The 131,209-nt window shown below is 43.2% G+C and overlaps 2 protein-coding genes and 2 long non-coding RNA genes across 11 annotated transcripts; all 4 read left to right on the top strand.

The window, feature by feature from the left end:
• Window positions 1-19,296: 19,296 nt before the first annotated feature.
• On the top strand, window positions 19,297-101,552 carry palmdb (palmdelphin b). Of its 7 annotated transcripts, none has more exons than XM_076888768.1 (8): window positions 19,297-19,451; window positions 36,790-36,837; window positions 44,280-44,360; window positions 48,221-48,351; window positions 52,373-52,487; window positions 89,285-91,718; window positions 91,802-91,893; window positions 96,102-101,552. In XM_076888768.1, the coding sequence occupies exons 2-8, from the start codon at window positions 36,793-36,795 to the stop codon at window positions 96,261-96,263; spliced, it is 3,060 nt and encodes a 1,019-aa protein (XP_076744883.1). In that variant the 5' UTR covers window positions 19,297-19,451; window positions 36,790-36,792; the 3' UTR covers window positions 96,264-101,552. The 7 variants fall into 7 exon arrangements, with proteins under 7 accessions (XP_076744883.1, XP_004572124.1, XP_076744882.1 ...); XM_004572067.6 differs by having other exon boundaries at window positions 89,282-91,718; window positions 99,425-101,552; XM_076888767.1 differs by having other exon boundaries at window positions 89,282-91,718.
• On the top strand, window positions 58,039-65,007 carry LOC143420562 (palmdelphin-like). The gene is made up of 2 exons (XM_076888773.1): window positions 58,039-58,529; window positions 63,306-65,007. Exons 1-2 carry the CDS (start codon window positions 58,328-58,330, stop codon window positions 64,391-64,393), a joined length of 1,290 nt encoding a protein of 429 aa, XP_076744888.1. The 5' UTR covers window positions 58,039-58,327; the 3' UTR covers window positions 64,394-65,007.
• A 5,688-nt stretch (window positions 101,553-107,240) lies between the features above and the next one.
• On the top strand, window positions 107,241-109,637 carry LOC112431230 (uncharacterized). The gene is made up of 5 exons (XR_013100375.1): window positions 107,241-107,382; window positions 108,222-108,251; window positions 108,728-108,796; window positions 109,003-109,077; window positions 109,473-109,637. It is a non-coding gene; the product is annotated as an uncharacterized LOC112431230 (long non-coding RNA).
• Window positions 109,638-117,126: 7,489 nt separating this feature from the next.
• On the top strand, window positions 117,127-118,917 carry LOC143420446 (uncharacterized). 2 transcript variants are annotated; one of them, XR_013100276.1, is made up of 3 exons: window positions 117,127-117,188; window positions 117,426-117,521; window positions 117,873-118,917. It is a non-coding gene; the product is annotated as an uncharacterized LOC143420446 (long non-coding RNA). The 2 variants fall into 2 exon arrangements; XR_013100275.1 differs by having other exon boundaries at window positions 117,136-117,521.
• The last annotated feature ends 12,292 nt before the right edge of the window (window positions 118,918-131,209 follow it).

Here is a 131,209-nt window from a genome sequence, read left to right as displayed (position 1 = left end):
TGTAACAGTGGAAAATATTCAATTCACTAATCAATTCAATTTTATTTATATAGCGCCAAATCAAAACAAGTCTCCTAAAGGCGAAACGTGGCAACATTTTATGAGCACCGGCTCTCAGTTTGAGTCATAATCAGTCTTTAGATAAAAATCATGCGTGTACGTGTAGCTATTGTTACAGTCTCTCGTTATTCTGAGCTGTAGTTATCCGTTGTTTATCCTAAACAGTGAAAAGATGAATCGGCTGTTACATCATTTTAAACGCTGATGACTCCAGTGACCATCTGTCATTTATCCCAGCGGATGTATGGGAGTCTTAAGGCTGTAAGAGACCTACTGACATCAATCCAAATGGAATTATACAGAACATCTGTTTGTGCACCACTTCATCAGTTTTACTGATTATTTTCATGAATGCTTTTGATGGTCCGAGTTCATCCTATGCTAAAGGAAGTAATCATGGGAATGCTCATTATAGTTAGCACTATAATGAGCACAATCAGTTCTTTCCCCAGTTTCAAAATATATCAGCGATTTAGCAAATATAATATGATCTATAAACAGACCTGTCCAGGTGTCCAGTGGTTAATTGCAAGTACCTGGAGGCAGGACCTCACAGCAGAGGCATGCGCCATAATGTGTTGTATGTTATATGTATTTTGCATTTATTTTATTTACCAACATCAAGAAGTGACAGGCAAAGAAATACCACACCATGGTGCATGTTTACATAAGAACGGTTTGTTGATTAAATCTATCCATGAGACTAATGATGGCCCGCTTGAAGCTAGCGCTCCAGTGTGTACCCAAAAAACAACACACTGCAGAAGCACTGTGTCGTTTGGCCAGAGTCACGTCATCAGTGACGTCCGAAGCTTCATTTAGAACACAATTCAGTGGTTTATAGGAAAGTGAATCATTCGCGGGATTTTGAGTTGATTTTGGTCAATTTATTTTATCTGCTGAAGTGAAAAACTTGAAATGTCCAAAATCATGTTTTCATAATGTAAATATCATTACAGCATATGACTTTAGAAACACTTCCATGTGAATTAAAGCTGATAAAGACTAAAAAAAAAAAAAATGTATTTGACACTATACGTAAATTACATTGCTACACATTTTAGAAAAATCATTTTGTTTATTGTTTTCAGGTGATAGTCTGCAGGACCCAGGAAGACCGCATACCTGCATATCTACCAACTTGCAGTGCAGTTCCTGCACTCCACAGCCTCTTCTGTTCCATGCGAGAGGATTTTCTCCAGGGCAGGAGAAATTATTTCTAAGAAAAGAAACAGACTCAGCCGGTGCACAGTAAAACAATCCTCTTTTTAAATGAGGAAAACAAAAAAAAAAACAAAAAGGGCTACCTTACATAGATCATGTTTTTACTTTGCAAGTTCTTGATTAGGAGTGGGTTTTGATTATCGCCTTTCTGATTACAATCCATGCTAAATTGAATAAAGTGATATTGATTCATTACAATCCCGTGTTGATTTGTAAATTAACGTTATCATGCCTGAAACGCCAGCATCTCAGGTTAAACCTCACAACATGTCGTCAAACACCATGCAGCTAAAACAGTAACTGGGAGCAGGTTTACGGATTCTGCATACAAACGTGAACACAGAGCGCGGACCCGACGCGTCAGAGTCAGATTTTGGTGCGTCGTCGGGTCCGCGCTCTGTGTTTGCCTCTTTTTTTTCGCTGGCTTCTGCAGCTGCAGGTTTCATAACTCTGTTTACATCTCTAATTGAGTCTCACATGCGTCAGCTTTCTTTTAGATACGAAATTATGGATATATACTGATAAATGATCAGAATTGTAATATTTCTGACTGTCTGAGGCAAAACTTTCCAGATTCCAATCAAATTGAATCGGATCCTGTATCGAATCAAAATGATTCTACAAATCAGTAACGATGCAGCCGTACTCAGCCCCCTAAGCATTTTCCCTTTCCAGTTCACAATCAATCCCACCCCTAGGTCAAAAATATGTATAGGACAATCGGCCTCATCTAATATTTTGTATGAACCTGTCCAGTGATTAAATCCACAAGTAGATGGAGGCAGGACTTCACAGCAGGGGCATACTCCATAATGTGCTGTGCATTCTCATATGTATATTATATATATTGCTCACTTATTGTATTTACCAATATCAAGGAGTTATGAGCAAAGAAAGGCCACACCATAGTGCATGTTTAAATAGGGAAAGTTTATTGATCAAAATGTATTAAGCAAATAAGCATTACAAGCCCCCCCCCAATCTCGAAAAAAAACAAAACAAAAAAAACAATTGCATGTTCAAAGCAACGCAACGGTGGCCCAATATCAGAGACAACTCCACTCTCTGGAGTGAGCAGTGATAATTGAGCAGTCTGTTTTTTTATTTTGCAGATTCAAGCTGCTCTTCATAATTTTCACCACCAGATGTCACCGGAGAGGACTGTGTTGAAAAGCTTCGAGTAATGAACCGTTTTTCAATACAAGCTTCAGTAAGCTTCATTTGGCCATCACTACTGCTTCCCTTTCTTACTATTTACTCTTATTGCCACAGACTGCGGAAGTAGACTGTAGGAAGTTGACGTAGAGGACCCAAAATGCAGACAAAATAGAACGTGGAACAAAACTTGAATTAACAGAAAGCGAGCCGTTTAATGAGGCTGGTAGAAAAAGGTACAAACAAAGGGCAAGGCAAACTGAAATAAAACTAACATGAACCTAAACTGGGAGAACTAAACAAACAACATGAAAGCCCTAGACATGAAACATGGCGTGAACAACAGACAACCTCACAAAGAATGAACAAACACACTGGCTGTACCCCTATTCAGGGTCTGCAGCCTCAACGATCCTCAAGGGCCGCGTACTCAAAGACCGCTAAGGCCAGAAGTGCGAGGCTTGTGAAATGGGACGGTCCAGCCTCCGTCCCGCTGCCCAGGTTGCCTAGCAACCATGATACTAACAGCTGGAAACGTGTCATACAGCTGTGTTTGACAGAGATGAAGGAGAAAATCTTTTGTTCATTTGTTTGTTTCTACATGAGCTTTGATCATTCTCTGTGAGATGAAGCTCAGCTATTGAACGGCGTATATTTTAAAGTAAAGGCTTTAAAACCAAGTTAGTACAAACGTCACTGATGTCACATGACTTTGCCGACATGTGGCCAACAGTAATGTTTTCATGTTCTTCGTTATTAAACATTTGCACATAAATAAGTGACATAATATTCAGTACTTACTTTTCACAGTTTACTCTTCGGCCGCTCCGCTTCTGCCGTCTGCGGCAGAATTCTCCACACAGACTGCCGCGCTATGAATTGTGGGATATGTGGGACCACGAAGTCTACACTGCCACAGCCTTAAAATTCAGGGAAAGGAAGGACGCATTTCAGGGCCGCATTTCGAGCAGCCTTTGAATTGGGACAGCCTTCGGCGCACCGCTGTGACGTAATCGGCCTTGAAATGCGGCCTTTAAGGCTGCAGACCCTGAATTGGGATACAGCCACAGACTAAATACACACAAGGGTGATTAGGGGAAGTGGAAGCACATGGGGCAACAGCTGACACTAGTCTGACATAACAAGACAAAGGAAGCAAAGCTGACTACACTGACATAGGACACAGACCTTCAAAATAAAACAGGAAACATGAGACGCAGATGCGACAATATAAACTTGACAACATAAGACACGCAGCATGAAACAGGGAGAGGGAAACTCAAATACAGGGGTAGAAAACACAAAGAACCTAATAAACAAATGAACTTAAATATAACATCCAAACAAACGAAAACTCAAAACGCTGGGCCAACAGACCCAGGACCATGACACTTATGTCGTAATCGCCTTACTTAAGCATGGCGAATGGTATTGATGTGGGGGTGGCTGCTGTGCGATTCATTAGCTGGAATGTGAAGGGTTTGAATGGGCCTGTCAAAAGAGCTAGGATTTTTAATCATCTTAAGTATCTAAAATGTGACATTGTATTTCTCCAGGAAACCCACCTGTTGGTAAAAGATCACATCAGACTTAAGAAAGGATGGGTAGGAAAAATGTCTCAGACCCGCAGGGGCGTTTTGTGGTGGTCTCAGGACTCCTGTACCATAAGCCTGTGGTCCTGATAAATATTTATGCCCCGAACTGGGATGATGAGAAGTTTATTGGCAAAATAATATCATTAATTCCAGATATGAACTCAAAACAGCTGATTTTTGGTGGAGACTTGAACTGTGTGATGAACGTAGCACTTGACCGTTCCAGCTCTAAACCTACAAATCTCTCCAAAAAAGCCAAGATATTATCTGTTTTTATGGCCCAAATAGGATGTGTCGACCTCTGGCGGTTTTTATTTCCACAAAGTAAGTCATTTTCTTTTTTCCTCTAATGTACATCATTCATATAGTCGAATAGACTATTTCTTCATTGATCAGAATCTTCTCCCCTTCGTCAGGAAAACTGAATATTTAACCACTGTAGAGTCAGATCATGCCAAAAGAAATAGATGACTTTCTCATTTTTAACCAGAAAGACAATGTTTCACACTAAAGGCTGTAATCAGGGGAGAAATCATCTCATATTTGTTTAGAAAAAACAAAATGAATCGAATTAGGCGAGAGGAACTAATTACACCATTTCTATGGTAGATGCTCAGTACTGTCTCTCCCTCTCCTGAGCTTTATAAAAGGAAGCTAGACCTCCAAATACAATATAATTTGTTATCAACCAAAAAAACTGAACGTCTTCTGTTAAAGTCACGAGGTTATGTATATGAGCATGGCGAGCCGCACAGCAAATTCCACAAATACGAAAAGATGATGGTGAGTTAACAATTGACCCCGAAGAAATTAAAGAAACCTTGACTGCGTTTTATTCAAATCTTTATACATCTGAGATTACAAGTGACTGCTCTGATATGGAGCATTTCTTTGACAATCTTCAGGCTCCTCTTGTAACAGCGGCCCATAGGACTGAAGCTGAACTTCCACTCAATCATGCAGAAGTGACTACTGCACTAAAGGCGATGCAAAATGGCAAAGCACCGGGCCCTGATGGGTACTTCCACAGACAATGACTGAAGCATCTATTTTCCTCCTGCTGAAATCAGGTAAAGACAGCACAGAGCCTGGTTCATACCGTCCTATCTCACTCCTAAACTGTGATGTAAAAATCTTGGCTAAGGCTCTTGCCCTACGCCTAGAAACTACAATCCATGACGTAATATCTGCTGACCAAACTGGCTTTATCCCAGGCCGTCACTCATTTACGAATGTCCGTCGGCTCCTAAATGTTATCCACTCTCCTGTGTCCGGCGAGGTGCCTGAGGTGGTTATCGCGCTAGATGCAGAGAAAGCATTTGATAGGGTGGAATGGGGTTATTTATTCGCTTGTTTAAAAAAATTTGGCTATGGTCCTAATTTTATCTCATGGATTAGACTTTTATATGCATCACCCAAAGCCTCTATAATCATTAATGGTAAACGTTCACGATATTTTAAGTTGACAAGGGGTACCGGTCAGGGCTGTCCAATCAGCCCATAGTTATTTGCCCTGGCCATAGAGCCCCTCTCTATTACACTCAAAACCTTGCCATCAATTGCAAGTATTTGTAGGATGGATAAAGAGCATAGAGTGTCCCTCTATGCAGACGAGCTGTTAATGTATGTATCTGATCCCGTTTCAAGTGTCCCCCATATCATCCACACCCTAAGCAGCTTTGGCTCCTTCTCTGGGTTTGTCAAGGGGAAATTGTATTTAGTAGTCAGTATAATCTTTTAGTGATATAAGTTTGCATATGGTAGAATACTGCATGTAGTTATTTGTTTTAGGAAATATTTAACCATGTATACTTAGAGGCGTATAATCAATTGTGTAGTGACAGGATGTGTGATCTCTAGCAGGCCGCAGGCTTGGTGTGCACCCCAGGAATGCACCCCCACGTCCTGGGAGCATGAGAGCTCGTACCTTGTTTTATTGTTTTATGGCAGGATTAACGTAGCTACGTCTGCTCTAGTCTAAGTGCTGTAACTGCTGGACTTCCTCACCCTTTTCCTGACCAAGGATGTACCTTTTGTGCTTTTATGTTATATGACCCTTTGATCAGCAACACACACACACACACACACACACACACACACACACACACACACACACACACACACACACACACACACGCGCGCGCGCTCACGGAAGTACACTCAACAAAAATATAAACGCAACACCTTTGTTACTGCTCCCATTCCCCATGGGATGGACGTAGAGACCTAAAATTCATTCCAGATACACAATATAACCATCCCTCCCAAACAGTGGTCACAAATCAGTCCAAATGTGTGGTAGTGGGCACATCTGCTATATTGAGATAATCCATCCCACCTCACAGGTGTGCCACATCAGGATGCTGATCTGACATCATGAGTAGTGCACAGGTGTACCTCAGACTGCCCACAACAAAAGGCCACCCTGGAATGTGCAGTTTTGTCTCACAGCAAAATGCCACAGATGCCACAAGCAATGAGGGAGCGTGCAATTGGCATGCTGACAGCAGGAATGTTAACCAGATCTGTCGCCCGTGCATTGAATGTTCATTTCTCAACCATAAGCCGTCTCCACAGGCGTTTCAGAGAATATGGCAGCACATCCAACCGGCCTCACAACCGCAGACCTCGTGTAACCACACCAGCCCAGGACCTCCACATCCAGCAGGTTCACCTCCAAGATCGTCTGAGACCAGCCACCCAGACAGCTGCTGGAACAATTGGTTTGCACAGCCAAACAATTTCTGCACAAACTGTCAGAAACCGTCTCAGGGACGCTCAACTGCATGCCCGTCGTCCTCATCGGGGTCTTGACCTGACTCCAGCTCGTCGCCGTAACAGACTTGTGTGGGCAAATGCTCACATTCGATGGCGTCTGGCACGTTGGAGAGGTGTGCGCTTCACGGATGAATCATGGTTCACATTGTTCAGGGCAGATGGCAGCTGAGAATGTCCCAGTTCTTGCATGGCCAGCGAGTCTCAGTTTGGAGGCTGCCCTTGCTAGCAAGAGGTTCTGTGTGTTTCTCTTCTCTGAGTCTTTACTGAAGAAGTGTTTTAGAATATTTTCCCTAACAGGGTTGAAAATGTTTGATTTCTTTTTGATTTCTAAAATAAGCGTATATAATGGTTTTTCATACACACATTGCAATTGTGCTCATAGGAGTGCTACTCAGTCATGTGGAGGTCAAAAGCTTCGTTCAGCGTGACCGACTGAACTGATATATTGAAGGGATGACTTGAAGTATGGAGGGATAAAATGCAAACACACTTACACACATAATTAAGCTAATCCTTTTGATTAGAGAGTCCCAAACGTGGTAGTCTGAACTAACTTTGAATAACTGAACGAACAATTGATAAGCACAGTAGAGTATTAAGGCATAGCAGGGAGAGGTGTTTTGTTTATCCTTTACAGGAGATTTCAGGACCACAGCGAAAATCATGAAGGGGTTGGCAAGAAGGAAGCACCAGACCGAACGGAACCACCAGAAAGGGGCACCCAAAAGAAGCACAGAGAATCGCAGTTTCAGAAAATTTGTTGTTTAGGAAATTAAAAGCTTGTTAAGGTTAAATGTGAGCATAAAAGTAATGAAGAGTAATGAGAGGGACTTTAGTAATAGTTTGCAGGATTTCTATGTTAGGTAAGTTGCCCAAAATAGTGTTAAGGTCAGATATGTGCTACCCCTAAAGGGGGTGGAAAACCAGGAGTAAATTTTTAAAGAGGAAACGGGTTAACTCTATAGCGGATATTTCCAAAGAGTGATAAAAGTAATGTAGGACCTTTTACCAGAAAAAGCTAATTATATCTGTTCTTAGTTCACAGTAGTTATTGAGGGAGTCAGTTAATTAGGTTAACTAAGAGAAATATGGTGAACTTTCTAGGGAAAGGTAAAAAGGGGGAAACTGGTAAGGAATAAACATATTCTTAGTGCTTATTTTCTGAGTATATTGTTTTATGTATTTTAATATTAAAGGCTTGTAAAGCAAGGCCACTTTTGACTCACAAACTAAGTGCTCAGCCAGACTGAAAAACAGGAAGTTGGTGTAGAGCTGTACAAGCATATAAATAAAACAGGAACTAGTAACATATAAGGAGTGTTTGTATCGAGGCTGTGTGTGACGTGTAAAGTACCAAAATAACACCTATATGAGACACATTTTAGCTTCTAATGTCAGAGATTCTGCAACTGGCTTTGGGCTGTGCAGGGCTCTCTCTTCCAGAAGATGATTGAATAAAGAATTATAAATGTTTTGACCACTCTGAGTCGGGTTTTCTCTGTTCTACCATGGGGATCAAAGAATCGGGGTTAATAGGGTACAAACTGAACTTCAGTGAAAGCAAATGCTATCCTGTTAATGACCTGGCTCTTCAAATACAGAACAGTCTATACCTTTCAAAACAGCCCAAAACGGCTTTAAGTATCTAGGCATGAATATAACATGAGATTTGCACAATCTCTATGAAGAAATTTTCTGCCCACTACTTGAAAAGGTCAAATCAGACTTAAAGAAATGGAAGCCACTTCATTTATCGTTGGCAGGGAAGGCAAATTGTATAAAAATGAACATACTCCCCAAGTTTCTTTATCTATTTCAGTGTATCCCACTTTACCTTCCAAAATCATTTTTTAAATCTATTGATAAAGCTCTGATCTCATTTATATGGGATGGGAAAAATCCTAGAATACGGCTGGATTTGTTACAGAGGCCTAAAAACCTAGGTGGCTTATCCCTTCCAAATTTCGACCATTAATACTGGGCCTCAAATGTTCAAAAAATAATTTAATGGTTCCACACCCCAGATGAAGATTGGTGCCAAATTGCAGCGGCATCTTACATTTCCACCTCCCTTAGAGCCTTGGTCACCTCCAGCCTTCCAGTTTCCTCACGGCAGCACACCACCAGTCTTATAGTTATTAACACCCTCAAAATATGGGTTCAATTTCGAAAGAACTTTGGGTTTAAAACTCTTCTCCATTTGAAACCTATTCATAATAATCACCTTTTCCCTCCCACCACATTAGACTGAATTTGCTCTTTGTCATTTGTCATTAGTGACAGGACCATGCCCGGGTCTCCCGGCTTGGTCTCCTGCCCTTGATGGATTTCTATCGGGGCCACCCCACCACCCCCTACCCTGCCAATCTTTTCCTCCCCATCCCCAGTTGGCTCAAATTCCCACTCCATCACACCACCACACATGCAGCTCCTTGAGGTACAGGTGCGTCACTGAGGTGGCCCCTCCTGGCCACCTGTGCCTCAATTTTATTCCACGACTTAGACACATTACTCACACTCTCATAACATATACATATAGGGCCTTGGGGGTGGGCACGCCCAGAGGAGGATCTGTTTATTCAGCCTCAGCTCTGGCACCGGTGCCCACCTCTCAATTTGAAATACATGTAGACACTGAAGGTTCTCGGTAGGGGTGGTGTTGACACCAGCTGCTGTCTGGCAGAGAGTTGTTGGTACGATGCCCCTGTTTTTAAATCCACTTTAGAATGTCACACGGCAACACCACAATGAGAGAGCATAATGAAGGGGGTCTTCACACCCCCGTTCTCTGTTCACCATCAGCAAGGAGGAGGAGGCCGTCTGGCCGGGGTTTGGGCTGTTGGGCTTCCCTGCTGCTGCTTCTTTCCCTCTCCTTCTGTCTCTTCCCAACTTCTCTTTTCTTCATCTTTTCCTTTCCCAACTCCCAGTCCTCTCCGTTCTGATTGTAATAACTTAAAAGTAGATAAATAATAAAGGACAGGGAAAAAGAAGGAAAAGGAAAGAAATGCAGAATCAGAGGAATACTAGGGAACACACATCTCACAAAGATATGATGTTGGAGTTTTCTTTGTTTTCTTTGTATTATTGTAGGGTCTACCTTACAATATAAAGCATCTTGAGGCAACTGTTGTGATTTAGTGCTACAACAAATTGAAAGCTTTGAGTTCCTTGTAAATATGGTCACCACATAGAGCCAGGTAGTCCAGTTTTACTGTCATTTTTAGCAGGCCCATTCTCATCACGTTATTATCCCAGCTCATCAACACACAGTTACTACTGTAATGCTGGCAATGGTGGTTGGCACTCCTGTTCCTATAGCAACATCTGAAGTGGAGTGTTGTAGCTGCTCTAAAGATAGAGCCTTTGAAAAACAGCAGTTGGATGGTGGCATTCAGCAAAAACCTAAACTGACTGGTTACTGCAGAGAATGAATGAGGCCGTATAAAGTAGAAAAAGAAATAATTTTCACTCTGCGATATATGGTAGATGACACACATTTAAGGTAGATTCCCCCACTGAACAGTGACAATCATGGATTACATGATGTATTGTATGATTACGTACCTGTAGTTTCTACCTGGTTATCGGTTTACTTCTCTAAAATATGAAACAGGCCTTTCAGCCATATGTAACAGAGTCACTGTGTTTAGGCTATAAAATCTAAACTCATATTCACTAGAATTTTCCACATTCATATGATAGTGTAACCTGGACCAAAGTAAAACTGTGAAATCCTCTGATGCCCTGTGTATTGATTTCATATGACTGTCGTTTACTAGCCTATCCATAACAGCCTGTTGTCAATCAAAAACTATTAATAACACATAAAAGTCGTCTGAACAGATCAATAGAGTCTTTGCTTTGATCTTTATACTCAGTGTGACAGTGATGACTGCTAAAGAAGAAAAGGTCCACTTTGCCTTGTACACAGTAGCCGAGGGTTTGCCTGCAAGCCCTAAGACAAATTTTTGCTGTATGTCATTCACCTTCACTCACTCCTGAATGTTTAATCGCCGTCTCCAATATCAATCAATTTTTTTTTAAATTGAGGATTCTCTACAAAATGCATGGCAAATTGTACAACAGTGTGCTGGAGTTCAGACAACGTAACACTGACATGAGCTGAAAACAAAAAGAAGTAGGTTTCCATTGCACTGTGTGTGTGGGTGGGTGTGTGGGTCGGTGGGTGTGTGTGTGTGTATGGGTGTGTGTGTGTGTGGGTCGGTGGGTGTGTGTGTGTGGGTGTGTGTGTGTGTGTGTGTGGGTCGGTGGGTGTGTGTCGGTCGGTGGGTGTGTGTGTGTGTGTGGGTGGGTGTGTGTGTGTGGGTCGGTGGGTGTGTGTGTATGGGTGTGTGTGTGTGTGGGTCGGTGGGTGTGTGTGTGTGGGTGTGTGTGTGTGTGTGTGGGTCGGTGGATGTGTGTGTGTGTGTGGGTGTGTGTGTGTGTGGGTCGGTGGGTGTGTGTCGGTCGGTGGGTGTGTGTGTGTGTGTGGGTGGGTGTGTGTGTGTGGGTGGGTGTGTGTGGGTCGGTGGGTGTGTGTGTGTGTGTGTGGGTCGGTGGGTGTGTGTGTGTGTGTGTGGGTGGGTGTGTGTGTGTGTATGGGTGTGTGTGTGTGTGTGGGTCGGTGGGTGTGTGTGTGTGGGTGTGTGTGTGTGTGTGTGGGTCGGTGGGTGTGTGTCGGTCGGTGGGTGTGTGTGTGTGTGTGGGTGGGTGTGTGTGTGTGGGTCGGTGTGTGTGTGTGTATGGGTGTGTGTGTGTGTGGGTCGGTGGGTGTGTGTGTGTGGGTGTGTGTGTGTGTGTGTGGGTCGGTGGGTGTGTGTGTGTGTGGGTGTGTGTGTGTGTGGGTCGGTGGGTGTGTGTCGGTCGGTGGGTGTGTGTGTGTGTGTGGGTGGGTGTGTGTGTGTGGGTGGGTGTGTGTGGGTCGGTGGGTGTGTGTGTGTGTGTGTGGGTCGGTGGGTGTGTGTGTGTGTGTGGGTGTGTGTGTGTGGGTCGGTGGGTGTGTGTGTGGGTCGGTGGGTGTGTGTGTGTGTGTCGGTGGGTGTGTGTGTGTGGGTCGGTGGGTGTGTGTGTGTGTGTCGGTCGGTGGGTGTGTGTGTGTGTGTGTGTGTGTGGGTCGGTGGGTGTGGGTGTGTGTGTGTGTGTGGGTCGGTGGGTGTGTGTGTGTGTGTGTGTCAGTGGGTGTATGTGTGTGTGTCGGTCGGTGGGTGTGTGTGTGTGTGTGTGTGTGGGTCGGTGGGTGTGGGTGTGTGTGTGTGTGTGTGTGTCGGTGGGTGTGTGTGTGTGGGTCGGTGGATGTGTGTGTGTGGGTCGGTGGATGTGTGTGTGTGGGTCGGTGGGTGTGTGTGTGTGTGTGGGTCGGTGGGTGTGTGTGTGTGTGGGTCAGTGGGTGTGTGTGTGGGTGGGTGTGTGGGTCGGTGGGTGTGTGTGGGTCGGTGGGTGTGTGTGTGTGGGTCGGTCGGTGGGTGTGTGTGTGTGTGTCGGTCGGTGGGTGTGTGTGTGTGTGTCAGTGGGTGTGTGTGTGTGGGTCGGTGGGTGTGTGTGTGTGGGTCGGTGGGTGTGTGTGTGTGTGTGTGTCAGTGGGTGTTTGTGTGTGGGTCGGTGGGTGTGGGTGTGTGTGTGTGTGTGTGTGTGGGTCGGTGGGTGTGTGTGTGTGTGTCAGTGGGTGTGTGTGTGTGTGTCGGTCGGTGGGTGTGTGTGTGTGTGTGTGTGTGGGTCGGTGGGTGTGTGTGTGTGTGTGTGTGTGGGTCGGTGGGTGTGGGTGTGTGTGTGTGTGTGGGTCGGTGGGTGTGTGTGTGTGTGTGGGTCGGTGGGTGTGGGTGTGTGTGTGTGTGTGTGTGTGGGTCGGTGGGTGTGTGTGTGTGTGTGTGTCAGTGGGTGTGTGTGTGTGTGTGGGTCGGTGGGTGTGTGTGGGTCGGTGGATGTGTGTGTGTGTGTGGGTGTGTGTGTGTCGGTCGGTGGGTGTGTGTGTGTGTGTGGGTCGGTGGGTGTGGGTGTGTGTGTGTGTGTGTGTGTGGGTCGGTGGGTGTGGGTGTGTGTGTCGGTCGGTGGGTGTGTGTGTGTGTGTGTGTGTGGGTCGGTGGGTGTGGGTGTGTGTGTGTGTGTCGGTCGGTGGGTGTGTGTGTGTGTGTGTGTGTGGGTCGGTGGGTGTGGGTGTGTGTGTGTGTGTGTGTGTGGGTCGGTGGGTGTGGGTGTGTGTGTGTGTGTGGGTCGGTGGGTGTGTGTGTGTGTGTGGGTGTGTGTGTGTGTGTGGGTCGGTGGGTGTGTGTGTGTGTGTGTGTGTGGGTCGGTGGGTGTGGGTGTGTGTGGGTGTGTGGGTCGGTGGGTGTGTGTGTGTGTGTCGGTCGGTGGGTGTGTGTGTGTGTGTGGGTCGGTGGGTGTGTGTGTGTGTCGGTGGGTGTGTGTGTGTGGGTCGGTGGGTGTGTGTGTGTGTGTGGGTCGGTGGGTGTGGGTGTGTGTGTGTGTGTGTGTGTGGGTCGGTGGGTGTGGGTGTGTGTGTGTGTGTCGGTCGGTGGGTGTGTGTGTGTGTGTGTGTGTGGGTCGGTGGGTGTGTGTGTGTGTGTGTGTGTGGGTCGGTGGGTGTGTGTGTGTGTGTGGGTCGGTGGGTGTGGGTGTGTGTGTGTGTGTGGGTCGGTGGGTGTGTGTGTGGGTGGGTGTGTGGGTCGGTGGGTGTGTGTGGGTCGGTGGGTGTGTGTGTGTGTGTCGGTCGGTGGGTGTGTGTGTGTGTGTGTGTGTGGGTCGGTGGGTGTGTGTGTGTGGGTCGGTGGGTGTGTGTGTGTGTGTGTGTGTGTGTGTGTGGGTCGGTGGATGTGTGTGTGTGTGTGGGTGGGTGTGTGTCGGTCGGTGGGTGTGTGTGGGTCGGTGGATGTGTGTGTGTGTGTGGGTGGGTGTGTGTCGGTCGGTGGGTGTGTGTGGGTCGGTGGGTGTGTGTGTGTGTCGGTGGGTGTGTGTGTGTGGGTCGGTGGGTGTGTGTGTGTGTGTGTCGGTCGGTGGGTGTGTGTGTGTGTGTGTGTGTGGGTGTGTGTGTGTGTGGGTCGGTGGGTGTGTGTGTGGGTGGGTGTGTGGGTCGGTGGGTGTGTGTGGGTCGGTGGGTGTGTGTGTGTGTGTCGGTCGGTGGGTCGGTGGGTGTGTGTGTGTGTGGGTCGGTGGATGTGTGTGTGTGTGTGGGTGGGTGTGTGTCGGTCGGATGGTGTGTGTGGGTCGGTGGGTGTGTGTGTGTGTGTCGGTGGGTGTGTGTGTGTGGGTCGGTGGGTGTGTGTGTGTGTGTGTCGGTCGGTGGGTGTGTGTGTGTGTGTGTGTGTGTGTGGGTCGGTGGGTGTGTGTGTGTGTGTGTGTGTGGGTCGGTGGGTGTGTGTGTGTGTGTGGGTCGGTGGGTGTGGGTGTGTGTGTGTGTGTGGGTCGGTGGGTGTGTGTGTGGGTGGGTGTGTGGGTCGGTGGGTGTGTGTAGGTCGGTGGGTGTGTGTGTGTGTGTCGGTCGGTGGGTGTGTGTGGGTCGGTGGATGTGTGTGTGTGTGTGGGTGGGTGTGTGTCGGTCGGTGGGTGTGTGTGTGTGTGTGGGTCGGTGGGTGTGTGTGGGTCGGTGGATGTGTGTGTGTGTGTGGGTGGGTGTGTGTCGGTCGGTGGGTGTGTGTGGGTCGGTGGATGTGTGTGTGTGTGTGGGTGGGTGTGTGTCGGTCGGTGGGTGTGTGTGGGTCGGTGGGTGTGTGTGTGTGTGTGGGTCGGTGGGTGTGGGTGTGTGTGTGTGTGTGGGTCGGTGGGTGTGTGTGTGGGTGGGTGTGTGGGTCGGTGGGTGTGTGTGTGTGGGTCGGTGGGTGTGTGTGTGTGTGTGGGTCGGTGGGTGTGTGTGGGTCGGTGGATGTGTGTGTGTGTGTGGGTGGGTGTGTGTCGGTCGGTGGGTGTGTGTGGGTCGGTGGATGTGTGTGTGTGTGTGGGTGGGTGTGTGTCGGTCGGTGGGTGTGTGTGGGTCGGTGGGTGTGTGTGTGTGTGTGGGTGGGTGTGTGTCGGTCGGTGGGTGTGTGTGGGTCGGTGGGTGTGTGTGTGTGTGTGGGTGTGTGTGTGTGTGGGTCGGTGGGTGTGTGTGTGGGTGGGTGTGTGGGTCGGTGGGTGTGTGTGGGTCGGTGGGTGTGTGTGTGGGTGGGTGTGTGGGTCGGTGGGTGTGTGTGGGTCGGTGGGTGTGTGTGTGTGTGTCGGTCGGTGGGTGTGTGTGTGTGTGTGTGTGTGGGTCGGTGGATGTGTGTGTGTGTGGGTCGGTGGGTGTGTGTGTGTGTGTGGGTCGGTGGGTGTGTGTGGGTCGGTGGATGTGTGTGTGTGTGTGGGTGGGTGTGTGTCGGTCGGTGGGTGTGTGTGGGTCGGTGGATGTGTGTGTGTGTGTGGGTGGGTGTGTGTCGGTCGGTGGGTGTGTGTGGGTCGGTGGGTGTGTGTGTGTGTGTCGGTGGGTGTGTGTGTGTGGGTCGGTGGGTGTGTGTGTGTGTGTGTCGGTCGGTGGGTGTGTGTGTGTGTGTGTGTGTGGGTCGGTGGGTGTGTGTGTGTGTGTGTGTGTGGGTCGGTGGGTGTGTGTGTGTGTGTGGGTCGGTGGGTGTGGGTGTGTGTGTGTGTGTGGGTCGGTGTGTGGGTCGGTGGGTGTGTGTGGGTCGGTGGGTGTGTGTGTGTGTGTCGGTCGGTGGGTGTGTGTGTGTGTGTGTGTGTGGGTCGGTGGGTGTGTGTGTGTGGGTCGGTGGGTGTGTGTGTGTGTGTGGGTCGGTGGGTGTGTGTGGGTCGGTGGATGTGTGTGTGTGTGTGGGTGGGTGTGTGTCGGTCGGTGGGTGTGTGTGGGTCGGTGGATGTGTGTGTGTGTGTGGGTGGGTGTGTGTCGGTCGGTGGGTGTGTGTGGGTCGGTGGGTGTGTGTGTGTGTGTCGGTGGGTGTGTGTGTGTGGGTCGGTGGGTGTGTGTGTGTGTGTGTCGGTCGGTGGGTGTGTGTGTGTGTGTGTGTGTGTGTGGGTCGGTGGGTGTGTGTGTGTGTGTGTGTGTGGGTCGGTGGGTGTGTGTGTGTGTGTGGGTCGGTGGGTGTGGGTGTGTGTGTGTGTGTGGGTCGGTGGGTGTGTGTGGGTCGGTGGATGTGTGTGTGTGTGTGGGTGGGTGTGTGTCGGTCGGTGGGTGTGTGTGGGTCGGTGGGTGTGTGTGTGTGTGTCGGTGGGTGTGTGTGTGTGGGTCGGTGGGTGTGTGTGTGTGTGTGTCGGTCGGTGGGTGTGTGTGTGTGTGTGTGTGTGGGTCGGTGGGTGTGTGTGTGTGTGTGTGTGTGGGTCGGTGGGTGTGTGTGTGTGTGTGGGTCGGTGGGTGTGGGTGTGTGTGTGTGTGTGGGTCGGTGGGTGTGTGTGTGGGTGGGTGTGTGGGTCGGTGGGTGTGTGTGGGTCGGTGGGTGTGTGTGTGTGTGTCGGTCGGTGGGTGTGTGTGTGTGGGTCGGTGGGTGTGTGTGTGTGTGTGGGTCGGTGGGTGTGTGTGGGTCGGTGGATGTGTGTGTGTGTGTGGGTGGGTGTGTGTCGGTCGGTGGGTGTGTGTGGGTCGGTGGGTGTGTGTGTGTGTGTGGGTGTGTGTGTGTGGGTCGGTGGGTGTGTGTGTGTGTGTGTCGGTCGGTGGGTGTGTGTGTGTGTGTGTGTGTGTGTGGGTCGGTGGGTGTGTGTGTGTGTGTGTGTGTGGGTCGGTGGGTGTGTGTGTGTGTGTGGGTCGGTGGGTGTGTGTGGGTCGGTGGATGTGTGTGTGTGTGTGGGTGGGTGTGTGTCGGTCGGTGGGTGTGTGTGGGTCGGTGGGTGTGTGTGTGTGTGTCGGTGGGTGTGTGTGTGTGGGTCGGTGGGTGTGTGTGTGTGTGTGTCGGTCGGTGGGTGTGTGTGTGTGTGTGTGTGTGGGTCGGTGGGTGTGTGTGTGTGTGTGTGTGTGGGTCGGTGGGTGTGTGTGTGTGTGTGGGTCGGTGGGTGTGGGTGTGTGTGTGTGTGTGGGTCGGTGTGTGGGTCGGTGGGTGTGTGTGGGTCGGTGGGTGTGTGTGTGTGTGTCGGTCGGTGGGTGTGTGTGTGTGTGTGTGTGTGGGTCGGTGGGTGTGTGTGTGTGGGTCGGTGGGTGTGTGTGTGTGTGTGGGTCGGTGGGTGTGTGTGGGTCGGTGGATGTGTGTGTGTGTGTGGGTGGGTGTGTGTCGGTCGGTGGGTGTGTGTGGGTCGGTGGATGTGTGTGTGTGTGTGGGTGGGTGTGTGTCGGTCGGTGGGTGTGTGTGGGTCGGTGGGTGTGTGTGTGTGTGTCGGTGGGTGTGTGTGTGTGGGTCGGTGGGTGTGTGTGTGTGTGTGTCGGTCGGTGGGTGTGTGTGTGTGTGTGTGTGTGTGTGGGTCGGTGGGTGTGTGTGTGTGTGTGTGTGTGGGTCGGTGGGTGTGTGTGTGTGTGTGGGTCGGTGGGTGTGGGTGTGTGTGTGTGTGTGGGTCGGTGGGTGTGTGTGGGTCGGTGGATGTGTGTGTGTGTGTGGGTGGGTGTGTGTCGGTCGGTGGGTGTGTGTGGGTCGGTGGGTGTGTGTGTGTGTGTCGGTGGGTGTGTGTGTGTGGGTCGGTGGGTGTGTGTGTGTGTGTGTCGGTCGGTGGGTGTGTGTGTGTGTGTGTGTGTGGGTCGGTGGGTGTGTGTGTGTGTGTGTGTGTGGGTCGGTGGGTGTGTGTGTGTGTGTGGGTCGGTGGGTGTGGGTGTGTGTGTGTGTGTGGGTCGGTGGGTGTGTGTGTGGGTGGGTGTGTGGGTCGGTGGGTGTGTGTGGGTCGGTGGGTGTGTGTGTGTGTGTCGGTCGGTGGGTGTGTGTGTGTGGGTCGGTGGGTGTGTGTGTGTGTGTGGGTCGGTGGGTGTGTGTGGGTCGGTGGATGTGTGTGTGTGTGTGGGTGGGTGTGTGTCGGTCGGTGGGTGTGTGTGGGTCGGTGGGTGTGTGTGTGTGTGTGGGTGTGTGTGTGTGGGTCGGTGGGTGTGTGTGTGTGTGTGTCGGTCGGTGGGTGTGTGTGTGTGTGTGTGTGTGTGTGGGTCGGTGGGTGTGTGTGTGTGTGTGTGTGTGGGTCGGTGGGTGTGTGTGTGTGTGTGGGTCGGTGGGTGTGGGTGTGTGTGTGTGTGTGGGTCGGTGGGTGTGTGTGTGGGTGGGTGTGTGGGTCGGTGGGTGTGTGTAGGTCGGTGGGTGTGTGTGTGTGTGTCGGTCGGTGGGTGTGTGTGTGTGTGTGTGTGTGGGTCGGTGGGTGTGTGTGTGTGGGTCGGTGGGTGTGTGTGTGTGTGTGGGTCGGTGGGTGTGTGTGGGTCGGTGGATGTGTGTGTGTGTGTGGGTGGGTGTGTGTCGGTCGGTGGGTGTGTGTGGGTCGGTGGGTGTGTGTGTGTGGGTCGGTGGGTGTGTGTCGGTCGGTGGGTGTGTGTGGGTCGGTGGGTGTGTGTGTGTGTGTGGGTGTGTGTGTGTGTGGGTCGGTGGGTGGGTGTGTGTGGGTCGGTGGGTGTGTGTGTGGGTGGGTGTGTGGGTCGGTGGGTGTGTGTGTGTGTGTGGGTGTGTGTGTGTGGGTCGGTGGGTGTGTGTCGGTCGGTGGGTGTGTGTGTGTGTGTGGGTCGGTGGGTGTGTGTGTGTGGGTCGGTGGGTGTGTGTGGGTCGGTGGGTGTGTGTGTGTGGGTCGGTGGGTGTGTGTGTGTGTGTGGGTCGGTGGGTGTGTGTCGGTCGGTGGGTGTGTGTGTGTGTGTGGGTGGGTGTGTGTCGGTCGGTGGGTGTGTGTGGGTCGGTGGGTGTGTGTGGGTCGGTGGGTGTGTGTGTGGGTCGGTGGGTGTGTGTCGGTCGGTGGGTGTGTGTGGGTGGGTGTGTGTGTGTGTGTGGGTGGGTGGGTGGGTGTGTGTGGGTCGGTGGGTGTGTGTGTGTGGGTGGGTGTGTGGGTGTGTGTGGGTCGGTGGGTGTGTGTGTGTGTGTGGGTCGGTGGGTGTGTGTGGGTCGGTGGGTGTGTGTGTGTGTGTGGGTCGGTGGATGTGTGTGTGTGTGTGTGGGTCGGTGGGTGTGTGTGGGTCGGTGGGTGTGTGTGTGTGTGGGTCGGTGGGTGTGTGTCGGTCGGTGGGTGTGTGTGGGTGGGTGTGTGTGTGTGTGTGGGTGGGTGGGTGGGTGTGTGTGGGTCGGTGGGTGTGTGTGTGTGGGTGGGTGTGTGGGTGTGTGTGGGTCGGTGGGTGTGTATGTGTGTGTGGGTCGGTGGGTGTGTGTGGGTCGGTGGGTGTGTGTGTGTGGGTGGGTGTGTATGTGTGTGTGGGTCGGTGGGTGTGTGTGTGTGTGTGGGTGGGTGGGTGTGTGTGGGTCGGTGGATGTGTGGGTGTGTGTGGGTGGGTGTGTGGGTGTGTTGGGGTGGGATCAAGGGGCCGGGGGTGAGGGGGGGGGTTCACATGTGTGGAGCAATTATTTGGCGAGTGGTATTTGTGGCGCATGGCTGGGCCTTGTGACAGACTCATAGAGAGCAGAGAGGGAAAGAGAGAGAGAGAGCGGGAGGGAGGGGGGAGGAAGGGGAGGGAATCTTCTCAGTAAATCTGAATCTCTCTCAGCTTACACAATCTCCCGACAAAACCTCAGGCTCAGTAATGCTCGGTACGCTGCAATAGTACCATCCGTACCCTTTCTGCTGCTCGAGGACACACAAAGCACAAATCTGGTGAGTGGATCTTTGTATCCTTGTACTGTTTGTGTTTGTCTCTACGTTAATATATGTGATGTATTTCAAGCTTTGCGTGGAATGTGGCTTTCACAGGTAGATACTCTTCTGTCAGACAGAGTGCTGCATGTAGAGCCCCCAGTGTTACAAACTACTTTGTACCATCAGTTACTTTGATGTAATGTATGTGTGGAACTGAAATGTCTCAAAAGGGTCTCTTGATTCTGTAAGCTTTTAATTCCTTTAAGCTGTCAGCTGTGTGCAACATCTCAGCGGGGGTCGGGTTTTAAATAACCAGTGTGTGTACTGATGCACTGGCACATACAGAGAGCAGCTAAAGAATCACTACGTTACATCTCTGAACATTATTCCACTGTCAGAAACAGAAAGAAAGACATTTGAAAGAGTGTGTGTGGGTGTGATGAATGTATATGCAAAGACACACATATATGCACTCCCACATACATACTGTTGTTTTGGGCTGCCTGCAGTACAGCAGTCATCCAGTGTCTTTTCCTTCCCACTCATTTCAGGTTGAGCTATAATTCAGCCGGTTTAAGGCTGCAGAGAGGAAATAATAATGAACTAGAGCTCGTTTTTACTAATTTCTCACAATTTGAAATGAGGGTTCAGTTTGTTCTGGTGAATGGTGCGGCTGCTCGGTTGTTTTGGCAGATAGTTTTCTGCGCAGTTTTTGCAGTGAAGGGGCCGGCTGCTCTTGGGAGTGTTGTTGCTATGGCAGGATACGCTTGCTCTGTGACAGTATTTAGATGGGTGGTATGTGCCTAAGTAAGATGCACATGATTGCCAGGACTCACCAGTACAATCTGCTTGACTTGTCCCTGGCTTTCAAAGTGGAGCTCGGGAGCATGGCTCAGGATCATCCACTGATCAGAAGGTCAGTGGTTTGATCCCCTGCTCCTCTCGTCTACATGTTAATATGTCTTTGGCCAAGTGACTGATGCTAAATTGTCCTGAGGCAACTGACAGTTACACTAAAGTGCATGAAAGTGAGTCTCAGTGGATGCTGTGAGAGCATAAATGAGCACCAGTCCATTTACCAAATAATTAGAGAGGGTAAGAGTACAGACATGTTCCATCCTCTACACTGACAGTACACTGTTTATGCTGTCTGTCAGTGAATGAATCTAAGCATCATCAGGGTGATTCTCTTCATCTGGACGTATGCATCCAGACATCATCATCTTAACTTCAAATAAATCTTTGCTATACTTGATGTAACTCTGACCATGAGCACCAGAACCACTGTGCACCAGTCACACACTGTTTTATTTCAAATCCATCACATTATTGCAAGCTAACCGATTTATGCTGCAGTAAGCTGCAGAGTATTTTCATGCAACCTTTAAATAGCACAGTTAGTCTTCCCCAGCTTGTTTTACAGCACAAAATGTCCAGTTTATCAAACACCACTGAGCAGTCCTTACCCTTAAATTTAAGCTCTCTCTCCTGTCCTGTCTTTCTTATCTTTCTCCATCTCTGAGTGAAGTTAGCTCTTTTGTTCTCTACCTGTGAAATACAGCGGCTGTACCTTTAGTTAGCAGACACTTTGTGTGACAAACTGTGAATGGACTGGTTCTTATGTAGGTCTTTTCTGCCCTATTTGACCAACTGAAGTGCTTGATGCAATCTTTGCATGCTCAGATGGACACAGACAGTTTGTGTTGGTTGATGTTTGCTGAACTGATAACGCTGTATTTGTAATTACTTGCCACTTAAAAAACATAACTCCCTTTATCTTCCTCTCGCGCTTCTTTTGTAGCACTAGCTGGATGCTAAAGTACAGCAATTGCAACTTATAGACGCTCGTTCTGGTGTTGCAAAAAAAGAAAAATACTCCAAAACAAATAAACAAACAAACAAAACCACCCGTCGACTTTAACCCCTGACTATAGCACACGGTTTTACCTATTTCGTATCTTCTTATGTGACATACCCTGGTGATTACTACACAAACTGCGCTTCATCTGTTTGGGCTTAAATGCGTTTGATGTCTGAAGACATGCAGTGAAAAAATAGCTCTGCATTAAACAAAAAGAAACAAGCCTGTTTAGAAAAAATAAGGAGTAGAGAGTACAGATTTTTGTTTAAAATAAACATTTTCATTTTACACGTTGGTTTTGAGAAATACCGTTTTAACATGTTTAAACTGTTCAGTTGTGCTATTTCCTTTTTCTTAATTCTGTCTCTGGCAGCTTTTGCAAACAGAATTATGATCTGAATGCACTGCCTTTCCGAGATCAGTTCTATTTATTCTCTATAGGCTCCTCTTGTTCAGGGTTTTTCTGCTTATTTCTTCATTTCTATTCATGTTATTTCAGTTATTACATTATATATGGAATACGGTATGTACGCCCATTTCCTACACCCTGCGACAGGGGCTGTAGGAAACCAATAGGATGGTTTTCTAGACCAGTGTTGATATTTCCATTTACAGTAACTCTGCTCTGGGACCTGCATACATGGAAAGCAGGAGGGCAGCGACAGCAAGATCTTTAGCACAGACCATAGCATCAATAGCAGCAACACAGCCATCAACAATGTCCCAGAGCACCGTTGAGTGAAGGGTAGCACCCATTGCCCCCACCACAGAGTAGCATGGACTGTGCAGAACCAGTTGTCCACTCAATTACAACAGAGACACAAAGCAAAGGGACAAGACACACTGGTCTGGGTCTGGGAAAAGCTGCACCCAACTGTTGCTCCCTCACCCAGACATCCCACCACATCCAACGGGCCTGCGGGCGTCCATGAGCCCCCAAGGCCCAGACCAAACATCCCAACATGGGCCAACCCACCCTACAGGGCGAGGCAGCCAACCCCGTGCTAGGAGGGACCCAGCCAGAGACCAGGCAACCCTGAGCACCAGGTCCCCAGGCCCCGCACCCAGACTCACCCAGAAGAGGCCAGCCACTCAGCTGGGGGCCAGGAGCCCCCACCACAAGCACCCCAGGTCCCACATCCCAAGAACACTAGGTAGTACCCTAGACACTCCAAAGCAACAAACCCAGCTATCCAGTCCACTGGGATCTGCCAGACCCCTGGAGTCCCAGAGACCGCTTTCATCCATGTGCAAGTCAAACAGGGAAACGAGAGTACAGCCGACCACTGCGACTAGTTGGAATTGGTCAGTGGACCCAGAGAGACCGCTGCAACCCATCCAGATACTAATGGAAGAGGGAGAGAGGGAAATATTAATTGATGTTAACAATGTATTTCACCTTGATAAAGTGCTGTTTATCAAGGTGATGATAGTAAAGGCACATGGTGTTGGCCTGTGCACTGCTAATCCATCACAGATAAGATTAAGGAGGGAGGAGCAGGGATTAAAAAGCAAGAGGATGTTGACTGAGTGGCCAGACAGAGAAGGAGGTTTTGGAATCATGTCACTGGGCCTGGAGTCTGACACCGATCAAAGCACTGGAATAGAAACCTAAGACAATGTAACTGGTTAAAAAGAATTGTTTGATTTTAATTTTAATTTACAAAAAATGTAAAATAAACATATTTGACAAAGATTTGATAAGGATTAAAAATGTAAAAAATTCATAAAAGAAAGGGGATCACTTATTGGATTGTGTTTATGTTTGCAAGCATAAAATAAATATATAAATATATGTACTATAAATAAATCCCTGTGGTTGTGTGAGTTCTCCGTCTTCCTACAGTGCAGAGACATGCAGTTAGTGGGGTTATATGCTGATTTTAACTTGCCCATAGGTGTAAATGGTCATCTGTCTCTCTGTGCTAGCCCAGCATCAGGCTGGCAGCCTGTCCAGGGGTACGCTGCCCTTTGCCCTATGGTAGCTGACATAGGGTCCACCTCTCTGCGACCCTGATAAGGATAAGTGGAAGGGAATGGACGGACAAATTGAATGCTACATCAGATGTATGTGCAGAAAGCAGTGAGTATGTAAAAGTGTATTAAAAGCGTGTCAGGTGTTTAGGAGTCTAATGGCAGCGGGGAAGAAAGACTTATTTAGCCTACAGGTCCTAGATTTCACACTTCTGTATCTCTACCTGAGGGTAGACGTATGAACACCTTGTTTTAGAGGCTGATGGGGTCTTTGAGGAGGGAAGTAGCTATCCTGTGGATTCTGTGATGGTAGACGCTCAGCAGAGAGGGCAGTGGAGTCCTGATAATCTTTACAGCAGTCTTCAACACTTTCTGGAGTCCATAGCATAAGTGTTGCCATACAACACTGTTATGAAGCTGATCAACATGCTCTCAACCACACAGCTGAAAGAGTTGCTGAGGATCATAGGCAAGATACCAAACTTCCTCAGCCTCCTCAGAAAGTATAGCTGCTGTTGAGTCCTCCCAACTAGCTGTATGCTGTTAAATATCACTGATGCTCTTCAGTCTCCTGAATGAACAGTGCCTGGTGCCTGTCTCCTCACCTCCATTCTGTAGGCTGCTTTATCACCAGCAGTGGTGAACGTTGGGATGATGTTATCCTTGTGACAGGAAACACAGTAGCCTGTGAACAGGCTTTTGGTGAGGAAAAGGTTGACTACACTGAGACTACACTGTAAAATCTGTCAGTGGATTCTAGATTTTTGATTATAAGGGGTGTAGGAGCCATTTTTCGGTTGATACCTTATGTATGCCACTAGAGGTCATTTTTTGAGTTTTTGGTATGGTGAAGGTTTTTAAGGTAGACGCACGTAATCAGCATCAGGTGTGTTGTTAATCGGAAGAAGGCAAACAGTTTGTGACCGCTGCGCTGTTGTGTAAAATTGTGTTGGGATAAACATCTAAAGTACAACTGGAGTTATTGGACTGTTTAATAAATTCATGCATACCAGTGACATCATGTCACCCCCGTCACACCGAACGCCTCAGTGGCTTCAAGTGTAGGCTTAGCCTCTACGTGGTACAATATTTTATTTTTGATCTTTAATTAAGTCCTACCATTAATTAATTCTTCCATCTTAAATATGATCAACCTATCTCTAATAATCAGCTATGCACCACAGGCCTTCAAGCTGGCTGTAGTTAAACCTTTACTCAAAAAGCATCTCTAGACCCAGCAGTCTTAGCTAATTATAGGCCAATCTCCAACCTTCCTTTCATATCAAACATCCTTGAAAGAGTAGTTGTCAAACAGCTAACAGATCATCTGCAGAGGTTTATTTGAAGAGTTTCAGTCAGGTTTCAGAGCTCATCACAGCACAGAAACAGCTTTAGTGAAGGTTACAAATGATCTTCTTATGGCCTCTGACAGTGGACTCATCTCTGTGCTTGTCCTGCTAGACCTCAGTGCAGCGTTCGATACTGTCGACCATAATATCCTATTAGAGCGATTAGAACATGCTGTAGGTATTACAGGTACTGCGCTGCAGTGGTTTGTATCATATCTATCTAATAGACTCCAGTTTGTGCATGTAAATCAGGGGTGTCAAACTCAATTGCACAGGGGGCCAAAACTCAAGGCAGACTTTAGGTCGCGGGCCAAACAAGATAAACATTTATTGAACACTAAAACAATGTTTTTTAAACATAAATATGAATAAAAGCAGACAGGAATATTATTCCAGATTAAATAAACTTAGAGAAAATAAACTTTAACTTTAAATATTTTGCTCTCCATAAAAATATATCCTGTCAAAATTATGCAAGTTAGAAATATGAACATCCTGCTATAACCCCAGAAAAAATAAATGAAAATTTTACTTTTAAGTAAATGCTAAAATACAAACAAATCAAAACAATGAGATTTTGTTGCTATTATGCCATTTTATAAAAAATAAAATAAACTTAACATATTTTGCTCTTCATAAAAATATCTCCTGTGAAAATTATACAAAATTCAAAATATGAACAAGATGCAAAACCACCCCCAAAAATATAAATAAAATTTCTGCTTTTCAGCAAAAGTTAAAATAACAACAAATCATAACATTCAGTTTTCTTTGCTCTTATGCCATTTTGTCAGAGCTGGATGCTTGGCATTTTTGTTTGTCAACAAGTTCGTTTAGGTTTGGTGTGCAGTGCGCTCAGTTTACCTGCAAAGTGCGCATTTGGGAACACTGTTGCGCCGACTTGGTTCAACATTACTTGGCAACAGGGAAAGTGAGGCAAGTTGCACTGGTGCATTTGTGACTCCCATAAGAGCAGCTTCACTTGAAACGCCTTCACCGCATCATACATGTCCATGAACTGACAGGTTTCCTTGCTGAGCTCAAAAAGTCTGTTGAGAACTTTTCCCCAACTCAGCCAGCGGACCTCTGTATGATGAGGAATGTCGGCAAACTCTGAATCTATTTTCCACAAAAAAGACTGAAATTGGTGGTGATTTAAACCTTTAGTTTACAGTTTGCGTTACGGTGATCATTACATGCTCCATTTTATGACTTTACCACACAGCATTTCCTGGTGTGTGATGCAGTGATATGCTGTTAACTCGCCAGTACAGTCCTCCTCCTGCATCTTTAATCACATCCTGCTGACTAGTGCACTTATTTCACTGGTAGTTACACTTTGACATACGTTTTCAAAAATGTTATCCCTCCCAGGAATTTTGGAACATTTTCCTAAACTTCTGCCCAATGTTTACAGCATTGATGAAACTTGATATAATCAAACATTCACCAGTGCTATTAGTAGCTTTTGGAAAATTTGTAATATAAAATACATTTTTAGGCTTGCTTTATATCAAATATAATAAAAAATAGGGTGGTCAAAAATATTAGCCCTATTTGCTTTCAAAACACTGAGAGTAATTAACCAATCAGCTTTGAAATCACATCTGTGCAGTCAATTGACTTCCTAACAAGATTCAATTGCATAAAAAGGGTGCAAAGAACAGGACACCTGAACACATGAGAGGAACTAGTGTTACTGACCATTGCCAAAAACAAAATAAATAATTCTGGAGTTCAGAAAAAAGATAGTAGAGGCTCATGATAAGGGACAAGGCTACATTGCCATTTCCAAGTAATTCACAGTGTGTAGAAATGCTGTATGTTGCATCATTGCCAAGTACAAGGAGACGAATTCTGTAAGAAGCACACCTGGCCGTGGCCGTAAGCACAAGATTTCAAGAACTCTGGAGAGGAAAATAGTCACAGATGTCTGCAAGGAACCGCGGGCATCTGGAGTTGATGTTTCAAGGACCACAGTTGTGACTGCTCTTCATCGTGGTGGACTTCAGGGGTATCGTCCCAGAAGAACCCCTCTACTCAAAGAGCAGCACATCACAGCCCAAATGAGGTTTGCCCATGAACATTGGAAAGGTAAACATGAATTTTGGAAGTCTGTGCTTTGATCCGATGAGAATAAACTGGAACAGTTTCAGCACATAGTTGTTGTTTATGTTTGGTGAAGAAAGGCACAGGCCTTCAAGCCCAGGAACACAGTTGGGAACATCATGCTGCGAGGCTGTTTTGGAGCCTCAGGCACAGGGAGCCTTGTTTCATTGCATGACATCATGAAAAAAGAAATTATGTTGACATTTTGAAGGAGAATATGCAGAAATAATCTAGGCTTAGGTCGTCGCTGGGTCTTCCAATAAGACAATGACCCAAAGCATACATCAAAATTAGTCCAACAGTTCCTCAAGGATACCAAAAGCATGATCCCAGAGTGGACTGCACAGAGCCCAGACCTCAATCCTATTGAGAATCTGTGGCGAGTGCTCAAAGTGAATGTCCATGCTTGGAAAACATTCAATTTGGACTAGCTAGAACAATTTGCAATGGAGGAATGGGCCAGAATCCCTCAGGAGACCTGTGCCAACCTAGTAAAGAGCTACTCTAAGAGATTGTTGTCAGTTGTGGCTCAGAAAGTGTACAGTATTGACTATTAATGGCCATGGGGCTAATAATTTTGGATGTCTCATTTTTGCCCTTTCTTGTTTCAGCTTGGTGTATCAATAAAATATCCTAATTAAACTTAGTGGACATTGTTATTTTGGGAACAGATACACTACACAAAACACAGACTTGTTGTTAATGGTCATTTTCACACTTAAATCAGGTGTATTCTCTGATTTCATAACGGGGGCTAATAATTTTGGCCTCAACTGTACTTTCATCCACAACAAGAGAGTATGCAATAAAGTCTTTGCTTCTTTCACACAACTGTGTTCTTAAATCAGTGGCATCCTCACAAACCCGATGAGCAGTCGTATTTCTGCTCAGGCTCACATTTACCAAAATCTGCGTTTTGTCTGGAGACATGACATCGCGTAGACGTAAACATATATTCATCCTCCCACCGGGCGCTGAAAGGCTCTGCTTTAGGAATCAACTTTTCTCTTCGCCATTGTGAGGGGTTAGCTTGGCAAACACAGAAGTTTGACTTGATTGAGGCAGGAATGTTCCCAGGTAGCCTAGCGTTTGGCAAGGAGGCTGCAGCACTTCATTATTGGATCTGTAGTTTGTGTGTTATTAGCACCTCATATCGCCAGGCCATGCATAACAATAACAATAAATCTCTATAAAATGATCTTGCGGGCCTGATAGAAATGTACGCTGGGCCGGATGTGGCCCGCGGGCCTTGGGTTTGACACATGAGATGTAAATGGAGAGTCTTCTTCACACGCTGAGGTTCATTATGGAATTCCACAGGGTTCAGTGCTAGGACCAATTCTGTGTACATTATACATGCTTCCCTTAGGCAGCATCATCAAAAGGCATAGCATACATTTTCACTGCTGTGCAGATGACACCCAACTATGAAGCCAGATAACACCCCTCTAATTACCGAATTTACTGCTTCTAAAATCAGATAAAACTAAGGTTATTGTGCTTGGCCCTAACCAGATAAGTGGTAAATGGACTGATTTTTATACAGGGAGTGCAGAATTATTAGGCAAATGAGTATTTTGTCCACATCATCCTCTTCATGCATGTTGTCTTACTCCAAGCTGTATAGGCTCGAAAGCCTACTACCAATTAAGCATATTAGGTGATGTGCATCTCTGTAATGAGAAGGGGTGTGGTCTAATGACATCAACACCCTATATCAGGTGTGCATAATTATTAGGCAACGTCCTTTCCTTTGGCAAAATGGGTCAAAAGAAGGACTTGACAGGCTCAGAAAAGTCAAAAATAGTGAGATATCTTGCAGAGGGATGCAGCAGTCTCAAAATTGCAAAGCTTCTGAAGCGTGATCATCGAACAATCAAGCGTTTCATTCAAAATAGTCAACAGGGTCGCAAGAAGCGTGTGGAAAAACCAAGGTGCAAAATAACTGCCCATGAACTGAGAAAAGTCAAGCGTGCAGCTGCCAAGATGCCACTTGCCACCAGTTTGGCCATATTTCAGAGCTGCAATATCACTGGAGTGCCCAAAAGCACAAGGTGTGCAATACTCAGAGACATGGCCAAGGTAAGAAAGGCTGAAAGACGACCACCACTGAACAAGACACACAAGCTGAAACGTCAAGACTGGGCCAAGAAACATCTCAAGACTGGTTTTTCTAAGGTTTTATGGACTGATGAAATGAGAGTGAGTCTTGATGGGCCAGATGGATGGGCCCGTGGCTGGATTGGTAAAGGGCAGAGAGCTCCAGTCCCACTCAGACGCCAGCAAGGTGGAGGTGGAGTACTGGTTTGGGCTGGTATCATCAAAGATGAGCTTGTGGGGCCTTTTCGGGTTGAGGATGGAGTCAAGCTCAACTCCCAGTCCTACTGCCAGTTTCTGGAAGACACCTTCTTCAAGCAGTGGTACAGGAAGAAGTCTGCATCCTTCAAGAAAAACATGATTTTCATGCAGGACAATGCTCCATCACACGCGTCCAAGTACTCCACAGCGTGGCTGGCAAGAAAGGGTATAAAAGAAGAAAAACTAATGACATGGCCTCCTTGTTCACCTGATCTGAACCCCATTGAGAACCTGTGGTCCATCATCAAATGTGAGATTTACAAGGAGGGAAAACAGTACACCTCTCTGAACAGTGTCTGGGAGGCTGTGGTTGCTGCTGCACGCAATGTTGATGGTGTTTGCAGGTGTTCTGTCTCTTTTTTCCATCTCTTTCAAGTATGGAGAAAAGTATCCTGAGAGATCAAGAAACTTCTGAAGGGGTGAAACAATCTCTGTGCCCATGCCAAAACACTTCTTCCTTTTCCAGCCTCCTCACAGCTAAGCCTCCATAGCTTAGGTGTGAACAAGGTCTTGTCATTAATATAGCTCACCCTGGTGCGTCATTATACGCAGCTGTCCTCACAGAAGCTGATGTATGATGTCACAACATCCGTATACTCTTCCAAACTGTTGGTAGCAGTCCTGAAAACCTCCATGTCAGTGCAAGCCGGACATGCCTGCATCATTAGTGCGCTACCTACATGTCTTCAATACACGTTTAGAGAGTTGTAGTTTCTACCAGTATGAAGGGATCAAGTAAACCATGAGATTCCTAATGCAGCATGAAGGACTGCATGGTAGGCATTGCTTACTGTGGTGTAACAGTAGAGTTGTCTGGTTGGGCATTGAATAACGTGTATGCATTTAGGGAGCTTCTGACTGAGGTTTCTTTGGTTAAAATCACCAAGGACAATGACTAAGGTGTCTGGCTTTGTCTCCCAGGCCTCCTGTATGTTGGCCTGTGGTGGAATATACACACCTACCACACTGAATGAAGTAAACTCATGTAGGGAGTAAAAAGGTTTGCAGTAAATGACTAAAGATTCCAGATGAGGAGCACAGTTTGAATAGTTATTTAAATAACACCATCATTACACCACTGTTTATGTAAAAACAGAAACCTCCTCAAGTCCTCAGGACTTGAAGCCCTGATGTTCAGGAGCTCATCTCTGGTGTAAGAAGTTTTGGTTGTTGTCTCTTCCACTAGTACCTACTTGGCTTAGCTCATCTTGTGTTTTAGGGTTTTTCATTAGGTGGTAGTACCTGGAACCAGGTTCTTTTTTTATGACCTACTTGGCTGGGATTCCAGGTAAAAAAACGTTTTATGAGGATGGCCTGAGGACCTGACATGCTCAGCTGCTTGTAGGGGTGGCTGTAGCTCGGGGGTAGAGCAGGTCACCTACTGATTGGAAGGTTGGTGGTTCAATCTCTGGCTCCTCCAGCATGTCAAGTATCCTTGGGCAAGATACTAACCCCAAGTTGCTCTCTGATGTGTTTGTGTGTGAATGTAGTTAGACAGCACTAAGTATAGAGAAAGTGCTTGTGAATGCTTTATAGAGCGCTTTGAGTACTCTGGGAGAGTAGAAAAGCGCTCTATAAGAATCAGTCCATTTACATTTGTGATAGAATACGTGATAAGCGCAGGAGAACCTGGAGAACACTTGATAGACATGAAAGGGTCTGGTGGCAGAACGATGATGGTCTGGGGAGGCATATCAAGACCCGATGATGGTTCAGTGGGTCCTGAATTCCTCCCCACGCATGACAATGCCCAGCCTCACGTGCCTGTATGCAGGCAGCTCCTGGAGGATGAAACAATTGATACCATTAACTGTCATGCCTGGCTGACCTAAATTCAGTAGAACACCTCTGGGAAGTGTATAGGAATTTCTTTTATTTATGTATTATTCACATTATTTTATTGTATGATGCCTTGGTGCCACTGGATTTTCACATGTCTCACACTCATACAGTTAGACAGACGTGGGGGTCTGGTAAGGAAGTTGGGAGAAGCAGACGACTCCACAGGAAGAATCTTTTGTCTCTTTGAGGACTCTGGGAGGTAGCAAGGGAGTGTGAACCTTAAGGTCTGAAACAGCTGTGTGCTGCCTTTTGTTCCTGGAGAAGGTATTTAACTGAGAGCCATGCTGGGCTCAGACTCTGCTGACTGTCTGCCCCACGATCATGCAGGCTCTCCACCAAGCTTGGTTTTTCTGTTCTTTCAATTCAATTTCAATTCAATTTTATTTATATAGCGCCAAATCACAACAAAAGTCGCCTCAAGGCGCTTCATAGATGCAGAGAAAAACCCAACAATCACATGACCCCCTATGAGCAAGCACTTTGGCGACAGTGGGAAGGAAAAACTCCCTTTTAACAGGAAGAAACCTCCGGCAGAACCAGGCTCAGGGAGGGGCGGCCATCTGCTGCAACCGGTTGGGATGAGAGAAGGGTTCTTTGTGTCTTGATTAAAGAATGTTAGCTACTGCTCACCGCTTGTCTGCAGGCTTTATTTAATGGAAAACGTCCACAACAGACGTTACACCAGGCTGAACCTCACACTGTCCAGAAGCTCAGGCATGACCAAGTCCAGATTTGGAGGAAACCCCCAAGGATCATAATAAAAGATCAATTAAAAATATAATTCTTTTTAGTATGTTAACAGAGAAATGTAGTCTGAGTATTGGAAATGTCTATTCTAAAGTCCAGATTTTGTGTGTGGACATGATCCACCATCAGCCTTTTATAGCCATGTCTGGGTTTGAGAAAATAAGATCTGTGTCGGTGATCTGTCATCGTCTTTCCATGATTGTGAACAATAATGAGTAAACACAGATTATTATTATTTGATTTTGCTGATAGTTAATTATATTAAATGCCGGTCAGAACATGATCAGTTAAATATAAATATGTTTAAGTTTAGTGTAAGACAATAATGATTTGAAAGACCTCACTGAAAACTGGTGTAGAAATGACCTTGAGAGATATGAGTGTGTGTGTGTGAGAGCGCACACACAGGACATAGATCTGTGAATGTCTGACTTTTAAAGTGTTTGATTTAGTAAGAAAGCAGATTGTATTGAGTAAACTGTGACTGACAAACACAGAGTTTAAGGTGAAAAGTATTTGGATTAAGACAGATTGTGCTAAAGTGAACGTGAAATCTAAACTGAATGAAGCTTATTATTACGTAACCGAATGTTTAAATATAACAGAATTTTCCATTTTAAAAGAAAGAAATAGAGAATGAAACGTTGTGGCTGAAGAGCGCTGGATCTGTATGTAAACACTAGATCCCAGAGAGAGGGAGGTGGGACAAGTGAGCAAAGTATAAACTGGAATGTCTGGAGATGTTCTGGGCCTGTTCCTGTGAGATCAGTACAGATCTCAGAAGTCCACCTTTGGAAATTCCAGCAGAGATGCTGAGAAGGAGCAGACCACGATCGAAACTGTAGACTTGTAAAGTGGACGTGGCTCTATCTTCGCTCATCACTGCCATGTTGGAGTGTTTCCAGTAGCTCAAAGCAATGAGACGGACCACATCTTCATTGCTAGATGTACCTGTGTCCCTTCCAACGTCTCCCTACTCCACAGTAGGTTAAATAGATAAGGATGACTGATGGGATATGGCTATTATTTTGTGATACATATTATTTTTATTTCTGCTTTTGCTTTGCTCCTGCAAATTTACTTTAATAAAATCTCCCACAATTAAAGTCTAAATCGAGGACAAAGGTTTCACAAAGGGGTAAAAAGTGTGAGTTTTTAATTATTTTAGTGTAAATGGCCCTCACAGGTTTCTCCAGCCTTTTAAAGTAACAGTAGATTGGGTCCAGGCTTCTAAAACCAACCCAGATTAACAAGTGCCATGACTGAGAGGGGAGCTGACATAACAGCTGGGACTGACACAATCTGACCTGTAAGGCTGCTCAGGTTTCTCTATATCAGCTCAATCAGGGAAGACACCAGGACATCAAGTCCAGCTCAGTCCCCTCACCCACATCAGCTCCAGCTGAATTCTGCATTACCCACTGGGTGAGACTGATAGGATCAGAGATTAGGACCTTTTTATCAGACTTCCTGTGTAGGGGTCGTTGGCCCTGCAGATGGACAATGTTTAGCACTTTATCATCACAGGACATATCAAATTAACTGTTGTATGACTGTCCTCATATCTACCCCACAGACATAAATAAATTCTTCCAAGTTTAAGTCTGATGTTAATCATTAGAAAATCATTTATATAGAATTTTACACACATCAGTACATATAATGGTAAAGGTATGAGACAGTTTGTTTGTTATCTGGGTTTCAAATACTTATTTTGTTTTGAAATTCATCATTAATTCATGAGGCTCCCCGTTTGTAAGTATTTTGTGTGAGCTCATCTAAACTAAGGCCTATCTATATGTTACAGTGTGTTCAAGAATGCAGTGGAAAGGTAGCAAACAAAAGCCCAACAAAGAAAAACAAAAACATCTTAGCTGCTCTCATCAGGAAACAAGCATGAAGTGATACAGAACATGGACTGCAGGTGAAGACGAAGATCATCACTTTCATCAAAAAGTGTGTAGCCCCAGATCTAATTTCATAGTGTAAAGCGACACAGTGAAGCCACATGGTACTTTCATATACTATAGCTTCATCAGTTAAAATAAAAGATGAGAGGTTATCACCAAACACACCCAGTGCATGCCCACCACTGACCAGGAACCAAAGTCTGATCTTCAACAGGTAACAAGTGCAGTCAGGCTTGGAGCAACCTTTCTACCTGCTCATATTTCTAAAGTAGAACCACTGTGGAAATCAATTTAAAGCCTTTTTGGTTTGGTTTACATCTGTGTTGTTGTGGAAAGATGATATTTCTGTCCTCATTATCATAGAGACTGTAGATTGTAGGTTTATGTAGGTTTGCCGTATTGGTCTATCTGATTCACTTTTGCTTTTATTGTTTAATTTATTTTATTTTCACTTGCTACACACAGGACAGACATGACTGGGGGAAAGAAAAGGGAGAAAGAAAGAGGGAAAGAAAAACAGCGGGGAAGAGGAATGGCGCTAAAGGGCAAAAAACAAAAACAAACAAAACAAACAGACAAAAAATACAAATATCAATCACCTGGATCACCTGTTGAGAAAGAAAAAAGAGAAAACAAGCAGAAAAAAGAACAATAGAATAAACAACATCATCGTGATGATCTATGTGAATATAACAGTAAATACTAAATATTAAACATTATTGGACTCGTTCCCGGTGGGTGATGGGCTCCGCCAGGGCTGCCCTTTGTCACCGGTTATGTTCATAACTTTTATGGACAGAATTTCTAGGCGCAGCCAAGTGGCGGAGGGCTTTCGCTTTGGTGGCCTCAGAATCTCATCTCTGATTTTTGCGGATGATGTGGTTCTGTTGGCTTCATCGGGTGAGGGCCTCCAGCTCGCACTGGAACGGTTCGCAGCCGAGTGTGAAGCAGCGGGAATGAGGATCAGCACCTCCAAATCTGAGGCCATGGTTCTCAGCCGGAAAAGGGTGGAGTGCCCACTCCGGGTCGGGGATGAGTTCCTGCCCCAAGTGGAGGAGTTCAAGTATCTCGGGGTCCTGTTCGCGAGTGATGGGAGAAGGGAGCCGGAGATCGACAGACGGATTGGGGCTGCAGCTGCAGTAATGCGGACGCTGCACCGGTCCGTCGTGGTGAAGAGGGAGCTGAGTGTAAAAGCGAAGCTCTCAATTTACCGGTCGATCTACGTCCCTACCCTCACCTATGGCCACGAGCTGTGGGTAGTGACCGAAAGAACGAGATCGCGGATACAAGCGGCAGAAATGAGCTTCCTCCGAAGGGTGGCTGGCCTCTCCCTTAGAGATAGGGTGAGAAGTTCGGCCATCCGGGAGGGGCTCAGAGTAGAGCCGCTGCTCCTCCACATCGAAAGGAGCCAGCTGAGGTGGTTCGGGCATCTGACAAGGATGCCCCCTGGGCGCCTCCTGGGTGAGGTGTTCCAGGCATGTCCCACCGGGAGGAGGCGACCCGGCCTCGGATAAAGCGGATGAAGATGGATGGATGGATGGATGGATGGATGGATGTATTCCGTTACAGTTACTGTTTAAAAAGGTGGTATTCAAAATACAGTTACTTTGTTGAAATAAATGGATTACATGGCGGTCTTTTCCTATTTCACATGTTAGGCTGTCCCCTCTCTGTTTTTGGTAATTTGGTAATTCCACACCGGTGGAAACCCAAACAAAACACGCATTAACCTCCTGAGACCCGAACTCTTTCATGGAATGCATTTTTAATTTCTCTTTGGACTGACTGGGACCTGATGAATGCAAAAACAAAGAATGATCTTTTTACCTGATTTTGCTCTACAAGGGCCTGGATATACACATATGAGGACATTTGTTTTGTGGCAGTATAATGTCCTTGTAAGAGATATCAGGCACTTATTGAGCAAAATTTAGTATTGTGGTTTGGACAACCCAAAATATGATGTCCACATATGTGGACGCCAGGTCTTAGGATGTTAAGAGGCTCTAATGCCTGTGTCTCAATCTCGCGGCCCATGTCACCTCTACTTGTGGCCTGCATAATGACATGATGAAATATCTTTAAAAAATTATTAAAAAAATTATTTAATATGAAGGCAACAGGCAGAGTGTTACAGGCATAGCTTTAAAGAATGTAGCCTGATGGGTAGTGTAATCCGTGTTGCAGGGAAAATGGACACGAACCCGACATATTAGCCAGAGGTCCCTTTACTGCGGTTTGGGGCCGCGGACCTGTTTTATATACGCGCGGAATAGTTTTCTACACGAGATCGCTGCAAAAAGTGCAGCCTTACCTAATGTCCACCTACTGTTACTCATTTATATTATGATTTAAACATCTAGTTGGTGTTGGTGTGGAGAGTAACCTTCAGTAATAGTAATAAATCACACAGCAGTAGTACATTCATGTAGTTGTAAAAAGCATGATAATATATTAAGTAATCCAAAGTATTCAGAATACGTTACTCTGATTGAGTAACGTAACGGAATACAGTACAAATTATATTTTGGGGCATGTAATCTGTAATCTGTAGTGGAATACATTTTAAAAGTAACCTTCCCAACACTGGTGAAATGATGTATGATGTGCTATTATTCACTTCATGTTTTAAAGCTAAACCCACGATAGCAAAATATATTCTTGATGTTTATGATGATGATTGATGATCAAATAAAAGCTAAAAAGAAATCATTATCAATATAAAGAGGTAGAATACTCTGTTTGACAATGCTGTGTGATGGATGAATGATTTAGATCTACTAATACAAGTCAGTAAAATGTATTTTTAAAGCACAGGTTTTGCTGACCAAAGTGCCATACGGATTATGTATTCTTGTAATTATTTACACAAATGAGCATCAAAGAGTAAAATCTGGGAACATAGAACACAGAATTATGAGCCCTTCAACAATAAGCAGTTACATATCAGAAGAACATCCCAAAGGGAACTTCCTGTCTCTGACATAGCTCATCTGCTGTTTGTATAAGAATTAAAAAGTCTATGGGTGTGATTGATTTTCTGTGTCTCTGTTGTATGACGGAGAGAGAGAATGTTCCATAAAGATGTTGTAGAGTGGGTAATCACAGTGATTCGTGATGGCTTCTAACTTCTTTAATTTGCTGTGTTCCTGTGTGGCTCCACAGTTGCAGCTGATTAACTGTCACATGCTTTGTCTCTCACGTAGGACATGGAGGAGGCCGACCTGCTGAAGGAGAGGCTCCAGGCCATCATGGTAAACAGCAGTCCTACAGTCTCTGTAGTTTAAGTAAAAAGCCAGTTTCCAAATAATCTGTGTTACATACTGACTTGAAGTAAACTTCATTTTTAAAAATTTGGTGGTGATGGGTTCTAATCCATTTGTGTAGATGGCAAAGATAGCACTAAAGTTGACCATCATATCTAGAGGGGCAGAGCTGGAAGTCTGTCATCGGAATGATCTGATTTGTGTCCACATGAGTTAGTTAGTGACGTCAGGTGAGTGCGTCTTTATGATTTAGTAAAACAAACAAGGAAGTAATTCCACTGGTAGCTTTAGGCTAGAAACAGTGTGAACAGTAGGTCCATCTTCATAACATAAGTTCACATTTTAATACAACAGACGCTTATGGAACTGTAATAAAATGGGCAGCTTATAATCACACTTAGCTTTAGAGTCTGAGTAACTGTTTTGTCTTCTTTTTGTCCTGCTGAAAGTTCATATTAGCTTCTGAAATGTGAAAATTATATTTTACAATGAATGACTGTAGTGGAATTTGTCTTTAGTTTTTACCAAACACAAATGAACAACTTGAGAAATAGGCGATGTAGGATTTTGAAATTCATGCCGTAGGTGCATCTACTAAAAGATTCAGATGAGTTTGAATCCTGGTTACCTTCATGTCTATGTCCAAGGTCAAGGTTCCAGGGTTTCTGAACATCTTGTGAATGCGATGATTAAAGAAGGAAGTCGCCTGGCACTCCACATTCATTCCATAGGTGCATGTTTTAAAAATGTCAGTTGAATCCTGGTGACCCCGACGTCAAGTAGAGGCTCCAGGCCATCATGGTAAAGAGCTCATAGTCACACTCTTTGATGCCATCATATATATATGTCAGCAAAATACCTGTGTATCAGTAGATGTTTCTCATTGTGTAAATCTCTGCATTCTTGTAATTCAGAGCTGTGATACTTTACTTTAGCAGGATGTCAGGATGCAGAACTAAGAGTTGTTACCAAAGCACAGCCTGAAAATAAAACATGTGGGTGTGTATTTACAAGATGGCGTAGAGAGAAAATCCAGCCAGAAAAGAGTTGTAGCTGTGCAAGTCAACTCGCCTGTCAATGTGCAGAGAGGCTGCATCGCTTTCATCTGAGGCAGAAAGATATTAACATAAAGCACTAACTGATGGTGACATAAGGTTCAGTGAATACTTACCAGCACTCACTAAAACTAGAGCACAGACTTAATGTACGAAACAGCAGCCCATATTGTTTCTTGGTTAATTCTATTAAATATGGCATCAGTAGCACAAGCACAGGTGAGAGGCTGCCTCTGTTGGCACACCTGTCAGTCAAAGCGATGGTGTCCCTGGTAACTTGTAGCTCTTCCAACATTCAGGTGAGTTATAAAAACAGTTGTAATGAAGGAGAAGATGGAGTCCAGGCCAAAACTTTTGTAGTGCTAGGCTGTGAACATGTTAATTTATTGGCTGAAGTGAAACAATCGAGGGGACTTTTGGAGCCAGCTTTAATTGGCAGCTAGTATAACTGGAGTAGTTCTGGCACTTCTGTGTTGGCTTTATTGTTCATCCACAGGGGCTTCCACTTTTTACAATATCTAACTTGGAGTTTTACTATATTTGTTATTATGTTATCAGTTTCAGCTTAACATGTTTCATGGAACTTTAATGAACTTTAACCTCCTAGGACCTGGCGTCCACATATGTGAACATTACATTTTGGGTTATTTAAACCAAAATACTAAATTTTTCTCTACAAGGGCCTGATATCCACTTACAAGGACATTATGCTGCTACTATTCTATCAAAATGTTAAACGAATATCCTGATGTGTGGCTCTTATTTTTCTTAAAAACAAAAATAAGGTAAAAAAAAAAAATCTGGTAATTCTTTGTTTTTACATTCATTGGGCCCCAATATGCCCAAATATCAAAGAGAAATTAAAAATGCATGCAGTGGAAGAGTTCGGGTCTTAGGAGGTTAATGTGACTATAGCTAGTCATGTTGGGGCCACAGTTTCAAATAGCATGGTCCTTCTTCTGTAACAGACAAAAACCCACAGGTTCACTGTGTAGATCGCATAGTCCCTCTGATGGATACCAAATCAGTCAATCAAACATCTGAAGTACTCTCTTTTTAATCAATGAATCTTTGGGAGCCTTTTACAGCTCAATATTTAAAGTTGGGCCATAAGTTGGAAACAAGAAGGGAATGCTGTGGAAACCATTTCAGGATTATTTAAAGCCAAGTAATTATCTTATATTAACACTGTTAATTAACAATTACCAATTAATTAAATTAGCAATAAACAATTAACTGAGTAATGTTACACTGAAATTTAAGCCCAGAAACCGAGCACAATAATGTAACCTATGCCCATGAGGTGAAGTCAATTAGTAATAGTGTCGTTGATTTCACTGATAGTGGGTTACAAATTGTTAACAATGTTTATATTATCTGTGCATTAGGATTTTTATATTCTGACTTAGGTACCAAAGTCATAATAATAAGGTAATATTGATTAATAATAAACAGATTATTTTTTCCATTATTTTAATTCCAACAGGATTAATGCTGGAATTATAATAACAAGAAAGAGTACAGATAGAAATGAAAAATGTATCGCCAACTGCTGCACCTTTAAAGCATCAACATACAAAAATGAGAAAATACACAGATACATAAATCAACAGTCTTCTAGTAGTGTGAGTATGAATGTGACAGAAAGAGAGAGACAGAGAGTGAGTGTCTCGGTGTGTGTGTCTTTAAAACAAATGCACTTGATAATGAGGGTGGAAAGGTGCAATAATGTCCTCCCAGGTCCTGGAGGCAGATGGAGTCTGAATTAGGACAACAATCACAGCCATCCTCAGCTCCCAAGAGTACTGATGACCTGAGGCCACACGTCTTGGTGACATCCGCGTGTCCATCCAAGCAGGAGGAGGGAGGCCACAAATGCAGTGCCCACGGTCAAAGGGTGAGTGTCTCAGAAGACCAGAGACAACAGGCAGTCAACCCTTCCAGAAACTGCCACCCTGGTACAAATCAAGAACAGGTGCCAAAGAACCACCTGGCATCTGGCTGCCCCTTCCTCAACATTGAGAAGATCAAAGCCACCCCTAGCCACCAAGGGAATGGGCCAACAAGCACACCTGAACATCAAGCCACGCACCCCGGAACCAACAATCACCCACATCCCAGGGAGGGGCAGAAGCATCCAGGGGGGAAGCGGTGATAATGTATGAACGGGAGGTAAAGGACTATCCTTGCAAGGAGAGAGCCAGTAAACGACTGACTCAGTAGGCACCCCATTCCCAACATCCCACCACAGAGCAGGAACAAGTTGGCCTATGGCCTGCAAGGACAATGCCCCAGAGCACCACCGAGTCCAGGGCAGCAGCCACCACCCCCACCAGAAAAAGTAGACTGGAGTGTTTAGAGGAGTCCCAAGACTTGGGGTTTAGACCACCCCTGCACAAGGAGGGAGCCAGAGACCAGGTGACCCGGGGCACCTGGGCCCCAGGTCCCACATCTACCCTTGCCCAGAAGACTGGGGGGCAGCACCTGCCACCACAAGCACTCGTATACCAAGACCCACCCAACAGCAACCACTGCTGTCCAGCTCCCACGAGGCTGGCAGACACGGGGAGTCCCAGAGAGCATCCTTATCCACCTGAAGGGCATACAGGGAAACGAGACTAGAGCCGACCACCCCCACTAAGTAATGGAGTTCATCAGTGAGGACCAGAGAGAGACAAATTCATCCAATGTTGTTTTTTAAAGAGACAGACATTCGGGGAGTCCCGGCATCCTCAAGGCTTGTGCCTCCCAGCTTTGTGGAGTCTTTCATAAACTGTTCATGCTGAGTCTGAGTCTGCAGAGGGTCCCAGTGCTGTGAAGACGCCATGCCTCGTCCCTGTACGAAGACACCACATCCCAGTTCCCCCCAGGATTACAGGCCTGTGCCACTGACTTTCCACGTCATGAAGACCCTGGAATGGTCTTCATGACCATCTGCCAACTATAATCAGGTGACATTAGGCTCCCCTTCAGTTTCTTTACCAGCCCTGCCTTTGAGCAGAGCAGGCCATCATCTACCTGCTCAATCGAGTCTTCACCCATCTGGACCAGCCGGCAAGCACTGTGAGGGTCATGTTTTTTTACTTTTCCAGTGCATTCAATACCATCAGGCCGACCCTCCTGGGTGATAAGTTGACAGCAATGCAGGTGGATGCTTCTTTGGTGTCCTGGATTGTTGATTAGCTAACAGGAAAACCACAATATGTGTGTCTTCAACATTGTGTGTCTGACAGGGTGATCAGCAACACAGGGGCACCACAAGGGACTGTCCTCTTCACTTTCCTCTTCACCCTCTGATGTTATAAAGAGAAAACATTGACTGTAGGACAATGCTCAGGATTTTCTAGGAGTCTGTTGTGGTCAGTGCCATCCTCTATGCTGTTTCAGGCTGGGGCAGCAGGTTGAGGGTCACAGATGCCAACAGACTCAATAAACTGACCGACAAGGCCAGTAATGTTGTGGGGATGGAGCTGGACTCCCTTAAGGTGGTGTCTGAGAGGTGGATGTTGTCCAAGATAAGGACAATGCTGAACCATACCTCCCTCCCACCCACTCCATGACGTGCTGACCAGTCACAGGAGCACGCTCAGTGAGAGGCTGAGATTACCCAAAAGCATCATTAAGCGACTCAGGAAATCATTCCCTCTGTATCTGTATTATCTCTCTATTATCTCTTTGTACAACTCCTCCATCTAATGCACAGAACACACTGCAACAGTTACAGCCTTTGCCCATCTTCCATAGTGAAAATAGCAAATAAAGTTTTACACTTTAGAGTAAAATGTCAATCAAATATATTTAATCTCTGTAATATTCTGAATATTTAAAATTGGGTTCATTGTATATATTATTGTATTATTGATTTAGTTCAGTCTGTTCTTACTATAACCACATAATTTCCTTATGGATTAATAAAATATTCTGATATGGATTCTGATTTTTTTTGAGTGTGTAAGGTCCATTTGGAAAAACTTTGTCCTGTGTAGTACGTTCTGTAGAGAACTTTGTATTGTTTAAGTTGTAAGTCGGGCTTTTAGTCATTTTGAGGGTGCTCAAGCATATTTGTGTCCAGATGTTTTTATCTGGACTGGTGGAAAGATCTTGCTGCCACTTAGCCTTTGGGAGGGAAATTGATTAGTCAATTTTAAACAATAGATTATAAATTATTGATGACAATTTGGGGGTATAGTTCTTTTAAAAAACATGCTTCTGTTAGGATGCCTGGGTCGTTGACCCAGGGTTTTGAGTTTATTATATTATTTATCATTTCTAGTCTTTGGTTTCTTTGAGTTCTGTCTTATGGTTTATGTCTCTGTGTTCTCTAGTTGCTCTGTCTCCTCTGTCAGCTGTATCCCCTCGTCAAGTTCGCGTCTCTGTGTTATGTTTCCTGTTTTACTTTGAAAGTCTGTGTCTCATGTAAGTGCATCTGGTTTTGCTTCCTTTGTCTCGTTAGGCCTGATTTGCCCCAGCTGTGTTTCCCTCCTGTTGCCCCGATTGCTCCCTCTGTGTATTTAAGCCCTGTGTTTCTCTGTGTCCGTGTTGTGATCTACCCTTATTTTGCTGTGTGTTCTGGCTGCATAAGTTTACCTTGGAGTCTCAGTTTTCGTACTTTTTGGAGTTCAGCATTAACGCTGTATTTAAGTTCACCTTTTGTCTCCGACTGTCTGCACTTTGGGTGCTTTTCCTGCCTGCGCACAGCCTTCACATGACAGCTTCCCAAGTGGGATTCAGTTGACAGGGATTCAGATTTTCCTGTATGATGGTTTCAGTTGCAGATATATTAAAGAAATTCACCTTTGCTGATTTTATATTTTGATCAAATTTCTTCAAATGAAATAAAGTTTGGGTCTTGTATGATTTTTTTTTAAATTTCTTTTTTTGTCTTATTCTCATGCCACGATGAGAATGTTAGTATTTTTCTAGTAGTTAGTATTCAGTGATTTTTCTTTATAGTTTTATTTTAAAAACTTTTTAGTTTACATGGGATAAGTGCAGACTTTTTAAGAATTGTAAAGAATTCCCACCAGGCTCTTAGAAAAGTGTTTATGTTGAGGCTTTTAAAGCTATGATGATATGTTGTGATGCTTAATAAAACCATGTAAGAAGAGTCACTCTGTTCCGTACAGCTCTGGACATCCTGAGGGAGTGGTCTTCACTTTGGTACCCTCAGAATTTCATCTTGGCTTTTTGCAGTTGATGTGGTTCTGTTAGTTTCATCAGGTGGTGACCTTGTGCCCCAGCGTGAAGTGGCAGGAATGAGAATCAGCACCTCCAAGTCTTTTAATATGGTTCTCAGTTGGAAAAAGGGTAGAGTGTCCAAAGCATGCTTGTGAGTTCTGACCAGCAGTTTCAGTATCTCAGAGTCTAGTTCATTAGTGAGAAGAGAGTGGCCCGTGAGATTTACAGATGGGTTGGGCGGTGTCCGTGGAGACGATGAACCCTCACCAGCAACAGTCTCAAGGCACTTCACACTGTAGCATCGTTAACTTAAAATACAAGTTACTTTGAGGCAACTGTTGTTGTGATTTGGCACTGTAAAAATAAAAATGAATAATTTAAAGTGAGTTGAAAATATATTTTAATCATAAGCTCTGAGTAGTTACAATGAAGTCATGATACAAGTAGCAGGAATGGGTTTCACTGGTCCTTCCAGAGGGACTTGGAGAGTCCTCGCTCTTCCACGTCGAGAGGAGGCAGCTGAAGTTATTCAGGCACCTGAGCTCCTAGACGCCTCCTGGGTGATGTGTTTCAGGAATGATCTAGTGGGAGGAGGCACTGGGGCAGACCCAGTACTTGGTGGAGAGATTATGTCTCTCAGCTGACTTGATAATGACTCTGTGTCCTCCCGGATGAGTTAGAAACGGTATGAAGAGAATTCTGGGCTTCTCTGCTTAGAATGCTGTCTGGACTGAGACAGAGTCATAAATACTAGCAGACATCAACAGGGAGATCCCCTTTTACTCCGGCTTAATTCCACACTGATCCTGGATCTAGGAGCTAATATTAGTGAGCAGTGAGGCTTAGTTAAAAATAAAGGAACTAAGCAGCGTGTTTGCCTGATATCCAGGATAACAACTGCACAATTTATTCTGTCCAATGTATCTGATCAAATTTCTAGATGTCTTTGCTACATAGTGTACTAATTAGCAAAGAGTGTTGTTGAAATTATAGCAAACAGACAGACACGTACACACACACTCAAGCAACAGGTAGGTCACGTCATGAAGCCTGTGCTGCTTTTTGTCTATTTATAGCTGTTGCTGTCCGTCTGTCAGCTCAAGGTTGAAGTGTCAGCACGAGGAGACAACAGGTGGAATAGTTTCCATGCTGTAATTGTGCATATGACACAAATGTATGTTTGACCTGCCCTCACAGGACAAAAGAAGAATCCAGGAAGAAATTGCCAAGAAGAGGAGACAGATAGAAGAAGAGAAGTTAAAACTCCAGTACATAAAGGTATGTCTCTAATTTACAGCCAAAAAGCAAAAATTTCCAGGAGAAAATGTATCAGTGTGTAACAGTGTACAGGGAATGTGAGGAACTCTCGCTTGAAGGTTTAATGATTTCATTTACTGTTATATTTCTCCACATTTTCCTTGATGCAGTCTCAGAGCTTTATTTCACAGATATATACTCACTGCAGTAGCATTGTTCATATTATAGCTACAGCTATTCCTCTTCAACACAACTGAGGGTATTTCATACATTATTGTAAAAGTCAAATCTTCTTTTTTCATTCCATCGTTCCAAGTTATATTTTTTTCATGTTAAGATAAATTGGGCACACATCTGAAGTTTTCTTAAGAAGCAGTTACGCACAAGTTAACCCCAGTTACAGTTAACCACAAGGGGGCTGTCTAAAACTGTGTCACGCCACTGAGCTGTTTCCTGCATCTTTGGCAAACTGGTCACTGCTGGTGTTGTAGTGGTGTGTAATGATATCACCTTCTTATATCAGTGACTACCAAAAAATATCTAAATTCCCTATGGAAGCATGCTGGAAAAATGAATAAATCTAACAATAAACAACATATTTAAGAGTTTTTGTTGCATTTTAATACAATGTCCATTAAATATTATAAAACAAGGTATCACCAAACTGGATGTTAGAAAATGTTTTGGTTATTTTACAAAAAAGCAAAGTAAATACAATCAAACTTTATTTTTAGTAAATGATACTACAGAGTTGTCTTTGGAGGCCTTTCTAGTTATCATCCCCACATATTCATACTCTGACTGATACATCAGAGGTGGGGTTCGCATCCTGCCCAAGGATATTTGGAATACAGACTGGGAACCACTAACCTTCTGATTACCAGATGACCTGCTTTGCCTCCTCAGCTAAGGCCACCCAGCTACTGGGAATAAGATAAGATAAGATAAAATAACCTTTATTAGTCCCACACGTGGGAAATTTGTTTTGTCACAGCAGGAAGTGGACAGTGCAAAAGTTATGAGGCAAAAATTAGAATACAATAAGAATAAATACAGTACACAGCTGTACAGAATAGAATAAAATAAAATACTATATACAGTAGAATAAAATAAAATAAATATACAATAAGATAAAAATAGAATACAAATACAAATACTATATACAACTGAGTAAAAATACAACGATGCCAGAAAGGATTATTGCACTTAGTATTATTGCATATGTATGGATGTGTGTGCTTGATCAGTTAAAGTCTTTATTATGGAGTCTGACAGCAGTGGGGAGGAAAGACCTGCGAAATCTCTCCGTCCCACACCGTGGGTGCCGCAGTCTCCCACTGAAGGAGCTGCTCAGTGCTGTCACAGTCTGCTGCATGGGGTGGGAGATGTTGTCCATCAGGGATGACAGCTTAGCCGCCGTTCTCCTGTCACTCACCACCTCCACTGGGTCCAGAGGGCATCCTAGAACAGAGCTGGCCCTTCGGATCACCCTGTTCAGTCTCTTCCTGTCCCCAGCAGAGATGCTGCCGCCCCAGCAGACCACGCCATAAAAGATAGCAGAAGCCACAACAGAGTCATAGAAGGTCTTCAGGAGTGGGCCCTCCACTCCAAACGACCTGAGTCTCCGCAGCAGGTACAGCCTGCTCTGCCCTTTCCTGTAGAGGGCGTCTGAGTTATGAGTCCAGTCCAGTCTATTGTTCAGATGAACACCAAGGTACCTGTAGCTGTCCACAGCCTCAATGTCCATACCTTGGATGTTCAGTGGTTGCAGTGGAGAATGCTTGTGCCTGCGGAAGTCTACCACCAGTTCCTTGGTTTTACTGGCGTTGATCTGGAGGTAGTTCAGCTGGCACCAGTCCACAAAATCTTGGGTCAGACCTCTGTACTCCTTGTCGTCCCCATCAGTGATGAGGCCGACTATTGCAGAGTCATCAGAGAACTTCTGCAGGAAGCACTGGGTGGAATTGTGGGAGAAGTCTGCAGTGTAGATGGTGAAGAGGAACGGAGCCAGAACCGTTCCCTGTGGGGCCCCCGTACTGCAGACGACCCTGTCCGACACACAGCCCTGAGTCCTCACATACTGTGGTCGGTCGGTGAGGTAGTCCAGGATCCAGGTAGTGAGGTGATGGTCCACTCCAGAGTTCTCCAGCTTGTCCTTTAGAACCAAGGGAAGAATGGTGTTGAAGGCACTGGAGAAATCAAAGAACATGATTCTCACAGTGCTTCCAGCGGTCTCCAGGTGAGCGAGGGAACGATGTAGGAGGTGAATGACGGCATCATCCGCTCCAATGCCAGGCTGGTAGGCAAACTGAAGTGGGTCCAGTGATGAGCTTATTAGGCGCCGAAGCTGAGCCAGGACCAACCGCTCCAGGGTCTTCATCAGGTGGGATGTCAGAGCCACCGGCCTGTAGCTGTTGAGGTCCTTGGGGCGTGAAGTCTTTGGCACTGGTACAACACAGGAGGTTTTCCAGAGCTGTGGGACTCTTCCCAACCTCAGGCTCAGGTTGAAGAGGTGCTCCATCACCCCACACAGTTGGTCCGCGCAGGACCTGACGACCCTCGAGCTGATGCCATCTGGGCCCACAGCTTTCCTTTCCTCCTCAGTTCCCTCCTAACCTGGGTGGTTGAGAGAGACAGGCTGGAGCCTTGTGTTGAGTGTGTATTGGATGCTGTTGTTGGGGGTGGGGGGGAGTGAGCAGGGTGAATAGAGGAGGTGTGAAGTGTCTGAGGTGGAACAGCAGCAGTGGGGGTGGGTGAGTCTGCAGCCGATGTTGCAGACTGCCTCATGGCTGAGTCAAATGTACATAATTTAAACTTTTGAATGCAATGAGGGTAAGGAGAAGGGCAACACACAGGCCTGACCCATGCCCAGTAAAGTCCAGGTGGGGAAGCAGTGATTCAGTACAAAATACTTCGACTGCTCTGAGACCATAATCCAATGGAGCAACAATGAGTAGCGATAAAGCTAAAAATGATAATTGCAGTTCGTAAGTCTTCAGTAGTTGGGCAGTGGTTGATTTGGTAAAAATATTTACCCCCCTCTTCTGATGTTGCTCTCCATTAATCCATGGATGAATACGAACCCTCGGCCTTCCCAGAAGCTCTTTTATACTCATTCTGCACCCCCCCCCCCCGCCCCCAGTGTTTTTCACGTGAGTGGAAAAGGTTTTAAAAAACATGCTTCTGTTAGGATGCCTGGGTCAACTCCACACTCATTTTCATTTCCTGTTGCCACACCGTGGAACTGTCCACTGATATTGGTTACATTCAGTCTCTTTAACATAGTGAAGGTTTTTGTTGGACACGGGTTCGTTTAATACACATCTACATATTTATAGCAGAGCTTTGAGAACATCCGTACTCTTCCAGTCATGATTACAACTTGTGCTTACAAAAGCTCCTGTGTCTGAGTTTCCAAACTGTACATGCTAAAAACTAAGATCCATCTCATTATTATTTGGACAACATTAGTTTTTACAATTTCACTAAAGATTTGTCTCCCAGAGTCCATGCCAACTATACTGAGAAGCTCTTTGCTTCCCATTCTGGCAAATCTAAATATGTCAGACTGAGACTAACAGCTGAATGGGAAGCGAGGGACTGGCTCCACTGCAGCTGCTGCTTCATAGTGTTGGATCTAGTATGCTGTTTGTGAAACTGAGGAGTGTGTGCAAACGTAATGTTCCTTAAAATATCTGATAGAGAAATCAGCTACACATTTTTCTTTGCTTAACAGGATAGGAAAAGAGTTTTTGAAAGCAGAGAGTGTCAAATGGAAAACAGAGCAGGTGTCACCGTAGATTTGAACATTTTAAATATGAGAAGAACACTGAGCTCGGTTTGAGGCTAAAGCAGAGGCCTGTGTGTTGGTTGACTGACAGAAGAAGGCTTTGAGGGAGCAGTGGCTGATGGACGGTCTGAGTCAGCAGTCGGAGGAGGAGCAGGAGGCCATGAGGCTTCAAGCTCAAGACGAACAGCAGCAGAGTGACCACCTGCAGAGCAACATCATCAGGTAATCCAAACCTGCACTGAAGCTCACACTACATCCCAAAGTGGACACATGGGGCACAGCTCAGTATGAGCAAATCAAGTAGGTGAAGGTAACACTTTATAGTCACTGTCTGCCTAATAATGCCACAATATTAGGCATTAGTAAGGTATTATTAAGTGTTTAATTCATCATTTATAAAGCACTACTCCTTCGTATGTAATTTATAATTACAGATATTAATGTTTATTCTTGATTAACAAGCTCACATACAGATACAGATCATGATAGCCCGCTGATGGGTGGACATAATGGTACACCTCACCTGTGATGTGGATGATGCAACCATGAGTAATAACACCCCTAAATGAGAATTAGGAAAACTAGTGGAAATGTCTTGTGTATTCACCGGGGGGGGCAGTGTGGAGGCGCGTTCATTTACACCAGGGGTGTCCAACTCCAGGCCCCGAGGGCCGGTGTCCTGCAGGTTTTAGATCTCACTCTGGGTCAACACACCTGAATCACATGATTAGTTCTTTACCAGGCCTCTGGAGAACTTCAGGACATGTTCAGGAGGTCATTTAGCCATTTTAATCAGCTGTGATGGATCAAAGACGCATCTAAAACCTGCAGGACACCGGCCCTCGAGGCCTGGAGTTGGAAACCATGATTTAAGCCCTTGATACTATATATACTTATACCTTGTAAATTTGTTCAGAGAATATATAATTATGACAGAATAAGCCTTTCTATAAAATATTGATACAGGTTTTCAGCAAATAAAATACAGGTTGTGCACACTGAACAAGCCAAACAGGAAGTGATGCTTGCATTCTATGATTATTACTAAGTTGAACATGAAAGCATTAAACGATTATTTCACTGAACTGCTAATATTCAAAGTTTAGTCTGTGTGTATTTCTGCCAGAAACATGTATTTGGACTTGCACTATATATTTCTGATGATTAATAAGGTGAGCCACAAAGCTCTGGCACTGTGCCTAAAACTATTAGTAATTCTCAAGATTTAGGTTTTCCAACTAATTTAACAGTCATAGTGGTAATGATCACAGTCACACCTGCTTACTCCAGTTGTCTGCCGCTAATCTTAGTCTATCACCTTTGTGGTTTTTATGTGAAAGGGACACAAGGGATGTGTTCCACATGTAAGAGTCCAATGTGCAGTATTTATTTTATTTAGCTATAGATGGAAAAACTCCATGTGCTGACAGGTCGGAGAGAATTACATTGGGGCAAAAAAGTATTTAGTCAGCCACCGATTGTGCAAGTTCCCCCACTTAAAATGATGACAGAGGTCAGTAATTTGCACCAGAGGTACACTTCAACTGTGAGAGACAGAATGTGAAAAAAAAATCCATGAATCCACATGGTAGGATTTGTAAAGAATTTATTCGTAAATCAGGGTGGAAAATAAGTATTTGGTCAATAACAAAAATACAACTCAATACTTTGTAACATAACCTTTGTTGGCAATAACAGAGGTCAAACGTTTACTATAGGTCTTTACCAGGTTTGCACACACAGTAGCTGGTATTTTGGCCCATTCCTCCATGCAGATCTTCTCGAGAGCAGTGATGTTTTGGGGCTGTCGCCGAGCAACACGGACTTTCAACTCCCGCCACAGATTTTCTATGGGGTTGAGGTCTGGAGACTGGCTAGGCCACTCCAGGACTTTCAAATGCTTCTTACGGAGCCACTCCTTTGTTGCCCGGGCGGTGTGTTTTGGATCATTGTCATGTTGGAAGACCCAGCCTCGTTTCATCTTCAAAGTTCTCACTGATGGAAGGAGGTTTTGGCTCAAAATCTCACGATACATGGCCCCATTCATTCTGTCCTTAACACGGATCAGTCGTCCTGTCCCCTTGGCAGAAAAACAGCCCCATAGCATGATGTTTCCACCCCCATGCTTCACAGTAGGTATGGTGTTCTTGGGATGCAACTCAGTATTCTTCTTCCTCCAAACACGACGAGTTGAGTTTATACCAAAAAGTTCTACTTTGGTTTCATCTGACCACATGACATTCTCCCAATCCTCTGCTGTATCATCCATGTGCTCTCTGGCAAACTTCAGACGGGCCTGGACATGCACTGGCTTCAGCAGCGGAACACGTCTGGCACTGCGGGATTTGATTCCCTGCCGTTGTAGTGTGTTACTGATGGTGACCTTTGTTACTTTGGTCCCAGCTCTCTGCAGGTCATTCACCAGGTCCCCCCGTGTGGTTCTGGGATCTTTGCTCACCGTTCTCATGATCATTTTGACCCCACGGGATGAGATCTTGCGTGGAGCCCCAGATCGAGGGAGATTATCAGTGGTCTTGTATGTCTTCCATTTTCTGATGATTGCTCCCACAGTTGATTTTTTCACACCAAGCTGCTTGCCTATTGTAGATTCACTCTTCCCAGTCTGGTGCAGGTCTACAATACTTTTCCTGGTGTCCTTCGAAAGCTCTTTGGTCTTGGCCATGGCGGAGTTTGGAGTCTGACTGTTTGAGGCTGTGGACAGGTGTCTTTTATACAGATGATGAGTTCAAACAGGTGCCATTCATACAGGTAACGAGTGGGGGACAGAAAAGCTTCTTACAGAAGACGTTACAGGTCTGTGAGAGCCAGAGATTTTCCTTGTTTGAGGTGACCAAATACTTATTTTCCACCCTAATTTACGTATAAATTCTTTACAAATCCTACCATGTGGATTCATGGATTTTTTTTTCACATTCTGTCTCTCACAGTTGAAGTGTACCTCTGGTGCAAATTACTGACCTCTGTCATCATTTTAAGTGGGGGAACTTGCACAATCGGTGGCTGACTAAATACTTTTTTGCCCCACTGTACATGGACGTTAAAATCACCCACATCAATTATTTTATCTGAGCTGAGAACTAAATCAGATAAAAAGTCTGAGAAATCAGACAGAAACTCTGTGTAAGGCCCAGGTGGACGATAGATGATAACAAGTAAGACTGGTTTCTGAGTTTCACAGCTGGGGTGGACGAGGCTAAGCAGCAGGCTTTCAAATTAATTAAAAGTCTGTCTGGGTCTTTGGTTGATTAATAGGCTGGTGTGTAAAATTGCTGCCACACCTCCCCCTCGGCCTGTGCTTCGAGATTTCTGGTAGTTAGAATGACTCGGGGGTGTTGATTCATTTAAACTAACATAATCATCCTGCTGCAACCAGGTTTCTGTAAGGCAGAGTAAATCAATTTGTTGATCAATTATTAAGTCATGTACTAACAGAGACTTGGAGGAGAGAGACCTAATATTTAATAATCCACATTTCACTGTTTTACTCTTTGGTTCAGATGTGGATACTGTATTGTTCTTTCTTTGTAATTGTTTATGTTTAATTTGCTGGCTTTTAGTTTGTTTTTTGTCTTTTTGGAAGCTGACACAGTCTCTATGGAGATGGGTTTTTGGGGGGGTAGCAGGAGGAGAGAAGCTGCAGAGAGGTGTGTAAGACTGCAACTCTGCTTCCTGGTCCCAACTCTGGATAGTCATATTTTGGGTGGTTTAATAAATTTGTCCATGTTTCTAGAAATGAGAGCTGCTCCATCCAAAGTGGGATGGATGCCGTCTCTCCTAACAAGACCAGGTTTCCTCCAGAAGGTTTGCCAATTATCTATGAAGCCCACATCGTTTCTGGGACACCACTCAGACAGCCAGCAATTTAAGGAGAACATGTGGCTAAACATGTCACTCCTGGTCTGATTGGGGAGGGGACCAGAGAAAACTACAGAGTCCGACATTGTTTTGGCATAGTTGCACACCGATTCAATATTGATTTTAGTGACCTCCGATTGGCGTAACCGAGTGTCATTACTGCCAATGTGAATTATGATTTTACTGAAAATCTTTTGAAAATGCAAAATACACAGCTACCCAGTACAACCCATAATGCCATATATTAAAAGTCTTGTACTTACCTTGTTGAAGCTATTCAGAGACACCCTAACATCCAAGTGTTTTGGATGCACAAGTGATTTCCTTTTGTATTTGCTAACACTGTTCATTATATTCAACTGTACAGAATGGAGAAGGAGATTGAGGCCTTGGAAACACAAGAACTCAATATCTCTGCCAATGAAGAAATTGTGGTGAAGCGGCTAAAAGAGGTGGAGAGAACAGCTGAAGACATTATCAAGGTAAACAAAAATCAAGTGCCTTTTAACACTCAGCTTGCCTTTTTGGCTGTGACACTAATGCATGTCACTTATTAAATACATCTGGGCGGATTAGTGCTACTAGTACGCTAGTATTTGCTTTTCACCTTAGTACGATTAAGAATAATGGACAATGAAAAAGGAAAACAATAAAAGAAATCAAAGACACACACCTGTATTTTGATGTGTTGATGTGTCAACACAGCTCCCAATAACAGATGATGCACATTAAAGGCTGTGTGGCACAAAGGACCCATACATACACACTATTGGAGTACTAGTTATGTTTTATTTGCAGCTTTTTTCCAAGATCACTCAGTGGAGATTTTCATGTGGAACAAGGCTTCCCACAGAGGGCCTTCTTCACCTGTATGAACGCTGTCTGGCACTGCTCTGTCCACTGGATCAGATCTGGGTCACCCTTTTGGGTTAGAGCAGTCAAGAGGCTGGCCAGCTCTGCGAAGTTTGGCATGAACCGGTGGCAATAACCAGCCAGCCACAAGAACTGCCTCACCTCTTTTTTTAGTCTTGGGACATGGGCAGTATACGATGGGTGTTGTTTTCACCTCCTGCAGGCCCACTTGCTCACCTCCCCAGATACTGTACCTTCCCTTTGTCTGCTCACACACTTCTTCAGGTTGGCTGTGAGCCCCATCTGCCTCAGAGACTCTAGGACTATGGCCACCTGCTGCACATGCTCTGCACAGGTGTCACTATGGATGATGATGTCATACACCAGGTTCATGAGACACTGGAAAGTTGCTGAACAAGCTGAACGAAAGTGTGACAAATTGGTACAAATCGTACAGAGTGGAGAAGAATGACTTTCTTTAGACTCTGGAGATAAGGGGATGTGCCAGTAGCCACTGGTTAACTCCAGTGTCATGAAAAAGGTGCAATGCCTATCTGATCCAGGAGCTTGTTGACCCGGGACATGACATATGCATCAAACTGTAACAATTCACCTTGTGGTAGTCGCCACAGAACCGTATAGATAAGAACTATGGGGCTAAACCAAGCACTTCTTTCTGAACATTTTTTCTTTATGTTGAGGTAACCTGTAGGGCTGTGAATGCACCATCTCACCAGGACACATTTCAAAATTGTGCTCTGAGTGTGGTATGGCCAGGCAGGGGGGAGAACACATCTGCAAAACACTGTTGCAATGCAGCAACACCCATTCTCTGGGCTTGTGTGAGATGGTCATTACAATGGGGGGAGTTGGGAATAGTGGAATTTGGCACTATCATCTCTCTCCTTCGCCAGGCTAACCAGAGAATTTCCCAAAAGCTTTAAAGCACCAACAACTGGGTGTGTTCCTCTTCTGTGCGACTGTTACAACTCACCCAATACAGTCTATGTCTGATTAATACAAAATTCAGGTAGGCCAGTGCTGTGTCGGGGTGCACCATGTGACCAGTAATTTTTATCACTTGGTCAAAGGCTGAGTATAGAGTTTTGTCATGAGACTGCTGTAGTGGGAAATCTTCCATGGAGTGAATCAGTGCCGTCTCCTCCCCAGAGTCAGCGATGGATGGCCTCGGATCACCGCTGTACACAGCATATACACTACATGCTGCTACAGGTCATGAATGCATCCCCACACACTGCCCCAACAGGTTTTTAAATCATGGCCAATCCGTCCCCAGAATTAAAGGATGTGTCAGGCATGACCTAACCACAGCCTTCCCACTACGCTTTTTGTCCTTGTACTTAATTTCTGGCAGCACAGTAGGATATTTGTGTATGTCCCCATGCATGTACTTAACCTCCACCCACTCTACCTTCAGCAATGCCCCGGGCCAAACCAGAGTTTGGTGGACCAAGGTCTGTGTGCACCCTGAGTCTACAATAGCCTGGTGTATACCCCTTACCACCTTACCACTATGCGTCCCTCGTGGACTGAGGGAAGGTGTCAGAGGGCAAAGTGATGGCAAAGGACCACTCCGCTGTTCCTGTCGGGAGTCCCTTGACAAACTGCTCGAGAATCATCAGATCCAGCAGCTGAGCCTCCACCTTTGTGTGGCCGGGCTTTTTGCGGCCCTATTCAGTACCCCAAGAAGTTTTGGTGGCAGTCCTCGGGCACATGGCCTAGGCCAGGGGTCGGCAACCTTTCTGATGATGAGTGCATCTAAAATTTTCCTCAGAAGTCAATAAATTGCAGTAGCAATTTATTGACTTCTGCAATAAATAAATAGCAATAAATTTAATAACGCTCTATATTAACAGTTACACACTATATAGAACCACTTTATAGAATTATATTTGTTGGCAGATGTTGGCAGCTGTCAGCGAATAGTTATCAGCTATTTTGAAACAAAAAAAAAACAAAGACTTTTTTATCCATAACAGCAAATACAGAAAATGCAAATGCTATTTATGGTCTCCTCACAACAATGATAAGAAAAATAAACTGGGCCAATATGGCATGTTTGTTAATACAGAGACACACATGTTAATATGATCTCTGGTCTCCCACTCAGAGACACAGGTCTCCGAGTGTCCAGCATTCAGAGGCTACCTGAGGACTCGTGTGAGAGAAAATCTGCTCACACAGACATGTAGAGCCAAATACTGTCAATAAGGCCTCTGCAATGTTCTGAAGACAGTTAAACTTGTCAGGCAGTGATGTCCAGCAGGTGAACATGCAGCTCCATGAACACGCACAGCTGTGGATTCCAGCTGCGTCCGTAGTTCTGCAAACTTTGACCCCACAGAGTCGAGCTTTTCAGTTCTATCAGCTGCATTTCGATGTCCTCTTTGTCGAGCCAGTTAATGCGAGACAAACCCAGCTGCTCATTAAAGCTTTCTGGTTTGATCAGAAAAGAAAACATTGGTCCATACGCCTGAAAGTCCCGAAAACACATTGTGAATTCTGTCTCGAGTCTACGGATGTATCCGTGTGTTTCCACGGTGCTGCGCTGAGCGAACAGCTGCTGAATCTTTTAAAGTGTTGGAATGTGGAAATTTCAACATTGCTTGAAAAAACTGCCAGCTAGCAACGTCCCTCTCACCGGTAGGCTAAGTTATTTTTAGCCAATTACAAGTTCCATCTGGTAGTTGGGGTTGTTAGCTAAGATACCGTCATTAAGAAGCGGCACAACTAATGTGTCTATGCGAGCTAATTTGCGATGTGCACCGCTGTCCCAGCCATTCATTTTTTAATGCACCTGCTCAGATTAACTCACTGCGTGACGTGCCCAGGGCTGGACTGGGACAAAAAAATCAGCCTGGGCATTTTGACTAGAGACCGACCCACCAGGTATTAAAGCCATAAAGCCTTTGAATGAAAACAAACGCTGTTGTGACAGTGATGTACAGTCTTGTTGGTATATGTATGATTTTTATACATTTTAAATCAGATAAAAACTTTGGTTTTTATCTGATTCAGATACTTATTTAATAAAAGCTAGACATTTTAAATGAGAATAAGAAAGAAAAGTATTTCTTTGTGCCCCCCTCTCCCTGTTAATGTCCTACCTGCCCCCCTGGCATAACTTTGCTAGACCCACCCCTGCACAGTTACCAGCTGTCAGCTACTTAGAAAAGGATCCTGGTGTTATTTGTCTCTCAGAAACAGTTCATAACTTCAACTCATTCATGTCACCTAAAAGGTAAACCTGTTTCTCCATCACAGCTCTGATGATTCAGTAAGGACATCTCCTGGTTTCATCTTCATGTTTCCCTCTCACCACATATTCAAACCGACATCATGACCAGCAGCTTTACAGCTGTGGCTCCAGCAAACAGCCGATCAGCTGATCATTGATCAGTTTCATGATTGAAGTAGCAACAGGAGTGGGAGGGGCAGAGAATGACAAAAGAAGAGGCAGCTCTGCAGCAAAGACACAGAGTAACTCCAGCTTTGTGTCTTTTTCTATTCTAGCTGAAGTCCGGGACAAACTGTTCCTTCTCAGCTCAATACGAAATGCGTAATATTTTCTCTGAATGCGGGACGATTCCGTTTGTATGGGACGGTTGGCAACTCTAATAATTAACCTTATAAATAAAGTTCACTATCAGTAACATCATAGCACCCACCCAGCTGTATAGAAACTCCATCATGCTAGCTAGCACGCAGTACGAGTTATTGCAACTGACTGTAAAAAGTCAACACAACGAAAATAAACTCCATCTAAACTCGGTTTATATCTGACCCAGATAGACTGCAGGTCATAACTTCTTACCTGAAGTTCAGTTCACCTGACACTCGGACCAGCGGCCGCCTCGGGTCTCTCCTCCTCCTGCCTCCCCTTCCCTCATCCACCTGCTGGCCTCAGTGGAAGCTGTGCCATAGCCACCACCAGAGTTATTTTTACACATCTGGCCAATCCACCACCTCTCATTGTTTATACCATTACAAAAAAAATCATCGGCCCATAGAAACGAAAAATCACAGTCGGCCCAGATGGCCAGTCCAGCTATGGTCGTGCCATCAGTTAACCCTTCGCGTGCCACCTGTTCTAGAGTTTTTAATTCTGCACCTGACCCCACTGCCACGTTAAGTCTTTTATTTGGTCTGCTGTTAGTGATGTCATGTTGCCTTAATGTCATATTATCTTCATACGAGGAGCAGGGTATCTTAATCTTATAATGTTACAACCACATTTGACTTGAACACATTTGACTCGAACTAGGGATGAAGTTGGTAATTAGTAATATTTTAGTTAATGTTACGTGTTAGCTGTTTCATTACAATCAGTTGAGAAAACTATATTTTGATGATGAAGGCAACGGCATCAGCCTTGAGTGTATAGTTTTCATTGCCACACAACTACCAGCAGAAATATATGCCTACAAGAAGAAAATGATCACACAAATAGAATTATAGTGTTAGACTTTAAAATGATAAACTGATATACACACAAAGCACTGTGCATAGTGTACTATAGATGTGTACTGTAGTGTTAATCTGCAGTTAGATCAGTTAAGGTCTTAGACTAAGGCTTGTTCATTGTCCATTGGGGTCACCTTTAAAAACACTAAGTACTCAATTACTGCATTTTTTAAGTGTGCAGAGTAGCTAAATGTGTTTTGCTGGTGTGGTTTCATGCAATCCACGCCAGTTTTACCGAGGACGATGATGATTTGAATTTTCATTGTTGTGAACAGATTCTAGCACCTTTTTAAAGGAATGATGTTTTCTCCTGACTTCCTGCTAACTGCTATGCTATCTGTAAGCTCTGCTTGTTTCTAATAAGATGTTCTCACTGAAGACTGTGTGGGTGGGCTTTGTTGCACAAGCGACTGCTTCGAGTGAATTAGGTGGCAGATAAATGGATTACTCACATTGTGAGGATGCAGTGCAAGGACTAATATGCCTGATTTGCTTTGCTTTCTGTCTTCATTTAACCTAGTGAAATTACTAATGTGACAGCTGTGGACTGCCGTTACTAAACAAGCTGAACTGTAGCACTGCTGTGATGTTTACTTCATGCTTCTTTCACTACTTTGAACCTCAACTACTTTGTCTCCACATATAGGAGGTACACGCAGAGTCCCAACCAGGTGTGCACTTTTTTTAGCTCTTTGATGTGCTGTGAGTAATTTCTCCTGGTAAATGGTTACAAAACTTATTAGAGCTTCATTAAAGTATAATAGCAGCTTTTGCATCATGGGATACTTGGTTATCCCAAGTGTGCTCAGATTACTAGAAACATAAAAAAATGTTTATGGCATGATAAAACTGAGCATCAGTTGTGAGAATTCATTCAGAAGATGGATATCAGTTTTCATTTTGATCTGTAATTTCTTGTATAAGTGTCTTTGTTGTCACATACTGGAATAATGTGTCATATTACTAATATAATGAAATCTTAAAAATGGTGACATATGTATATATTTGCCCAAATATAGCTAATCTTGGTTTATGTTGTGCTTGCTTTCATTTCACTGGTCTTATATTCTTCTTAGATGTGACCCATCATGTCCCTTCACCACTACCAGATATGCTATCACTCATTCCACTGGCAGCAGCAGAAACCCATCCTGTATGTGAACTCGGTAGCCATGAACCAAAGAAAGGTATACTTCTGACAGGCTGTAAAATATTACATTGGTGCAGATGGATTAAAATGATCATCCTTCAGCATGATGCTAAGAATACACTGATCAGCCACAATATTGAAACCTATAATATTGATGCTAGTCTATAACAATGTTACCATGTTTCAGTGGTTATGTGACTGGTACATGCTGTTCGTATCATACATCTGATGCCAGCTGTCAGTTTCCTTGCACTGGAAAAATGTAATGTACATTACATCAGTCTTGATGCATGCTCAGTCATCCAGGTAAATCTCCAAAAAGTTGATTCTGTTCATCAGGACGTTTTCACTGGGAGAAATGTTTCGTCATCATCCAGGTGACGTCTTCAGTCTCAGCTGACTGCAGGTTTCAATCTTATAAACAGGACATTTACATAATGACTGAAACCAGCCCACTGAAGGAACAATGGGCTGGGAGGTCAGTTCCTTCATCGTGATTATGCAAATTCTCATGACTATTGATCAACAACCACTGATCAATGGCCATGAGTCCCATTCACAGAGAGTTGGGGAATGGCTGCAATCACAGCATTGTAAGATGGTGACAGATGTACCCTTAGGCCCCTCCTCCATTCAGAGATGGTCTTTCCCTTTTCACGTAAATGGCCTCCTTGACTCCGCCCTCAAACCAGCGTTCCTCCCTGTCCAGGATGTTACATCCTCATCATTGAAAGAGTGTCCACTGGTCTGTAGGTAAATAGACTGCAGAGTCCTGGCCTGACGAGGTAGCTCTTCTGTGTTGTGCCGTCCTCTTTGGTTGTTTGGTTTCCCCGATGTATAAATCCTGCCAATCCTCCTGCACTTAACAGCGTACACTGTTACTCTGTTTGTGTCGGGGGACCCGATCCTTGGGGTGGATCAGTTTTTGCCGCAACATGTTTTGGGGTTTAAAGGTCACAGATACGTGGTGTTTAGAGAAAATGCGTCTCAGCTGCTCCGATACTCCTGACACGTACGGGATCACTACAGGTTTTCGCTTAGTCATTGGTTGTCCTTCTCTCCTGGATCAGCTGGTGGTTTCTTTAGGAGCCTTTCCAGCTCTGACAAAAGTCCAGCTGGGGTAACCACATTTACTCAGGGCCTTCCTGATGTTCTTCTGCCTCCCTGGCTGCTGTGTCAGTGGGGATGGTGTTCGTTCTGTGTTGTAGCGTCCTGATGACGCCCAGTTTGTGCTCCAGTGGATGATGAGTGTCAAACCTTAGATACTGATCCGTATGTGCAGGTTTACGGTACACGTCAGCTTTTAGATGTCCTCCATTACTGATGGAAATCTCACAGTCTAAGAAGGCTAACCTGCCACTGTTCATATCCTCCCTGGTGAATTTGATGTGTCGGTCCACCGAGTTAATGTGATCCGTGAATTGTGGTACATCCTGAGATTTGATTTTCACCCAGGTGTCATCCACATACCTGAACCAATGGCTTGGTGGTGTTCCAGGGTAGGATAGCAAAGCCCTCTTTTCCACTTCTTCCGTGTACAAATTGGCCACGATGGGTGAAACTGGGAGCCCATGGCACCCATGATTCTGCCTGTAGAACTGACCCTTGTATGTGAAATATGTGGAAAGAAGACGCAGTTCAAACACACTTGGTCGGTGCTGAGAGCGGTCCTGTTGCTGCAGTCAGAGACTGAAGAAGTCACGTGGATGACTGATGAAATGTTTCTCCCACTGATAACGCTGCGTCCAGATGAACAGAACCAACCTTTCGGGTACATTACACAACTTATCTATATAAAACTTTAGACACATAACACACTGATCAATAATTAGTCATTTGTTATCTTGTAATTAGCCAAACTAATGAAAAAAGGTCTGTTACAGTTGGGTAACGATGATGTGAATATTTGAGCGACGATGAGGTTGAAATGAGTTTAAGACTCAAAAAATGTGTTTTAAAGTGGACTTTTAGCTGCATCCTGTCCAAGTTCTCAATATTTTATGTTACATTTGTTTACAAATTGAGAATTAGTTCAGGACTACATGTTGTAAAAAAACATTTTAAAAGGCACAGTGTCTGAAAGTCAGAGCGAGAACCATCTAAAGTCTCAATACAGCAACACTGAGTTTGATTACCCTGACTCGTGTCTGCTCTCAGTCCTTTTGCACTGCAGGACAAATCCAAAAGACATAAGGATTGCAGATTCAGACTGGATGTGTATCCACTTTGGATCCAGCTTATTCTTTCCCAAAATGATCTGTATTCTTTATTTAAAATGAAAACTGTGCTGAAATATTTAAAATCAATGAAATCGTAGACTTTTTTGTTTGCCTTTCCTGATAAAACATGCTGTCCTGTATTTTTCAGTAAAATGTTGGGTAATTCGTGACCACAGAAAGTATAAAACTGGTTTTCAATGGTTTTCATTCTTTTGTCACGCACATGCTTAACTGAGCGTGAGCTTACTCAGAGTTGAGACTCTTGGACTTGCTTACATAGTGTTACTCAACTTAGACTTCATGGTTAAACTGTTGTTGAATATGTTATTGAGTTTGTTGAAGATACTTCCTGGGGCTTCTTCCAGAGGCCTGGGACCTACCACAAAGCTCAGGCAACATACCAGGGGGATGCTTCCCTTATTCCATTTCCCAGATTATATCATTCTTTTTCCACAGAAAATGATCCCTATGACTGCTACCTATTTTATGACGTGGTGATTAAAAGTCTATAAATCTGTTGTAAAAAGCACAGGCAATAAATGCTGACGCAAATCTTAATTTAGTATTTTAGTGATAGAGCATAAAATAAATATTGTAATTCCAGAAAATTATCAGTTTGTATTTCTAAGGTGATGGCTGTACTTTAGAGCACTGCAACTGTTTATTGTCCCACAACCTGATAAAGAAGGTTTGTGACTTTGTCACAGATCAAAGTGAAATTAACATGCGTGATTCCACAGGAATTCTTGGTGTGTGTCCTGTGTTCTAGTAGCTTCAGTTTCAACAGTGTAACATAGACTCAGCAGCAGATTAGAATCAATTACAATATTTATACATTTTTGATATCACCAAGTTAATACATGCATGCACAGTTTGCATTTCAATGGTTGTAGTAAGATAGACTGAAGCAGCACGTATCAAATGCATTCCCCCAGCAAAAAATCTATATTGTACGTAAAAGCTTTTGTTACTGTAGTTGTTTCCTGAGCATTTCTGATGCCTTAGTTGTAGGGATACAATTGAAGAGTGAAACCAAATCAAAGGACAATATGATTTTATCTGATTCAGTGTACGTTTGTGGACAGCATTAGGGAACACACACATAAAGAAAAGTGTTATCACATGTGGTTATTCCAACTGGGTCTTCAAGACGCACAGGAAAGAAGGTCAGAAACCAACTGGGGAGAAACAGAATGACAAATGGAACGACACTGCCATCCCTTATGTAGCAGGTCTGTCAGAGAAACTCCAAGCACAACATCAACATCCCAATGCACTTCCGACACGGGCACACCCTTAGATGGAAACTAGGTCTGTCGAGGTCTGTGGAATTACAGACTGAGTGTGATGTGTAGGACCCAAATCCAAACGCTCGGAGACAGAATCATCTTAATAAAGGCAAACCATGATGATGACCCACGAACAAAAGACTAAGCATAAAATACAAAAAGAAACCAAAGTATATCAATAGAACTTAGGAACATAAACCATTTCTCAAAACCCAACTCTAAACACAGAAAGAGCCCGACCAGAAAGACCAGAACCATGACAGGTAATCCCAAGGACAAAACTCACAAACAAACAAGCTAAGCAGCATAGTGTATGCTGTGGGGTGCAGGGAGAAGTGCTTAAAACTTCTGCATTGGAGAAACTAAACAGCCAGTCCATAAACAAATTGCACAACATAGAAGAGCCACCTCAACAGGACAAGAGATAGCTGTACTGTAAGGATACAGGTCACTCATTTGAGGATGCCAATGTTTACACTTTGGATGAAGAAGACAGATTTGAGAGAGAAGTAATATAGAGCATACAGTCCTCAGATCCCTTCCCAGGTGCCTCAACCCATCAGTTGACCTTAGTATGTCACATGGTTTCCCGTGAAACCCCTGGTGTTAATAACTCATGCCTTTTTTCATACCCTGGCTCTTGTGATGACGCACATGATTGATAGTGGGTCAGTGACCCTCTTCAGGGTCAACCACCACTAGTGTTTGAATACCTGGGACTTTCCACCATTTGGTTTTAGAAGTAAACAAGTCTTTTGGATGAGAGGTGAAAATCACAAAATTTCACAAAAGTCCACTGGCTTTGTTTCCAAGCTCCTTAGCCTACTGTGGCCTTAATGACTGAGAACCTACACAGACATATTGGCCTGTAGTGTTGTTCACCACATTCCCACTGAGCTCTTGATGATGGCTCTTAGGCACTTGTTCATCTTGTACAGTTCTAAGCATCCCAGGCATTGAGTCACAGGTTTTCTTGTAGTTGATGGAGATGTTGCACAGGTTGTTCAGTCTGATCTTGCAATCTCGAGTACCTGCTCTGTCTACTAGCAGCTGGTGTTTTTCTCCTGCTGGTTTCTGCTAGTTCCTTTCTGGGCTCATGTATTGAGCCATGTACCTGTTCATCTTAGCCACTATGACGACTGCAGGAGCTTTCATGAGGTGCTGAGGGAGGTTTTCTGTCATTAAATACAAAGAAAACTCTTCCAAATCAAGCATTAGAAGAAAATTCAGCAATATGAACTTTATTTGAACAATATTTATTGTCCAGTACATGTCCTAAGAGTTCATCTATGTCTTTCATTCCAGCTACATTTGCTATGAAGATCAGTGTGGAAAATGATAAGAAAACAGGCAAAAGTCATGTGGTGTCAGCTTCAACCATCATCCCAGAAACCATCCAAAAGAATGGGATAAAGGTGTATGATGATGGACGTAAGTCTGTGTATGCACTGCACCCAGGGACAACTAAAATCCATAGTGAAACAGTTGGAGAGATGACCCCTACCGAGGTAGAAGAGCTTCTGCATCAGGCCGCTGATAGGAATGTACCTACTGAGGTGCAGTACCATCTACCTGTCTATTCTGTGCCCTATATAGGGACGAATAGGCCATCAACACCAAGGAAATCAACTAAATCACTAACAAAAAACTCAAAACCCAGCCCCTTACGGAATGTAAACTCATTCAAAACTGGATCTCTAATCCTAAATGAGAAAAACCACTGCAGCCAAGGCCTGCAGGAACAAAAACCCCCAAACAAAACTCCTCTATCGATCTGTCAAGACTCGACTTTAAAAGTACGAAGAGTTGGAGAAGGGGCCAAACTGCACTCTCGAGAGCAGGCCAAGTGTGAGACCTTTCTAATACCACAGTCACACTTTAGCACCAAGTGCCCAAGAGCATTTGCCAACAGCACAACAGATACAAGCAGTCCAAACACAGCAGCTCTTGTTTCAGTTAAATTCAGGCCTGAAGGAATGCCTGGACCCAAAGAGCCAGTCTACAGAACATTAGATAGATCTAGTTCTTCACTCGTCCACCATAAATTTGATCCTGATCCCTTGCTAGGCACCTCAGGTGACTCTAACAAAGATTTACCCTCTTGTGCAGAAAATAATGTCTCTCTGAACCTTGTCAGCACTCTGCCAGGGGAGCTAGAACCCATATCAATGATCTTCATGGGCTACGAGAATGCTGAGGAGGAGGAAGACATTCAAGCTGAGTTGGTGATTATTGACAACAGTTCTGATAATAACGACAACGATGAGGATGAAAATGAAATCAACAGGGAAGAGTATCTTTTATACCACCCACAGGGGTACAGAAGCAAAGTATTTCAACCCAAGGTGCATACAGCTAAGGTCATAGAGCTCAGAGACATTACAGATACCTAAAGAGACCAGGAGGATTTAGGACTCCACAAGCCAACATTCATCCACAAGTATGGAAAGCACAGTCCTTATTTACAGGAGCGGTCAAAATGGAGACGATGAAGCTCAGTCAAACAGGAAAATGAGAAACTGAATTGTTAGGAAAAGAACTGGGAATAGAATTTGTTAGGTGATTTTTCTTCCCCAACATTTGTCTTTTTTTCTGGTGAATGTGCTCATGCATGCATTTTCTGCTGCCAAGCCAATGTAGTACTTCTCAGCCTGCCAATCTTTAATAATAATAAATTGTGATTCGTGCCATTATGAAACCTTAACTTCTCTTGAGTGATAGAAACACCTGATAGACTTTTTGTTTATTAGTAACTGTGCCACTGGAATTTAAATTTTATCATTCAGTTAGTTTGTTGCTTTGTAACTGAGTTGCATTAAATGGTACTGTGCTGTGAATCAACCTGTGCTCATACCTTTGATCTAAGTTCATTTGTTTGGTCAAGTCTATGTCTTAAATTTCTGATGGCAGTTATCTACCAAATTTCCTTGTTTCTAGTGCACTTTAGGAGTTGGAATGGGAAAGTCTGGTATTGGCGGGGCATAAACATGTCAAAATATTAAAACCTTTGTTGTAAAAATATTAAATATATCATTTTATTACGATGTCCGTCCTCATAATTTAGTCAGCTTGAACTTTGATTAGATGATTTCTAATTTTACCTTTCATTTAAATGTTTTCTGAATATCAAAAATATCCTTCCTTTGGGACTGCACCTGCTCACTCCTTTTTTGTAAATAGCCTTTGTGTTGGACTTCATATACCATGTTTTCTGCACTATAAGGCGCACCTAAAATCCTTTAATTTTCTCAAAGATCGACAGTGCACCTTATAATTGGTGCGCCTCATGTATGAATTCTGGTTAGGCTTACTGACCGATTTTATGTGGTACACGGCGCTCAAAAATCTATCAAAAAATGTTGTAGTATGACTTTGCTAAGCTACGAAGCCGCACCGCTTGATGGATTGTCTGAGCATTACGATTACCGTAGTCAGGAGCCTCGCGGAGTAATCTGGGTCCTAAACTCCGTCAGCTTCAGGTCCCAAAGTCAAACGAACACTGTGGCGCCAATGAGAGTTACAAACTGTCTAAATTCTTTCACCTTTAATAAAATGATCAGCGTTGCTGCTTTAGTTTAGTTAGCAGGAAGTTAGCTCGCGAGTTTCCACCTAAGCATGATATTGCATGTTCTGACTGAGAGATTTCGGAAACATTCAAACGTACAGCTCTGCTATCACTTCCAACATAAATGAAGACAGAAAACTAAACAGCAGTGACGTTTGTAGGGTTACTGAAGTTGGGCTAGCTGGTATATACTGATGTGCTACGTGATCGCTAGTGACACAGCTATGTTAGCATAAACACAGCCCGTTTCACAGTGTAGGGTTGCCAACCGTCCCTTAAAATACGGAATCGTCCCGTATTTCGAAACAAAAGTACGCGTCCCGTATTGAGCTAATAAGGGACGCACTTTGTCCCGTAATACAGTGAGAATCAAAAGTAGTCTATAAATGTTAATGGAATTAACGCTTTGTTGGAAAACATAATTCCCAGCCCCTCTCCTGCTTTGTGACCAATGAGCTGACAGCACACTTATGACAATTCGAGTATGACAATTCAGATTACCGCTCATCTCATTGGTGGAGGAAAGGTCGCTTACGGAGAAAATACCGGAAGACAACAGATGACCACAACAAGAAGCATGGCCAACAGGGAAACAAACGCCGTCACTGCGGTGCAAGTCTCGGACGACAGTACACCTAAAGCTGGGCAGACACTGTGCGATTTTTTCAGTCACGTTATTCAGCTCCTGCTCAAACTGCACGATTGACTCACAGGGGTTAGAAGTTTGCAGGTCACGATGCAGGTCTCACACTATACGGCCCGATGCTCTGATGCGACCTGAGTGCTCACACTGTGCCTCCATAAAATGAAGGTTATAACAGAAAATCTGTCGCTCGCTCTCTCTGTCTTTCACTCACACAGACACACCACCACCATCAACTTTGCTAAATTGCTAATGAAAAACATGATCAGGCAGCTGTGATTTAGCAGCAGTGTAAATCCAACTATTTTCAGGGTTGTTGTGGTCGTGATCATTTTGTGATGCCACATGGAAGTTCTACAAGTTGTGCCTCCATCGCTTGTGTCCAGATCACACGCTGCACAGCCGTGCTGCTCCGTCTTTTTCACCGACGTTTATGTGTTTGCGCGTGAGCAGTGTGAGCGGCTCACGAGCGATTGATGATTGGGAGCTGGTCGTGATGTGTTAATCGCTTCTCGTTACCCCACGTATACTACACGATGCAAGATGAAGTAAGCACAGTATAAGCCCAGCATTAGAGCAGCAATGTTTGTTCGCTCAGAAAAAGAAAAAAAGGCTGCAAAAGTACAGGGAGGAATGGGAAAAACACCTGGCTGGAAAAGTGCACGATAACACCTTTAAAGCGCACTGCACTGTGTGCCGGCGCACTTTTTCCATAGGCATGCTTCTAGTGGTGGGCACATGAAGAACATGAGGGGCGTGAAAGCTCGGGGAACCCTTAACCAATTTCTTGTCCACCAGGCCACAGCAGAAGCAGATATGGTATGTAAACACTGGTTTGTTGTTTAAACCCTCTGGTTAAGGTTAATATGGGCATGTGCAGTGAATATCAGGGCTATGTGGCCAGAAGTGTGATAATATAACTTATTTTGTGTAATAAACAACTGCAAGGATAGATGATTACAACAAATAGATGACTAATACATAAAAGTAATAGATTAATAATGATGATGAGTTATGATGCGTAATCATGGGAACAAGCGGGTTTTAGAAACAGGAGCAGCTGATTAGCATTAGAAAAGCTGAAATACTCAGCTGAAGCCAATTGTACTAAATGCACTATATGTGCACTGTTACAAGAATATTTTTCGTTCTATTGTTTTCTATTAATTTATATGATTTTAAGTTAAGCAGGACAGAGTTCTTTTAAAGAAAGATTTACTTATATTTTCAAAAGTTAAGCATGACAGGCTTCTGTTTAAGAAAGAGACCTGTTTTATGTGTTAATGTTGTCATTTTGAGCTAAAAATAAATGGCTAAATGATCATTTGTTTCCCATATGGTCATATCACAAAGAATATGCATCTGCTTAAATCAAATTCAAGTCAAATGCTTAAAAAATAATTTCACACACAAAAAAAAGAGCTACCACACTGGGAAGGGTGAAGACAACTGGGTTGCCCGGCCATGGCCACGAGGTGTCCCTTATTTATTTTTCAGGGACTTGGCAACCCTAGACACAGCTATGTTAGCATAAACACAGTGAAGCTGGAGGATGAACGCTAACTTTTTTCCTCTCGATAAAAGTTAACGTGAAGGTTCCTGATGGTTAGAGACAAATGCAATCGCATGGCAGGATGCTGTAAACGGACCAAACTTCAGTCAGGAGAACAACTGAGATAATCCATCCACAATACGAGGTTAGTCATTAATATACTGCAGCAACATGGGAATAGAGCAGCTGCAGAGAATTCAACATTGACGAATCAATGGTACAGAAGTGGAGGAAGCAAGAAGAATGAGTTGAGTAAAGTTTGACTTATCTGCCTGTTTTGTTTTGCTTGATGCACCTAATAATCCAGTGGGTGTGAGATATATATATATATATATATATATATATATATATATATATATATATATATATATATATATATATACACTCAACAAAAATATAAACGCAACACCTTTGTTACTGCTCCCATTCCCCATGGGATGGACGTAGAGACCTAAAATTCATTCCAGATACACAATATAACCATCCCTCCCAAACAGTGGTCACAAATCAGTCCAAATGTGTGGTAGTGGGCACATCTGCTATATTGAGATAATCCATCCCACCTCACAGGTGTGCCACATCAGGATGCTGATCTGACATCATGAGTAGTGCACAGGTGTACCTCAGACTGCCCACAACAAAAGGCCACCCTGGAATGTGCAGTTTTTTGCGCTATTGGGGGTCTGGGGACCCAGAACCGGTCAGTATCTGGTGTGACCACCATTTGCCTCATGCAGTGCAACACATCGTCGCATGGAGTCTATCAGATTGTCAATTGTGGCCTGTGGAATGTTGGTCCACTCCACTTCAATGGCTGTGCGAGGTTGTTGGATATTCGTGGGAACTGGTACACGCTGTCGTATACGCCGGTCAAGCACATCCCGAACATGCTCAATGGGTGACATGTCCGGTGAGTATGCTGGCCATGCAAGAACTGGGACATTCTCAGCTGCCATCTGCCCTGAACAATGTGAACCATGATTCATCCGTGAAGCGCACACCTCTCCAACGTGCCAGACGCCATCGAATGTGAGCATTTGCCCACACAAGTCTGTTACGGCGACGAGCTGGAGTCAGGTCAAGACCCCGATGAGGACGACGGGCATGCAGTTGAGCGTCCCTGAGACAGTTTCTGACAGTTTGTGCAGAAATTGTTTGGTTGTGCAAACCAATTGTTCCAGCAGCTGTCTGGGTGGCTGGTCTCAGACGATCTTGGAGGTGAACCTGCTGGATGTGGAGGTCCTGGGCTGGTGTGGTTACACGAGGTCTGCGGTTGTGAGGCCGGTTGGATGTGCTGCCATATTCTCTGAAACGCCTGTGGAGACGGCTTATGGTTGAGAAATGAACATTCAATGCACGGGCGACAGATCTGGTTAACATTCCTGCTGTCAGCATGCCAATTGCACGCTCCCTCATTGCTTGTGGCATCTGTGGCATTTTGCTGTGAGACAAAACTGCACATTCCAGGGTGGCCTTTTGTTGTGGGCAGTCTGAGGTACACCTGTGCACTACTCATGATGTCAGATCAGCATCCTGATGTGGCACACCTGTGAGGTGGGATGGATTATCTCAATATAGCAGATGTGCCCACTACCACACATTTGGACTGATTTGTGACCACTGTTTGGGAGGGATGGTTATATTGTGTATCTGGAATGAATTTTAGGTCTCTACGTCCATCCCATGGGGAATGGGAGCAGTAACAAAGGTGTTGCGTTTATATTTTTGTTGAGTGTGTATATATATATATATATATATATATATATATATATATATATATATATATATATATATATATATATATATATATATATATATATATATATCAGGGACTTGGGTAGCTGTACTTTTCTGCAACATTAACATTCTGTGCTGTAGAGCTCAGGTGGTAGAGCAGGTCAACTACTGACCGGAAGGTTGCTGGTTCAATCCCTGGCTCCTCCAGTCTGCATGTCAAGTGTCTCCTTGGGCAAGATACTAACCCCACGTTGCTCTCCGATGAATCCATGCTTGTGTGTGAATGTAGTTAGAAAAGCACCCAGTTTAGAGACAGTGCTTGTGAGAATGGGTGTGATTGGGTGAATGTGGCATGTTGTATGTATTTGAGTACAGAGAGTAGAAAAGTGCTATATAGCAATCAGTCCATTTACCATTCTGTCCCAGCACAAACCATTTGCCTCTTCCTTCTAAAGTTGATCATTAGCCCTCTGTTCTTGTTCACATTCAGATGCAGATGATTTCTCTAAGCACTGCTCCTGCCTGTCAATAGCACATGCAGCCACTGCAGAATGAGCACAGACTGAGCTGTACTGACAGTCTGAGGTGAAATGGAATGGAGACAACACAGTACCCTGTGGAGCTCTGAATTTCACATCACCAAATCACACACACAGTTTTATGGTACTACACTGACACAGCTCATCCTCAGATACTGTGCCTGTCTGTCAGGCGCTCAGTGATCCATGAAATGGTGGATGAATTTAGAGAGATGTCCTGTAGCTTCTTCTCTCTCAGTATCAGTGGCTGAATGGTGTTTAAAAAAATCAAAGAAGGCGAGCCCCCCCAAAGACTAACCTCTTTGCTGCATCCAGTCACAGATTTGGTTTGTATGCTAACTGCAGAAACTCTCTAGATGTTTTCACCTGTGGTTTTAGCTGGGTCAAGAAATACACTGTGAGGGCAACTGGTGAATACTCATTAACTTCAGATGTTCCATTCTCTGTTAAGATAATCATGTACTGCTCCACTAATGTTGAGGTCGAATCTCTGAGCTGACAGAAAGTGCTAGGTACGGTTTTACTGCACCAGCAGTTTGGCGTCATTGTCAAACTGAAAAATGAAGCCGTAACACGATGGAAAGCAAATCTTACTGTATTATTCTGTGTTTATACTTCCCCAATAACCACTGGCTCAAATGCAGCCCCAAACCATGACACAGCCTTTTTAACTGTCTCCTGACCTCCAACATACACATCCACAATTAACTGAATCAAGATGTCAAATTTGGGTTCATCACTCCATAAAACTTGTTACCACTGACTTTCATGAGGGTAATGCTCCAGTCTTCATCAACAGTAACAGGGTGGAGTGTGTACCATGGTTTAGATTCCATGGGATCTCCTAAGATCTATCAAGGAAAGCTAACATCACAGCTCTGTTGGATAAGGTCATTTTTCCTAAGAAGGCTAAAAATGCTCCCCCTACAGGTGCTGCCGACCAACTACAGCCGGGGTGTCCAAACTTTTTTCACTGAGGGCCACGTACATAAATATATAGGAGGGGCTGGGCCGCTTACTAGAAATTAGGTATATAACCTTAACTTTAGTGTATTAAAGTTAGAAAAATCACTTAAAAGTGGTCAAATGTGTTATATTGTTGAATATAATTAAAGCTGCCTTCATCACAGCTTTCCATAAATGGATCTTTATTGATTTATTCAGAAAAAGCTTTGGTAGCTCGTTCTCAGAACAGCCTTAGATTTCTTCTTAGACAGCACAGAGAAAAACAATGAAGATGGGACGGGTACATTTCAAGCCTGTTATTTAAGTTATTAGGCTCAGCAACACATCTATTAACGTTCGCTTCAAACGATTACCAACATTAACAGGCTGAACTGGACTTAATAACAGGAGTGCATCATTTTAGTAGATTATTCTGGTGAGTATCAGCTGCGCTGGGTATGTAAATCGGGCCATCCAGCTGTGGTGCTGATCACCACTCGTGCCAAAATTCAAATGTCACTTGATCGAGGAGCAGATGTGCATCAGATGAGATCAGCTGACTACGTGTGCGTGCGCTGTGCGTATAAAGAAAGTGTTACGCAAAACCAGGGTAGTGACAGAATCAATGCGCTTTATTGATATTTGAAGCATGTGTGCACGTGCATGCTTATTAACACACGGGTACTGTGGAATAGATTTTTAAAGCGCTCGTGCTCTCGTCCACTCCCTGCAAAAAAAATAGCAGCTGTGCGGCGTCTGTGGCGTCGGTGCTCTCATCACATGCGATGCAGTAAAAATCAAAAGCGCAGCTTCATCAGACAGTTGCAGTTTAATGTTGGCTGACGAGTTTTCAATGCGTCGCACGACTGGATTTCTGGACACGCTGACGTTGTTGAAGTTCTGCACTTTTTCCGGGCACATTATTTCGGTGACTTTAACGAGGCCGTGTTTTATGAGGTCTCCATCTGAAAAAGGCTCGCCATGTCTTGTGATGAGTTGGGCGACCTCATAGCGGCTATTGGAGCCTTCTCCTGGACCTTTTGAGCACAAAGAAATACTGTTGCTGACCCCACAGGAGAGCTACCCTTTGCTTTAATTTCTGCTCTGGCTCAGCACCAGTGTCGGATGCACAGGCCTGATGTTTGGTTTCATGATGACGTCGTACATTATCCTCTTTCATAACTGCCACAGTCTCAGTGCAGATCAAACAGACACACTTTGTCTTGAACTCTTTGAAGGAATCTTCACTCTCCCACCATGTCTGAAATTTTCTGCACTCACTTTCTACTTTTCGCTTCTTTGGTTCTGCCATGTTTAGTAACTTGGGGTAAATTTCTTCTGTGATTGTCCTTTTTGGTGGAGCAACTGCCTTGATCAACAGCAGCTCCCCCTGGTGTTAAAACTAAGAAGTGCAATACACTCAAGCAAAAGTTGAAGTGCGGCCATATTCTATTTAATTTATAAAATGACGGGCCAATTAAAAATGGCCCTGAACTACAGCTATACCACAGAGACCTTTTTCATATCCTAACATCTTCACAGCAGCAGATCAGGAAACAGCTGCTTGGGTTAAGAGACTGAACGATTTCTTGACAAAATTTCTTCGCCGTGCTGTAAAAGACTCACTGTCAGTTTTGTAAATGCTCGATTGCAATTTGCAGCAGATTGCTGCTAAGCCTGGCCCAACCAGTTATTAGGTTTACGGGGAATCACTTTTTCCCACAGGGCCACGTGGGTTTGGATTTTTCCCCTTTAATCATAAATGCCTTCATTTAGAAAGTGCATTTTTACTTCTGGTATCTTTGTCTAATATTTACATTTGTTTGATGATCTGAAGCATTTAAGTGTGAGCAAACACACAAAAAAAATAGGAACTTAGGAAGAGGGCAAACACTTTTTCACACCACTGTCCATCCTGGTTAAGAATTTGTCACAATGTTACTGGAGACCAAGGAGATGAGTAAGTATCTGGTTAGACACAAACACCAGGAAGCTTACTGCAGTCCTGGGGCCCGTTCTTCGTACCTCGCTTACTACATCCAAGATCAAATCATCGCGCTAACTTTGAGCTCGCTAATCCGGTTCTCCGAACACACCTGCTGTTGACGATTAGTACAGCTGGATGAAGTAATGTGAGATCACTGGGTGGCTTAACAGGAGCTACGCATCGATAGTAGAAACATTGATCGGCAACCCTCTGATTGGTCGGCGAAAATGTCGAAGGAGCACGCTCGGTATTTTTCGGCAGCAGAGCAAGAACTCTTGATTGAGAGATTTCAGGAGTTTCAGAGTTTAATTAAAACGCAAGGGAACACTGCAAAGGCTGCAAAAGCAAGGAGAGAGGGCTGGCAGGAAGTTGCTGACAAATTAAACTCGTAAGTAATTTAATAATAACAATAATAATGGATTGGATTTATATAGCGCTGTTCAAGGCACCCAAAGCGCTTTACAATGCCACTATTCAGTCACTCTCACATTCACACACTGGTGGAGGCAGCTACAGTTGTAGCCACAGCTGCCCTGGGGCAGACTGACAGAAGCCAGGCTGCCATATCGCGCCATCGGCCCCTCTGGCCAACACCAGTAGGCGGTAGGGTAAATTTATTGTATCACACTATATTATCCAATATTATATTACATTATATTATATTATGTTATATTATATTATATTATATTACATTATATTATAATATGTTATATTATAATATGTTATATTATATTATATTATATTACATTATATTATAATATGTTATAATATGTTATATTATATTATATTATATTACATTATATTATAATATGTTATATTATATTATATTATATTATATTATATTATATTATATTATATTATATTATATTATATTATATCCCCTTTCACATTAGAGCCACAACAGGACCCACTAGAACATGGGAACAAGTAAAAGTGAAATATAAGAATATTCTACAGAATGGTAATATTTATCACTTATATTGCTTTTAGTCTCTTGGAAAGAGACCCTGGAATAATCTGTTTGTTTATAACAGCAACCAAGAAAAGGGCAGAGCAAACAAAGACAGGTGGTGGTCCTGCACCCCCTCGTCAACAAGTTGGTTAAGTGAATAATACCCTCACGGGAAAATCGATATCTCTCTATGAGCACACTGTCGCGCTGAGCTAAAGGATCCTGTCTATCCCGCAATATACGCTGAATTCTGAAAACTCTCCTTATCAATCTTGCACCTTCCGCAATGGGTTGGTCGCGTATACGGACAGGACATGGCTGCGACAGGCTTCCCAAATCTACCTTCGCTTTTATAGCCGTGGTCTCTCATCTTGATTACACGAAGTAATTTACAATTACTACTCTGAAATATGAATTACATCTGTAATAATCACATACATGTAATAGAATGTTAATAGTACATTTCCCTTTTTTAGGGAATGACCTGTATGTATCTGTGTGAAATCAATAAAAGGATCAAGTGCTGCATTATCTTTAGTTACATTGATGTTATTTATTTATGGTGAAACAGTGGTGGAATATCGCTGTTGCTTTCATATAAATGAAGCGGACATACCTGAGTGGCCGCGATCTAATCCTGTTTACATAAAGTAAACCTGCTCCCGAGCAGGTTTACGCTTACGGCTCTGTTGCTATGACAGCAAGTCCCGGATGAGCTTCGGGGAACCGAACGATCCAAGATCACGCGGAATCATCAACAATCTAATCCAGCTAACTCACTTAGCGAGGTACGAAGAACGGGCCCCTGTTATTGGGTATGGATGTCAGGATTGGTGTTGGTTATGAAAAGAATCTCTTAATGAAAATGTTGAAGCTTCTGGGATCTCAGAAACATGAAAGTGTCTTAAATCAGTTTAACATAAACCAGTGGCCTTGGAAACACTTCCAGTTCTCTGAAAGTCTGTGAGTAAATCTAGGAAGAGCTAACACTTTCCTAAAGATATTATGGTCTCACGTGCTAGTTTCAAGTCATATTAAAACAATATGCAGTCAATTTGTAAATGATAGTCATTATAAGAGACGGTACTAGGTAATATTAAAGTTCTAATGTTAAGCCACACAACATTAAAGTAACAGTTACCGTTTTTAATATGAAAGAAAAAGAATCTTTAGATGCTGTACAGAAGCACAAAAATGAGGCTTAAGCTCGTGCAAATTGATCTGGTAAGCCAGAATAATAAATAAGAACAAATAAAAAAAACTCTTGTTTCTTTTCAGCACTGTGGCCAGGTGGACAAAGAGTCAGTCTGTTGAGCAGAGGATTTGTTTAAACTTAAGAACTTCATGAATTTCTTCAGAAATAACATTTTAACCATTAAAGAAACAAATCCTTACCAACTCACATAACTTCTTATTATTAGGAATACCCAGAATAGAAAAGAATAGCCCCTCACTGTCATTGTACATGGACAAAGAAATGATGGGTGCTCCGCACCAACTGTACAGGAATAAAATATAAACAGTCAGACACGAGGAATAGATAAAAACAAGGCAGAGGAACACTTTGGAGAACAAAGTGCTTGGAAGCAGTGCAAAAGGACTTGGTCTGAGTATTGAGTCCATATGTGAGTGGCCTCAGTGACGGCATTTACTCAGACCATGGCTCAGATTGGTGAGGTGAGTGGGCAGGGGTGGGGTGTGGGGGATAGTGTTTTTTTGTCTGAATGACCCAGGGGAAGAAGCTTTTAGTAAGTCTGGAGATGTGGGACCTGATTGACCTGAGGTGCTGACTGGAGGGGAGCGGGTCAAACAGGTGTTGAGCAGGGTGTGAGGGCTCACCTGTGCTGGCTTTGCTGTTCCTGAGACAGGAGGATCTGGCGATGGCCTGTCAGAAAGCAGACAATGATTTTTTTGGTGTTACTGACCCTCTATGCAGCCTTCCTGCTCTCAGTCGTGGCCCCTGAGTACCAAACACCAGGCAGGAGGCCTGAGGAGCGGTAGAAGGCCAGCTGGTCCAGGTTATTCATCCTCAGGACAGAGAGGAAGTGCAAACGCTACTGGGCCTTCTTTACCCCGGCGATGGGGTTGTGGGTCCAGGTGAGATTGGCGGGGAAGTGGGTCCCCATAAACTTGAAGGTGCAGACAGATTGGTTCTGATCTGTCTGAGCCTCCTGAAGTCCATTATGAGTTCTTTGGTTTTAAGGATGTTCAGCTTGAGGTTACTTTCTGAGTACCAGCCGGACAATTCTCTACCTCTGCCCTGGTAAATGCTGCACTATGTCTGGTATTATGGTGTTGAACGCTGTGCCATAGTCCATGAAGAGCATCCTCACGTGGCTCTTCCTGTTCTTCAGATGGTTCAGCTCTCTGTGAACGCTGATGGTGATCCTCTGTGAGCACACTGGTGAGGGTGGAGGGAGGGGGTTAGTCTCTGCTGAGACACTATCTGCTCGAAGCACAGCATGACTACAGACGTGAGGACTTTAGGTCTAAAGTCACTGTCAGTACATGCTGCTATCTTGGTTGTATAGCGTACAGCTACTTTCAGTACAATTGTTATTTATTTAGACTATTTCTCTCTAATGAATCTTTAGTTCGTCTTTTAACACCATCGTGCCTGAACTTCTCTCCTCCAAACTGTCAGTGGATCACCAGCTTCCTGACAGACAGGAAGCAGCAAGTGAGGCTGGGGGAGATCACCTCTGAAACTCGGTCCCTCATTGGTGCCCCTCAAGGATGTGTCCTCTCACCACTACTGTTCTCCCTCTACACCAGTGACTGTTTGCAGATGACACCACTGTCATTGGCCTCATTCAGGATGGTGATGAGTCTGCATACCGGCAGGAAGTTGAGTGGCTGGTACTCTGGTGCAGTCAGCACAATCTGGAGCTGAACACTCTTAAGACTGTAGAGATGACAGTGGACTTCAGGAGACATCCCTCAACTCTGCGCCCCCTCACCATATTAGACAGCCCTGTGTTGACTGTGAAGACCTTCAAGTTCCTGGGTACCACCATCTCCCAGGACCTGAAGTGGGAGACCAACATCAACTCCATCCTCAAAAAGACCCAGCAGAGGATGTACTTCCTGAGACAACTGGGGAAGTACAGTCTTCCACAGGAGCTGCTGATCCAGTTCTACACTGCGGTCATTGAGTCTGTCCTGTGCTCCTCCATCACAGTCTGGTATGGAGCAGCCACTAAACAGGACAGGAGCAGACTGCAGCGGACTGTACGGGCAGCAGAAAGGCTCATCGGCGCCCCCCTGCCCTCCATCCAGGATCTGTACCTCTCAAGAACCAGGAAACAGGCAGGGAAAATCATCGCAGACCCCTCACACCCTGCACACAGACTTTTTGATCTGCTGCCCTCTGGCAGACGGTACAGAAGCCTGCAGACCAGGACCACCCGACACAGGAACAGTTTCTTTCCCCTCGCCATCTCCCTTCTTAACAGTTGACCTGTCACACTGCTCCCACTGCCAGACTGCAACTGCACCTTATGCACATTGTGTAGTATTCATTCCACCTCATTCATTTCTGTATTTTATGTATATAAGTTTAGATTCGTTATTTATAGTTGGTTTACACAGCTTGTGTGTGTGTGTGTGTGTGTGGGAGGGGGGGGGGGTGTTGTGTTGCTTACATTGTGGACATTACATTATTATTACATTATACATTGCTGTGCTTGAGAGTCACCATCTACCGGAACCAAGTTCCTTGTATGTGTCTGTGCATATACATGGCCAATAAACGTGATTCTGATTCTGAGTCTGACCTCCCTGGTCTAACAACACAGGAGAAAACAAGGCTTCCCAAAAATATTGGGGAGCTCACTCCTACTCACTCCGCACTTCACACACACGCCGGAATAACTAAATGGCTAAGGCTGCGTTTGCTCAGTCTGGACCTGGACCTGGACGCCACGGCTCTTCCATCGTCCTTTATTGGCTATGTCCGCAGAGGCCCATCCTTCTGTCCACCAAAATTGATCACAGCACAGAAACAGCTTTAGTGAAGGTTACACATGATCTTCTCTGACAGTGGACTGCTCGTCCTGCTAGACCTCAGTTCACTGTATGATACTGTTGTATTTGGCCATGAAAATCTTAGAAATGGTGTCCTATCAGTCTATGTGTCCTCACCTTGGCCTCAGTGAGATGTGGCCAGGATGTCCTTTAATGCAAATATTAAACAAACATGCAGAACTGCTTTCTTGTATTTGTGCATCATCTCTAAAATTAGAAACGTCCTGTCTCAGAATTATGCTGAAAACCTAGTTCATGTATTTATTACTAATCACATTATCTTAAATGGTAAATGGCCTGTATTTATATAGCGCTTTACTAGTCCCTAAGGACCCCAAAGCGCTTTACATATCCAGTCATCCACCCATTCACACACTGCTGATGGCAGCTACATGTAGCCACAGCCACCCTGGGGCGCACTGACAGAGACGAGGCTGCCGGACACTGGCGCCACCGGACCCTCTGACCACCACCAGTAGGCAACGGGTGAAGTGTCTTGCCCAAGGACACAATGATCGAGACTGTCCAAGCCGGGGCTCGAACCGGCAACCTTCCGATTACAAGCCGAACGCCCAACTCTTGAGCCACGATCGCTCCCTGAAAACTCTTTAGCTGATCCAAAATGCCGCAGAGAGTACTGAAAGAGAGCAGGTTTCTCCTTTACTGCCTTCTCTTCATTGGCTTCCTGTTAAATCCAGAATTCAAAATCCTGCTCCTCACATACAAGGTCTTAAATAATCAGGCCCCATCTTATCTTAATGACCTTGTAGCACCATATCACCCTATTAGAGCACTTCGCTCTCGCTCTGCAGGTCTACTTGTTGTTCCTAGAGTATTTAAAAGTAGATTTTCAGAGCCTTCCTCTGCCTTAAAGATGAAGCTTCAAACTTTCATTTTTGCTAAAGCATATAGTTAGGGCTGGACCAGGTGACCCTGAATCCTCCCTTAGTTATGCTGCAATAGGATGATAGCATGATACACTTCATTCACACTCCTTTCTATTCGCACTCGTCATGTGTCGATCACTGTCCTGTGCTTGCTCACAGCAGGTCTTCTGATGGTTGGGGTTTTCTCTGTATTAGTGTGGGGTCTATAGCTTGTTGTATAAAGTGTCTTGAGCCAACTGTTGTCATACAGTTGAAGTGACCTTAACTGAATTTAATGTAGGTTTAATTTCAAAAGATAAGTAGTGAAATTTACATTCATTTCACTACATGTCCGTTCCTCCCCGAGAGAGAAAATAAGCACGTGTTTCAAATCAGTCCCAGTGTAGGATAGAACGAGTCCAAAAGGACAAGATGATCTCCTCTCAGCTTGACTGTGTTCATCAGAGAAAGCTCAAGCATTGGCTGCCTCCAGTGTAGCCCTCCTTCACCATCTGTCCAATCAGAGGCAAACGCAGCCATGCAGAGCTGCCAGTATAAAGCTGCACTCAGAAACAGAGCAGAGCCCTCTGCATTAGCCTGCTACCCTCTCTCAGGTAGGTCCATTCACACACACACACAAAGTTTACCTTTGTTAGAGTGCAGAGTCACACCACAGTATCGACTTCGTCTTCTAACATGGAAATGACGCTGTTTGTTGATGTGGACGTCGTGATGCTGCGGGGGGGTTAAACTGCCCTTGAGGAGAGATGCTTTTGTTCTTTATGTTGTTGATAGAAATCTTATTCTCAGTTTTCACTTCAGTGCTGACATTAACTGTAAAATTCTACAGATTTCATTTAGCCTTGTAATGGAGTGTGCTTGGAGATATGCTCACTCACTCACAGTTGTTCTTATGGAGTGTATTGTGGTCTAGGTATAGGAAGGAGCCCAGTGTGTGTGTGAGGTTGGATGAGTGGCTGTGTTTTAAATTCATTTGTATGAATTCAAATTCAAAGATTTTTTCTTATTCTGCAGAAAGTGACACAGTAACATCAATGATTGGGAACATGTTGTGTTGCCTCATTTTTATAATGGTGAAAGAACTCTGAATAGAAATCATGCAGCTCATTTGTGTTTTCCTTAAGATGGATATAGGAATGAACTTCGTATGCAGAAACACGATACACAGTGCTGTGAAAAAGCATTTTGCTGATTTGTCACACTTAACGCACTTTCTGATCATCAAACTAATTTTAATATCTTAGATACAAAATGCAGTTTTTCAGTTAACAGAGAAAAAGGCTTAAAAGGGGAAAATGAATTCAGCCTTAATAAATGGTTCAGTGGGCAAAGAACAGCCTGTTTCATGAGATGACATCTGAATCAAACTGAAGTCATTTTGTTCATTTGAGCCCTTCAGAGGTGGAGCTGCTGGGTGTTTCAGACCATCGTCCTGCTCCATAACACAAGTGTGCTTAACCTTCAGGACATGAACTGTTGGAATGAGACTCACAGGTTTCTCACATGTCCATCATTTTCTTTAGATCGCGATGCTTTTTGATCTTTTGTTCCACTTCACTTTGTCAGACAGGTTCTATGCAAGTGAGTCCACAGGTCTGCTAATAATCATGTCTGGGTGTAGATCCTGCCAGGCATGATGAAGGAAATCATTATTTAAAACTGAAATATGTAAGTGTGAGAAATTTGCAAATAACTAAGAAGTCATGAAAAGGGCAAATGTGTTTTCACAGCATGTATGTAATCATGTCTGTTGTGGCTGCCACCAACGTGCTGAATGCTTATTATTAACATCACGCGTGTTCGTCGCATCTCTGCCTGCCCTTACCCCATGTTGTCATGGCAGATGGCTGTGGAGAGATTTGTTACCATAAGTCACACGTGAAGAAGAAAAAAACATAATCGGAGCAAATATTTTCATTTCATGAGTGCAACTGCTTGTAACTTCAAAAACCCACGCATACAAGTCATATGCAGCGTGTCTGCTCTGTGCACTTAGAGAGGAGTCAGGTTTGACTGCACAGATGTCCCATTCATCTGTACAGTATTACACAGCCTTCATGATTTTAAAAACAAAACGAGGATCAGGTACATCTAGCTATTGTAAACTCTGGTCAAAATACAGACATGTCGTCTGCAGTAAACACAGTACTGAGCATGAGAAACCTGCCCCCGAGTTCAACGGTTTTTAAGATGTTTTTCGGTATTAAAGTGAAGCCGGTGATAGATCAGGACATCCACACGTGCACAACACAAATAACAACGTCGTCAAACTTTACCTTCAAAACATCAACAAATCATCAAAAAGACACAAAGTTACTGATAAGTAGCACAGATCACTCTTTCACAATGGCAGATATTTCATAGAGAACTCTAATGTTATGTAGCATTAATATAACACAGTCTAACTAATAAACTGTGGTGTGATTTACCCACAGTGAAATAGCTCCAGCTGTGGTTTACAGTTTAATGCCTCAACAAGTATATTTTAACACATAACATCTGTACTTCTACTTCAGTAAAAGTGTCTTTTTACAGAATGTACATATACTATTACAACTTTTATATAGGATTCGGGATAGCTGATCATCAGTATTTGATCAAAGTGTTTTCTGGCTCTTTATGGAAACAATTATTACTAATAAGCACAGATCAAAGCACTGACACAAACAGCTCTGTAATGATGGTCCTGTTAGTCTCTTTATGAACACTGTTAAGATTTTAAATGAACAAATACACAAACTTATCAAACTCAAATTAAAATAACTGTAAGCAATATTTGAGCAGTGACAACAGACAGCAGATAGATGGTTTCCCTGTTGACTGTGGGTGAAAGGCAGGACACCAGAGTGACGGATCCACAGACACGCTGAAGTTAATCTGCCGTGTAGTTGCACACAGATAACCACAACACATAAAAACCTAACACAAGTAGCACGCAGTGGCTACAAGCATTGCATGTAATTTGTTCTAATATCCTTCAGATTTACACATGATGACAGCAGAAACCTGTTTAATCAGACAAATGAGCTCCTCATCAAAGAGAGCCGGTCACACCGTCCTCTCCTGTTTCCAGATGAAACACTGGAGCCTGAACCCACAGACAGCTGAGCTCTGGAGCCAGATGTTTAGTACTCACTGGCAACATGAGCACGGCCTGTATCTGATCACATTTTTAAAAGTTCAGTTTACTTTGTTAACTAAGAAACTAAGAATCTGTTTTCTTGCAACTGACTTGCCAAGCTGTCCTTTGATTTAATGCAGTAACTGTCCATCAAAGTGACCAGTTCCTCATTCTTTTGAGCTCGGCCTCCACACATTGAACATGAAGATTAAACTTCAGCAGCACACGCAGATCAAAAGATCAAAGTCAGCCACAATCATCCCAGTGCCGAAGAAGTCTCCCATCTCCAGCCTGAACGATTACCGCCCTGTGGCCCTCACACCGGTAATCATGAAATGCTTTGAGAGACTAGTCCTTCAGAACATCAAGGATTACCTCCCCCCAGAATTCGACCCCCACCAGTTTGCATACCGTGCAAACAGATCCACAGAAGACGCCATCGCCACAGCCCTCCACGCTGTGCTGAGTCACCTAGAGCAGCGGCAAAGCTACGTCCAACTGCTCTTTGTGGACTACAGCTCAGCCTTTAATACAATCAACCTGGACATCCTCATCACCAAACTGGTCACTCTTGGCCTCCCTCCTCTCACATGTGCCTGGATAAAGGATTTCCTCACAAACCGACCCCAGACTGTAAGACTCCGCCCCCATCTCTCCTCCACTCGCACACTGAGCACCAGCTCCCCACAGGGCTGTGTGCTGAGCCCCCTCCTGTATTCTCTCTACACCCACGACTGCAGTTCGACCCACAACAACAATCTCATCATCAAGTTTGCCGATGACACCACGGTAGTCGGACTCATCTCGAAGGGAGACGAGGCAGAGTACAGAGAGGAAGTTCTGAAGCAGGCAGCCTGGTGTTCAGAGAACAGCCTGGCACTGAACACTAAGAAAACCAAAGAGCTCATTGTTGACTTCAGGAGACACAGCACTGACTTGGCCCCCTCTACATCAACGGGGAGTGTGTGGAGAGGGTCCACACCATCCGGTTCCTTGGTGTCCTCATCTCTGCTGACATCTCCTGGACAGACAACATCTCAGCGGTCATCAAGAAGGCCCAACAGCGGCTGCACTTCATGAGAGTCCTCAGCTGAACTCCAACCTGCTGCTGACCTTCTACCGCTCGTCCATTGAGAGCCTGCTAACCTACTGCATCACGGTATGGTACGGCAGCTGCACCAAGGCGGATAGAGCGAGGCTTCAGAGTGTGGTCAAGACAGCACAAAAGATCATCGGCTGCCCTCTCCCCTCCCTGATGGACTTTTATGCCTCAGCAGAGCAGCAAACATTATCAAGGACAGCTCCCACCCTGGCTTCAACATGTTCAGCCTGCTTCCCTCAGACTCAAAAACAGTTTCTTCCCCAAAGCCATAACCACCCTGAACTCACACATGCACAGATAACACAGCCCCCCACTTCCCACTTCCTCTATGGACCACCACTGTGCAATACCAATTCTATGTGCAATAACTATATACATAACACTATTTATTACATATTACTTACGTCTTGTATATTGTACATTTTATGTATATATGTTTTTCCCTATGTTAATATTGTCCATATGTACATAGCGCTGCAGAACTGTGCCCCCCAGCATGTTTACACTGAGTAGGAGATACTCTGTATCTCATTGTACAACTGTATAGTGACAATAAAGGCATTCTATTCTATTCTAGACACCTGCCTGCTTCTTGTTGTCACACGTAAAAGTGTGGAGCATCAGTCCACAGCTGGCCAGCCTTTCCTGATTCTGCTGTTCACTCACCAGTGTTTTTTTCTAAAGGTTCATCTGATGTGAATCCTATTGTGATTTATAAAAAAAAATAAAATGGCCAAATATTAAAAGCCTGAAAGAAATCCGTTGCTGTGATATAAGCTGAACACCACTGCTGAAAGACTTCGAGGTCTTTCTTTTCTTCCACATTTAAACCAATCACAGGTGAGCCCTTTGTGAACGTGCATTTGTCAAACCCCACAATTATAAATGTGACATTTAAAGAAGAACAAAATGTTTGAGACGTTGCTCAAGAAGTGTGGAAATAAATGGTTTTCTGATAAGTAGACAATCATTTAAGATGATAATTCAAAAAGCTCTTTTGTCTTTGTTTGGTTTTAGACATTTTAGCATTTCCTTGTATTGAATCTAAATCCAGTAGTTGATCCTGCAATTGAATCCACGCCAAAGCACCTTAATGTAACTGATTTGGCGCTATATAAATTAAACTGAATTCATTGGTCTTCCTTCTCTCACCCCAACCAATCACAGCAGATGGCCCCGCCCCTCCAGAGCCTGGTTCTGCCGGAGGTTTCTTCCTGTTAAAAGGGAGTTTTTCCTTCCCACTGTCGCCAAAGTGCTGCTCATAGGGGGTCATATGATTGCTGGATTTTTCTCTGTATGTATTATTGTAGTGTCTACCTTACAATATAAAGCACCTTGAGGTGACTGTTGTTGTGATTTGGTGCTGTATAAATAAAATTGAATTGAATTGAATTTGAATTTATATTATAAATAATACACAAAAAAACAGAAAACCCCAACAATTAAATGACTCCCTATGAGCAAGCACTTTGGCGACAGTGAGAAAGAAAAACCCCCATTTTATCAGGAAGAAACCTCCGGAGCCATGACGGGGATGAGAGGAGGACAAAGCCACTGCTTTATAGAGGTCCCATATATAGACAGTGTTCTGTATACAGAGGAGGACAGTTTGCTGATAAAATTTAAATCAGCAAAACAATGAATGAAGGAATGACTTTTCCAGAATCATCCAACCACCAGCGGCAGTGAACTCTGTTCTGGCCCAACATCATACTTCCTGTTAAAAGGGGGTTTTCTTTCCCACTGTCGCCAAGGTGGTGTATGGTAGCTGTGTTGGTTTTTCCCAACGATTACAATCTTTCTATAGATGCAACACATATATGGTGCTGATGAAATTCATCTGAGAGAACGTGAAAAAGAACAACACAGCTGGATTCCAAACATTTTTGTTCTTCCTTTTAAAAAAGGAAAAGGAAATTTGGAGATTTCACAAAATCTATCCAACACTAATCCGTGACTATTGTTGAATGTATTGTTTATACTAACATGAAGAATCTGATACCCATCTGTATCAACTGAATATAAAAAAATACACAAAGCTGTGCATCCAGTGGTCAGATAATCAGATAGTTATTTGTCTTGTATTCTCTGAGTGCTTCCAACACATGTAGAGTGTTACAGCTACTAATGAAGAACTAATTACTGCTTAAGTGACAGTCAGACTGAACAGTATATCCTTGCCTTTTCTTTAAACACAAAGCTCATTGCTACAGCCAGGGATAGAATAAAAGTGATGCCCTTCAACTGCTTTTTAGTTTTAGCTTCCCTGTTTTCCACCACAGTCTAGGTTCTGTCACTAGTTACCTAACATTAGCAGTAACCATCCACAGACATTGTGCATTGTCTTAGATCCGGCTTGTGTTAAATCTATGACAGGTTTTAGTGTAGGGCCCCATGATGTAAATTAGACTTAATACATGTCGTGTTTCATGTCCACTTTGAGTACAGCACTGCTTCCAGTCACATTTAACAGGCTGCTGATGAGTTGTTGCGGGGGAGGTGGAAGTGGAGGAGGTGACAGCTGAGCATTGCAGTATAAGTGCCAGGCCTTTCAGTGGTTACCATGGCACCAAGTCTGTCGCATTCTTGTGTCGTTACAGGAGAGAGTGTGTGTGTGTGTGTGTGTGCGTGCGTGCGTGCGTGCGTGTGCGTGCGTGCGTGTGTGTGCGTGCATGTGCGTGCGTGTGCGTGCGTGTGTGTGTGCGTGCGTGTGTGTGTGTGTGTGTGTGTCTGTGAGTGTGAAACCTTCCACTGGCAGTCTTTGCCACTGTCACTATCCAACTGCAGATGAAACCAGATAGAAAACAATTTGATTCATGGTCCAGGAAGGTAGGATGAGACTGAAACACAAAGACGGGGTCTTCTACAAACACTGAGCTCAGCTTTGAGGACCTGAATATAACAAAGTGACCAAAGTACAGTTAAATATTACTCCTTGTTGGTCCTAATTAAAAGTAGGATCGGGAGGAATTTTAGCCACATGTAAACAAGCATCGCTAACAGAACCTAAAACCTATAAAGGGCTGTGGTCCCAAACCATACCCCACCTCGAAAGGTTAAACCTTACAACAGCGGTCCCCAACCTTTTTTGCACCACGGACCGGTTTATGCCCGACAATATTTTCATGGACCGGCCTTTAAGGTGTCATGGATAAATACAACAAAATAAAACCAGTACCAGTACCGAAAAAAAGAAGATTTATTCATAACACACGGGAAAAGACCCAGGAAAACATAGTTAACGATAAAAACGATAACAAAATAACGCTGAAAACCGATAAAAACCTTGAAAACCAGACATTTCACACCTGAGCCTCAACTCTCGCGGCCCGGTACCAAACGACTCATGGACCGGTACCGGTCCGAGGCCCGGGGGTTGGGGACCGCTGCCTTACAACACACTAAGACTACACGGTAAATTTATACAGTTAAAGAAGGAAAAGACCGGCCATAAAGTCCATGAGTTTTATTGTTGAAGTTTCTAAGACCTGTAGGATTCCCCAGGTGTTGGCCACCATGTGAAACATCCATTAAAATATTGCTTCACTCTGGAAAGTTATGGCCTGGGTTTCAGTATCTTCCAGGAAGATGCAGCTGATGATATTTTTTGCACTTTTTGCTCTTTGAAAAGCCATTTTTGTCTCCTGCAAGATGGAAAGGAACTCAATTTGTTTTTTCTGCTTGATTCATTATTTTCTATGTCTATATACAGATGCTGCCTACCTCGTTTGTAAGAAGTAGCTGACTGAGTTATTCTTGCCTCCTTATCAGCTCAAAGCAGTCTGGACATCCTCCTCTGACTCCTGACATCAACAGGGGGAACTGCTGCTCACTGAGTATTTTCTCATTTCAGACCATTCCCATGGTTGTACATCAACCTGAATTACTCACAGCAGCTCATGTGCATCAACAATCATCTTTCTTTATGTTGAGGCTTGGTTTGAACTTCAGTGAGCTGTCTCAACTGTAGCTACGTGCCTACACACTTTGACTTGCTGCTGTTTTAAGACTGTATATATTTTCTTCATCTGTTGTCTCATGCATATAGTTCCACATGTATGATTTGCTTCTGTCAGTGCTATCAGTTTTGTTTCAACAAATCGTTCACGTTTCATTTTTCTGTCTGAACACTTTTTCTCTAGCTTATGTCTACATTTTTACAGAACTATTTCCAATGTCAGCAAGGCTTTGATAATAAAACGAAACATTTTGATAACAAAGTCTTCATACTGTGCTGAAAGTGTTTGAATTCCTATTCATGTTTAGACAAATGTCAAATAAGGTTTAATTGTTTTCATGGCTTTTGCACAAGCAAGTCTGTGTTATGAAAATGCCATAACTTGATAAGAAGTGCATGAAGAGCAGTGAAGATGACATCCCTGCTGGGAGAACTGTAATAACATCAGGAACTTAATGGTACTATGGACGACAACACTTAAGACGAACTCTGAGGCAATCACACAAGTTACCATCACATGTGGAATATACCAATGTGATGCACTGTTCCCCACTGTTGATCTGCACAAGCCTCAGTCCTCTAAGCCAGCAGTCCCCAACACCCGGGCCATAGGCCGTGAGAGTTGAGGCTCGGGTGTGAAATTTATGGTTTTCAGGGTTTTTATGGTTAACTGGGTTTCCCTGGGTCTTTTCCCGTGTTGTAGTTGTGTCTTATATTGAAAGAAATGTTTACGCGTTACCATAACGACCAGAGAGCATTAAGGGGGAAAGAGGAGGATGTTATTGTTGGCGCATTTCAGGAGGCCGCTGCTAATAAAGTTACACAGTTACACAGTGAATTCGTGTTTATTTACAAAATACCACAGTTTTTGCCTTAATCGTATCATTTTATTTTGTTGAATTTATCTGCGACATCTTAAAGGCTGGTCCATGAAAATATTGTCTGAGATTAAAGTGGTCACAAGGTTGGGGACCGCTGCTCTAAGCCAGCCCACCACTGAGAGTGGATATAGATTCAGGAGTGGAGTAAAATCTGCAACCTCTAGAAAAATGTACCGAGACAGTCTTGTTAAAAATCTGCTGCTATCTAGCAGGACGATGAAGACAAAATGAGGGTGGATGCTTCTGCAGTTGCCTCACGGTACAAAGAAAACAGAGAAAACCCAACAAAACATGAGCCCCTTTGAGCAAGCACTTCGCTGACAGTGGGAAGAAAAAACTCCTTTTCAACAGGAAGAAGCCTCTGGCAGAACCAGGCTTAGGATGTGCTGCAACAGGAGAAAGACACCCTGTGGAAGAGAGCCAGAGATTAATGATAACTAATGACTAAATACAGAGTGCCGTATAAACACAATGGGAGTTAACAAGGTGAGGGCCCTAACAGCGGCCATAGTAGTTTTGTTGGTTATCAGAATATTATTTATTATTCTCTAAGGCAGCGGTCCCCAACCCCCGGGCCTCGGACCAGTACCGGTCCGTGAGTCGTTTGGTACCGGGCCGCGAGAGTTGAGGCTCAGGTGTGAAATGTCTGGTTTTCAAGGTTGTTATCGGTTTTCAGCGTTATTTTGTTATCGTTTTTATCGTTAATTCTGTTTTCCTGGGTCTTTATGCTATCCTTCAGTGGCAAAGCTAAGAAGCCACTGTTGTGGCTGATAGTTTGAATGTTAATGTATGTAGGAAGTAGCATCCTGGCATTTGTAATGGCAGTACTCACTTTTTCTATTTGTTTAACAAACATATTTACAGACAGACGTGTGCACACAGACACACAAACACACAGGGAGAGTCTTTTGTATTGTGTACATTTCTGTCACTACTTCTTGTCTTTATTATTTGGTTACTTGTGTAACTAAACAGCATATATAGGGCTTATGGTCTGAACAGGCTACATTTTCCTATGACATTATTTATCAAAAACGCTGCAAACAAGACTTGATTTTTTTGACAGATAAAGCTGCAACACAAGATTTCAGACACATTTCCTGATGTAGCAGCAATCAGCCCCTACAAAGCTTACTTAAAGTGTGTGGTGGTACCCAGACCCAGTCCTTACATAAGGGTAGACACAATAGACAAAAAATACTCTCTAATTTAGCTGTTTTTTATACGCTGCCTTTCTTTCTGCACTCAATGACAGAGGAAACAGAGAAATTAACACACACCCACACACACCTCTATATGTGTGTGTGTGTGTGTTTAAAACATACAAACAGCAATTCTCCGTTCTAAAAAACAAATCTTTCCTTCTCTTATTCTCTTTTCTCTCAGAAGGCTACCTCAGTGGATAGAGAGGCAGATGGAAAGGAGCTGAAGAAAGGTTGCAGCACAGCTGAGGATCACAACTCCATGTCCATCACCATGGAAACAGCAGAACAATCAGCGTTGGAGATGGATTGTGAAGTGGATGTTGGCATGGCTGATTCACCTAAGCAACAGGATTTTATTGCAGATGATGAGCTTGTTTGTTCAGCGACACCGCCATTAGTCCCAGAGTCTCCGTTGGAAAAGGTAACGCTCGACACTTTATTAACTGACATGCCACGCAGCAGAGACGCAAATGACAAGCTTGACTGCTCTGACCCCAACGTCTGCACTGAAACGGCTTGTCAGAATCAAAAAGAAGCTTTGGTTTTGGAGCCGGCCTGTGAAGAGCTCAGCAGGAATGAATCAGTCACCTCATCTGTGTCCGACCCACTCTCCAGTGTAGACAGTGTGTGTGAGAATGACCCCCAACATAAGAGGAGGAAAACACCAGAACTAGATCCTGCGCAAGAACAGACCCCTGAGCTAGAACAAGATGCTGTACCAGTACAAAGCCCAGAGCCTTGTGAAGATCCTGAGGAACTAAGTCTTGAACTAGAGCAATACCCTGAACTAGAGCAATACCCTGAACCGGAGGAATACCCTGAGCCAGAGCCGTTCCCAGAATCAACGCAATTCCCTGAACCAGCGCTAGACCCTGAGCTAGAGCCGTTCCCAGAATCAACGCAATACCCTGAACCAGAGGAATACCCTGAACCAGTGCTAGACCCTGAGCCAGAGCCGTTCCCAGAATCAACGCAATTCCCTGAACCAGTGCTAGACCCTGAGCCAGAGCCGTTCCCAGAATCAACGCAATACCCTGAACCAGTGCTAGACCCTGTGCTAGATCAGTATCCTGAGCCAGAGCCTGGGGCTGTTGACAATTATCTGCATTCTGAACAAGATGGCTATCTAAATCTGGAAATATATAAAGACCCAGAGGCCCAAGAACTCATATTTGAACCATCCGTCACAGAGGAGTCTATGTTAGCACAGTGCATTAGAGAAGAAGCTATGTCAGACGTCTCCACCGAATCCTGCCATGAACCTGGTCCTGATGAAATGGAAGAATGCCTGAGAGTTGAGATTGCAGCAGCATCTTCAGATAGTGAGACGGATGAAAAATGGAGAACAATATTCTCCTCTTCTATTAATAAAGAAGATGATGATTCATACTTGGATAGTCTTCAGTTGAGTGCCCAGGAGCTCTTTGTACAAAAAGCTGAGATGACAGGTGCTGAAGACCAAGACAGCAACGCTTTTCATGAAGTGTGTTTTGAGGTCCCGCAAGTGGAAGACGTTCTGGAACAGCCCGAGGTTAACGTTCCTTTTCCCAGCCCTTCACAAGAGGTTAAATATAACCCGTTAGGCCTTCAAGGCTTGTCTAAAATATCTGAAGATGAGAGTGAGAATGGTAAAGATGCCAATTATAACCACATCACTCACCAACCGCACATCAGTGTAGATGCAGTCAAGAAGCTACCTAAAGACTTCTGTGTGATACAGGAAACCAAGAGTGAGAATGTTAGTACAGAGCACGTGGACTTCCAGCTGGCTCGTAAACAGTGGCGGGAAATGGAGGAACAAACCAAAAACAAGGTAGTCTTACCTACAACCAAGCAGCTGAGCTTCCACGGCAGCCACAGCTTCATGTACACTCCAGTACGCAACATTGACCGACCTCACAAGAAAGCACATGATCTGGAAAACTTAGATCTGGTTGGGGAGTATCCTCACACCCAATTCAGCCCCTGCTCAGAGGATTCTGGTTTGGATGATTCCAGTTACAGGTCCCCTTATGATGATCCAGAAGCAGTTGAAAGGGATATTCGCATATCACTGGAGAGGGAAGAAAATTTCAAAAGGGAGAGGGGCCTTTCCAGGATGGGCAAATCTACTGATTGTGTACCATCAAGAAGTATCCCTAGATCAATAAGCACTCCACTGACGCCGTCATTCATCATCACCTCCTCACCTACCAAGGAACCATTCAAACATGAAATGTCAGCGAACAATGTAATTATTCTGGACCCTAGCAATGATTTTACCTCTAGTCCCAGGCATGTTAAAGACAACATGAAAGCTCAGTCTAGTGAGTGGCACTCCAAAGAGACCAGCTCCAGTGTCATCATCCTGGAGACGTCCAATTTGATTATTCGCAGTGCCTCTGAGTTCTCTCTCAGTAAAGCATGTGAGCAGCCCCAGGAAAAAATGTTCCTGAACAACCCATTTTTCAAACTACGTTCGAGAAGCACAATATCCTTGGTGGATGAAGAGATCAAGATGGTAAAGCAGAGGGAGGATGAGCTGAAGAAGGAGAGGGAAAATCTGTATGCCAAAGACAGGTTCTGCGCAGAAAGAGTATTGTCAAATCGCATGGAAACGTTGACCTTTAATAACTCAGGTATGCTAGCATGATATTCACCATGTTTTTCCCTCCATTTGCCTATGTTAATGCTAATTATCAATTGTGGTGTGTCGTATTAGTTGATGTTCCTGTGAAGTGCAAGTCGTCTCCATCTTCACCAATGAAAACCACCCACAGGATGGATCGTGCTGCTCTATCGTGTGATCACAGAGTGAGTTCTTGATGAAACATCTTTGAATTTCTTTGTCATCAACCAAAACATGCAATTTCATGCTTTGCATTTCATATTTATACTGTCATTATGAAACCTGAGACTTGATAAATAAGCTCAAACATAATGTGCTCATTGTCTCATTTATAGTGTAAATAAGATATGAGGTGATTGTTTGTGTGTTTTCATAAATACAAATTTTTTCATGGTTAATTCCGGCATTTACTAGTAATTTGTGTGACCTCATCTAACGTAAGGACTATTTTTGCCTTATAAACATTTATAAATAAATGTAATGTCTCTGGCCTGTGTCCAGACATGTTGACACCGCTGCAAGTGATGTCGCACAGAAGGAGCAGCAAGTTCAATCTGTGTCTCTGGGAATAAAGGGGGTTGGTATCCTAGGGAGATCTCAACAGAAGACAAAACTGTGCAGATGAGGTGTGAGACATGTGTACATACTCCACCCAGACAAGATATGATGACCAAGTTGATGGATTGTTGGAAGTGAAGCAGTGAAGCGTAGCCTCCAGCTCCTGATCCAACCCTTCTGTTTGGCTGTTGGTCTGGGGATGATATCTGGAACTGAGACTGACCCGGGCTCTGTCATGTTCAGTTTCTTCAGAAGGAATTACAGGAGAAATATATGTAATTTAAAAAGATTTAATTTGCTTCAGCAGTTGGAATTACAAGTTGGACTGGACCTCCATGTGAACACAGCCACCTGTCTTCACACAAAGGACGGCCCTGGATCGGGCCGTATCGTTTTTATAACTCAACAATAACACACTATTATTATAACTGTCTTCTTCCCCGAACCATCCTGATGTCTCCATTTGGCCTTCTCCTCACTCACGACTAGGGATGGGTATTGATAAGATTTTCACGATTCCGATTCCATTTTCGATTCTGTTTAACGATTCGATTCTTTATCGATTCTCTTATTGATTCTTTTTAAAAAAGGAGAACACTAAGGTCGATTAGCTTAGAACTTTGTTTTATATCTTCTCTTTGAACAAGATAGAAATTTAGGAGTAACATGGCCTTAGAAACCCAACAGTGACATCTTAAGAGATCCACAGCCTACAGCTCTTCAATGGGGTGTCACAGGGTCCCCAGGAAAAAAATGTAAATGTAAAATAATAAAATAAATATTCTCCTGTAGCAATAACAAAGTATAACATAAACTATTCTGTAGCAATTACACAAGAATATCCAGTAATGTCCCTGCCTACAATTAAACACATTCACTTACCAAAGTGAAATCGGGGACATCTGCTGTGGCAAATGGGTGCAAACTTTTGACCACAAACTGAGTCACTGCTCGGTGACATTCGTCTATCCTGGCCTGAAAGGAGACGCTACCGGTAGACTGCAGCGAGAGCTGCCAGCATCTGAGCCAGACTCTGTCTCTCATCATGGTCACTAAATGCACAGTAATAGCAGGTTTGTAATAAGGCAGATCGCGCTAACATAATATGCACTGTTAGTTGATTGTTTACCTGCCGCATTAACGGGAGAGGACGTGCAAACGTTACCGCTGCTGCTGGGTTGAGATTCACGAGTCGAGCGGAATTAAAAACACGACATTCATTTAAGGTCATCGCGTGTTTTGTGAGCAAATGCTTTTGCATATTCGTAGTGTTTCCTCCCTTAAATGAAATATCTACTTTGCAAGTATTGCAAGTTGCCCTGTTGTCATCCGTTCTCGTAAAGTATAACCAAACTTTTGAGCGTTTGAGCCGCCATGTTTCCTGCCAGGTAAATGACGCTCCACAACGTGGTGACGTCATTTGGGGCGACTGGAGTCGATAAGAGAATCGTTTGCAAAAATGGCAAACAATTCCAAGGAATTGAAACAGTGGGAACCGGTTCTCAACAAGAACCGGTTTTCGATACCCATCCCTAGTCATGACCCTCATTATCTGCTTCTTTTCCTGGAATGACAAGACAGAAAAGAAAACACCTCCCTGCCTAGCCTTGATCATTTTAATAATATCCTACTACTGTTTCTATTTAACTCTCCTCGGCCTAGCAAATATCCTTCTAACCATTATCTAGTGTGATGTGTAAGCATGTAGCAAAACCCTCTGCTTCCCGTCAGTTCTCAATATTTGGACTTAGTGCTGTCTAACTACACAGTCACACTCCGGTGGATGCATCGGAGACAAACTTGGGGTTAGCATCTTGCCCAAGGATACTTGGCATGCAGACTGGAGGAGCCTGGGATCAAACCGCCAACCTTCCGATCAGTAAGTGACCTGCTCTACCTCCTGAGCCACAGCCACCCCAAGCCACCCCTGAACAACGTTTTAGATCCTCAAAACATGGAGCGCCAACTTGTTTTTGAGCACATTGCGTTGTGTATATAAAAATAATAAAAACAGCTTTAATTAATCATTTTAAACCCTAGCAGCTCCCAATGCAGAACAGAAGGACTTCCACACCTGTGAAGTAAACTGAGGACCTCGATCAGACAGGATCTGGAATTCCGTGGAGTCGGAAAACATGATCTGTCAATAGTTTAGCTGTCTCAACAGCTGATGGCAGTTTGTCCAATGCTAAAGGTGGGCTGAATTAGAAATCCTATCAACACTGGTGAGTATTACAGTTTTTCCCGAGGAAGCGGGGAGACCAGTAACAAAATTTATGTGGAACAGAGTCTCTGTGGAATGGCTAGTGGTTGGAGCAACCCGAAAAAGCACTGGTTATGGTGTTTATTGCAGGCAAGCTACTACGTACTCTCTCACATCCTTTTCTACCGAATCCACCAAAAGTGACAGCGAAGCAAACATATGGTCCTACTCATCCCAGGATGAATGGAAAAATGGAAGGTATGGATCCAGTGGAGTACTGTGGCACATGTAGAGGTGGGTACAAACTGGCAACCAGGCGGGCCAGTGCCTGGGTTAGGCTTCTCCTGAAGGGCCTGCTGGATCGTGTCCTTGATTCTCCAGGTTACTGCACCCACCCTGCAGGAACCAGGGAGGATGTAGCCAGGCTCAGCAGTACTAGTGTTGGTGACGAACTGGCGGGAGAGAGCGTTTGACATTTCTGGACCTTGAACGATAGGAGTTAAAGTTAAAACGTGCAAAAAATAGTGACCAGTGAGCCTTGACGGGCGTTCAGTCTCTTGGCTGTTCTCAAATAGGTTAAGTTCTTGTGATCTGATTCAGCTTCAGGTGGCCAAGTGAACAAAACCTTTGCTGACATGAGGTAAGTTACAGGTGTCTTGATGCATGCTCAACCAACCTGGTGAGTAAGTGACTTCTTCAGTCTCAGCTGACTGCAGGTTTCCCCAATCTTATAAACAGGACATGTGCATAATGACTGAAACCAGCCCACTGAGGAACAATGGGCTGGGAGGTCAGTTCCTTCATCATAATTATGCAAATTTGCATGACCATTGATCAAAGCCCACTGATCAATGGCCATGAGTACCACTCACAGAGATTTGGGGATTAGCTGCAATCACAGCATTGTAAGATGGTGACAGATGTGCCAGTGGTTGTTGAGTCATGAGAATTTGCATAATTATGATGAAGGAACTGACCTCCCAGTCCATTGTTCCTTCAGTCGGCTGGTTTCAGTCATTATGCAAAAGTACTGTTTATAAGATTGAAACCTGCAGTCAGCTGAGACTGAAGACGTCACTTGGATGAGTGAGAAACGTTTCTCCCACAAAACACTACGTCCAGATGAACAGAATCAACCTTTTGGAGATAAGTTACAGGTGCTGCTACCTGACTGTTGTTGTGGATAAAATGGGAAACGTCTGTACAAGTTTGCAAACCCAAGGAACTGTTGAAGGTGCCTGCGAGTGGAAGGAGTGGGCCATTCAGCGACTGCTCAGATTTTGGCAGGGTCCGTCTTCACCTGCCCCTCTGCCAGAAATTAGTCCAGAAAAATGACGGATGGTGAATGCAACTCGCACTTCTCTGCTTTACATACAGCAGCCACTGAAACACCGTGTGAAAGCGGATTCAATTATCTGGGAGATCCTTGGAAAAAATGTCATTGAGGTGGACAAACACGAAAAGGTTTAGGAAATCTCTGAGAATGTTATTCACTAGTGCCTGAAAAAGTGATGATGCATTTGTAAGACTGAAAGGCATGACTTGGTATTCAAAGTGACCCAGTGGGGAATTAAAGGCTCTCTTCCATTCATTCCCATATCTGATGTGGACTAAATGGTAGGTGTTTTTCAGGTCCAGTTTTGTGAAGATGGTGGCACCATGGATGGGTTCAAAAAGATGATGGGATGGCTGCCAGTGAATCCAGAATATAGAACAGAATGGAAACTAGGACCAGAGGAGGTGGCGCGGGGACCGGGATCGGAGACTAATGAAAATAGGTGGGCTGAGACTTGAGACTCCTTTCAGCCCTCTCTCCCTCAGGCCATTTTCAATCCTAAGAGAGAGAGAGAGACCAGATCCTCGAAGGACTCAGGCATCTTGGGAGGCTAAGTTGTCCCACATCTGATCATTCAGGCCTTGAAGGAAAATACCCTGAAGGGCGCGATCGGGTCAGCCTGCCTCAGCTGGCATGGTGTGCAAATTGATCACAAATTCCATGACGCTTCATGAAAAGGGTTGCAAAGAAAGCTGTAGGCACAAGGAGACAAGGTAAGTATGCAACAATCAACAGCTAAATCACAAGGAAATAGAGCCATGTTGTCACCATGAGTCGCTGATGGACTGGAGAAGAAGAGATGACCTCACCGGGCTTAAATGCAGCCACGCTGATCGTCACTGAATGAAACAGGTGAGTGTCCAAGGTCCTGCCCAGGATCCGGGAAAACACAAGAGGAGACGGAAAAACACTGGCCGTTCACACGGACATCATATGCCTCATCACCTGAGCCAAGGTGCAAGAATTCCTCCGTCTAAACTCACAGTATAATAAAAACACCATGTTTGTAGCCACAAAAGGGAGGTGCACTGTTATTGTAAACTCAACACATTATTACACTAAGAATTCTACACTCCTCAGTGACAACGGCACCTATGAAGCCCACACTACAGTTTGTTTTTGCCTTATTTTCCACAAAATTGACACCAGATGTTTTGGTTTTTATTCTTTCTCATATTTCTAGTATTTTTTTCTTCTCTGTCCTAATTTTACCAGATAAAGAACTGAAGGCTCTGTTCCTCTTACATGTCAGTATTCTGGAAACCTCGAATGGGAATGTTTGTACCTGCCAATACATTTGTCTTTGTTCTGTATCTCTATGTGCATCATTTGTGTGTTGTTTCTGTTGTGAATAGAGCTGAGACTTGTTGTACTTGAGGTACTTTAATTTTCATTTATAAATGCTTTATAAGGCAAAAAAAAATAGTCATCACTTTAAATTTAGGATATTTAATTAATTCATTAATTTTCTTTTATTAATTCATTTAATGAAGTTAGTTAAGCACACAGAATGCTTAACCAACAACTATTTACTGCTTGAATTAGCCATGAATCACAGTAAGAAATGACAAATCACTTATTTGGACTTGTTAAATGATACCATGCACATGTTCTACTGTATATGAGCTGATTAACCAGGAGAGGTTAATACGCTTCTGGCGACTTTATAAATGAGGAATTAAGCGCTCACTGAGGAGGGACATTATTAAACTTCAAAGTCTAATCTTTTTTTCAGAGGACTGTAGTCTACTGTGCAGTCCTGTGAAAAACACGACTGCAACAACTATGTTGTGATTTAAAAGCATGTGGAGCCACGTTTAGCAGCGATAACTTGAAGTATTTGTTTTCAGTGATCATGTCCATGATGGTAAATGGTAAATGGCCTGTATTTATATAGCGCTTTACTAGTCCCTAAGGACCCCAAAGCGCTTTACACATCCAGTCACCCACCCATTCACACATACATTCACACACTGGTGATGGCAAGCTACATTGTAGCCACAGCCACCCTGGGGCGCACTGACAGAGGCGCCCCATGTCACTCCCCTCAGCTCGTGATCATAGCTGAGGGGAGCAACGTAGACTGACAGCTTCACTTTTATGCTCAGCAGAGTGTCTGTTAGTCACACACTCTGCTCTCACAACCTCGTTTGTGAACACAAACCCAACAGACTCCTCCACTCGGGGCAGCAACTCGTTCTGGAGCTGGAGTGGGCGCTCCACCCTTTTCCAGCTGGCAGCTTCTCATTCATGTCACCTTACACTGAGCTGTGCAGCTACTTCAGTGCAAGGCTGGAGGCAGAATTTAATCATGAGGCCACTAAAGAGGAGACACCTCACCAAGTGGCTCCTGTATCAGTTCACATGACACAGTCCCAGATCTCGTCCCTGGTGTTTGCACCCAACTACAAGTAGCTGGTCTCTGCTCATGGATATGCCCACAACAATGCTGTTGTCTGGAAACATCCCTCTCTCAGGAAAGCCGCAGAGCTCAATGGCCATGACGACAGAGTTCGGAGTTTGACTCTCAGTCCGGGCTGCTCTGATATTCCTTCCATAAAAACTATAATCAGAATTTGTGACCAAGAGCAGCCTTGTCAGAGTCCGACACCCACCAGAAACAATTTTATTATTTTTATTTTATTATAAACAGATACTAAAGCTTCTGCGTAGATTATTTGTTCGTGTAAATGGAGAGTCCTCATGCAATAAACGTTAACTATGGAGTTCCACAGGGTTCAGTGTTAGAGTCATTTCTATTTACATTATACTTGCTTCCATTCAAATATTATTGGGATTAATACTGGAATCTGTGAGTGTTCAGAAATGGCTCCAAAAGATCTTCTGTTGAAATCTACAATTCTCCTTCCCAGATTTTCACTGAGATGAATTTTATTCTGAATGTTGGTTATTCTAGTGAGTGCTGCTGAACAAATCCAAAGAAAATATTACTCTGACATTCAAATGCACACTGAGTGTATGTAACTCCTGATCACAGGGGTATATTTTATGGCTTTGTTTGTTACAATAGTCTTTATTTTAGGCAGAAAAAACAGACTTGCTTATTCAGGAAACCTTTTACATCCTTTTTCTTTGTGGTGAAATACTTTTACTAGGACATTTCGCCCTCCACACAATTTATTGTAGCAGCCAAAACTACAAGCTTTATAAAATAAACTCTACTTCATGCACCCGGCTGTATCATATTTGATGTCCAATTTTCACCATGAATTTAGTCAAAGTTAGTATGCCATGCACAGTAAAGACATGTCTCTTTAAGACAAATATTTATATTTAAGTAATGGAAGCCATGTTGAATCAGTCTCCCTCTGAAGTCATCTTGCATTATAGTTTCGATGATGATTTGTACATCTGAAAAAAGTATGTGCGTCAAATATAGCAGCAGCTGGCGTGACAGGGTTGTACCTCGGAAAGAAAGAAGTCACATCCTGTCTTAACTGACAATAGTTTGAGTCACAATAGAATAACAGAAAGAAAAGGTAGACTGTCATTGCAAAACTTGCTTATCCCATCTTTATTCTAATAAGCTGAGAAAGCTGGTGGAAGAGGTGGAGGGAGTGGTGTGAATGCAGTAAACCAATAAAGTGTCTTTTGCCAGTTTCCAGAGATCCACACTGGAGGAAGACGCAAGAGTGCCATGGCTTTGCGCTGGGAGGCGGGAGAGTTTACAAAGAATGAATGAAATGCAACAAGTCAAAGGTTCACTGCTGTGTTATTCTCATTCAAGTCAGATGCACTGTTAAAATGGTTTGTTTCATGTTGTGACATAACCTAAATTCTGCTTCGTGTGATGCTTGGGCAAAGAGTGTTTATCCTTACGTTAGTCTGAACAAAGTTTATTGAGCACTGATGGTGGATCTGATAACGCTCAGTTCTGGCCAAGAGGTGCCTATTATGTTTGTGAACACCCAGACGCATTTGACATTTGTTCATTACTTGTGAATAAATACTCATATTTGCTGCTGTTTTAAAGTCTTAATAAGCTACAAAATCTGTAATTGTTTTAGTAAAGTGATGTTTCTTAGACAACTAAAAGCAGTGCCAACATACTTTGTATTTAAACCCTAAACAACTATTTTTCTTCTTATGTTTTGGCTTGTGAAGAAGCGCAGAAGGTCCTAAAACTGACAAACAGTGCAGTAAAATAAGAACAGACCTCAGCAGTTTGATATGGCATTGAGTGCATGTCCTGTTAATGCACTACAGTGTTTAGTGGATCCTGGTCTTTTGCTGAAGATTTCCTTCTGTGGGAATAGATTGGATAAAGGATCATTTCATTGTTTGTGCCATGTCAGATGACTGATTGGAGTTAGTGAGTATTAAACCTCCAATAATGTGAGTGTAAAACTGTAAATGGACTGCATTTATAGAGCTCTGTACCTTTATTAACCAAGAATGTGACCCTGAAATGTCTCTGCTGGGAGAAAAGTGCATCAATTGTTCTGTTGTTGGTGGCAAGAATGAGCATAGCAGGCTTCATATAGTCCCAGGCTCTCAGCATCTTAAGGCCCTGTGGATTACTCACAACAAGAGGAACTCACGGTATGGTGGATGCTTCATATGGCTATAGTTACCATCTGTTTGCTTTTCTATTGTTCTGTCGTTGCAGTTGATGTGCTTTTCTGCTTTAACACAACTGAATTCTCCAAAAAGGCTCCAATATGTTTCTGTTTCTGCTGTTAGACAAAGGAACATGCATGAAAAACAAGAGACTAGTTAAAACCAGCTCAGTCCCTTTAATGCCATTTTCTTTCTCGCTGCTGAAATCATCAGAACAGCAACGTTGTGTGGAAAAACCAGAAGGTGTACATAGACAGACAGCTTTGCCTCAGTTTTATATGATGAATAGACTCGTCTGCCTTTAAAAACATATGAAATTAGACACAAAAAAACTTAGTGTCAAAGGATGAAACGAGAAACAGAATCATAAAACCTGGAAGCACAACAAGGGCTCTGTGAGAACGATGACACAATCTGAACCAGTCCTTCAGTGAAAGCGTTTGTTCTTTCTGCCCCTGACAAATATATAATACTGTCCACTTTTTGCTAACCTTTGAGACATTATACATGTCAGTCAGATTTTTGATGTTATTGTATGTCTTGATAATGAAAATGTGACATTGGTCGGTGTATATTAACTGTATTTTCATATTATGCTGTTAGTTGCAACTGATATTTAAGCTGGATGAACACAGGAGGAATATCCATGCATCCAACTGAAACAACATAGACATCACTCAGACAATCATATTATAAATGTCAAGATTTTTATGAGACTACATATAAATTTATAATTCCTTTTCAACCCTCCTTGTGGGGGTCAATGAAGCCATGGCCTAGCTCTAAATTACACAGGGTAATTAAAGGTTACTCTAATAATTAACAACTTATTTATTTATTGTTACAGTGGGTTCCTTTACATGAACAAACACACTGATGGTTTTTTAATAAATGTTTCAGCCTCTCTGAAAAACAATTTATACAAATTCAGTGCTTTCACCTAAGAGTCTATTGATCCTAAACAGTTTATTTTTCATTTCAGGTTTGTATGCTTAATTGCTGAAGTATAGCTTACAAAACGTAAGGATTGCTTGCTGATGTTTAAACATTTTGTGTATAGCCTCCTCTGTCGCTTTCAGGGGCTGACTGGGGCTCTATTTGCAGGGGATTTTCACCGTGTATTCCTCATGCAAAAATAAATAAAGCTATATATGATATATGAAGAACTTTGTCTAGCTTTGTTTGCTGTTCATCAGCCTGTGATGCCTGTTGTGAAAATATGGTTGTGCAAAGGACACAGTAATCCTGAAAGTCACACTCAAAGGTTTATGAATGACAAAAAACAAAAAACAGTTTATCATCTTTATCATCTGGTGAGTATAAAATGCCATAAAATCATTGTGATTCTGTAAGTCCATGAATAATGTCCTCATCTTTTTTGAGATTCACTAAAAAGACTATTTAATTTAAATAACTGCCTCATTTACACCAGAAAATAGATTTTTGTTGTTGTTGTTGTTGCTAGAAATGTTTGTGGGGTTTTAAAAAAAAAAAAGACGTCATGTTTCAAGTTTTTGCTCTTATGTAAAAAAATTCCCAAGAATGGTGACTGAAAGTTTTCATAACTTGTTCATAAGGATCCAAAATGAAGGACCCCAGACTCAGGGAAACACTCAGAGTTGCAGCTTTATTTGCAGATAATTAATAATGCCACTATAGTTGCACATTTCTGTCCCAAGCGTTGAAAAAATAATTCTTCCACTTCTTAATGTGAGCTGTCCAGGTTTATATCTGACTCGTACACACAAAACAAAGCTACCACAGCACGATGTCACGGTCAAAAAACTGTTTGCAGCTACAGCGCGCATCTCCCCCGCTGTGCTGGCTCATTCTAACCACACAAAAGGACAAAACACGGGGCAGAGGCAAAGGAAACGGGAAGGAAAATAACTAGATGGGGAAACATACATGTGACAGGACAAAATAGAAAAGGAGCTGATGTGAGGAAAACAGGAACACAAAGGAAGGATTAAAGCTGAGGCAACTGGCAACTAAATCTACTATAGTGCAAAAATAAGAAACAACAAAAATACAAAGCAAACCTGGAATCTCCATGACAATAGTGTTTACTGATGTTTTTACTGCTTCCTAAGTCATGTGATTTATTTTTAAGACAACCTCAAAGATCACATTTTGTTTGGATAATTTAAGCAGGTTGGATAGGTTGCACTTCCTGTTACAGCTCGGTAATAAAGGGGTAATAGTAGGGTAACGAGGGGGGAAACAAGAGTGTAATCATTTGTAATCAAAGTTATTACCATGCAATGACCAGAGTAATAACAATGTAATATCCAAGTAATATCATGGTAGCAACAGCGGTTACAGTTGAGTGATTTTACCATGAAATTTATGTAACACTTTATTACCACTCAGTTACCTGTGGTAGTTTCTGTGTAATAAGCAGGAAACGGAGCTGCAAAACTGCCTGTTTCTATTTAATAACATATTAATAACCAGGTAATAAATAACCGTCTAAAACAAACTTAAAGAATAGTAATGACTACCAGGAAACACCTGTGGCAGTTTCTGTGTAATAAGCAGCAATCTAATACTTTGGTCATGATAGCTGAATAAAACAAGCATCAGGAAGTCTGCAATGAACTGGAAACACTGAAAGAGGATCCTCTTTCACAGCTTAGTTTATCATGGATGACAACACATAGCATTGTATTTCAGGGAGGAGAGAAGGTGGAGCACATTTTTAAACCGACTCTTAACCATCCAAACATCCAGCCTTTCCTCCAGTGAGGAGCACAAAGCCGCCCACTGCATACTGAAAAATGAGAAGTTTTAAAGAAAAACAATGTTAAACCAAGCGTGATGTAACTGGCAGTTCTGTGCCCATACGGTAAAAAAATACATTTTTCCTGGCCAAAATATATTTCAAATATATGGTAAATATATTTTGTATTTGTGATGCTCCAAAAAAATATATTTTTGAAATTGAAAATGTATTTCTTTCAAACCAAAATACATTTCAAAACATATTTTAGGGTGAAGAAAATACATTTCCAACCTTACAGTAGAATGTATATCAAAGTATCCTTTATTTAAAATATATTTAGTGCAATAATGATGATAATGATAACAATACTAAAAGTAACATGTTTTATGCACATCTGCAAAAAACAGTTGGATTCAAACAAAACAGAGTCAAAGGTCTATCACGAATTAGGTTGTTTATTCATTTGCTTACAGTATTTCACATTACACAATATCTCACTATAATGTAGCGTTCATTGACTTTGAAATTATCTGTCAGTGATACAGTAAACAAGATACAACAACTGCTATGTACACTTTAGTTTTTGACAATATATACAATTTAGTATTTAAAGGAACACACTCCACTGTTTTGGAAATAGGCTCATTCTCCATCTCCCTCAGAGTTAAAAATGCAGCGTCTTCTTTCTAGATCCGTACGTTAATAGGGCTCTGGAGCGTGATCTTACGGGATGGGGCGTAGCCACGATTTTTGGTCAAGGCGCCATATTAGCAGGCCAAACAAATGCTTGCTGTGTGGTCGGTTGTAATGTTAGATTGCACTATACCGACAAAGGAATAAGCTTGAAAACAGGCTCTCTTTTCATTGTTTCCTCACCTGGAAACATCATGAGGGAGCTTATGTGTTGGATGTTGCCAAAAGAAGGCGTCTAGCCTGGATAGCAGCTGCGAGACGAGCTGATATTCAGTTCTCTACCAGCCACAGATATCTGTTGGTGTGCTCCAGTATTTTCATTCAGGTAAGTTCTAAATAAGTTCATATTATTATTTATAGCCTGTTAATTTTATTTTCAATAGCACAAACTTAGAACAAACATGCAGAACTACCTTCTATTTATAGAGTTGCTAATTATTTGGCATTATTGCAACAAACCAGCCTATGAAATGAATGAAACAAATCCTGACTGGGTTCCAACACTACACATGGGGCACTACGAAATCCCTGCTTCAAACTACATGCTACATACCACCATGCCAATCAGATTACTTCTTCCATGTGAGGGTAAAAAGGTGACCTTCCTGGATAAGATGGCAAAGGTTTGCTGCGTTTTGGTGAACATGTGCCCCAGTGTGGTAGTAAAACCAGGGAAAAATGCTCTTGTTAAATACTTTTAAGTCTTGTGCTGTTTATGTAGTGATAAGTTTTCAAAAGAGACAGTAAATTACAGAATGCTAGTAGTGGGTGATATTATACAAATGCTGTCATGATTTTATGTGAACATTTTGTCATTTGTAAACTATACATAACATTTTTTCTACATTGTAACTGATGTGATGTTCGACAAAGTGCTTTTGATTAAAAATAGGCAAACATTTCTTTGTTTCTTTATTCAACTTTTGAACAGTGGTATTTAGTAAGTACATATTCAGTAAATGCAAAGTATTTACATGGCCCCCTAAATTAAAACATTATGGGTTATTCAGAACAGAACTATGCTTGGAAAAATATTGTCCCATCAGTTGATCCAACTCCTCCACAGTAGCAGGTGGAACTTTTCTTTTTTGAGGATGGCTTCTTTTACCTGTCACAACGAATGGTCTGTTTATGTTTTGATCAAGAACCTTTTTTTGGGCAGCTGAAGAGGAGAAGTCTATCTTATGGCCAACCTCTGGCTGTATCTTGGTCATATTACCCAGCAAAACCCAGTATGCAAGTTCATCTGTAACAGTCCTTGTGCCACAGATCCTCACTGTTGCTTCTACATTAAACAGAAGAGCAGTGACATGGCTGCAAGTCTCCACGACTCTAGCCATACAGCTGCAGTGGGCGGCTTCAACCTTCCCTGTGATGCTCACAATGACCTGTGGCTGCAATGCTGCAATTCAGTCTTTAAGAGTGCAGGACCTAAAACACACACAGACAAAGTTCATTTAAAGACAAGAACTTTAATAAGCCAAGTCCGACACAAATGTGTTTTATTTACTTTCAAATCCATTTATCATAAATGTAACAAATAAAGTGTTTTTATGTATCCATCTATAGAACGCTGCATGTTATATTCTAAATCTGCATGTTTCTTTTTAGAAACCTATCAGCAAAAAATGAACCTAAAGTATGTAATGCAAGGATGTAATCACTTTCAAGAGGGAGAAAACATAAAGTTCGACTTTAAGTGACAACTATGGACACCTAATATGACAAGCAGATTCTGCAGGTCATTAATCAATGTATAAAACTAAAACAGAATGTATTTTTAGTGACACAGGACACAAACAAGGAAGCAAGATGTGTAATTAGGATTATTTATAATAAATATGAATTAATTAGGGCAATTTCTTTAACCATAAAGAATAACTAAATCCTTCAGGACAATGTCACATCAATGCACTGAACTCACTATGTTATCCCTCTAACAGAGCCTCTACATGTTCTCACTGTAATTTCCCCCTCACAAATGAATTTTTGCTAGCACTAATTTGAATGTTGGGGGGAATCAAACGCATTTTACTCGCAGTACTCAAGCTGACTTACCTTTGCTTGAATGACGCCGTACTCACAACGTGGAGGCTTAAAAATAGCCAAATCTTGTACCCAGTCCTTGGTGAATTGGATGTGCGCCTCCAGAGATTTATAATTGCGAAATTGGTGCGCCATGTATGCTCTGACTCCACAGACAAGGTATGAGAGTAGATCATGCTAAGTCAATAGCGGTTTGGTCTTCAGGGTTTCTACTCCATGGCTATATTTCATACGGGTCCACATTTCAACAATCAAGTACCGTCTCTTTGCATCTGGACAGAATCTGTCTCTATACCGTCATTTTCTTTTGAGCTACGTTTCAGAATGGTTCGTAGCAATCTTGTTTTGATTCGTGACCTGCCAAGATGGTGCTGCGCTCCCACAATGCATTGCGACATTACGTCAACTCCAAAGCCCTTTGCGTGCAGGAGTGTATGCGCATGCGCATTGCCATGGTGGTTTAAAAAATAAAGATATAATGAAAAGTAATTAATAAAAATTAAATATTTAAACATTCCCACAAATGTGCAATGAACGTGCAAAAACTCTCTTTAGTAGTTGTTGCTGTTTCTTTCTTTCTTTCTTCTTTTTTTTTTTTTTGAAAAATAACGACGTCTCTGAGGCGCGAAATCTGACAGCGAGAGGAACGGCCGGATACAGGAGACGGGAAGAAACAAGCCGATTATGTTCGCGTTAATTAAGTGGTTGGAAGATGTAAAATTCTCAATTCTGCCAACTGAACATATACGAGATTTTAATGAGGATGAATAATTAGCCGGCATGGAGGAAACGGACCTTTATTTCGTGGAGTGGCGACAAGAAGCCAAGGCGGGTGGCCAGTCTAAGAAGCCTCCATCATCAAGCTAGCAGGTGCCTTTTCCCATATAATATTACTTTATTCTCGTGTATTTGGAACGGAAGCGTAGAGCTGCCACCCAGGCAAAAGAGAAATATAAGTATATCACGTTATAACGTGAAAAGTTTATCGTTCTAACAATATACTATCATGTTTGAACAACATGTTTGAACAACATTGTACGAAAAATGTACATAATTATCACGTCCGTACAATATTGTGCGAACGTGACAATTATGTATATTATAATAACGTGATATTATATTATACAAACATGAAAAGCATAATGTTAGAACAATAAACATTTCACGTCATAACGTGATACAGCTCTATTTTTCTTTTGCCTGGGTGGCAGCTCCACGCTTCCATAATTTGGTAATCAAAATATGTAACTTAATTAATTATATTGTGACGTACTTTTGCCTTTTCTTATTATTCTGCCTTCTCAATAACTATCAAAGCCTATTCACATTTAATTTGGCTTTCACAGAAATCCTACCTCTCCTTCTGGCTACAGATTGTTGTGACAGCCCTGATTGTACTTATACACTGCATCTGAACAGGGAACAGTCTGCCACATTAATGTATTTTTAAGTGACTTGTTTGTAATACATGAATTTGTTTTTTACAGATGTCAAAGTCTCAACCTCATGCTGCCCTCCCCCATCCTCCTAAAGTAAGTATTTGTTGTTGTAGTTTTTTATGCGGTGTCTGTGTCACATGCTAATCATAATTATTGAAATAACTGTTTTCTAACAGATTTTCCAAAACACTAGTTATGTTTGTTGTCATTCAGACCAATACTACTGCTTAGACATTGTTTAGTTGTCATGCATGTTTGACAAGCTCGTTATGATACCAAAACAGTAGGCCTATCACAATAATCGATATATCGACTTAACACACAATACATGTACATGACCTCAATAATTGTTGATGATGTAATTTATCTGCCATTATATTTACAAAAATAAAATATAATGATAACAAAACAATAACATTAAATAACATTGTTTTCTATTTGTTAGAAAATTTACTATTTATTCAAGTTTTTAAGGTATCTAATATTTTGATTCCTAATTTCCATGATCTAAATACTTTAAGAATTAGATGTTGGTTTGTTAATTGAAAGTGTGTAGATCTTGCATTATTATGGTGTTATATTATGATTATACATTCAAAGACATAAAATGGTCTTAAAATGACAATGACATAACTTGTCGCAATTGTTTATGGGGCAATATACCGACCAACAAAAAGTCGCTATCGTAACAGGCCTTCAAAACAGACGGTTTTATGATTGATAAATTCAAAAAATAAATACATTTAATTTCTCTGAGATTCTCTAATATTCAGTTACAGTTCACAACACAGCTACCCGTACATGCAGTATTATACTGTAAATATAAATCTCTGCATTTAGCATCCCACTAGAAGCGTCACAGTTACTGCCTCTTTTTTTTTTTTTTACAAATACCTGTACTATTACTAACACATTTACTGTTTTACTTTTAGCCTGTGGATACAAATGCAGATTTCCTTAATGTAAGTTGTGCATTTTAATTACATCATGTTATTTTTATTATTTATTTATTTATTTATTTATTTATTTTTATTTTACTTTACATTCAAATATTTCAAGCTTCTTGGTTAAAGAAGCTTGATTGCTAGTAGGTAAAGAATAGTTCACCTATAATTCATATTCCCAATTAATTTCTCACCTCTGATTGAATGCCTTTGTTTGTTTTCCTTTTGACTATAACAAAACATTTTTGCTGGATATATATGGTGAATTTATATGCATAGATACAGTCGTAGTGCTTGACACATGCAAACAGCAGTAGATGTACTAAAAAGGAAATAATTACAATCATGATGTTGATTGCTGATGTCAGTATATATATTTTAGAGGAATGTTTTGTTTTTCACCCAAAATGAACTATATTGCTTCAGAAGAGATTTATTACCCTACCGGACTCTTATATATTGTTCTGTTTTTTGTTTGTTTTTGTTATTTTCAGGTTCAATGGTGCGTGTTCTTCTAATGGCCGCCTTCCCACTGGAGGTTTTGATCCACAGCAATTTAAAAGGTAATCAGCTTTGAAAGTCAGTTCAAATGGTTAGCTAATAGTACTTTAAAAAGCCTACAACTCTGTCACCAGTTTCTTTACCAAAAATTACCCATAAAAGTATCGCTCAATAGCATATATTGTAGTTCAAATGTTTAGTTGTACAAAAATCTAATTTTTGGAAATCTAAAACTAGTCAAACACTCAAATGTTCATGCTTTTTATAGGAGGACAGAGCAAAACGGACATCGGCGCAGAGTGAAGAACTGCCCTTGATAAGGACACTATGACAGCCATATATAGTAAGTGAAGACTTTCTGTGTATCTAAAATTGCATACAGCACAAGTAACTTACTTTGCAACCATTAAAATAGGTTGTAAAGTAAGTTACCAATACAAATAGGTGATGATGCATTGTAGTGGTTGGTCTCAGACAAAGAAGGTCAACAGATTTATGAATGCTGGAAGGTAAGGAGAGACGACCAAAAGGGGTGTTAGCATTACTGTAATGTGAACTGGATAGACTTCCCATCTAGGAAAAAAAAGAGGTAAAATTATGCGTAAAATATATCTGTATTAATATCTGTATCTATATAAACAGAAATATCTGTTTGCTAAATGAAGCCAGCTAACATAAATCACATTTTTATTTTAACTCTGATAAAAGTAATAGAACTGTGACTTTTGTTTGTTACAGTGGCGGTAAGGAAGGGGTTTCCCAGCGTGTCCAGAAGGGCTTTGAGGATTGCCGTGAAAGCTGGGGGAACTGAGACTGCTGGAAAAGGAAAAGAAATTACATTTTAAGTATGCTGACTTATGTTCATACAATCACACACACATATACACATACACACACATATGTGTGTGTGTGTGTATGTATATATAATCACCCAGCACGCCCCTGCGGGCGGTTTATCCTTCAAGCTCGGGTCCTCTACCAGAGGCCTGGGAGCTTGAGGGTCCTGCGCAGTATCTTAGCTGTTCCCAGGACTGCGCTCTTCTGGACAGAGATCTCCGATGTTATTCCCGGGATCTGCTGGAGCCACTCGCCTAGCTTGGGAGTCACCGCACCTAGTGCTCCGATTACCACGGGGACCACCGTTACCTTCACCCTCCACATCCTCTCGAGCTCTTCTCTGAGCCCTTGGTATTTCTCCAGCTTCTCGTGTTCCTTCTTCCTGATATTGCTGTCATTCGGAACCGCTACATCGATCACTACGGCCGTCTTCTTCTCTTTGTCTACCACCACTATGTCCGGTTGGTTAGCCACCACCATTTTGTCCGTCTGTATCTGGAAGTCCCACAGGATCTTAGCTCGGTCATTCTCCACCACCCTTGGGGGCATCTCCCATTTTGACCTCGGGACTTCCAGATTATACTCGGCACAGATGTTCCTGTACACTATGCCGGCCACTTGGTTATGGCGTTCCATGTATGCCTTGCCTGCTAGCATCTTGCACCCTGCTGTTATGTGCTGGATTGTCTCTGGGGCATCTTTACACAGCCTGCACCTGGGGTCTTGCCTGGTGTGATAGACCCCAGCCTCTATGGATCTTGTGCTCAGAGCTTGTTCTTGTGCTGCCATGATTAGTGCCTCTGTGCTGTCTTTCAGTCCAGCTTTGTCCAGCCACTGGTAGGATTTCTGGATATCAGCCACCTCCTCTATCTGCCGGTGGTACATACCGTGCAGGGGCCTGTCCTTCCATGATGGTTCCTCGTCTCCCTCCTCTTTCTTGGGTTTCTGCTGCCTGAGGTATTCACTGAGCACTCGGTCAGTTGGGGCCATCTTCCCAATGTATTCTTGGATGTTCCTTGTCTCATCCTGGACTGTGGTGCTGACACTCACCAGTCCCCGGCCCCCTTCCTTCCGCTTAGCGTACAGCCTCAGGGTGCTGGACTTGGGGTGAAACCCTCCATGCATGGTAAGGAGCTTTCTTGTCTTTATGTCAGTGGCTTCTATCTCCTCTTTTGGCCAGCCTATTACCCCAGCAGGGTACCTGATCACGGGCAGGGCGTACGTGTTGATGGCCCGGATCTTGTTCTTACCATTCAGCTGACTCCTCAGGACTTGCCTGACCCTCTGCAGGTACTTGGTGGTTGCAGCTTTTCTAGCGGCCTCTTCCTGGTTCCCATTCGCCTGTGGGATCCCCAAGTACTTGTAACTGTCCTCTATGTCTGCAATGTTGCCTTCTGGTAGTTCAATCCCCTCAGTTCTGACTACCTTCCCTCTCTTTGTTACCATCCGACTACACTTCTCCAGTCCGAACAACATTCCAATGTCATTGCTGTATAGCCTGGTAGTGTGGATCAGTGAATCGATGTCTCGTTCACTCTTGGCATACAGCTTGATGTCATCCATGTACAGGAGGTGGCTGACAACTGCTCCGTTCCGTAGTCGGTATCCGTAGCCAGTCTTGTTAATGATCTCACCGAGGGGGTTCAGGCCTATGCAGAACAGCAGTGGGGACAGAGCATCTCCTTGGTAGATCCCGCACTTGATGGTGACTTGTGCTATGGGCTTGGAGTTGGCCTCTAGTGTTGTACGCCACATCCCCATTGAGTTCCTGATGAAGGCTCTTAGGGTCCCATTGATCTTGTACAATTCTAGGCATTCCAGTATCCAGCTGTGGGGCATTGAGTCATAGGCCTTCTTGTAATCAATCCAGGCAGTGCACAGGTTGGTCAGTCTGGTCTTGCAGTCTCGGCTGATTGTTCTGTCTACCAGCTGGTGTTTTGCGCCTCTGGTATTCTTGCCAATCCCTTTCTGTGTCCCGCTCATGTATTGACCCATGTGCCTGTTCATCTTAGCCGATATGATGCCTGACAGGAGCTTCCATGTAGTACTGAGGCAGGTTATTGGTCGGTAGTTGGAGGGGACCGGTCCCTTCTTGGGGTCCTTGGGGATCAGGACCGTCCGACCTTCGGTTAGCCATTCCGGGTGTCTCTCGTTAACTAGCAGCTGGTTCATTTGTGCTGCCAGACGCTCGTGGAGTGCAGTCAGCTTCTTCAGCCAGTAGGCGTGAACCATGTCGGGCCCTGGTGCTGTCCAACTCTTCATACTGGAGACCCTTTCTTGGATATCTGCCACTGTGATGGTTACTGGACCCTGTTCAGGGAGGTCGCTGTGGTCAGCCCTCAGATCCTCTAGCCACTGAGCATTGCCGTTATGGGTTGCATCCTTCTCCCATATGCTCTTCCAGTATTGCTCCGTCTCCAGCCTTGGTGGTGCTGTTCTCTTATTGTTCCCTTGCCACTGAGAGTACACCTTTGCTGGTTCTGTGGAGAACAGCTGGTTTATTCTCCTGCCTTCTATCTCTCTGGTGTACCTCCTCAAGCGGCTGGCCAAGGCTGTGAGTCTTTGCTTGGCAGTTTCCAAGGCCTCAGGTATGGACAGCTTGCTGTATTTCTTAGGCACCTTATTTGTCGCACCTTTCTGCAACTCCGTTAGTTGGCTAACCTCCCTCCGTGCTACTTTGATCTTGCCCTCTAGCCTCCTTCTCCATGGAGGGTACTGCCCCTTGTGGCTGTTCAACTTGTAGCCAAGCATCTCACTGATCACTGTTGCCGTATTGTAGATCAGCTTGTTAGTGTCGGTAATCGTGGTTGTAGGTATTGCCCGTAGTGCTGCATTAACATCATCTAGCAGACCTTCTGAGGGTACTTCACGTAATCTTGGTAACCGGCTACGGGGGATCCAGGTTTCAAGCTTGGCCATGATCCTATTTTTCAGGTCAGTTCCTCTCGCACTCAACGATTCTTCTCCTATCGCACTTGGGGCTATGTACCCAATCTCGGGTGGGGGTGATGATATCTCCCCCCTGACCTGGCGTCCTGACTCCTCCTTGCCGTAGCATTTGTGTTGTACCTCGTCAATCTCTAGCTGTGAGAGCAGTCCCTTCTTTCGAATGTTGGAACATTGAGCTACTAGTTGTTTCGCCGTCATTGTGGATGTTGGGTATCGAAGAATCCATAGGTCCCTCATCCTATTCATGTAGCCCCTTCCGCCGGGGTTACTTGCGTAGTAGCATTCCAACAACGCCCTGTTTTCATCTCTTGCCCACCGATGCCTTCTTGTTCCAGTAGCCCACTTTTCGTCAGGGTGCCCTGGTTCCTCAACACCTGACGCGGACCTTGTTGATCCGGGCGACGTCCGAGCCGGCATGATAGAAAACAAAAAATTACTACTATATAAATAAAACAAAACCAAATCATGACATCAGTTTGAAGATCAGCTGACTGTGACAGGAAGATGGCCCCTTTGCTCAGCTTGACTTCTACCTGTCTGCGTTGTATTTTTTTTTTTTTTTTTTTTGCCTGTCCCGTTTGGCTCTTTTGCCATCAGAATTGTTGTCTAAAGGCAAAGAAAGATGCCCAACGGATTTACTTTACCAAATTGACCATCCCAGCCTTGCCATAATGGTCCATTTGATTCACCTTTTATTGTTTATTTTATTTTCACTTACTGAATATGGGACAGACTTGACTGGGGGAAAGAAGGGGAGAAAGAAAGAGGGAAAGAGAAACAGCTGAGAAGAGGGACGGGGGAGAAGGGCAAAAGACAAAAACCAACAGAACGGGCAGAGAAAAAAAAGAAGAAAAAAAGAAAAAAATGCATATATCAATCACCGGGGTCACCTGCTGAGAAAGAAAAAAGAAAACAAGCAGAAGAGAACAAGAGTAATAGAATAAACAACATCACAATGATATATGGGAATATGACAGTAAATACTAAATATTAAACATTATTGTGCAGCACATAAGATCAACAGAACACAGTGTGCTTTGAGGTAGGAGCCAAAAAGGGTGTAGTTTGTGGGTGTGATCACCCGTGTGTACACCTGTGAGCATGGACGCGCTTGTTTTTTGTTTTTTAAAAGGTTCCTTCATGTAATGATCTGCTAGAGGGTGTGGGGGGGCCACAGCCCCGTCCTCCAGGGCATGAAGCAGGTATGGAGGAGATCAAAACTCCAGACATCCAGAGGCCCCCAGAACACAAGAGACCAAGGAAGACCAACAGAGGAGCAGCCGCGCCACTGTCCCAGAAAGAGCTGAGGAGAGTCCCAGATGAGGGCTCACTCAGCAGCCGCGGAGCAGAAACCAGGGGGAGTTGCAGTGACGCGCCCGTGAGCTCCGCCGGCAGCCAGCCGTGCCTGAGTGACCGAGCCCCAGGCCGAGAGGCCGGGGGCACCCCACCTCCGAAGTGGCCCGAGCGAGCCCCAGGCTCCAGGCCCCGATAAGCGGCCGCCAAGGAGTGAGCCGGTGTGTACCTGGACGCCCACCCCCGGACACAAAGAACCACCAATGCACCGATGTCTGAGGGAGTCCGACACTGGCAGGGGAAGTGGTGGTAGGGGGAGATAGGCCTCCAAACCTTGGAGGGCCTGAGATGTCCCCAGAGAGGTGGCGCCTGACACCCAACCTGACATATAGACACAGACATACAGGCACACACATATACAAACATCCATTCCCACCCTCATGCTCTCATATGCACTTACTCCACACTCAACCAACGTGGAGACAGACATAAAGAGACGCTGTACACACGATCACACTCCCCAAGCGTACTCTACAAACCGGGTCTAGGTACCCTTGCCCCTGGAGGGGGGGAACTGCCCCCAGACCCAGGTGGTGTTACCCTTTTCCCTGCGGTGGGGGGAGGCAGACCGCCCCGACTCCGCAGCAGCAGGGAGGCCCCACAATCCAGACCGCAGTCGGACGGCCAACTCCTCCTCCTAGCACCCCCGCTCCAGCAGGTCGCAGAGAATGGGGGTGAGAGAAGACTCCAAACCTCCCTCCACCCGCTCATTGTAGTGTTGATGCATGTGTGTTCTAAGGTGCATTTAAAACCCAGGAGGGCATGGAGCTACCTGCCAGAGAGCAGCAGGTAAGCGCATGGTCCCTCCTGCTAGCCCTCAATGTCTACGTGTATTTAACATTGAGAGGCGGGCAACGACGCCAGGCATGGGGTGTACACCCTGATGGTACTTTGGATTCCGTGTATCGTGCCCACCCCCAAGATCCTATATGTATGTGTAATGAGAGTGTGAGTAATGTGAATGTCTAAGTTGTGGGATAAAATTGAGGCAGAGGCAGCCAGAAGGGGACGGGGGGTGGCCTCCTCTGCACCCTGGTGACATACCCCTACTCCAAGGTCCTGCATGTGTGGGTGGTTGTGGTGGAGCGGGAAGAGGGAGGCAGCTGGAGATGGGGAGGGAAGGAAGGGAGGTGTCTGCGTTGTATTGTATTTTATGCTATTATATCATAGCTATGTTGCTGTGATTTATGACCGTTCTTCCCTGCTCCACATCAAAGAGTCTATGGAACGCCTTTATGATGATTGGGACAGTAATAAGTAAACTTTCCCCCCACCATTTGTGTGCTCTTCTTCCTCGCCGGATTACTTCTTGCTACTTATGAAATGTGCCTTAGGCAATTCCATGAAGAAATTGAGGAAAAGAGGCTGTAGGGCCGGCATACAGGTACACATTAGACGAGCCTACAGATCAGAGATTCCCCGACTGGCCTGGAGACGTCCCCGGTTTTTGCTGCCAGTTAGCCTTCCGGATTTGTTTGGAAACGTGTACAGACCAGTACAGACTGGATCCTTCTCATCTGATGCTCTGGATTCTGTTGATTACCTCACTATCACTGTGTCCTCGCGATAAATTATTTACATTATGTTTGACAGTTCTTTACTGTCAAACATAATGTAAATACTCTTATTCATCCTTCATCCTTATTCATCATTCCATTATCCTTAATAGAAAATGCACATCCATTTTGGATCAAGTGGCACCTATTAAAACAAAATCGGCCTTACAAAAGAAGACATGCCCTTGGATAAATGAGTCTATCTTAAATTTAAGGAGAATATGCCGCAAAAGGGAACGACTATGGAAGAAAACCAAACTTGAAGTACACAGGCTCCATCTTCGAGATCTCATGCTCTCCTTAAATGATACGGTGAAAACTGTTAGATCAGAATATTTTTCTACACTGTAAACCCGAATGTTCAAAGTAATTAAACAGATTAAGTAGTGTATACTCAAAGTCTTAAAAAAAGTTCTGTTAACTTAAATATGTCAAGTTCGTATAACATGTTCTTCTTTTTGAGTAAATGAAACTAATAATATTTGATTGAATTTAACTATTTCTATATTAAGTAAGCATCACTTAAAATCATAACTTAAGCACAACGTAAGACAGTTAAGTTAGGACATATAAGAATGGTAAAGTCCTGTTATTTTTGTTGTTTCAAGTAGGTAGGATTTAATAATAAACTTAATTTATGTAGCACATGCTAAAATACAATAAAATCTCAAAGTGTTTCACCAAATAAGTAAAATCAAATTGTCTTAAATGCATTAGTGGAAGACAAAATGTATTTATTTTAATATTCATTGTTTTATCACTGTGTCCTACATATATATTTTTAATTTTTTCCGTAAGTGTTGAGCAGCTGCAGGAATCAATTTTTATTCCGAGTTAATCTCTGATTCACCCTCCGAAGCGGAAGGCGGCGCTAATGAGCATTAATACGAAACACAGAAGAAGTAAAGGTATATGGGCGGGAACAGCACCAAAGAGGCAACACGGACGACTGGAGAAAGTTGGACCTAACGGCAGCAACTAGCATCACTGGACTTACAGTAAGTTTTCAATGTTGATATTAGTTTATTGTTAAAATACGAATATTTAGTTGTATTTTGGGTGCGTGTCGAAAAGAATAGCAGAAATGTCGGTCCGTGTTTTTTATGTGCTTTGCTGCTCTCCCCGAAGGAAACTTTGCGCTTGCAGAGCTAGCATTAAGTTGTTGTAATGAGGGTCGCAGGCTGTTTAAAAAGTTAGATACTACTTGCTCTAGAGGTGGCGCCCGGTCGCCTAGTATGAAACAAAGTATTTTAATCTCTCTAAATTTTTAAACCCCCTCTCATGACTCAGAATAGTTGGGTCCAAACAAGCCCGTTGTCCCTGCAGTTACACAACGGAGATGCCTGTCTGCAGTGAGAGTGCTTTCAAGCAGTTTTCTTGTTAGAAACGCTATATTTTAAACTATATGTGCAGGGTTAGGGTTGTGAAGGAGCTCTTGGACCTCTGGCCTGCTCTAAAAATGGAGTCTGAGGTAATATGGATCAGCTCTGTTTAAAATGAAAATTGTAATTCTTACTCATGTGGCAGCTTTTTGCTGCTTTATAAAGATGTGTGAGATTCTTCAAATTGAACTGTATTGTCCTTCTGCTGTAGTTGTATGCAGAGTTTCAGCGGATTACAAATCAGAACCTGCCCAATACATTCTACACTGAACTTGACCGCCATCTTCCTCGACTGATGACCTTATTCAGCCCGGGCATCAAAAACTGGGAAGACAGCAGATGCCCTGGTTGAAATTCTAAGAATTCACAATGAACAGGTAATAATAGATTGTTACACATTTCATAGGTTGAACCAGTGGAACATTGGACAGGTTCAATGATTTAAATGAGCTTTTTGAATTTTGCTATTACTCCACTTTGTGTTTGCTATTTGTCTGACTGTATTAAAGATGTGAACAGGTTATTTGTGGACATATGTTCTGATTTGACTGTTGTTTTTGTTGTTGTTCAGTAAACTCACCAGTATATAAAATTCTGTTTTTATCTGGAAATAGGAAATCCATGATATCCACACCAAGTGCACTACCGTTCTCCCTGCCCTTCCTGTCTATCTGCATGAGGATGTCTCTGGATTTTTCAGAACCTGCACTGTGAGTGTCCTTAAGTATCTAACAGATACTACTGTGTATATAAACAGTGCATCAAAGTACAAACATGTATTTTGATGCACTGTTTGGACTTACCTTTGTTTAGTCTACTCCTGTGTATTTCCTTTAGCTTAGTTTCAGTCTATCTCACACCACTTGATTCTCTGGTGAATTAGCTGATTTATGTGTGCAGAACATGGATCTTCTGTTTTTCACCTCTTACAGTGAGACTCAGGTCTCCCTTGTAAAAGAGGTATTGGATCTCAGTGGGAGTTGGTAAAATGAGAAATTATATGTCGTCTGTTGTATTTCTTGGGTTAGATTGTGATTAGTATCTCTTTTTCATTAATTCAGGACGAATCTGATGAGTTGGAGCTTGATGGTGTTGAAGTGGCCCTCTTCACTGTCATCAGTGACCATCACACAACAAGTCCAGTTCACTACCAACCTGTGAAAATCTCTGTCGTCATTGTAAGTGATGCCGTGTTCAGTCTCCCCAGATTTGGTGAAGCCTTCCTGGTAATGTTTGGACTGATCTATGCACTTCCCCTCAGCTACCCCAAAGGCCTGACCAACACTTTAGAATTTACTCAAAAGATTTTATTTGGTCTAGAAAGTGGTAAACTGTCACCCAGGTTACAGACCCTCAAGAATGACTTGGTTATGTAGGAACTCATCTGAAAGAAGGATGCAGGGTGAAGCATTATAAAAGGCTAGTTCAAAGTTCTCTCCTTTCATCTAAATAATGCCTCAAAACATTATTAGATTACTCTACAGGTGTTCAGCCAATAGGTCCAAACTATACAATGTGCCTTTGTTCTCATTAACATAATGCAAAGCAACACTAATGTTTTGTATGTTTTAATGTTTTTCGTAATACTATTTCCAAAACATTGTGGGCTGCGCAAGATGACCTAAATTTCACTGTTTGATACTGGTTAATGTAAAACAAATAGCATTGTAATCCACTCAAATTGCTGCCTTGTTGTCTTATTCAGATATTAGCCAGAGAGCCAAAAGCACATTTTGATATTATTAATTATTATTTTTCATTACTCTGACAGTTTTCCTGACTAAACAATTTTTGGTCTACTTATTTTAATTTATAAATGTTTTTGTTAATTATTTTTAATTTATGTAATTTTTTTTTTTAAATGTATTTAATTTCAACATAGTGCTAAAAGGGAGCAGGCAAGATACTGTTCAATGGCAAATGTTTATGACTTTTGCATATTAAGTTACCGATACTCAGTGTAATTGAGGCAATCAATTGCCTCAAAAATTTTAAGTTTTGGGTCACATGTTTTTAAGTATCAAGTAGTCAACATATTTGACTAACGTGTACTTAAAATAATGACAACACAAACTAATAAACATTTGAGTTTTGTTAACATAAAAATGTTGTAGTTGTGTACTTATTTTTTATAAGTTCTGTGAACTTATTTCTTTGAATTTGTAAACTTGAAACTTTAAGTCATATTAACTGCAAATATTTGAGTTGACCGTTCTCAAAAGATACAAGTACCATGTAATCCAAACTTTTATGTTCTGGAAAAATTTGGCTTTTGAGTTGATCAACTCAAAAAAATTGAGGCAATCGATTGCCTCAATTTTTTTGAGTTCTGGTAACTTATTCGGGTTTACAGTGTAGACGCATATCAAAAAACAAGAGAAATCCCAAGTTTCTTTTTGACAAAAGAGTGCTATATTATCCCCAGATGTGGTACCTTTAGATGTACACTCTAAAGCAGACAGTAATAAACTCCTCCAATTATTTGTTGATAAGATTAAAGAAATCAATGCTAAAATCTCCCCAAAGCTTTCTTGTTCTCCAAGTGAGGCACTCCCTTTACACTCCGGGTCAACTTTTACAACGGTGACATATGATGAAATAGCAGATCTGGTGGACAAAATGAAGCCATCCTCAAGCCCATCAGATATTATTCCCACTAAGCTTTTCATCAATGCCTTTGACACCATTGGTCCTTGGGTTGTGAACCTTTTTAATGTTTCTCTTCAGACTGGGGTGTTCCCCAGCTTTTTTAAACATGCCATTGTGGAACCAAGGCTTAAAAAACCCCAACCTGGATCCAACACTACTTCAACATTTTAGACCTCTCTCCAAACTCCCATCCCATTATGTCAAAACTCTTTGAGAAGACAGTTGCTGTCCACCTTACAGCATACATGGACCCACATAGCAAAATTGGTATGGCCCAGATCTGGCCACACATTGTGCTTACACATAGCCCACATACCGCAAAGAATGACGGCCCTTTGGTGGCCCAGATCTGGTTTGCCAGATGTGGCCCACACATGGGCCAACGTAAGGCCAGTTGCAGACACACTGCTGGCCCTGTGCTGGCCCAGAACAGTTTCAGCTCTGGCTCCAGATGTCAGCCTAATGTGTACCTTAATCAAAGCATGTAATAACAACATGTGACGGAACATAACAGTGCAAAATTAACTTGAGGAAACCCTTTTCACACAGTGAATGGGCTGACAATTATATCGTGCTTTTCTACTCTCCCCGATTACTCAAAGTGCTCTATATAACATGCCACATTCACCCACTATCTCGCTGAGTGCTTCCTAACTACATTCATACACATTCACTCTTGACATTCAGACTGGAGGAGCCAGGGATTGAACCACTAACCTTCCAATCAGTAGGTGACCTGCTCTACCTCCTGAGCTACAGCCACCCGGTGGTAAACATGAGTAACTCCTCACTAGGTTTTGGATAAAGTGTACACTCACAAACCGTTCAAACCTGCATTTGAAATGTTGGCTACCATAGCAGTATAGTATTGCAACATGGCATTTGGGTCTTCTAACTAAAATAGGAAAATATGAACATAAATAGTGCCATCATTGCCAGACCTGGCCCACATATGGTTGACATACACTCTGCCATGACACCAGTCAGTCAGAAGTGCCAGCTTGATGCCGAATCTGGGCCAGACCTGTTTTTTTTTTTTTGTTTGTTTGTTTTATGAGCCTGGGCCGCATAAGCCAAACCACAATCAGGCCAGATGTGGCATGTCATCACATAAACAGTGCCATCTGCACCTGCCCTGGCCCATATCTGGATGACATAACACTTACCATGCCAGAAGTCAACCAGCAGTGCCAGCTTGACACCAGATCCGGGCCGGACCTGTCTGCTATATGGGACATCTATGACTGTTTTCAATCTGGTTTTCGTAAATGGCATTCCACTGAGACAGCACTACTAAAAGTCACTAATGATATTATGATGTCAGCAGACTCCGGAGAATACACAGTCCTAGTCTTGTTAGACCTCACCTCAGCCTTTGATACAGTCAACCATACCATCCTGATAAACAGACTGAGAGACCTTGTTGGGATGTCTGCTCTGTTCTAGACTGGTTTTTATCCTACATATCTGGAAAGGAGTTTTAGTGTGGCTGCAAATCAGATCATGTCGGAATCTACAGAGCTGCTGTGTGGAGTTCCTCAGGGCTCCGTGCTGGGACCTATTCTGTTTTTAATATACTTTCTCCCTTTAGGCCAGATAATACGGCAGTTTCCTGAAGTATCTTATCATCTTTTGCTGACGATATTCAGCTATACTATACTATAGCGCCTTGCCTTGCCTTATTCATTTAAGCCTTCTGAAGTTCACAAGCTCTCCGGTCTGATTGACTGTTTAACCAACATTAAACAATGTTCGAACAATAACTGTTTACAGCTTAACCCAGACAAAACAGAAAGTTTGATTATTGCACCCGACAGTGCAATACCTGATATTAAACTGCCACTGGGTGACTTAGGTTCCTCACAGAGGCATAACCTTAGAAATCTAGGTGTTATTTTTGATGAAGTTTTTTCTTTGGAGGGACATTTAAATCAGATAGTAAGAACCTGCTTTTTCACTTGAGGAACATTTCAAAACTTCCATCGAGTCAACAAGTGAACTTGAGATGATAATACATGCTTTTGTCTCTACAAGACTTGACTACTGTAACAGCCCATTTACTTGTCTAAACAAGAACGGGCTAGCTTGTCTACAGGTTGTTCAAAACTCTGCAGTGAGGCTACTGACCCGCTCTAACAAGGGAGCTTGTATGACTCTTGTTTTAAAGTCGCTGCACTGGCTACCAATCAGATTTAGGTTCCATTTTAAAATTCTAGTTTTAAGTTTTAGAGCATTACAGGGAAAACTTACAAACCACTTTGCCTTTTCAATCTCTGTATAAAGACAACCAAGAGTGGAGTAGTACAAATGCAGTTTTCTATGTGTTGGTGGTACTTCAGAATATGTATTGTGGAGCTTTATGGCCCTTAAAACTGTTATAGACATTTACAAAGTTTATATTAGAATAATTGGCTAATAAGATGTTCTCTGTGACATTTAGCTGGAGAAACAGTCCTCAGGAAAAGACAGGAAATTCATCAGAAACATCACATCAAATCACTTTTATTGTTACATCACATTACCTTTACACTGGTCCAGCACATGTGAGTGAAATTCTTGTGTGCAAGCATTACAAGCAACAGAGGTGTGCACAACACAAGAAACATAAAAAACAAAAAAATATATAGGAATAAATACAAGTACAAATATAAGAATGAATGCACATTACAAAATATGCATATATTTATATATGATGACATAACACTATATATATATATATATATATATATATATATATATATATATATATATATATATATATATATATATATATTAGTGGTCAGTGTTTAGCAGTCTGATGAAATCAAGTCAAATCAAGAGGTTTTGTAAGGACAGGAAGTCAGCTACTTTTACTACTTTATTACTCCATAGTGTAATCTCATGTTTTATCATATCTTTTGTTATGCACATGCACACAAACAGTCTGATTTTGAGGTCCACTAACAAAGGAATAACATCAACATGACCACTAAATATCAGATCTTGTTAAAACCACATCTATAGGACCGACAGAAGAACACTAAGCAAAAGATTTAGAGATGAAGCAGTGTGACAAATAGAGGAACAGATGGACACACACTTGGAGGGAGGTGGTGTACACACACACACACACACACACACACACACACACACACACACACACACACACACACACACACACACACACACATGCTATGATGTTTGTTCCAAAAGTTCAGGGAATTTTACTCATATCAAAAATCCATTTCAAAGAACCAGCAGGGACACAAACAGCTCGACTGTGGACCTTGGCTTTACCCAAGTACCCCAATGTATTCAAAGCCTCAATGCACTGACACTTATGAAGAGTCTCCTTCCATGTCTCAGTGGTATTTTCAAGGGCAGGAGATTCAAACAGACCAGAGCTGAACCGCTCAAACAGTAGGCGGTAACAACGGCTAATGATATTCATTACAAAAGAGGCCAGGCACACTCCTTAGCTGCTGAATATGTCCATCTGGAGGGTCCTCTACCACTATGCCCATTTTTGTCAGGATGCCACCAAAAACAGTCATATCAAGCTCCATGTAACCTATATTGACTTGCCATCGGCCTGAAAACGAAAATGCCTAGTTGAGGGAGAGGTGGGGGTTAGTCCAGTCTGAGAAGAAAAATGGACAGACATTTGCTTCATAAGAGTATGCAACTGAACCTGATGTTTACAAAGACACTCCTTTATCTCTAAAATGCCATCACTAGGCTTAGCGGTAACTGAGTGCATAGTTGCATTACCTCCCTCTCCCCCTGACGGTTGGTATCAAGGGAATTCACTCGAGACCTAGTTTTCCCTCCCTGTCAGCTCGCCTCAGCCAACCTAAGGGTAATACTGCGTAGAGTAACAAAGGAAATGTCTGGTGTTTGAAGAACCCACTGTTTCAACTCTCTCCGCAGCGTATCATCATGAACATGTTAAACTGCTCTCTTAACACTGTATCACTTTTGGGGATACAAGCTGGTGTCTTGGATATTCCAACATCCATTAATGATTTAAGGGCATAAAAGTAGTCTTGCAGAGATTCCCCCTCTCTCTGGATACGCTGGAAAAACTGTAACTGAGCAGCTCCCTAAGACTGAGTACAGCTATAATTCTCATTTAAAATAGCAAAAATCTTTACTGGAGCATCTCTCCGGTGAAAACGGACACTGCCATCAGATATGTCCATCATAAACATCACTTGTTCTGCTCATGACAAAGGGCGAATCTCCAGACATCTACGCACTTCTTCAACGCACTGATCAACAGTTAACAAGCCCACTGACAATTTCCCATTAAACTTCAGACATTTATGCTCTTGGGGCACATAAGCATAACACACATTTGGAGCTTCATTTTTTGGGTTCAAATTTGATGGTGCAGTGGACGAGCCTGGCACTGGACCAGTCACCAGTGAGCATTCCTGTAACTGGTCTCTCAATTGTTCATTTGAACTCTCAATATCAGCCAGCATCAGCCAGCTTCCTTTTCCTTGGGGAAGCCAAGTGTTTCCCTAAGGAAATGATTGGTACCACTGCAATCACCATTATGCAAGGCCTAATTTCTATAAGGTGTGAGCCCCAGCTCAGGGACCTCCCACTACCAATATTCCACCTGGCCCAGTTAACATAAAAGCAGACCCAAATGCCAAAAAAATCCCTTTTAAAACGCGACCCTTACTCTAAAACAAACTAGGGAGAAAGTGCAAGAAAAAGAGAAAGGGAAACACTGACACAATCACATGTGCCGCCCATCCTACAGACAGTACAAAATAAATTACATTTCAGTGCATTAATACATTCTTTATGTCAAATATATTAAATTACCGTGCCTCTGCTGCTATGTTTGCTGCACAACTTGACTAGTGTCCTCTTAATCACTACTAAAAACACAAAATACAATAAACATCAAACACGTTTCAACAAACTTTTTTTTTTAAATTGACTTAAAAACCAGTCTATACCCTGGCCCTCTGCTGTAGGGTATTGTAGAGCCAGAAGGTTTTTCAGAGTTTTTCTTTGAACACTGTCTGCTTTTCACTCACTTTTAGTCCAGTTCTTCTATCCTTGTACCTGCCATTTTGTAAAGAATGTTTTATTTTGTCGTCTTTATTTCTAAGACCATGATGGTGTAGAATCCCAGATTTTAAGCCAGTCATTATCAGCAGAGGTTTGAAGTGAAACCATTGGGACACCCTGACTTATTGAAATCATACGGTTACTCTGTAACCTTGGTTCTCTGAGTGAGCGATTATCTCTCCACTATGTGGTTGTTACAAAAAAAGTAAATACATAGAATGTAATGGCAAGCAGATCTCCATGCATCCATGCTCTTCCTGTATGTATTTTGACTTTGGGAGGATGTCGGAGTATCCGAAGAGAATGAGAGGACATGCAAACTGAAAATGAATATTTTCTGATGCAGGATTCTCAAATGTCCTGCTCCTTTGTCATTGTTGTATTTTTCATTTTATAATGAGCCAGATGTTATCAACTGGTGAAAGGTCTGGCCCACAGACAGGATAATTCATCAACCTCAAAATGAGCTAATATGATGTCACTGAAGCGAGAAGAGAATGCATCCTCGAAGGTCTGGTGAAGAAATACCTGATATGTGAATTTGCCTATATGTTCACTAAGGAGATGCACAAAGTTTCAGTTAATGGGGTTTACTTTGCATTCTAATAGCTTCAAAAGTAGGAAAAATAAGGCTTTTACAACCTCTTTCTTTCTCTTACTCAGAAAATGCATGCAACTCATTTTCCCTTACTTTGAATGGTATATGTTCTCAAAACATTGCTTTTGCACTGAGAGGTGAAACCATTGCAAAAGCTGCACCTTGAATCTGGACAGTGAGTCTGAAACCATGCACACAAAATATACAAGGTAATTATAAGCTATGAAAACTGCTTTGTAACCATAGTTTTCCTACTTTTTTGCAATATACCACGAGTATGAAATTTGGTCTCTCATAACATTTTTTTATAGTTTCATGTAATGTAGTGTATCTTTATATTGTAGACTTGTTATTGTTGAATTTGCTGTACAATTTAAAGCGCCTTGTGGCAACTGTTGTTGTGATTTGGCACTATATCAATAAAACTGAATTGAATTGAACTTGTCAAGACTCCAGAAAATAACCTGGAATGAACTTGAAATGATCATAGAAAGGATTTCCACATGACTACATTACTGTCTATCACAATTAAGCCTTTTTACCTTTTTTTTGGACTAACTTCATTTTGATAAACTGAGTTTTATAATACCATGGTTGTACTGGCTGGATCAACTCCATTAATAAACAACAAGCATAGCACATAAGTGTGAAATAACCTACTGAACTGAGTTGGACCAAAACATCTTAAGTTAGACCAACAAAACTAAATTAAACTGGCCTAAGCAGGAGTAAATAAGCTAAATCTCACCATCAATTAAGTTGGTTTGATCCAAGAAGATTATGTTGGGATAATATTTGCATAATGTTAAAATAAAATAATGCGAAAATTCTTTCCATGATTTTTTTATGTCCATTTAAATACTTTTTTTTGTGTGTCAATGTTGAGCTTATTTGAAATGTTTTTTATTCTGTTTAACATTCAGCATCATATTCTCAAAATCATGTTTGTAGTAGGTGTCCTGAGCAGTGTTGGTCAAGTTACTTGAAAAAAGTAATCAGTAACTAATTACTGATTACTTCCCAAAAAAAGTAATCCCGTTACTTTAAAGATTACTTATTTTCAAGAGTAATTAATTACTTAGTTACTTAGTTACTTTTTACAAACACGATTTACAACCTGAAGAGGTGATAAAGCGATAGATCTTTCAGCCCAATTCTACTTTTTCTACATAATCAATCATACAAAATGTAATCAAATGGAAAAGTCTCTTTTTAAAACTTGTTTTATTAGTTTTAATCTTTTAACTTTATGCATCAAGCAAAAATTTAATTATATGCAACATTCTCTGACTGGAAGAAATTAGTTTAACATTTAAACCTATTTTCTGCACATTCCAGCTCATAAAATAAAATATTTTTTTTTTGTGTTTACACTCAGTCTTTCAAATAGATGCAAGTAAAACACAGCAGAAAATAAATAAAGTCAAAGACTCAGCGGTCCTGTTGCTCTATTTTCACCTGGTAGGCGGAGGTTTACCCTGGTGCAGGTGTGCCGCGGTCAGTTGAAGAATCCGCGAGTTTCTCTGTGAGTTTCCCATTACGTCGTTGCGCACTCGGTGCTTGTTTGGAAGTTTAGGGGTTTTTTTCGCTGTAAAAAGAAGTTTTCTTCCCACGCACAGCTGACACTAATGTTTTTGTCACTTTTTATGGAATCAAACTCAAAGTAAGGTCAGTGCTTCCACGCTTTAAACGCTGCACGCTCATACTCTCTCCCACAATCGATATATGATCCATTGTTGATCTGCACACAGCTGTTGCCATGAACGTCGCACTCGCTTACGTCACTGTTGATAGGTTTGTAGCTTGTACCTATCCGCTGGAACGTTGAAGACAATATAATTACACTGCAAAGCAAGACACAAGCAGGCTGGTTTACTCATGCATGAGGGAAATTAAGGTTCAAGGTTCAAGGCTCAAGGTTCTTTATTTGTCACATGCATAGTTATACAAGTATAACACACAGTGAAATGTAGCCTGACACGCTCCTCGACATGTGCAAAAATTGGGGGGGGTGTAGAGGAAGAACATTATATATATATATATATGTAGTATATACATTGGGTGAATGTGCAGTAGTAGCAGCAAGCAGGTGAATTCTGTACATTAATATGAATAGATATCTGACTATTTTACAGGATAGACAATATAAACATATTTAAAATTAAAGGAATTGAAATGTACATTGTGCCTTGGTTTAGTGTCTGGAAGAGTCCTGTCTCAGTCAATTATAGATGATGTGAGAGGGCGGGTGTGTGTGTTTAGGGCACGGATGGCTTGGGGATAGAAGCTCCTCTTGAGTCTCTCTGTCCTTGCCCGGAAGATGCGTAACCTTCTACCAGATTGCAGAAGTTGGAACAGTTTGTTGCCAGGATGGGACGGGTCCTTCAGTATCTGCGCTGCTCTAGTCCGGCATCTCCTGGTGTAGGTGTCCTGAAGCGGGGGGAGAGCAATCCTGCAGCAGCGTTCTGCTGTACGGATCACTCTCTGGAGAGCTTTTTGGTCCTTCACACAGCTGTTCCCAAACCACGATGTCATGTTCTGTGTGAGGATGCTCTCCACAGCGCCTGTATAGAAAATCCTGAGGATCTTTGGAGAGACCCTGAACTTCCTCAGTTGTCGTAGGTGATACAGGTGCTGCCTAGCCTTTTTGGTCTGGACCTGAATGTGGGCAGTCCATGTCAGGTCTGAGGAGATGTGGACACCAAGATACTTGAAGGACTGCACCCTCTCCACTGGAGCTCCATTGATGATGATGGGCTTGTAGTCTCTGTGCTGACCCCTTCTGAAGTCCACCACCAGCTCCTTGGTCTTGCTGACGTTCAGCTGGAGGTGGTTGTCCTGGCACCACGATGCCAGATTCTTCACTTCATCCATGTAGGCCGCCTCATCGTTGTTGGAGATGGCACCCAACACCACTGTATCGTCAGCAAACTTCACAATGGTGTTGGAGCCATGGGTGGCCACACAGTCTGAAGTGTAGAGGGAGTAGAGCAGTGGCTGGGGCCAAGTGTCGTCCCACCACCTAGCCCCCGTCAGACTCTCAGCCAGGTCCCCCATAGCACTCCTTTTATTGTGGTTACATGAATATGCATAGGGTCATTAACATATAACATCTTACATAGGTATACATGTGAACAAAGAATACTGTGTATGTATTTAGTATTTAGTATTTATTTATTTATTGTCATTGTCAGAGAACAATGAAATTGCATTTGGGGCTTCCGTACAACCCGTAAATAAAATAATGAAGAAAATAATAAATACCCCTTAAAACCCAAGTGTAAATATTTAACCCAGTGTGACTCCAGTGCAATAAGACAATCCTTAGCAACAACATGAGAACATGACAAGTAAACATGAGAACCTGACAAGTAAGTTCAGTGCTATTAAGAAGTTGGATATGGTTATTGTGTGTGTGTGTGTGTGTGTGTGTGTGTGTGTGTGTGTGTGTGTGTGTGTGTGTGTGTGTGTGTGTGTGTGAGGTCAAGGTGTGACCCTGTGAAAACTCCCCAAACGCTGGTGCCAGGAGCGGGTCCATCTGAACAAAAGACTCTTATACTTAAACAGATATACGTGTGTTTGCTAAACCATATATCAGCAAGAGAAGATACGACCTCTCCTAGGAGGTGTGTGATCTATGCCAGAACACTCTGTAGAGGAGTGAACGCACTCCCCCTTCATGCTACTCAGAGCCGTTACAGACCTCCTAGGATGAGACATTCTTTCAATCTACAAATGATTATACACTTCTAAGCATATATGGTTAAATATTTCTAAGCATAAATGACAATCAACAATACAAAACCTAACAACTGTCGTGAGACATTCTCGCAAAAAATCACGGTTTTAGTAACGCAGTAACGCAGCATTCCTACAGGAAAGTAGCGGTAATCTATTACTTTACTCGTTACTTTAAAAAAGTAATCAGATTACAGTAACGCGTTACAAGTAACGCGTTACTGCCCATCTCTGGTCCTGAGGACCAAATATATTCATGACTGAAGAAAAAAGTCAGCTGAATTTAAAGGCTTGAGCAAAATCTATAGGGAGGATTAAAATATGAATGAAATTCAGTTACAGTTAGCGGGACATGGCTCATTTGTTAAGATGATTAATCACTGAAGCTCGTTCACTTTCTAATGCCAACTGTTTTCAGAGCAGTCACTGTTGACAGAGACATCGGTTATAAAGAGACAGCTCAAGTATCCTAAGAGCGCAATAGAAGGGCAGCTTTCAGTTACAATAGCCAACTGTGCCTACACGATGGCAGTAATGGAAGGGATGGATGCAAAAAGGTGATGAGCTTTATGGCAGCACTGTCTCATATGACAGGAGAGAGAGATTATGTCATGGTTCTGGGTCCTTGACCCAGCTTTTTGAGTTTAGTTTGTATTTGATTCATTCCTTGTGTTGTAATGATTTAGTTTTATACAGTTTAGTATTGAGTTTACTCCTTTTTATGTTGCTGAGTTTATTTGTAATTTCTGGTTTATGCTGTTTTATACGTTCCCTTTGTGCCCTCGTCTACATTTCCGTGTGTGTGGTTGTGTGTCTTTCGCTTCCTCGCACTCTTATGTTCCCACACTCCCCTCCTTGTGTTTCGTTTCTTGTCTCTCCTGTCTGTCATTTGCATCTCTGTCCGTTTTATTCCCAACCCCAGGGTCAAGCCACATGTCTTTGTGTGTCAGTGTGTTTCCTGTTTTATTTTGACAGTCTTGCGTCCTGTGTTTGGTGTGTTCAGTTTTGCTTCCTCCCTATCTCGTCATGTCTGATTTGTTCCTGCTGTGTTCCCTGTGTTTCCACTTCCCTTGTCACCCTTCTGTGTATATGTTAGGGGTGTCCAAATTCATAGGTGCATCCTCCTGAGGACCCGGCCTTTGCGGTCTACGTGGGCCGGGTCCTCAGAATGTCGGATAGACCGGAAGTTAGCGGCTGTGAAATTGGACAGTCTAGCCTTCTGATTAGCATCGCTGCTGTCTCGGTGGAGTTTAATAAACTCGACCGTCTGCTCCTTGCTGTCTAAAATATAATAGGACACTGGTGTAAACTCTCGACCATCTCACACTTCTGTTTAATCAGTTTTCTGTTTGATGTTTATCCAGCTGTGTGAAAACCAAGGAGGAACCCACTGGGGGAATAATAAAGTTTTATTTCATCTAATCTAATAACTTTAATCTCAGCCAAACAGATTTACTCACGAACAAATAAAACACTGAAAAAAGCCAAACAATAACATTTTAGGTTATCTAAGTGACTTGGTAAATGGTACCATGGTAAATGGTAAATGGACTGGTTCTTATATAGTGCTTTTCTACTCTATCTGAGCACTCAAAGCGCTTTATACAACTAATTCACTCACTCAGTCATGCCCATTCACACAAGCACTTTTCCGAAACAGTTTAGTGCTTATTGTCTGACATTCATACACTTTCACACTCTGATGCATGCATCGGAAATAAAATAAGAAAATAATAAAGATCAAACAAACTATGGCAATCAAGTGGACCAGTATGGCAAAGTTGTAATGATCCAGTTGGGAACATAAATCTGGCGGACATTTGTCTTGGCCTTCAGACAATAATTCTGATTGTTACAGTGCCGGACGGGACGGGCCAAAGAAAAAAAAAAGAAATCTCTATTGGGGTCACCTGTATATCTCTGTCAGAGAAATGGGATGCCTAAATAAACCTGGAAAGGTCAAACGTAGCTGATAAAGTATGTTATATGCTCTATTTTATAACGACACATATCACTCAAGAATATGTTGGATGTCACATGTGCTGCATGTTCGCATCACCTCTGTTATATTTGTCTTTAGCTCAACTGTCTGGTTAAGCATTAATACTAAAGTAAGTCCAGTACGCCAGCCAAGGTATTCAGACTCAGACCAGAAAATGTAAAAGCTTTTAAGCACCAGCCACTATTTGAATATATGCTATTTTAACTTGAGTAGTAGCAGAACAGACATTCAACTCAATTCAATTCAATTCAATTTTATTTATATAGTGCCAAATCACAACAACAGTCACCTCAAGACATTTTAATTGTACAGTAGATACAGAGAAAAACCCAACAATCATA

The sequence above is a fragment of the Maylandia zebra genome, linkage group LG9 (genome assembly GCF_041146795.1).
Source record: "Maylandia zebra isolate NMK-2024a linkage group LG9, Mzebra_GT3a, whole genome shotgun sequence".
Taxonomy (NCBI): Eukaryota; Metazoa; Chordata; class Actinopteri; order Cichliformes; family Cichlidae; genus Maylandia; species Maylandia zebra.
This window is presented reverse-complemented; position numbering and strand designations above follow the sequence as displayed.

Coding starts and splice junctions, on each gene's coding strand:
- LOC143420562 (XM_076888773.1), top strand. CDS start 58,328: ATGGTGACATATGTATATATTTGCCCAAATATAGCTAATCTTGGTTTA. Junction 58,530..63,305: donor TAGCCATGAACCAAAGAAAG/GTATACTTCTGA, acceptor CTTTCATTCCAG/CTACATTTGCTATGAAGATC.
- palmdb (XM_076888767.1), top strand. CDS start 36,793: ATGGAGGAGGCCGACCTGCTGAAGGAGAGGCTCCAGGCCATCATG. Junction 44,361..48,220: donor TAAAACTCCAGTACATAAAG/GTATGTCTCTAA, acceptor GTTGACTGACAG/AAGAAGGCTTTGAGGGAGCA. Junction 91,894..96,101: donor CTCTATCGTGTGATCACAGA/GTGAGTTCTTGA, acceptor GGTGTTTTTCAG/GTCCAGTTTTGTGAAGATGG.